We start from the raw sequence: 124,196 nt of genomic DNA, 5'->3' as shown, positions 1-124,196 counted from the left end.
TTCGTTATTTTCCGGACTTTCAACAACCAATCAAAAATTTGTCGACGATTTTTCCGATGATGACGTTTGTCGAGTAAATTGCATCCCGCCTCTGTTTCGCAAAATTTCAACGAAAATACACTTTTAATTCGCAAAATTTGAGCATTTTAGAGATTTTTTCAAGTCTAAAAACGACAGATAAATATAGTCAATATATCCAAGGTGTTTTGTATCTAGTTTTTTTTAAGAAACTAGCGTAGTATTTTTGTTTTAAGCGATGGTATTAATGTATGTATTATATTTTTGCAAGAGGGTTGCCAGCCTTATTGTAATTATATACATATATAATAGCATGACGTAACAGCAGTGACCGGGCTGCTTTTGATAAAACTTAACCATTGCAGACCATGTGATTTGAAATTGGTTAATTTGCATACAAGCTGAAAAGGTCTATTTCCGTGGTGTCCTTCACTTGAAGGGAAAGTGTCATCTTTTGATAGATGTGAACGAGTAATTAGTTCTGAATGCTCTGATTTGTAAGAGCTTTTATTTGAGCGTTAGTAACTAATTCGCTCATTTACATCTATATGAAAAGAAAATCGCACATAAAATGGCAACAAAAATTGCAAGTGTGAACGGGCCTTAAATCGAATCGTCCCTGTCGAATCATCCCTGACAGCACCTCGCTTGTCATAGAAACTTCTAGTATTAGTTGGGCATGGGATTGCGTAATAATGCATGCTTCTTGAATTAATTAGAATGCTTGCTTCTGTTTTGAGGTGCATAAGTTTTGTTACTGTAACCTGGTATAAGTATTATAATAACAATGACTGGTCAAAACTTTTGATGCTTGTTGCATTATTATGCTTGTTGGATTAAAATCTTCCCACCATTGCCATTGATATGTTTTTAAAAATCCCTTCATTTTTATTACAATATCTGTTAAATCATCGTTAAAAATTTGATAGATGTCAAATTGATGTTGTGTTTTTCCTTTTTCTGATTCCGATCTCGTTTTAAGGCCCGTTTACACCTGCGATTTTTGCTGCGATTTTCCTCTTTTAATGATGTGAATGAGTAATTTTTTTAGCATTCGTAACTAATTCACTCGTTCACATCATCAAAAGAAGAAAATCGAACATAAATTGGCAAGTGTACAAGCCATATAACATAGCTGCATTCGAGTTCATGCTAGAATATGCTCACGGAGGGCCTCGCGAATTCATTTACAATGAAGGAATGGACTGGAATGACAGTAATTAATGGACAAGTCTACGCGGCACTCAGAGACAACATTTACCACCTCGTGAACACTAACAATGATGGCATCTATGACTCAAAAACAGCCATACTAACCGATGACTGGAATTACGAAAACTTCCACCAATATCCATTTTGCCTCACTCATGTTGTAGAAAACGGAGTAGACTATATCTATGGAACTTCTCTGTAGCTATCAATCTAGGTGGAGCTAGTGCACCAAACCGCGGTGACTATACAATGGGTGCCTATTCAAAGTGCAGCTCCCCACCATAGGAAGCACAGCTACCCCACTTTATATTGCGAGCGGTCTGCGCACCCCAAATGGAGTATCAATAGACCCCGAAGGGCGTATCTTTGTAGCAGACAACCAAGGTGGCTGGAACCCAGCAAACTCGCTCACAGAAATGAGACAAGGCCGATCCCACGGGCACAACAACCCAACCACAGCTGGCTCAGGCTTCACTGGTGTGCCTAAGAAATTTCAAAGCCAACCAGTCAGCCCATTTTTTCCCAAATCTATTTTGATGCCACAGAATGATAACTCCAACGGAGGGCATCATGCTAAATTCTGGCCCATACGCTGGGCAAATGCTGCTTGGTGAGCTCACTGCTGGCGGTATGCGCCGTATCGCCTTTGATAAAGTTCGTGGCGAATATCAGGGAGCTATTTTTAGATTTGCGCAAGGATTCTAAGCAGGCATCAACCGCGTTATCCAAGGTCCAGACGACTCACTTTTCCTAGGCTGCATGGGTGGAACTGGAAACTGGTCATGGAGAGGCTCTACTAGAGGACTCCAACGCCTCGTGAACACAAAAAGCTGCACCACCTAACACTATGGAGATGAAAGCTATCAAAGCAATTCCTGGTGGCCTAGAGATCGATACAATCAAATGGATATATATATGACCTAATTATCAATGAAATTAGACAAGAGATAAGTATACCCAATAATTGCACCATATGACCGACTCGGTCTACCGCACAATTCTAGATAGTTATTTTAATTTTAGTAAGGTAAAACAAATTATTGTTACGTTTTTATTTTGTATTGCCAGTATTTATTTCCCTTCATGTCATACCATCATAAAAGTACTCGATTTATTCTAGACTCATTCATCTCAAACGCAAATTTGCGAATCAAATCACTCTAAATCGTCACATGATTGAGGTTGGATACCAGGGTAAACACGATATAATCATATACCACCACATTTATTAGATGAAAAACGTTTTTCATCAAATTGTTTAGATCCTAGTTATAAATTCAAGATAAAATACAATAGTTAACAACGTTCATAAGGCCCAGTAGGGCTTTATAAAGTGAACAGCCAATGAAATATGTTTTCGTTTGAGGTGCTATGTAATATGTTTTCGTTTGAGATGCTCTCGAAACGTTGAGATTCGTTTGTTTTATCTTTCAGCTTCTCGTGATATTAATCGTTCGTGTTTTTATGTAAAAGCACCTTTTGTCCTGTCAAATGGCCACAAATTATCCAAGTGGGCGTTTCAGCGCCGTAAACTGCGTAATTGTGTGGGCGCCAGCGTCATTGTGATCCAATACAATTTCGGAGGCACTTGAACTTGCGTTCTTCGCTATGTTTCAGATAATAAATGATTCAGCGTCGGCCTCGGACTTCGAGGCGGCTTCTTTTAACACGAACGAACTTCTTTGGCAATAGTTTGTGAGGCAATAATTTTCGTCTATAAATAAGACGACGAAATTTAAAGATCTTTGTTGAATAATGAACTGACGTGTAGTGGAGAAGACTTCATTTGGGCCATTTAAGCGTTCGAGAATAGGTTCAAAACAACGGATTACAAAAAACGTTTGCTGACCGTTTTATTGAGAGCACAGAAAATGGCAAAATATTCCGTCGTATTGTTAGTTGTTATCGTGAACATATTTTATCACGAGAATTGGGTTGATGGTTGCAAGACAGATGTAGAATGTCAACATGGAACTTTCTGTTGTCGCCTTGTGAGGACGTGTAATAAAAATTGTGTTGGAAAATCATGTCGTTCTTCCTTTGATTGTGGTGGACATAAAGAGTACTGTGATCAGTCCAAAAATTTTTGTAAAATTAATAATTCAGATTCTACCGATGAAAGCTCTGACAACAGTTTCCCTATCTGGAAGATAGTTTTGATTGTTGTTGGCGTGATCTTGTTTTTATTGTTATCGTACTTTTGCTTTGATTCTTCTTCGGAAAGTAGTGTAAACTTGAATGCAGTAGGGGGGGGTGGGGGTGGGGGTGCGTGTGCAGCCGGAGGAGGATGTTAGAACTAAATGATTTCATTCATAATATTTTGATTAATAAACAGACCTTACAGTTTATTGAAATGTATCCAATGGCTTCGTTAATTTTCATATTATTCCTTATGTAATAAGTTCATAATTGCTGTCAGAATGAAAGGGATGAACGTTCGATTTTAATTTTAAAATGAAATTATTTTATTATCTTATATAATAATAATTTTAATGGTTCTTAGTAATAATTATAGCCTTAATTTTAATGATAGAATAATTTTAACTGTAAAAATTACGTAATTCAGCCTTTAGGATGCAAAGTAATTTTTTTAGATACAAATACAAATACAAATACAAACACGGACTCAAAACACGGACGTGGAAAACGGGGGACTGGGGGCCCAAGACCCCCGCCACTTTCTGCAATGGCTTTATTAAAGTAAAGTAATGCACATGGTTCATTATTTGAAATGAAACTTAGATTTTCTAAAAAGTAAGTTCTAGGGAATTTAGCCCTCACACTTCATATCTTGATCTGTAGAGCTGATTCATATCTCGTTCGTGACTAGAAATCCCATTCGTTGGTACATGTAAAATTGTTTGGCGGTAGATTTTCTTGTTCGCTTATTTTTAGTTCGCATCGCAGTTTGTATCGCAGCGAGCGAGCCTGGAGCGAGCGAGCAAGACTGCAGACCTAAAACATACAGCTGGCAACATTTAAGATTGTTAGCTTACGAAATGCATTTTGGGTAAAAGTGCAGACCCAAAATGCAGTGCGCTCTCCTTATAAAAGCGACGTCGTGAACTTCGCTTCCTCTATGTTATCCAGGTGATCTCGCGTTCGTATTTTAGCCAATCAGCGCTCAGAAAGGTTGTTCGAATAGAAATCCATTTTTCTGTATTTAATCGATTATATCTTTCGTTATTCTTTATGAAATTAGTTGAAATTTTGTAATTATGTTTAGTTATGACAACTATAGCTGTGACATAAATATGAAACAGAAATAAAATACATTTCAAGAGATATTAATTTGTTTTGATCGAGAAATTGATTTCTATTTGACAACTAGTTCCAGTCCTTTCCCGCCATTTCAGATCACCTGGATTATGAAGTGTCATGTTTGGCTGTTGCTTTTGTACGATGTATCGCTTTTTCTGCAGCATCGTCCTTTCCTTTTATCACTGACGTAAATCGAATAAATTTTAAAATAAATTCAAGCATATAATGATGTACAACGCGTATATATACTGCACAAACGCCTGTTTTACTCTGCTATTTGATAGCAAAACCCCCCTGTGAGTTGTCAATATAAATACCGTTTCTTACAGTTTCTCTGCGGTTGTAGCATGCAAATAAATCTAAACAATGAAATAAACTTATTAACACAACATATACCACAGGAGAAAAGCGACCTTTTATAGTAAGCCTGAGCGTATTAAATTATTGTATTATTATTAAATTATTATTATTGTATTAAATACAAAAATTATGGCCAGTTTCCCACGCGAGTATCCCACGCATGGCAGTTGTGATTATAAACGTGTTCGTGTGCACACGGGCATATTGAAGCAATAATATAATTATCGTCCATGAAAGAGATCTTTGTTGCTTGAAAGTATTTAAATTGAACTAAAGATGGTTTTCACATGACGTCAAAGCGGCCATGCTGGCGTACGGTGGACTTCAAATAGATGGTTTAACTAGCGTTCGAGGGATGGTGGATCTAAAATAGAAAAGTCCATCAAAGAAATAACTTGGAGTACAGAAAATGGCAAAACATTTCATCGCATTGCTAGTTGTTATCGCAATTATAATTTTTCATGAGAAATGGGTTGATGGCTTGATGCTTGCCGGACAGACAGGGAATGTCGCTATGGAACGTATTGTTGTGAACGAGTGAACAGATGCAGCAAAACATGTATTGGGGAACTATGTTATTCTAGCAACGATTGTGGCGGACCTAAAGAGTATTGTGAATTATCTAATAATATTTGTTAAACGACCGAAGAAGATGACGACAGTTCTCCTGTTTGGAAAAAAGTACTGATTATTGTTGGTATAGTCATTGGTTTAGCGTTTGCAGCGTGATTCATTTGCTGCTGTGGCGATAATCATGAACCTAGTATAGGTGTTGTTGCTGCGGGAGGCGGTGGAGGCGGTGGAGGCGGAGGAGGGTGCTAGAACTTTACCTTTCATCAATACATGCATTGAACTGTCCAGATATAACATTAAGATCCAATAATATTATGATAATGTTTTCATATTTATCCCCATATATCTATCTATACATATCTATCTATTAACCTTGTGTATGCATTCAGCTCTTCTGACCCCTTTCCCGCTGCCTCGACAGAAATCCGGTTTAAATGATCATTTGTCAAGTAATTATGGACAGACTATGTCTGAATGTAAACTTTATTTAATGTAAAGTTGATTAAAAATATGTATGCTTGGCAGCATACTGACATAATAACCCGTGATATATAGATATACATGCATGTTGATGCCTGTGGTATACCTTGTATGATAAGCCTATTGTAAAATCGTTTGGCGTTTGCTCAAAAAAACTGAATATTAAAAGTATTCATTACGATATCATGCGATTGTTCGAAGCGAATTTATCTTGTCACTACAAAACACTTTATTGTTGCTATTGTAGATTATTTGAGTGGGCGTTTCAGCGCAATTGCCAGGAAGTTTTGGACTTATCGTGACCACTTAGAAAAAGTCATTAAAAAGTAAATTAAATATGTAAGTATATCATAGGCAGCCCAGACATGTTTTCGTTTCGTGGCGCTCGCGCGTGTACACGAGTCTACTTGGTCTATCATTATGACCATAATAATAGACCAAGTAGACTCGTGTACACGCGCGAGTAGGGCGCTTCGCGCGAGCGCCACGAGAACGAAAACATATCTACGTCTGGGCTGCCTATGAGTATATATCATTTTATATGTGGTAACCTTTTCGTTTATTTTTATGCTTTTTTTTCTTTAATTGTTTTCATAGAAAAAAACTAAACTCCAAGGGCTTTCCCTATCAACCTAATGCGGATAGATTCCTGTGTTTTCAAATATATTGCCTTATTTACGTTCGTAAAGAAGCATCCAAAAAAGGGCATAACTTCGCCAGGAAAAAGAACTAGAACAACTTTGAAACTTGAAAGAAACCTAGCTGGTTAACCAAAACCGCCTCCCTGAGTCCAAAAGACGTCAACTGAGGCGTTTGTTAAGTTTTCGTTGAAGGGTTTAAAACAGAGTAAATAAGTTAGCGTGAAAACTCAAATCGGTGACTGATTAAGAGTACAGAAAATGGGAAAACATTTCATAGTATTCTTAGTTGTTATCATGAACATATTATTTCTACACGAAAGATGAGTTGATTGTATTTGTCTGTCAGACAGAGATCTGTCAGTCGAATTGGAACGTATTGTTGTGAAAGTGGAAATGAATTCAGAAGATGCAAAACAACGCGTGTTAAAGTGCACATGCAGGCTGCAGCCATTGTATATTCTCCATACTTATGATATTCAGTACATTTTAGGATGAAGTACAATACAATTTTTTAGAGGAAAACTTCAAATACATAAAATGACGCCAAATAAGGAACTTTTGTGGTTTACAAGAAAAGAAAACTAATTTGCATTGCTTTATTTGACATCACTTCCGATAACTTCAACAACCAAAAAGACCTTGAAGATGAAGTTTTTTTCTTACTGCATTTCATCGTAAAATGTACTGGGTATCAGAAATATGTATAATCCTTTTTGGTTGCATGTGCACTTTAATGAAAAATGCAAACATACCAGCGATTGTGGCGGGTGTTCAGAATACTGCCATTGCAAAAAAAATTGTAAAACTAAAACTTCAGCCGATCCCAAAGAGTGCTCTAACGATAGTTTTCCTGACTGGGCAATAGTAGTGATTAGTCTTGGCGGAATAGCGTTGATTGTTCTAGCATTAGTGGTGACATGTATCTTCGTTTGTTTTCGCCGTCGTCAACTTCCATCTCGAGAGGAAACTTATTCCACGTGACACTCTTACAAAGCGTTTGAAGAATAGCTGATGCGTATTGTTGAGGGTGGGGGTGTGGAGGAAGGGGTTGTGCGGAATATGATGGGGTGTGGAATAGGTATTGGGGTGGAGAAGGCGGTGGGGGTGCAGAGTGGTGAGTGTCGAGGAAGTGGGAAGGCTGGAGGTGGGATGGTGTGTGGAGTAGGCGGTGGGGGATGTGCAGGTAGTGCTGGATTTTGAGGTGGCGGAAGGGGTGGAGATGGTGATGGAGAGTGTCGATGAAGTGGGAGATTCCACAACTAAACAATACATATTTTAACAGATTCATTGCGTTGTCCAGATATAATATTTAGATCAGTAAACAGTTAAGTCCTTTTTCTTAGTGGGAAGATTTTACAGTTATTTGTACACAGACCTCCAGCTCAGTCGAACGAATCGTTGAATTGTAGCTCAGTTGTAGCGAATAAATATTACATTAATTAAGATTAAGCAATTGCATTGGTTCTTTTTTTATTTGCCATTTAATTCTTTCCTAATCATATTGTTTTCACAATAAATATACCGAAGAGACAAGTTTGATTGTCATAAACAATGCTTCGAGAAACAATATCACATCTGCAGATTTGTGTGCATGGTGATTCATTAGCAATTTTACGCATTTTCACCGTTCTGACTAGTCTTGTATGACTTATTTAAAAGCGGTCTCAAAGCCAAAGGCCTCTTTTTAAACGTTATGTTGTTATTACATTTAACGTAATTGTTACTATGCAAGTTTAGTTCCATATTTCTTTCCGCCTTCCTATATTTTAGTCCTTCCACACCAGTTCAGCATAATCGTTGAAACAGTTCTGTTCGAATTTAAATTGCTGATTAAGATGCTTAACGAATCCAGCGCTATCATATATAACCTGTAATTAGCATCATGATGTGATATAACAACTGCCTAAAATAGACATAACACAGGCAGTTGTTATACCACATTTGATGTTTGAAGACGCTGCCACGCTGCTCCCTGGTTATATTGGAACGTATGTAACGTGTAATTAGAAGAAAAGAACTCATCACTGGTTTGCACATTTGTGCATTTCTGTTTTGATCTCACTTAACATGCCACTGAATAAGTTACGTACTCCGCGATCTTTTGAAAATTCATCAAAAACACATGGTAGCTGTGAAATGTGAGACTTATAGGTAAGTGCACAAGTTTACGGTGGCTCACAGGAGGCACCCATATAAATACGTAAATACCAATCCACAAAATCCGCTCATCATCACAAATCTCATATGCGAGCACGTCGTTCCAAGACCTGCTAGCGGGTTAGAAACGTGCTTTCCCTAGTTATGCTTGGAGCCTGATGAAACATTACTACAGTTTTCAACGAAAAACAAACGAAAGGGACTTGACCAGAATGGCAATAACCGGCATTCATTCTGGTCAAGGCATCTCACACATTTCCATATTGCACCCGGGTTTTGCCAAACATCAAACACATATTCCTAACATTTCATGAATACAATTTTCAAGTCTACAATTCTCCACAATATTCTTCACTACACAATTCCTATAACGGAATCATATCAAGTTTTACCAATCATCAATCTTCATCATTGCCTCCATCTCATATTCAAAAGGCGCCCTCCAACAACCCTACAATGAGGGCATAGCCATCTCCACAGGATCCGAATACCTGCAACTACATATAAAATAAAAATATTGACTAAAAACAGTGTCTGGAATTCCTGATGTGCTGTATTTCCTTCCCAACTATTGTAGTGGTGATAGCTTTTTAATGGAGGTTTCAAAAAAAAATTGAATGAAATGGAAGAGAAGATCAACATATCTGATAAACGACGATGTAATCGTCTCGCCTTTCGCATTTGGACACCCTCTGGATCAATCTCTTTCATTATTTTCGCTACGACATGACGACTAACGTTAATATGGTGGCGAAGCCTCAAAGCATGCCAAATACTTCTATATCCAGACAGCCTTCCTGCTTCTTCAACTTCTTCTTGAATTACTGTTCGTAAATGTTGATCATCAATGACCTGCCCTCTTCGCTTTAAACCTAACGACTTTAAACGACGTTTTAGTGTTCTTAAAGACGTCGATACACCAGCACTATTTAGAAGAACAACAGTTGCTCCATAATTATGGCTATCCACGGTTAAGATAATTAACAATAAGATCCGTAGTCTCTTTCTCCGATACACAATTCTCACAGTACGTTTCTGCATCAGCCGCAGCATTGCCGCACCCTGCACAACTCATAATGATCAATCATGTACTGCTTATATCTTCGACTCCTTGCTTTCCTGTGAGCTTTTAAGTTCAATTAAATTGAGTGAAAAAACGCACCGCGCACGACAGGATAAAAAAGAAAATAAAGTAACCTTGACTTGCGCATGCGCGTAATTATGCGATGAGCCCGCATGTAATTAAAGTGCGTTCAAAAATTTAAAGTGTGTTGGAAAACTTAAAGTGTGTTGGAACATATTTAAAGTGCGTTTGAGAAACTTAAAGTGTGTTGGAAAACTTAAAGTGCGTTTGAAAATTTTTAAAGTGTGTTGGCAAATATTTAAAGTGCGTTTGAAAACATGTAAAGTGCCTTTCGGAATATTTAAATTGTGTTTTGAATTTTTGTGGATTGGTATTTACGTATTTATATGGGTGGCCCCTGTGAGCCACCGTACAAGTTCAAGGTTTCGAATTCTGACGATTTACGGTGTGCAAGCCTCAAATCGTTGACGATTTGGTGAGCAATTTATGAATGTTTTTGCTCACCAAGTTAAAAGGCCCGTTTAGACTTGCGCACATAAACGGGCCTTAAGTATGAAGAATTGCGGCTAGGTTTACATGAAAACAAACCAATAGACCTTTTCAGCTTGTACGCAAATTAACATTTACTGAAATGGTTCAGATGTTGCGACCATGGAATTGCCAATAAAACTTAACCATTGCAGACCATGTGATTTGAAATTGGTTATTTGCATACAAGCTGCAGGTCTATTTCCGTGGTGCTTCTCACTTGAAGGGAAAATGTCATCTTTTGATCAGATGTGAACGAGTAATTAGTTCTGAATGCTCTGATTTATAAGAGCTCGTTTACATAAAATGGCAGCAAAAATTGCAAGTGTAAATGTTGTAAACGGGCCTTTAAATCTTCTGTCGAATGGAAACTTCTAGAATTGCGTAGTAATACACGCTTCTTGAATCGTCAATGACTAAATTTTTAAAAACGCTTTCTTGTGTTTTGAGTTGCATAGGTTTTGTTACTTTAACCTGGTATAAGTATTATATTAACAATGACTGGTCAAGACTTTTGATGTTTGTTGAATTAATATATAATTGTCAATGTGTATTAATCTTCCCACCATTGCCATAGGTATATGTTTTCAAAAATCCCTTCATTCTTATTACATCATCTATCAAATATCGTTGAAAATTTGATAGGTGTCTATATATATATGTGTTTTTCTTTTTCTGATTCCGATCTCGTTTTAAGGCCGTTTACACCTGCGATTTTTGCTGCGATTTTCCTCTTTTGATAGATGTGAATGAGTAATTAGGTACGAATGTTCTGATGTATGAGAGCTTTTTTAGCATTAGTATCTAACTAATTCACTCTTTCACATCTATCAAAAGAAGAAAATCGAACATAAAATGGAAAAAAATTTGCAAGTGTAAAACGGGCCTTTATCTGTTTTGGGAAAGGAACTAGAAGATGCAGCGAAAACCAAGAGCACCGAGAATACGACCTGTCACTTTGCTACGTCGTCCGTACTTATCCACACAACGACAGCCTATTAATGGGGGGCATTGTATCGCAGCAAAATAACCATCCTTGTCGCAGTTTGGGAGAAACAGATCCTGAGGGCGTCTCTTCCAAAATATCGCTTTCAATGCATTTCGTTTCTTCCAACATGGCGGCTCTATAAGCAATTCAAAAAGGAATTGAATGGATAGAGTTTGGGCTTGAATTGCTGGCATTTTACCTCCTAGGTTATTTTATATACTTTCAGGAAAAGATGAAAGTATGAAAGTTTTATTCCTGGTTTACTCTAAATTCTTTGCGATAACATTAATTCGAAGAGCATGAGTCAAATTGCTGGAAATTAAGAGAACAAAGAACTCGGTAACACTTAAGGCCGTAGCCGTAGTCTTAAGGCGATTCTCCATTACCGTTCGCTTCATCCGCGCGGGCGAAGCGTCTTTTGAAAATCGGCCCATGGGACCATGACGGGTCTGGAAAACAAAGCGCGCTTCACCCGCGCAGGCGGAGCGGACGTAATGAGAATCGCCTTTAAGGGTTTCCACTCATCGCATGCATATATAAGTACCGCCACTGGTTGAGAGAGAGATAACTGGACACAACGAGCAACAACACTAGTGAAGAGCCCACTATATATCTGGTGGGATAGCGTACGTAGAGGCTAGCGATGTGGAATTCGTCCAACTGGCTCCACGTTTATATTCTCTATCGCTAGACTAACTTCTAGCAACCTTTTCAAATTGGCTTTTCTCACATACAACATACTGACATCATGTAAATAAACTAGTTAATGCTTGCCTGGTATGGTTGACTGCGTTGTAAATTGAGTTATGCTTTTGGGGTTGTTGATTGAGATGTTGGCCGTGTTCTTCTTGTTAGCAATAAATTTATTCCTTTATGACTCGAAACAGCGAGCAATGATTTCAAGCAGCTTGGTAAAGCTGAACCCCTGTAAAATCTTGAGGTGCGTTTCCCTGTGTATTTATCAACACAAAAGCTGCCTATCATTGGGTTACTTTGTAAAGGTCGAAAATATCCATCTTTGTCGCAAACTGGCAAGACGAAGTCTGCAGGAAAATTTCCACCGAACGTTCGCTTACTTTTTCTTACTCGCTTCCAGCATGGAGGTTCTACGAAAAATTGTAGAATAAAAATATATATTTTTACACCTGATCTGTAGTAAAATTGTTTTTAAAAGCTTGGTTCGCATATGCCACTCTCATCGTGTCTATAAAACCTTGTATATATGTTGTAACTTGATGATGATGATTTTGTAATAAAATCGAAATATCATGAGCTCATGCATCTTTGTCTTGTGTTAACCTGAATAATTTGAATTTCAAGATGTAAATCACCTAGTTTCAAGCTATGCCTATATAGGCACATAAGTTAGATGCTCACACTTCAGAGTCGTTAAGTCAAACCATGCAAAGTATTTACTGCCGTAGGCTGGTCACTCAGAGGGATTTTTTTTTGTTTCGAACGTTGCCCGAATTTTTTGATTCTCAAAATTTTGGGCGGTCAGCTGCCATGCCAGCTGTCCCCCCTGGCCCGCACATGCACCTATGATGTGGAGTACACGCGGAAAGTTGATACGTGTGCAGCGAGCTTTATAGAACATTTCTCATTCGACTATGACTGAAATGGAATGGCTCTATAACAAACCCATGAGTAAAATTTTATTTTAACGAATAAAACCCCAAATGCTCACCTGGTGCGGTTGAATGAGCTGTAACCGGCAGCAACCTTTGCGTTGTTGATTGAGATGTTGGCATTCTTCTTGTTGGCAATGACTCTGTTTCTCGACTTGAAACAGTGGCCGCCAATTTCTGGCAGTCAGCTGACAAAAGACCTTCTTGGGAAGATTTCGAAGTTGGTTTTCCAGTATATTTATCAACACATTGACATCCCATTAATGGAGCACATTGCAAAATTTTGAAATACCCAACTTCATCACAGTCTGGATATACAAAGTCTTCGGGAATGTTGCTACCAAACATTTCTTTATATTCTTTCACCTTCTTTAAACATGGAGGTTCTACAAGAAAATGAGGAAATTAACTGTAACTATATATATTTCTACGTATACTGTATATATTAATTAATATATGTATTCGAATAAATGCGTGTAAAGATTTACATTTCAAGTGTCACATTTTAAACTTCGTTATAAACTGATGAACAGAAAGAGTGGCGTCATAAATCTTTTGCATACGTCAGGATAAGAATCGTATACGACTAGTCGCATCGTCATGCAGATCAGCCTGAACAGGTTATTTTCCGAATAATGACATTTCAGCAACACGTTAGCTACTTGCAATATAATGGTTAGCACATAGCGCGTTGCTGAAATGAGGATTGTCAAATGTTAATTGTTAAAGGTAAAAATATGAAAAAAATCTCATAACAGTAGTGAGTTTCCGCCCCTCTTAAATCGAACTCGAGTTACTCGACAACTCCAATACGTAAGACAGAAGTTGCTTTAATTTCAGACTTTGTCTCGTGTCTTAGTAATTCTATTATAACAAGGCGGCCATCTTTGATTGCGAAATCCTGGCGATATGCATAGTAATTAATATCCTGAATTTCTCGTGATGCCCACCTGGTGTGGTTGAATCAGCTGTTGTTGGAGACAACCTTTGCGTTGTTAATTGAGATGTTGGCAGTCTTCTTGTTGGCAATGACTCTGTTTCTTGATTTGATACAGTGACCACCAATTTCTGGCAGTCCACCAAAATACCTTCTTGGGAAGCCTTCGATGTTGGTTTTCCAGTATATTTATCAACACATTGGCATCCCATCAATGGAGCACATTGCAAAAGTTTAAAATATCCAACTTCATCACAATCTGGATACACAAAGTCTTCAGGAAGGTTGCTACCAAACATTTCTTTATATTCCTTCACTTTCTTTAAACATGGAGGTTCTAAGAGAAAACCAAGCCAACATATTGTAGGTTATAACTAATGAATGTTCCGGGGTTTAAGAATTAAAGAGAGTTAACTTGATCAGGAAAAAGCATAATCCATTAAAGATGATAAATTATATCGCATCATAAAACCCAAGATATAGGCGTTTTGAATTTTCCGGACTATATTCTACAATTGTCTATAATGGATGGCTTGAATGGCTTTCTAGAGCCAGACCCGTCACGAGTAAAATTTCCATATGACATACAGCGGCATCAGTTTAATGAACTTAACCGCCAATTCTCACCTGGTGCGGTTGAATGAACTGTAATTGGAGACAACCTTTGCGTTGTTGATTGAGATGTTGGCAGTCTTCTTGTTGGCAATGACTCTGTTCCTTCATTTGAGACAGTGACCACCAATTTCTGGCAGTCAGCTAACAAAAGACCTTCTTGGGAAGATTTCGAAGTTGGTTTTCCAGTATATTTATCAACACATTGACATCCCATTAACGGAGCACATTGTAAAATTTTAAAATATCCAACTTCATCACAATCTGGATAGACAAAGTCTTCGGGAAGGTTGCTACCAAACATTTCTTTATATTCTTTCACTTTCTTTAAACATGGAGGCTCTACGAGAAAATGAGGAGAACAAGATATAAGTCTAGCAACTGAATTAAGTAGAGTTAACTTGATTCTACTCTGCATTATAATTAATCCTACATTAGAGACAACTTTTTCTGATGAGAAACATAGGAAACCCAGACAAATGAGTTGAAGTTAATAAAAATCCGTAAAACACTTGAGATATGTGTTGAAATGAATTAAAGTATATATGTAATTTGCTACAAAACTACTGTTAGAACCATGTATGCAGCGTGCTCCAGTGGCGCTGCCATTTGACTATGCAACTAGCGACGTAACTTACTATATTATTGGGTCGCTAGTTGCATAGTCAAATGGCAGCGCCACTGGAGCACGCTACATACACGGTTCTAACAGTAGTTTTGTAGCAAATTACTTATACTTTAATTCATTTTAACACATATCTCAAGTGTTTTACGGATTTTTATTAACTTCAACTCATTTGTCTGGGCTTCCTATGATGAGAAATAAGTAGCGGCTCTTCGATCAGTTTTGTAATTTGAAAGTTTTGGTTTGGTATATATTAAAAGGAGGCTGTACAAGTAAATCGGAAGAAAAAAAAAAAGAGACAAAGTCGGGTTATCTATCAGGCATATATGACGAGAACAAATCGTGTTTTAAATATAACCAGAACTTTGTGGTAATAAACATGCACTGTAACATGGGCTGTTTCCACTAGTGGTGCCGTATGAGCTGATAAACACTGAGTAGCTCAGCCAACCAGATTGTGTAACTGCTCGATCATATACGGCAAGTAAATATATTATTATTCGGAATCTGCATGCGTGTCTGACACCAACGACAGAAGGACATTTTTTTGTATACCTCGGATCAACAAACACTCACCTGGTGTAATTAATTGAGTTGTACGTTGGATCATACGTTCCGTTGTTGATTGAGATGTTGGCAGTCTTCTTGTTGGCAATGACTCTGTTCCTTCATTTGAGACAGTGACCACCAATTTCTGGCAGTCCAGCAAAAGACCTTCTTGGGAAGACTTCGAAATTGGTTTTCCAGTATATTTATCAACGCATCGGCATCCCATCAATGGAGCACATTGCAAAAGTTTAAAATATCCAACTTCATCACAATCTGGATAGACAAAGTCTGCAGGAAGATTGCTACCAAACATTTCTTTATATTCCTTCACTTTCTTTAAACATGGAGGCTCTACGAGGAAACCAAGACAACAAATGTAGAGCTATAACTGATGGATCGAATGTTCCGGGGTTTAAGAATTAAAGAGAGTTAACTTAAGCAAGAAAAAACAATCCATTAATGGTTATAAATTATATAGCATCATAAAACCCAAAATATGGACGTTTTAAAGTTTGTATATAGAGTATGCTACATTCGACTATGTCCTGAATGTGCGTGGCTTTCTATAACAGACACGTCACGAGTAATATTCCCATATGACATGCAGCGATATAATTTTAATGAACCTATATAACCACAAAAATCGCAACAAAATCCACCAAATCGTAGAACTATAACTGATGGAAGTTCAGAGGTTTCAGGATTAAAGAGAGTTACTTGATAGGCTACAAAATGAAACGTTATCTATGCATGAAAAATAAAGATGATAATATATCAGCGTCTTGAAACCCAAAATAAATTAAGAAGAGAATTACTTTCGTTTTTTTTTGCTTTAGTCCATATCAATTTTGGGATTTTGTGGATGCTAATATAGTTTTCAACTTGACTCTACTCTGCATTATGATTTCTTTTGCATTTCAGGCATCGCGTTTTGAAGTTTATAGACCATGTCTCAGTCGACTATGGCTGAAAGAGCTTTTAATAGCAAGCCCAAAGTACATGAGTAAAATTCTTTAACGACTTGGATGCATTATTTTAAAAAATAAAACCGCCAAAATCTCACCTGGTGCCGTTGAATGAGCCGTAACTGGTAGCGACCTTTGCGTTGTTGATTGAGATGTTGGCAGTCTTCCTGTTAGCAATGACTCTGTTTCTTGATTTGAGACAGTGACCGGCAATTTCTGGCAGTCAGATAAAAAAAGACCTTCTTGGGAAGCTTTCGATGTTGGTTTTCCAGTATATTTATCAACACAATAACATCCCATCAGTGGACGACATTGCAAAAGTTTGAAATATCCGTCCTTATCACAACTAAGACTCGCAAAGTCCTCAGGGAAGTCGTTCCCAAACCTTTCTTTATCTTTTCTTGCTTGCTTCGAGCATGGGGGTTCTGTGTATCAAAAAGGTTAAAAAAAACTGAAAATTAATTTGCACTGGTATATATAAAGCAACGTTTCTCGGTTCAACTCATATATTCATTAATATTAATAATAAGGTTTAAGGCTCAAAATTATGTCAGTATACAGTTAAAGTATATTTCGTCATATTTCGTACACCTTACAACCTTACAATCGAGTCTGGAATTACTATCATGCACATAATCAATCTAAATAAACCTTTTGATTCTCACCTGGTGTGATGGATTGAGTTGTACTTTTGATTGTGGGTTGAGATGTTGAAACTTTTGTTCCAGTTGTTGGCAGTGGATTTGTTACTTGGCTCGAGACGGTGGGTGATGATTGGTCACAATTTGGAATGTTTAAACCAGTAAAATATTCCGACGTATGTTTCCCAGTAAATTTATCAACGCAGTAACACCCCATCATTGGATGGCATTGAAGAGGTTGGAAATATCCATTCTTGTCACAATCTGGACTGACAAAATCTTCAGGAAAGTTGTCACCGAATTTTTCTTTATCTTCCTTTACTACCTTCCAACATGGCGGTTCAATGACTATAAATTTAAAAATATTTCAAATTCGATTCGTTCATCATAAAATTAACATATTTTCACGTCGATTCTTTCTCTGATCGATGAAATTTACAGCATTTGAAAAGCTTCTGTTAAGCTCGTGATTTTTGCTGTGTTTCTTAATTCTTAAGTCAAACTAATTCACATTTTAGTCCGAAATTAAACTAGTGAAAAGTGTTTGTGGATGGAATATTTCAACAGCCGGCAATATTGTACATAATTGTTCCACTAAATAGAGGCAGCCATTTCTGTTTTTCATACTTATTTTTTCAGGGTTATTAGGTTTGGGTGTTTTGTTCTGAGAAACTGGAAGTCATTTAGCATTCATGATGACAACATAATTGTCGGCTGTTTAATCGATACGGGAAAAGACTATAGATGACACGCTGGCTGCTACGTGTATGAGTGACATCCTTCGATATTTACAAAAAAAAATTGGATATTTTTTTCATCTCTGCCTTCAAGCAATAACGGAGCGGAATGTCAAACTAATTTTAATACGCCAGGATGAAGTCCTCTATTGCGTTAGTAATTAAATGCAGCTTCTTACCTTGTGTAGTGTCTGTGGTCGATGGGGATTTAAGTTGTGTTGCAGTACTTATGCTGGTTGTAATCTCAGATGTTGGCGATGTTCTTTCTGTTGGAAGTGACTTTATTCCTCGGTTGAGTAACCCGCAGTTTGCCACAACTGGGTCTTCCCTGGTCCCAGTATATTTATCAACACAATAACATCCCATCAGTGGACGACATTGCAAAAGTTTGAAATATCCGTCCTTATCACAACTAAGACTCGAAAAGTCCTCAGGGAAGTTGTTCCCAAACCTTTCTTTATCTTTTCTTGCTTGCTTCCAGCATGGGGGTTCTGTTTATAAAATGATTAATAAAATGCTCATACTGAAAATTTATTTGCACTGGTATAAAGCAACGTTTCTCGTTTCAACTCATATATTCATTAATATTAATAATATTGATATTTTTATAACATTAATATCGATTTGCACGAAACTTGTGTCAGTATACAGTTAATGTATATTTCGGCATTTACTAGCCATCCATAGCGGCAAATTCTAATGTTTGTGCCTGTAAATTAAGAGGAATTCGTGCAAATTCGTACACCTTACAATCGGGTCTAGAATTACTATCATGCACATAACCATGCATCTAAATAAACCTTTCGATTCTCACCTGGTGTGATGGATTGAGTTGTCCTTTTGATTGTGGGTTGAGATGTTGAAAATTTTGTTCCAGTTGTTGGCAGTGGATTTGTTACTTGGCTCGAGACGGTGGGTGATGATTGGTCACAATTTGGAATGTTTAAACCAGTAAAATATTCCGACGTATGTTTGCCGGTAAATTTATCAACGCAGTAACACCCCATCATTGGATGGCATTGAAGAGGTTGGAAATATCCATTCTTGTCACAATCTGGACTGGTAAAATCTTCAGGAAAGTTGTCACCGAATTTCTCTTTATCTTCCTTCACTACCTTCCAACATGGCGGTTCAATGACTATAAATTTGAAAATATTTCAGAAAGCTTTGCAGTATTAAATACTTACGCGGTGTACTTACAAGCTTAATTACTTATCGATTGTCACCATGCAAACATAAAAGAATATTTCAAATTCGTTCATCATAAATTAACAAATTTTCACGTCGATTCATTCTCTGATCGATGAAATTTACAGCATTTGAAAAGCTTCTGTTAAGCTCGTATTTCTTGCTTTTTTTCCTAAGTAAAATTAACGCAGGCTGATCTGATCTGCTTTTGATTAACGTTTCAGAATTTTATTCCCGCTCTCTTTTTGGCCTAATTTGAAAAAAAATGTGTACACAAACATGTTAATATCTTAGCAATCCACAAACGTTGGAAACAAGAGAAGTGATGCATGCCGGTATATATTTTTTCGGGCTTTAAAAAAGCTCTAAGGCCGCGTTGACACAATACAGGATTGCTATCGGAACAGGTCACATTTGTATTGAAGATTTTCAATGTTCTAGACCGGAATAAACATACCGAATCATTCAAATTTTAAATTAATCAGCATTTGCAAAAGTCGTTGCTTCATAACGCAAACAAAAATGTCATGACGAACGAATCCCGTACCCGTGTAAAAGAAGACTGAATCGTTGTTTAAAAACTAAATATTCATGAATATACTTTATTTTTAACAAATCAGCAGCGGTATAGGATCCTAGCAAACTGATTGGCTGCAGCAGCGGGCGGAATTTTACGATATCTGGCCACAATCCGGAATCCTAGCTATATTTTATGCTCGAGCGAAAGCAAAGCGTATTTGTTTTGTTTTTTTACAAGAAATTTTTGTTTCTCTTTTTCAAATCTTGAAGATTTATTCCTAAACTTTGACAACTTTATTTTAAAATATAAGCTTAAGGATCAAATTATTATTTTTGTCGCCATTGCTGAGTCTGGATGACTACACAATCATAATGCGAGCGAACCCCGTTCTTTGTAAAAGATAAATACGTTATTAACCGTATTGGTTGGTCCGGAAAGAAGAATATTTTCCCTCGCTCTCAAAAACGTCATTGTTGATAACTCGGAAGAATATTTTTTAATCCGGACCTCGCCGGTAAATAACATATTTATCTTTTCAGTTTTAAGATCTAATAACGAGAGAATATCATGAATATTAATTTGGTGGGTTTTTTTTATTCACCTTGTATATTCATATGGTCAAAAGTTATATAGAGGCTCTGCTGCAGCCTGGGTGTTATGTAAACTGAGCCTCAAGTTTCTAAGCGAAAATTGTGTAACTATATATGAGACTGATTTTTATATATTTTTTATTTTTATTTATATTTATTTATATTTCTTACTCGTTTTTCACCTACCGCATCGCCGCCCACCCTACTGTTGTAAAATATATATAAGTGCATTCATCATCGCTTAAAAACAACGAGGGCCTCGATTATTTGCATATTTTTCATATACTATAGACTGGAGCTAAAAAATCGCGTGCGTTACAATGTCCTTATGTCCATGTATGAACATGAGTTATTGACTGTCAAAGAAACACATAATCTTCAAAACACCTATCACTTGAACCATTCTCTTTCTATAAATTTTAATCAAAGCGTTTTAAACATTTGAATGTTCATTTAAAATACGTAATCCTCTCCATAATATTCAGCGCCAATCAAAGGTGTAGTTAGTTGCCCTAGCCAAATTCTGTAAACAGGGAAACGTCAAACGTTGCAACGTTTCAGCTCAATTGTAGGCACGTTTCAACCGATAGAGTTAAGGCTTTATTCCTCATCGAGTCAATTGGTTTGGAAAGCAAGTGTTGAATAAAAACGCCAGCGATGATTTTTTTATTCCGCATAGGAATTACTTGTTTGCGCGCAAATTGCTAGCTCGCTAAAGTTCAGTTTAAGGTCAAATTACTCACGTTTAACAAAAGACGTCGACCTTCCTTCTGTCTGGCGCATTTGAAGAAGTGTAACTGCATAAAAGAGCACAGCAGAAACCAACGATACTACGCGAACATTCATCGTTAATTCACCCTAATTCTGGCTACAAGAAGTTAAGAACCGACCTCTTCTGTAAAGTTTGCTTCCCAAATTTCTTTTATTTACATTTATGGGCGTTTAATTTGAATTTCAAGTGCGTCATTAACTGCAGCAATAACCACATGGGGTGTTTTGTTGGATAGGATTTCACGCTGATGTGGGAGAAATGCTTCCCAGCGCGTTCAATGATTGTGTGGATTAGTTGCGAACCGATACGAATTTTTTCGGAAATAACTAATTAACAGTATAAATAAATCAGAATTAAATCGAAAATTGCTTCCTTTCTATAGTGCAAAGTGAAATTATAATTTCTGTGCGCTCTCTCAGCTTCTTTCTTTCTTATTCGTATTTTCAATATGAGATAGGAAAAGGAAGTGAGATTTTTCACGTCGGTCCTGACTTGTCTTGTCTTGAGGCTCTTGACATCATATTTTTCAGCTCAAAAATCTAGGGAGTGTCTTGGAGCAAAAAATCATAAAAACGTGCGATTCACCATCGCGACACAGCCCAGAGTAATAATTTACGTCGTCTTGCTGGTATACACGCGTCATAATTAATTAATTCACAACAAGGATAGCCTATATCGTCATCCATCCACAGCATGTCAAGTGAATAAATGTATTGGATAGCTCCCAGTTTAAATCGCCCGAAAGCAAAATTTTATTAGGAACCTTTAGCATGTACGACAGGAACGCGACACAATGACGCAGTTAAATTGTTAAAACACTCCTTCAAATAAATGCTTTGTTAAAAAGCTGTTGCCGGCATTTTATCAAGAGCATGAATTTAGTGAGTCATAATTTGAAATAATTTTGTTTATTTAAGTAAAGGAAAAAAAACGAGTGAGATTCAACATATGAATCAAGCAAGACACAGTTTGAGACCTCATAATTTGTGCTGTTCATTCGAAATTTGTTTTTAATATACTTTACTTTTTTAAATTGTCGGCTGGTCATGCTCTTTGGTTTAGGTTTAGGTTCGGAACAATGCTAAAGAGGCTGGAGCCCTTTTTAAGTAGCGCTCGCTGCAGCATTTGAAAGGCAGATGCTGTACACAAGGCGTGAAAATTAAAGATTTCTAGTTGTATACAGAACGTGGACAACGTGTAAAACTCCCATGTAAACACTAGCGGATGTTTTTATGTAACGTCCGCGTCGTAGATTTGGTGCATCTTAAGGCCCACTGGATGCAAGTCGTTAACGCGACGCGAATATTCCATGTTCAGAAGCAAATAAATTCAACTCTCAAAGAATATTTTAAGAGATATGGGTCCCAGACCATGCACTCAAATGTGTTATCATTCACCAAGGATAACATGCATGACATTATCAAAGTTAGCAGCTGCCGTCATCGCCTTGATAACTGCCGTCGTCGTGTTTGCGTCCTAATTAATTTGGATATCAACAACGTGAAGTTGGCAAAGTTTGGCCCTGTTTGGCCCTCAGGTGTCGCTCGTAAACAATAGTGGAAACATAAATCTTTAGATGATGATTGCAAACTTAAGGAAAAATTTAATTTAATCTCAGGTGGCGTAGTTTTTCACGCGCATTGTGTAACCATATCTCCGGGACGTGACTAGTTTGTGTCATCATGCTGTGTGAGGAATAAACAGCCTAATTAACATTTTTGCGCAAAGTGCTCCTATAACAACTGGTATATTAAAGCATCCCATCAGGCGATAATGATTGTTGGAAATATGACTGCATGCAATATTTCTAGTTTTACGTTTTCATGTCATATCAAAGTACTATTCAGACAGTTTTCAGCTTATAAACGCAATCTTCTGAATTTCTTGCGCTCTCGTCAGCGAAGTTGGCATTTGCACCTAATATAAAAGTATAGTTCCAAATTTCTCAGCATTCTACAGTTCAATCTCAAGTCACAATCATTTCGTCGACGCGTATTCATTAATGTCGGCAGAAGTGACGTCAAATCATGACACGGTAATCAGAATGAGTGCGTTTATTATTTTGTTGTTCCATTACATTCTGGTTTTTGGCTTGGTAGCAAACTGCAAACATGTGCAATTTTCACCTTTGTGGGAACCGTTTGTGCTCTGTAGCAAATCTAATAAAAAACTGAGGCTAATAAATTGCTAATTTGTATATTTGTACACTTATATGTTAGGCATATTATATGTCGCTCTAAATGAGAATTCAAACACTGACGATATACCATCGCTTTTTCACCGGTAATGACGAACGATATTGACAATATGGCCTGGCTTAATTTCGCGTTAAATGTTAATGTTTACAATGAAATCATCATCTATTCTGATGCGAAACTTCAGTGCACAAATGACAATTTCAGATTTAACTATTCACATCGAACCATGCGAGTGCCTCTAATAACCAGCTGTTGAACAAACACGCCTAAAAACGATGAGATTGATTGCATATAAACAGGATTGTACAATGCGGCATGCGCTGCCCATAATGTCCAAAGCTGTTATCAACATTGAACTATGTTGTTAAACTGGATTTACTTTCAACAATGCTATTTAATGTTGTTGCAAGTTTGAAATATGTGGGCAGCATAACATGGTTCAATGTTGTTAAACCGTGGGCTCACTCTGGGGGTAGATCACGATTACCGTTTACCGCTGCTAGACGATTGTCTCTGCCGCCTGACACGAGCTTAAATTGCATAAATTTGACTTATTACAGAAGAATTAATCAAGTATATGGATAAGACAAGGAATATCTCAATTTTATTCAAATCCTTACGACCTATTTATTTCAACACTCCAACAATCTAAAGTTTCACACACAATATGCATTGCACTTCACCTAAACCTTTTCAACATGAAGGCTTTAACTGGCTAAATCAAAAAATAATCTCAAGAGCCTCGTCGAAAACGATCAGTTTTCCCCTTAAACGTGAATATTTAGGCTTGTAGCCAAAGTGATTTGTCATTAAGACGAATATTTTTGTCAGTTGTGAACAGATGTCCAACCTACAACTTAATTCTAACAAAGCTATTAGACATGCATACTCCAACGTAATTCCCTGGTGTCCAGAGGCCGCATGGAGTTTTTATGATTTCTAATTTGCAACGTATATTATACAGGGTGCCAAAAAACCCCTAAAACTAGTTGAATTCACCCATAACAATGTAATAGTTAGAATTTGATTGCCCTTATCAATCAAGCACCCTGTTGAGCCCTACAAGTCTATTAATGTTGACATAAGCATTTTTATGCATGATGATAGCTAAGGCCTAGGTTATACGTCGCATTTTGGTCGCGTCGAATGCAATTCACACAATAGATGATGAGCTGATTAACCTCACTAAGTTCCATTACCATCTCATTATCTATTGTTTGAATTCCATTCGACGCGACTAAAATCCGACGTATAACCTAGGCCTAAGTTTGCTCGCCACAAACAGTGGTGTAGCCAACCTGACGATTTTGTCCTGCTATGTAAATTTTATGTTATTATCATTATTCATATCTTTAGAAATTCATTGTTTTCACAGTCAATAAACACCAAAATATTATATAGCATAGCATGACTAAATTGTTTGGCTGGCTACGCCACTGCCCACAAATTATCTTTATTAAAAATATTTACGCTTTTCATATGAATAAAAATATTTAAATGACCATGACCTTCGACATGTTCCTCGTCTTTGGCAAATTTTCAATTTTTGCCGATTTAGCATTTTATAAGTTAATCCTCACGGGCAAATTTTATCAATAGGCAATTTCGTTGTTAAATCTTGTTAGCTGAGCCATAATTTTACTATAATTTTAATTCACTTTGTGTGCTTATTTTGATAGTATACTGCACGTGGAAACGTATTCTCAAATCCCAGACTGAGCGTAATATTAGTTGCACAGCTATTGAAATTCTAATGCATGTTGCCCAATCATCAGTATCCATGCACATACAGGACCGACACTTGAATACAAATGCATATGGAGTAATCAAGTCATGAAAAGAGGATTTTACATTTTTATTTATTTATCCCCCTATTTCATTTTTAGAGAGGGACAAAATGGGAAAACAATTTTCAATATATCATTACGACCTATCGATAAGGCCTAGTTCATACGTCGCATTTTGGTCGCGTCGAATGCAATTCAAACAATAGATAATGAGATGATAAGCCTCATTTAGCCTCATTACCATCTCATCATCTATTGTTTGAATTGCATTCGACGCGACCAAAATGCGACGTATGAACTAGGCCTAATAGTTCGCCTTACTTCGCAGTACAAACACTTTTCCGGCAGTAAATACTATCAACACATGCATCACCTTTTTTGCTTTCTTGACATAAAACCTTTCGCATAGAAGAGCTAGTGTTGACAACATAAAAAAATTCGGACGTGAGCCACAGCAGGAAACGCGGCTTTAGGAAGTTCTCGTTCGAAAATTGTCCGATAGGGAAACGCTTCTCATTGGAATTAGAACACTTTTACTTTTCTCTTATCTATATTTCCATGTGGGAATGCTTCTTCAGCTGCCTATAGCATGTATATATATAAATTGTTTAGCCGCAATTATATATTTGTTATTTAATATAATAAATCGTCTAGCGGGCATTGGTTTAGAAAATTAAAGAGTTCTGCAATCAAGAATTCTGAGATTTCTGTTGAACGATGCGCGTCCGTAGCCCAGAAGACAGGGCTGTAGCTTAGATAGCTTAATTAGAGGGGAGTGCATATTCGCCTTATGCCCTACTGATTTCTTCGGAAAGCTATTGTTTCTACGGTATGTGAAAAAGAAAATAGGCACCCTCACTACCATTACGTCTATAGCTACGGCCCTGCTTGTGCCTATAATACATCTTGATAATAACAACAACCTGTTAAAATCATTCATATATCAAAATCGTGATTTCGTTTTGACAATTTGAGCATTCGGGAAAACATCACTCGTCGCCGTATACGTGTCCTGGCTCCGGAAACGTCGCATATCATAACACCCCCCACAGAATGAGTGAGTATATATAGACTTCCAGAATCTTTACAACTGAACAATCTCAAGTTTATTGCGAAGAAAAGAAGAGTATTACAAGATTACATGCAATAAAGATGAACCGTTTGATTATAATCCTTGCGTTTGTCTGCGTTATTTGCGCTGTTAAAGGACGCAGTTCTATGTACAAGGTAATATGTTTACTTTATCAAGCGCGTAATACTATTATAGAGCCTTAATCAACCTTGAGGTCACTAATATACATGTAATTTTTTCTTGTAATTTTACTGAAGTAAAACAAATATAATCTTGTTTATCTAACAGTGATTTTTCATTCTTTTAGGTGAAAAGAAAAATTTCCTCAGAGGAAAGATTAAGCAATGGTAATTTTTACCCCTATAGAAATTTCAAATTCAAAACAGTTGCCCATTTTAAAAATAGTCGTGTTGAATTGCTACGTATATATTTACTTATCTTGCGCAAGGCATTTGTAGAGTTAATTCAGAAACACTAAGATTGATGCTCATTTGCATGAATATATATAAAACTAGAAGATATTATCCCTGTGATTTTATAGATGCCACTGGTTCTAGACAGAAAAAAGCATATGTACTCTTTGAAAACAGAAGTGGACGAACCGTTCAGGTAGGTTTTGAATGTTTGAAGTTGATAACGCCTGGCAATAAATATGAAATAAATGTTTAAAACTGAAAACAACTAAACACTTTCAGTGAATGAAGTTTTATTAGTTTTTCACTATACATTATTCGATAAAAATAACAATAAAAAATCGTATTCCCAACTTTACATGCACAGTTGCTCTGGCGCGACTCGTCACGAGGAAAAACATGGCGAATTTTTCAACAACTCAAACCAGGAGAAACTGCGGCCATAGATACGTATGACAACCATGAATGGAAAGTCGTGGAGATAAAGCATCGAAAATCATTGACAATTAATGATGCGAAGATTTTCACACCAACTGCCAACACGAGGAAAGCACGAACTGTGTGCATCATAAAACAACCAGGACTACCAGGTACTGTCATTATCTTGCATTTATCTAAGACAGAAACGGTTCACGTGATCATAAAGTTCCGACTGAAATCACAGCTGTCAAATCATGCTTTGGCGAGGATTTTAGTAGGGCTAAGGCTTTTCTATTTTTTTATGGATGTGACCGAGTAATTAGTTACGAATGCTTTAATTGGCGTATATGAACTCTCAATTGAACATCAGTATTTAATAATTTCACTCGTTCACATCAATTAAAAGAAGCCGAAAACCGCAAATGAAATCGGAATATAAATTGCAAGTGTAAACTCTCCTATATTCGCAGGACAGAGTATAGGGGTAAAATAGGCCTGCTTCATGCAACCTGTGTTTAACTAACCCATTTTCAAACACAGTGTACTTAGATAGTTAAATAGTTAAATAGTTAGCCATTTTACCGCCTGCGATCCAGGTCAATTTACATACACGAATCGAGACCTATTGTGCTGCTTTTTATTTCTCGGAAATTATCGTGAACAGCCGGTCAAGGCAGTTGATAAACTTGATATGTATATTAGAATATTACTAACAGCAAATGGCCATTTAAATACAAATGAAAAAACAGCGAAATGGTGAAAATCGAGCAATAGAAGACTGTACAAAATCTGAAGGTGGAAATTGGATAAATCTAGTTTTCCATGACCTAAAATTTAGGAAAAAATGGCTTTATGAAAAATACAGAAGAAAAATTACTATGCCAAGGTTTTTTTCGTATATTGGGCTTAGAAACTGTTTTTAATTTGGATTGACTATGTCATAGTGAAACCTGACAATTTCATCAATTTCTTAAAATATTTTTCTCTTTTAGGAAATTCGCAGACCATACAAGACCGGGTGATAGGTAAAAAGGATTTTAGTCATATTATAACTGTGCATGGTTCTGGCTGAATAGACCTTTTCGGTAATTGCATCACTATAATATTATGAAAAATACAGAAGAAAAAATTAATATGCCAAGGTTTTTTTCGTATATTGGAGCAGGAACTGTTTTTAATTTGGATTGACTATGTCATAGTGAAACCTGACAATTTCATCAATTTCTTAAAATATTTTCTCTTTTAGGAAATTCGCAGACCATACGAGACCGGGTGATAGGTAAAAAGGGTTTTAGTCATATTATAATTGTGCATGGTTCTAGCTGAATCGACCTTTTTGGTAATTACTGTACGTCACAACATTTTAACGTCACAAAGTTTTAGATTTAGGACCACCTTCAACGAAATGGATTTCAAGTTTTACTCTCACAAGCTATGTGCAACGATGCAAAACATCCTTCTTCAACACCTGCATAAAAAAGAATTTTTCATTTTGACAAATAAGTATGGAAATAAACCATAACGCGAGAACGGTGCATGCATGAAAATGATATGAAATGGTATCACATATGAAATTATTTCACATGTGAAATGTTTCATATATGAAGTACGTGTTTCAATTCCACACAAGGTTTCACATGTGAAATGATTTCACATATGAAAGTTTTCACATATGAAATGATTTCACATATGAAAGTTTTCACATATGAAATGATTTCACATGTGAAATGTTTCATATATGAAGTGTTTCAATTCCACACAAGAGTTTCACATGTGAAATATTTCATATGTGAAATTGTCATGTGAAATCCTCGTAAGGGATGACTTATTTCCACATGTATTGGTTAAAGTAAGAAATCTTTTTCATGCATGTGTTGAAAAAGGATGTTTTGCGTCTTTGCACATAGCTTGTGAGAGTAAAACTTAATTGAAATCCATTTCATTGAAGGTGTTTCTAAATTTAAAACGATAATGTTGTGACGTAATTACGAAAAAGGTCTACTTGCACTCTCGAGTTATATGCATACTCTCTCTCGGTCACCTGTTTGTCGCCTGGTTTTATTGCAACTTTCAAAGTTATAGTTCATGCATATATAGTTGCATGTAATAAAGAACGAAGTATTATTGTTGTTAACCTGTCTCTTTCAGATGAAAGTAAACGGGATAAAGAAATAAAGAAAATAAAGAAATTTGTCACAAAGAAATTTGTCGAGACACTGGTTGTTGTCGATAAAAGCGTTAAGAATAGATTCGATAACGAAAGTGAAGCTGAACGATATATTAAAGTCTTGTTTAGCTTGGTAAGTTGATTGGAACATTCTTTTGAATGCAAGCATGCAAATCAATTAAGAATATGCTAAAATATGCCTGATTATGGATCGCCTCTAATCTTGAAATCCTTAGACTTAAATTTATATAAGTTTATAATATATTTCTGTCATTCTGTCGTCGAAATAAAGCAAGCTAGTATCCTCGAAAAAAATACTCAGTAAATGCTAGTATGTTGGTATCTAGTGCCACGCTGGACCATGCAGTAAATTAATAATTGCCATGCAGTAAATGAATAATGAATATAAAAGTCTCAAGCTTGAATTAACATTGATTAGGATTTAGGACAACCACAAATACCGCAATTGCCAGAATTTTTTTTAGTTATTTAAATATATTTTAAAATGCTAGCCCTATAGTATAGACTCCCCCTTTTTAATTGCATGGCAACTGAATCTTCTTTCCTCTTTTAGACTACACATGTATTTCACCATGGCAGTCTAACTCAACATGGGTTGGAAATTTTTGTAGTTCCATCTAAAATTATATTTCTCGAGGTGAGAAAGGAGAATTTTTGTACAAGCGCTTGGGTTCACTATAGATAATGTAATAGTTATTTTGAAACGCATTTTGCAAAGCCTTTGAATGAATACTTTAACCATAAACATTAAGCCAATTAATGCATGAAACTGTCGAATGCGTATAGTAACAGTGCCGGATCTAGGGGGTGTGCAGAATAAATTACACAGATTAATTTTAAAAATTCAAAACACCTTAATAACAACACTATTGGTGTATAAACTTTAGTAAATTAATCCGCACAACACTGGATCCGCCATTGTATAGTAAATACATTAAAACTGTAACTTCGCCGACCTCCGTGGATTATGTTGCTTCCTCTCCAGCTTCCTATATAGTATCTCTTTAAACACTGTAAAAATGGACATTCTTAAAATGGGTACCAGGGATTCATTGATTCAACTAATTTTTTATTGGTTGAAACAACTGAAAACGTGGTTAAAACAATCAAATTTTCATTCTTTTTACCAAAAAAATGATAGAAAAGGAATGAAAATAGGCGAGACAACAAATTTTCAATTGCTTGTTTTGCAATCTGTTTTTACAGATTTACTTGTAATTTACCTTCGGATTTTAGTCAATGAATATTATAGGCAGAAGGCAGCTACAAGTAGCCGTAGTACCATCCAGATTGGAAGCATTTTCTTTTGCCTCGAATTTTATGCCTACGTCAGGGTTACTGGAAAAAAAAGATCAGGCAAAAATCAATCAACCTATTTTTTTCAGGATGAAATAAAGTTCAACGTAGCAAACACGGATAAGTGGGATACAGCTTGTGGTCGAATGAATGACATTGCAAAAAATGAACCCAAAAAATATGATCACAAGTTATTTTTGACAAGGTATAGTTACAAACTTTTTTTCTTATTATATTATTACTTGTTATGTTAGGCTAGGTTTGCAAGTTCTTTTAAAGCATGGGTGCATATATAAATGCATAACAACGCACCTGACAGAATTATTAATAAAAATATTCATTTCTCATAATAGGAGATCATTCGGTGCAGCAAGTAAGTTCATTTTTTTAAACTTATCTAAAACGGCATGTTGTTGAGGTTCTTAATTTTTCGTTTCATATATTTCTTAATTCCCACGATTTCTCCACAAAGCGAGCCTGAGGTAGCTGCATCAAAATTGCTAAGCCGACGGCGTGATCAATTATTAGACTCTTTAAATTATAGTGACATGATAATCCCCGAGCCGGTGCGGAGCACCGTGCGAGGGTACTAATTCCGCCCGGAGATTAGGAATTACACCAGGGACCCGGGAGAACATAGCGGAGTCCAAAGTTGCCCAATTGTCATGGACGTTTAATGGTCATGGTACTTGTGCGCATGCGCGAAATGTGAACGAGTGTAGACTGGTAATCAGCAACTTCACGAAACGTTTGTGTTTCAGTGAAAATCGTCAGCAATTTAACTGTCATTTTGCAAACTATTTTTTTAAAAAAATGTTTCGAAAACAAAATATGAAATGTGGAATCAAAAAACAGATAAAACACTGGGAAGAGTTTAAAATATTATCAGAACTGGAGGGATTAGCGGTGAAAAGGAACAACTCGATTATAATCCTTGAAATGGTAGGAGTCTATTTTGTTTATTTCGAGGTTTATTTCGTGTTTGCTGTACGAATACATTTTATGACCTTGGTACAGTATGTCGTTTTGCTCGGTTTTGCGAAGACGTGACCGACCATTTAAAGCTTTATATCATCGTTTTAACTTCCAAAAGAGTCCATAAAAGTGTAATTCGGAGTTTTAATATAACAAATATCACTTTAAAGGTTTATATATAGTCGACTGCAATCACTGCACGAATTTAATAATCGAAAAACAACATTCGACGTTCACTGCTTGGTTATTCATATTATTTGGGCTGTTTTGATGTTTTGAAGGTTTAGCTATAATGAAGTATTAACTCTCACTTAAACTGTGAAAGTCTACAACTTAATGCAACGGAAAGCAGCAGGAAAACGGGTGATTTCACTTCACCTTTACGACTGTGTTTGTTTCCGAAATATTTGAAACATCAGCTATCGGCTTTACATTTAGGACATTTCATAATAATGAAGGTTAGGTCTGGCTAGCTCAGGAAATATTTTGCTTCGTTTGAAATGGCGAGGCGTTGCTGCATGCATGTATTTCTAGTTATATATGTGTTGTCTAAAATTAATGGCAAGCATATAGCTATAAGTGTAGGAAGACACATCGGCAAGGGCAAGTGCACGAATCAACAGTTGGTCGAGAGCAGGAAAAAAATTAGAATTGAAGCCTTTACATTTTGGAAATTGCAACTCATCCCTATATTGAATGTATTTGGTGCATTAGCGTGTTACCATTGCCTAAAAATTCGTACAAATATACGGTGCATGTACGGTGTCAAACTTTATAGCCATACCAGAAAAACGTTACCAAAGGAACTTCGATATAGGTCATTGATTTACAAGAAACAATCAGGGGCAAATTAAATATTGAATGATTGTTTCAAATTACGGAGATCTGCATATTCCATTTCCGCGATTTCTCACCACAGTTGTTCACTTTATTTCTTCCTTTAGCATTAATTACTAATAAATTAATAATTATTATTATTAATTACAATTTCATAAATGATAGAGCGAAAAAATTCAGTAAAACATTTAAGGTGTATTTATCTGTAAATATAGGCGAACACGTATATACCGCCGTAAAGCCATTTGTAACTGAGGTCCGTGCAATCGTGCTTCATTATGTCGGGCCCTGGCTTACTATCGATATATATAGCAAATTATTTTTTACTTTCTACAGGTCTTGGAAAGTTGAACGGAATGTGCAACCAGCCAGAGAGTTGCTCATTAGTATATGAGTTCGGGTTTTCCACGATATTCCCCATCGCTCATGAGATAGCACATTCGTAAGTTGGACACTATATTTCACCGTTTCAACTCATAACAATATCATATAGGAGAAGCCGTATTGTAAAGTGGTATCATGCCCTCGCGATGGGTATACGATAATATTCTATGCACTACACAAGCGAATTTTCAATTCTCTTTGAAAATTCCTGTTCGCGTTCTTGTGTATTTTCCTGAGAATATGCGCCCAATAATTATTACCATTAGTTATATGACAAAATAATTATTGGGCGCATATTCTCAGGAAAATACACAAGAACGCGAACAGGAATTTTAACAACAAGACATTAATATTCATATTGCACCATGTAACTTTTCTATGCAGACAACAAATTTTTATTTTAAAAAATTGATATGGTATTTTTTGGATTAAAAAGTGTTCAAATTTTTCAAACGTTTTTAAATGGATAAGGCTTTTAGCTGATTAAGTATAAACTTATAGTTACGAAAAAAGTAAAATTGAACAAACAGAGTTGGAGTAAAAATCGTTACGAAAACAGCATATTTTTGCGTCTGTTGCTTCCTTAAAATAACTTGAAAATCCACATTTAGGCCTGTTTTAGACGTCGAACTTTTCATGTGCCGAACCTAATGTTAATGAGCTAAAGTCTTTGTTTAAGTTCATTTGCATTCGATTCGGCACATGAAAAGTTCGACTTCTAAAACAGGCCTTAGTTATATACATATAATCAAAATGCACGTTTCTTTTCATTAGCTTGCAGCACCATCGTCATATCAGGCTGCCGCTACGCCACTGCATGCACGTAGGCATTTAATACTGCAAAGCTTTCGGTCCGTTAACCCAGGCATTCATCAGTGCAATTAATTGATAACACATCTATACGTCACATAAATACAACGACAAACGTGGTATTTATGTGGTATTTAAGTGACGTGCATGTGGAATATGTGTTTTCAAGTATTTGCACTCATGAAGGCCCGGGTTAACGGACTGAAAGCTTTGCATATAGTATTATTAGTATTATTTAGGTGCCTGCAAAATGCAGCTTTGCGGTGTCATATCCCCTTGAACTGATTTATATACCTTTGTTTTTAGGCTAGGTTTGTCAGACGTTTACTCCAAGCCATTCTCTACTTTCATTATGGCGAATGTTATGTTCGCCAAATTAACTAATTACAGCTGGGCACCCGAAAGTCAGAATGCTTTACTCAACAACACCAGGTTAGTCAAGGCAGGTACTCGTTAAGTCGGTTTTCAACCAGGCTGAATTTTGATCGGATAAGGGAATCCGAAAATCGAAAATTTCCATTTAGTATATAAAAACTGCCATCTTTCAGTGATTTTCTACTAGGCGGATTTCTTCAGTTAGCTAACTGAAGCGAATTTACTTGGCCGATCAGTATTGCCGTTAAGCCTGGTTTCCAATTAGTCGTAGATGTCGTGAACATTTCAAGGTGATGATGCGATAGAATATTTCTATTTATGTGCAGATTTCTATTTGAGCACAAGAAAAAATAGAAAAATTCACATCTGGATCGACTATTTGTCTCATCTGTTAAAACGAGTTGGTCACGACAGTTACGGCAAAATGAAGACCATATATATTAACTTCTGTTGTTGCGAAATTTACCAGAATTAATAATGAAATATATAGTTATAAAAAAGTGTTCGTGATTTTTATTTTACAGAAACGGTTTTTCGTGTCTTGATAATGAACCCAAAATCACAGCACTGAATGACGAAACTGATTACAAACGTCCCGGTTTATACTTCTCCTTTGAAAAACAGTGTGACTTGGAATATGGCAAGGCGTATACAGCATGGACAACGACCAAGTCACAGGTTGGTTTGGCAAAATCTTATAGGTATTAATGATCTACGGGCGGAGCTGCAATCTCAGTTGCATTTTTTGGCTTTGTGATCCCATACGTCTTCACAACCGTGGAGGCAAACATATCCCGATGGTCGATATGCTTGTAATATTCATCATATATTCATGCAGCTATATAAATCAGAACCTTGATGCAATTTTAAGAAGGGAGGAGAAAAGCGGGAAATTGGCTGGAAATTTTTGGTGACATAACCTAAATGTTGTTGGATGTTCAGACCACACAACGTATTTCATTAATGATCAAAGCTCAAAATGTAAACAAACCGTACAAAAAGTTGCGTCAAATCTTCGAATTTTTCCCACCAACCAGTCCCAAATAAAATATTTTCGTTATACTTCCCAGGTTTTGGGAAGCACGTGACCTACCAGTACCCGGGTCTTTACTGCAGGTAATGAAGGCCCTGGGTACGAGATTTGTCTCACTCCAGCTCTTTCCCACGGATGTAAACTTTACCATACTAATAACATTCGATAATCTTTTACTTAAGCTGACGATTGTGTGAAACTGAGATGCAGGATGCAGGAGTATTTTCGCATCTCATCAATCGTCTGGCTCTCCTGCCCTTGATGGAACGAATTGCGGGGAAAACAAGGTAATCTTCATTATACATTTTACGAAAGAAAGTGCTCGATGTGCTCCTCATACAGGAACTGAGCATTTAACAAATCTCTGACGACCCTAAATAAAGATTATGTTTCTTAATTTTGTAGTGGTGCATATCTGGTAAATGTCAGGAAAAGTCACCCAGTAATCTAGTCATCGCAAAATAAATTCTGGAATGAAAAGAAAACTCTGTGTTAGTTTACTAATAATCGGAAGAATACGTTTTTATTGAACCGACCCAGCATATAACAATTATTATAGGTATGCTACGATGCTTTATGAAGTAATTTAGGTGCACCTATACTGTTGCATTTCCATAATCATGTAATAATCATATTGTGATAACCTTTTATAAACCTATACGATTCTGCTCAAATTACACATCGCTTTGAATAAACAAGGAAAACAAAGCCACCACGTTTTGTCGTAAATTTTTTAACTTGGAAAAAGTAAATTAATTCATCAGCGAAGTCTGTAGCAAAATGGTATTGATGAATGATCTTCAGGAAATTCAGAAAAGCTGCTCCTTTCGTAATTTTTTTGCCGCATAATTTTTTTGCATTTCTGCACTTTCTCAAACGATCTTCTTAGCCCGTATACTGTTTGTTAGGCCTCTGCTGTTTCTATTCGGCAACTTTTGAAGAACTTTTAAAGATTTTAACAACTGTTCTGGTTTCGAGCAATCTGGAACATTTTTTCCTATATTTTGAAAACAGGAAGAAAGTTTTAGGCTTTTACACGCTCCATACTGTTAATTTCTCACAAATTATTTAAATAAATCTCGACCGTGTTTATTAATTTACAAGGACAATCTGGAGAGGCCAACTGTTAGTTCAGAGGTTGATGACGAGTAAGAATTGGAGAGTGCCATGTGATATTTATCAACTTTTAAAATCATTAAATTTTTTAACCTATCCAATTTACCATCCGCGTAGGAAGTACGGACCAGCCCTATTTTTTAGCGAAACGCTTTACCTACAGTAATTAACACAAAACTGATGAAACGAACATTAATACAAAGCTAAGTTTCCTCTATCAAGCTCCTTCCTTCGGCGACTATATGAATGAAACATGTGCAGGAAGATGGTTAATAGGCTACCCTTCTTTTCGAGAAAGAAAATTAAAAATTGTTTTCAACTCTAAGCCTTTAGAAGACTAGATCACTGGAAACACCCTATAGTTTGAGTTACCGTACTTCCAGTGTGTGTTGCACAGTGGCAATTGTAAAGATGTCCAATTTTTTGGACGAATAACAAAACCCTTTTAGCAATTGTCAGCTCTCAAACTGTTTGTAGATGGTTCAGAGCTCTTTCTCGCTTTGTCTGGATCAGATTCCTTTAGATATATCAATGATTTTACCAAACTCAAGGCAATTTATCGTTGATCAGCGTAGGCATCTCATAATTTTCTGACCTCCATAGTGTTTCCACAACTTACGGCTGACACAACCCGGACACGATCCATGCACCTACGCAACGCGACTTTTAAGAATTTATTTAAGGTTATGTAACACTGTATAGGTTATGTAACACTGAACTTGCATGACATGTGAATGTAATGATATTCTTGGTAATTACCGAAAAATAATATATTTTAATTTCTCTCAGTTCTCTGGTGCCCATAAGTCCACAACTCTCAAAACGCTCTTTCAGAAATGAATACATTTGCGTCTGAAAATGGAAAATTCGCGTCGCGCTAGCGAATAGCGTTCAGTGTTACTCTATCCAGGGCTTCCGGTGCAGGAAACAACGCGGTCAACCTTCGTCCGCTGTTTGTTTAGTCTCATGACTTAAAGTCTCAGTTACAAATCATCAGAAGTGAACGCTGAATATCAAATCGCTGACTAAACGCTTTTACCGTTGCAATTCTCGTTGTGAAGAAACGCTTGGCCGCGCCGATCGAAACACGTTGTAAGTTTAATGGTAACCTATCCACGACAATTCCTTTTATTGTTAAAAATATATATTATATCAGCCATTATTCTCATATTCATAAGTGACCACATGCACTATAACAATAAATCGCAGGGCTTATTCACTGAAACATGGCCGTAGCTAGACCACATTTGGGAGGGGGGGGGGTGGGATGTATTAATATATTCAAGTTTACAAGTATACCGTTGGAACAATAGCGTATGAAAGAAATCAGTCGGGCATAAAACGAAAATATAAATATACACCTCCCAAATAAGCTTCTAGCTGTTAAAGAATTATTGAGGAGGATACTTCAGAATAATAAATAAAAAGGCTACGAATTAATTTCTCCGATTGTCCAAAAAATCCTGTGGCTATACAAATAAATTTTTCGCTATTGAATTATGCTCGATTACAATATTAATATCAACATCTCTTTTGTTAAAATCAATTATCAAACGAGCAATAAAAATCCAGCCAAAATCTTGTCAAAATCTGCCTAGAAACGTCATCATGCATACAACGGGACAGCCTTTTATTCGCATTTAACAGTTAGTCCATATATCTTAATCCGCAGATACAGATGCTTTCATCTATTTACCCCAATATCACTCATCTTCATATGTGTGCATGTGGCCCGTCATAAATCATGACTCGCCCACAGTATTATTATATGAATATATATGTAACAGATTTCCAAGCTTTTCCAGATTTCCGAATTTTTCAGTGGAGAAAAGAAGAGAGTAACGCGAGATTTTATGCAAACAATGAACCGTTTCATTTTAATCGTACTGTACGTCTGCGTTATATGCGCTGTTAAAGGAAGCAGTTCTTTGTACAAGGTACGTTGATACATTTGATGCTACTTTTAGCTCGTATACGTATTTCTACTAATAAGCCCGTAACTAGAACGATAATTGTGTGGGGGGGTGTTTATTCATATATTCAGTTCTGCCCGACGGATTTCTTTTGTAAGTGCAATAACTCACAATGGAAATCCGTGGGGCAGAACTGAATATATATTATATAAATAAACATCCCCCAATTATCGTTCTAATTACGGCCCTGGGTGAACAGTGAACTCGGCGCCATATCCATGCTTCGTTTCAGGCCAAGCTGGTATAAATCGTATGATAATCTCTATGATAAGCGTTAATTGAGGGGAACCATATTCATATATTCTGTTATCCCAGGCTGATTTCTATTGAAAGTGAAATTGTTTTCAAAAGAAATTAGCCCTTAATATATAGAGTTACAATATTTGAATAACGTTACATGTATAATTTGAAGATATCACGCACTTTCCGACCGAAGGAAAGGTCTTACATATAATAACATTCCCCGGCGCATGTGATAGATCGTGTTCTACACTCTACACTCACGTCTGTATAATTTTTTATAACCAACGACAATGCGTCATATAGATGTCTCTTAAGAAAAATGATCTTATTATTTTTAATTTATTAATTACAACCTCTGCTGGTGCAGTATAATTTGAAGAGAGGCTTCTTTCCTCTATCTACACTCTATCACTTTCTCGATCAGCGCGTCATCTATCTATGATTAACTCTGTTATAGCTACTTATCAACAGTTTATATCACGAGGATGAAAGACGTGCATATTATAAACAATATTTCTTAAATATCAGTTTAAAATAACTGAAATGCGGGTAAATGGTTGATTTTATAGTGTTTTTTAAGGAAAGGTTAGACCATGCATTGAATTTATAGAGGGCCGATTGAATATAGAGATATCAGACATGCGTCAAGCATAGCGTGAGGGCGAAATATTTGAATAACGCGCACCCTTATATAGGGTCAAAGGGGAAGCAAGCAATAATACTCAAACCGCGGCTTTGCAAAAGCGACGAATCCAATTGCTATATTTCGCTTTTCCATGTGTATAAGCAGAATTTGGCAATTATATAGCTACCTATAAATAGAATGATTTAGGCGACAACAACAAATTTCTGTTGCGGTACTAGTTTTGGCAACGCTGGAACAATCATATTTAAATTTCAATATAAATGAATAATCTGGTGTATCAAACAATGATATTTTCTTTTTTATATATTTGAAATATAGGTTAAAAGAAAAAATTCCTCCGAAGAAAAAGTCTTACAAGGTGATCGTGCCGTTAATACTGCATGATGCTCACTGAGCTCACAAAAAAACAATACTCGTGTTGAATTGCATTTTCGCTAAAATTGCGAAAACCTCTATAGTAGTTTAATTAAGATAAATTAAGATATCACCTGTTATATAAACACTACACAAAAAGAAAGTTTCCCCCGGATATATTATTATAATTTCCGACATGAACGAATCTCACATGCCGCTAATTAAACTTATGGTAACCGTAGCTAAATACCATGTGCGTGCATGTATACCGTTGTGTATACCAACGAAAAATGTTGCTGAATAGTGAGTGAAAATAAATAACACCACTCTAATTTCTAAATTAGGTATAGTTTTCAATTTAATGGACGATAAGCCCTTTTTAAAAGCACGGTCTATATAGTGAACTTATATTGTTCCCATGCATGGCATTTAGCAAATTATCATAAGTCTATCATGAAGAGGTTATGATAATATATATAAGGGGGAACTCTCTTTTTGTGTAGTGCTTTGTTTTTGGGAAGTACGCACTTTTTTTAAAATGTCATGCACTCTCATTGCCTTGATTTTTCGCGAAAACTTCCCAAGGACAAATACCAGATAAAATATACAGAAAGATGCTTAGGATCGCCTGAAGCAATATATGTTGCTGTGGTATGTTGTTGTGAATGAAGTGGCGTAAAGTTCATTGTTTGTTTACAAAGTGCAATCTATTTAGTCTTCCATCATGACACAGACCATGGCCCTGTCTATTATAAGCTATCGCATGAGAAAGCACTGGAAAATGTTTTCAAAATTCATACCATGAAAATATGCTACACCTATACTGTTTTCAATTTCCATACTGTATCCATTCTGACCATAGCATGAAAATAGCAATTAGTATGTATATATGGATATATTATGAACTTCCAACAATTTCTAGCTAGCATCAATACTATTTTCATAAAATGGATTTTGAGAAAAATTTCCAGTGAAACATGGTTTTACAGTTCACTCAACCTGTGTTTATCTTCGAAAATGGTCCATTAAATGTTGAGAATTTTTCATAAATAATTGAGAAATGATGCTTTGAAATTTTAGATTTCATCGGCGGAAATGATAGCAGAGTTCGAAGACATGCACAAAAATTAAGGCCGGCATATTTACTTTTTGATAACAGAAATGAACGAACTGTTCAGGTAAGATACATATATATTATTTTTTTACACAAAGTTTATAACTCCAGCGGGGAATGTTATTCTTAAAAAGGACACTTTCAGTAGATGATTGTCAACTGAGCTTGTCTGCGAGTAATTGAAAAAAAAGCTGAAAATACTATTCTCAACTTGGCAGTTGATGTGGCGCTTCTCTAACAACGAAACGGAAAGGTGGAAAAATTTCAAACAACTCAAGCCAGGGAGGACTACGCGCCTAATGTCGTACGACGTCCATGAATGGAAAGCCGTGGAAATTAAGGAGAGGAAATCATTGACGATTAACAATATGACGATTAACAATATGACGATTAACAACATGACGATTAACAATATGATGATTAACAATATGACGATTTTCAAACCAGAAGCCAATTCGATAAAAACGCAAACGGTGTGCATTATAAAACATCCAGGTAATGTTCTTTTCAACCTGCATTTAAACCACCCATGCACTTCCAACCACATGGTAGTGAAATAACAAACATTATGTAAAAGTTAGCAATTTTGAAGCTGACATAGGAATATGTGCATATATGTGTTACCTATATTGTATGGATAAATAGTCCTTAAAACGTTAACGTTTTATAACTTACTCATCTTTATTTTAGGAATATTACCCGAAAATAGTCTTTCCTCTGTAGATAAAAGCTCAAAAACAATTTTCGCGGCTTATTTTAATTATTTTTCGCAAAAACTCCACGCCTCAGTTCTATTAAAATTATGTTCATGCAAGCGATGCAACTGTGCCATATAACTGCAGGAAGCCACCTTAAAATGTTCTTGACTTAATCAGAGACACATATAAAATGATTTGAAGGATTCATCCTTAAAAACTAAAAAAAATGTCATTCAATACTGCATCGCAACTGTTATAAAACGAAAAATAAGTGTCGCACTGCTACGTTGAAAACACGGAGAGTGTAGCAGCTGAGGGTGTAAAATTGAATTTCATTTTCTGTCCTGGAAACGCTTGCGTCTTAAAATTTCACCTCAGTTATTATCAGGTAAAATTAATACTCTGATGACTATACTACTTGAGTGCGATTTAGACGCTAAAAACGCCAAAAAAGAATGGTGATGTAGTGGTAACATGGTCTTAGTAGCCTGGGTATAAGACATTTTTATCAAAAGTTTGTGAGAGAATTGACCAATTAGCATCGTGCACTTTCAGTTTACTACAATTCACCTAGGAATAAATCCCCCAGCCAATGTATTTCCCGGTAAATTTCTCAGTTAATTTCCAAAGTCAAATTTGTGCCTGTAAAAAGAAATAACTTTTTTTGGTTTTTTTTTACACCGTCCCTTTCAGATCAAAGTGAGGATGATATAGTCATAAAGAAATTTGTCGAGACACTGGTTGTTGTTGATAAAAGCGTTAGGAATAGATTCGATAACGAAAGTGAAGCTGAACGATATGTTAAAGTTTTGTTTAGCTTGGTATAAATCAATTTCTGAAAAATTAATATTCGCCTGCATGAATATCCTTTAAAAACTTAATATATCTTCGCCTGCATCTGATTAAATTAGATGATTGACAAAATCAGTTTTCTTCATTTAGGCCTCACGTGTATTTTACCACAGCAATTTAACTCAACATGGATTGGAAATTTTTATAATTCCTTCCAAGATTGTATTTCATACGGTGAGTTGAGGAGATGTTTTATACCAGTATAGGTGGGTTCGCTGTAAGACAGCCCAACAGCGAATTGTTTATTTTAGATAATAATGAACTTAGATGAACAAGAAGCAACCAAATAAAATTTGTTTACTTTTCAGTAACCCAATCAATCATAATTAATAACAACTTGTATATTATTTGACAAACGTATATCATCTGCTATTTACATGAAGTTTTACAAAATGTAGCATTCTGATTGGTTTGAAAAATGTAATTTCTCCTCGTTAATGACGAATGAATGAATGACGAAGTAAATGACGAATTTATTCCCCCGTTATAATTAGGTGTTTTTTGCTCTGGCTGTTGTGACAACACCCAATTTTTGGTAAATTTGTAGTCATTGCGACATTACATTCATAGTGGTTGAAGTTCATACTCATGAGACGCTTAACCTGAGTGATATATAAGAATATAAATATAAAGAATATAAATAATTAATAAATAATATACAATATAATATATAAATAATAAGAATATAAATAAGATCATCATATACGCCATTTATAGATGAAGCCATATATAGATGGGCGTTTGTTTGTGGAGACACCACATGAAATGAATTTAGTTTTGCACAGCTTTCGGGCGAAGCTCTGCGAAACTAAATTCACGTGGTGTTTTGACAAGAAAATTATATATTGCCATGCAAACTTTCAAAGAAATTAAGAATTTTGATATGCAAGTTGTTGTCTTGTTAAGATCTTGCCGGAGATCTCGGACAGATCTCGCACAAGATCTTCGTCCGAGAACTCTGCCGATGAATATGCGACCTATTTCTCCTGAAAAACATTGTACAAACACGAGCAATTCGTGATCCAGTGCTTAATAGAATATGTTAGAAAGCAATTCGCTACCGCGCCTGGTTCAAGGGAGATCAAATGCTGTCTCGTGCGAGGGTGGAATGCTTTTCACGCTTTATAGGTAATTGGAGAATAACAGGCAACAATAATTCTCAGTATTATTTTCAGGATGAAATAAAGTTTAACATACGAAGCTGGAAGATAACCTTAACAAGGGCTTGTCGTCGATTGAATGAAATTGCAAAAAATGAAGAGAGGCGGTACGATCACATGTTATTCATGACAAAGTAAGTCTTTTTCATTTAATCATGTTCACTAAGTTCTTCACAATAAGAAGTAGAAGAGAAGATAAGCGGGCCGTAGGGCAGTTTTTTGGTCCAGGCCTCATCGCCTTTTTTAGTTCTAGTGTAGCTGTGTGAAATATGCAGGCAATTGCACGTGTTAAAGGCCAAAAGTTAAACTCAAACGTTAAACTTATAAGTATTGTTAAAAAACACAAGGAGCAACGTGGTGAACGTGGTCAGGCCCGCAGCTAGAAGCCTGATTGGGGGGAAGGTGTATATTCATATATTCGTCTTATGCCTCACTGATTTCTTTTGTACGCTATTGTTCCTACGGTATAATATAAACATGAATATTACGTGTATATTGTGCACCCATCTCCCAATTAAGCGGTCTAGCTACGATTTTAACTCATTAACATTAAGTTTGGCACATGAGAAGTTCGACGTCTGAAACAGTTCTCATGCACTGTGATTGTAAATCTGTCTCCAGTAATACTTTGGGCCCTGAACAAGCCATGAGCCCAGGTCCCCTATAGCCCTTGGCCTCTGGGTGGTTAACCCTTTCCGTCACCCTCACCCTTTTGATGCTACCATAATAATAGCACGTACCAAACATAAAAGGTTTGTTGATTTAATCCCGCTCAATTTATCAAAAATATACGTTTTTTAACAGGAAAAGATTCGGCGCAAAAGGTAATTGAAGTTTTTACAACTTAAAACAGTTTTGATTCTGTGTCTTGTTTCATCTTAAATTCCTTTCCAATTTTTTATTTTATTCTAAATCAATTTTCCTAAAATCTATAATAAGAATACAGCTGATTTTGATCCAAATATTTTCATTTAGTGACTAGAGTTATTCTGAGGATACGTTATAAACAGGGGCCGGCTGTAATTGCAAGTCTGTTTAGCTTAAACGGTGGATAAGTCAAAATGAAATGACACTCTTAGATCTCTATTGAATGAGTGAACTTGAATATGCACTAAATATTGAGTTGTAAACTGAGTATCCTTGTATTAAGATTAAAAACATTTAGTTTGCTTGTTGAATAAAACGATAGACTTGCTTTCTATTTAGAACTTAACCATCTCAACGTACTTGATACAACCGGTCCCTGGCTAGTCGCTAGAAGCTTAGTTGGGGGGGGGGTATTATTCATCTATTCGTCTAATGTACTTGCTCGCTATATTGGCTGAATGGAAGCAAAAGGTTGAAGCGAAACTTTTACTAACGCTTATACGGAATCCCTAACAAATAACCAGCACGTACAAATAATACGAAATATGGTTTATGTACGTGGTGCAGCAGGCACAAAATTCCCTTCCAAAAAAATTAATCAAAACAAGACATTTTGCTACTTAATGAGGTCATGGGTAAAACTTTTTCATACTTCGCCACTGAACAAATATTTGGTTGTTAAATGTGATTTATTCACGGTGATAACAACGTAGAGTGATTTGTAAGTAATACATCAACAAATTCTCACACAGCTTTCAGCAATTTAAGAGGCTTTAGTGGTGCTTCATTGTGTTTGAATTATCATAAAACTTTTCGTAATTTTTTTACTTTTACAGGACTTGCAATAAGGCGCGTAATGTGCAGTCAATCAAAAAGTTGTTCAATGGTTTTTGATATTGGCTTCTCTTCAACAACACTTATCGCACACGAGATAGCACATGCGTAAGTTGGACAATATAATTAAGTGTTTACCTCACGAAAGTACTCCACAAGAACAGTTGTAGTACTTGTGCCTGATTCTCATATGTCACCGACGGTCGGCGATGTTTTGTTTGTGGCCTGCGAGACCTGGTTCACATTTGTCCTAAGAATCTGGGTTTCCCTTTTGTTCTAAGGTAATTCGGGCGCAAATGTTTTGTCTATTGGAAAAAAATACAATGGATCTCTGATTCTTAGGAGATGGTGTAAATCAGACTTGATTATTAATCAACACGGCACTTCATTCATCAGTGCTCAGCGACAATGGCTATTGCCGACCGTCGGTGACATATGCGAACCAGGCTTTATGTAGCAAAGGCACTGATCCGGTAATAAAGAAACAGGGACTAATCCCCGAGCCAGTGCGGAGCAACACACCCAAAGTCGTCCACCATTATGCAATGGACCTCATGTCATGGACAGTCTTCTATGTTATGCGCGTGCGCCAGTGTTAACTACAAAGCTTTTGATTGGTCGAGACAAAAATTTGCGGTTTAACAAAGTTAACAAGACCAAATGTTCGAATGTTCGACCGAATTCCCCGTGAATAATAAAGTCGGAAGATTTTACACTTGATAATATTGCACCCGGCAGTCGGCACAGCTTTAAAAAGTCATTCGTTTGTGGTAAACACAACTTTATCATTGTCAAATGTATTTCACTATAAATCTAAATGTGTTATGTGATAGACGACATTATAATTTCATTTATAGATTCATATTCACAAAAAGAAAATCAAATCAAAATATTCACGTACAAAAACCAGTCGCGGCGCAACGTATAACTTCTAAAGTTGTATGAGACGTCTGATGTTATCGTATTTTTGTATCATATGTAATCGAATCTTTTCGTATTTTTGCCATTTGTTTTCACAAAAATATGAGCGCAGTGATATGACGGTAAAGTTTGAAGATATACGGCCATGGTTTCCACAACTTATTTGCACATGAATGCCCTCATGAGGGGATGGCAATGACAAAAGATAGAAACAAAAAACTTTTGAAAAGAGTGCATAAAATATTCTATTTAAAACCTCCCTCCCTCCCTCGTGGTTGCCAATTAGGAGCAAATTTTCTTGCATTGCGGAAACCCTGTATACGGCCGTCGCGAGTTGCCATTAATCCCGTGCTTCCACTTCCAGGAAAATATTTCCATACTTCTTTTCGCACATACCACGTACCCTTCAAACCCCTCAAGCCACATAAATTTTCTAACTATCATGTTAGCATCCCTATGCTTAACTAATTTCGGTTAACCGAGGCGAGAGGTTGCATGCATGTATTTCTAGTATACACCTGATGCGCGTGTGTTCCTGAAGGAGAAAGCTTCACCTCACTAATAAGTTTACCCTTACTAGAAGCTTAATTTGGAGGCTGGGGTATATTCATATATGCATATGCTTGTCTTATAGCCACTGTTTACTTTTGATAACCGAAAGACTTATTTGTTGTTTGAGGTCGTATTTGGTAAAATTAAAAGATAATGATCCTATAAAATGATGCAACATGTATACTTTACAGTGTCTAGTTAAGAATATACCTCGATGCTTTGATTCTTGACTGCATGTGTAGTAGCAACAAAAACGAAAAGTGGACGATATTCTACGCCTACAGGCAGAATACTTATAAGTGAAATCTTCCTTTTTTAGGCTTGGTGTGTCACACGTAACACTCAAGCAATTCACTCCTTTTGTTATGGCGAGCTATTCGTTTGGAAGTTTTAATAATCACATCTGGTCCTACAAAAGTTTGAGTTCACTTCTTTTTTATAGGTCAGTGAATATACGAAAAAGTTATGTCAACTTTATGTGTCGCGTTCTGATCGCGTCATATGCAATTTAAACAATAGAAATGAGATTTTAATGATTGATCATGCTTCCATCATTATCTGATTATCCCTTGTTTAAATTTCATTTGACGTGACTAGAATACGTCGTATACACTAGGATTTTGTTTTCTGCTATCGCAAAACTCCGCCGAAATATAGGATGAAATGCATTCTTGGTTATCAGTAAATTGATTATTTTGGGTTTATAGAAACCAATTTTCGTGTCTTGATAATGAACCCAATGTCACAGCGCATAACAATGAGACGTACGAACGCCCTGGTATATATTTCTCGTTCGAAAAACAATGTAACTTGGAATATGACGTGCTTGAAGCTCAAACTTCATGGACGACGACAAAGATTCCAGTAAGTTTGATGAAACATTCTATAATAATCACTGTTGATGATCTAATCGATTAGGCAAAGATGTGACACTGGTGTTGCAACCAAAGCTCCATTTTTTTCTTCTAAAAGCTTCTTTTTCGACAAAATTGTAGCCTACATGCATTATAATGCTTAACTTATCTTGAGAGATGTTTTCAACAAATATTTCTCAAATAAAAGTTTGAAAACTGTCGTTTCTTTTTTAAACAATGAATAATGGTGCAATTTTAGGATATGCGACGATAGGTTTGACACGTTTAACTCAAAGCATGTGGTATTTTATTAACTAGTTTTCTTCTCTCGAAATCTGGTTGGGAAGATTCCCCACATTTTTAAGTTTTTGAAAACAATTTAACAACTTATCTATGCTTATTATTTGTGCAGATATGAATTTATGTGCAGACGTTTCCCTGTGATTTTCCATACTTCCAATCGCATGGCGACGGAAAGTGGAAGAAGGGCAAATAATTGTAAAAAACACCACTTGTTAGAACTCTTTCTCGCCCACACCTATTCCTTCAAGACGGATTCCGTATGGATTTGTCTCCAGTAGCGTAGCCAGCCTGACGATTTGTCCCGCTATGCCAAGGTTTTGGTGTTTATTCACTGTGAAAACAATGAATTTCTAAAGAAACGAATAATTATAGTAACACGAAATTTACATAGCGGGACAAAATCGTCTGGCTGACTACGCCACTGTTTGTCTCATCCATATCTTTACTCGTGCATGTAAACAATATCATATTATAGCTCACGTTAGATGATTATCTTTCATTTAAGTCACGTGATCCGTGTGAAAATCTAAGATGCAAGTTCCCAGGGTTTAATTCACTTTTGGTCAGAAAAACGGGCCTTCCCGCCCTCGATGGAACGCATTGCGGAGACAATAAGGTAATCACGTTTGTTATGTTCAGGCAGGCTTCATCACTAAGATGTGCTTCCCATTCAAACCGGCACATTTCACAAAGGAGCGGGAGATATTTTTAGGCTTCAAAAACTTGAAAAAGGATGATCGATGCTTTTTAATTTTGTAGTGGTGCATATCTGGTAAATGTCAGGAAAAGATACCCTCAAACCACACAACGACTTCTGAAATCATGGGAAAAGTGTGACTTGCGTTCGTTTGCTAACACGTAGAAGATTATTTCATTTTCGTTAAAGTGGTACATCACATTGCATATTTATAAAATTGAAAATATCGAAATATCTTAACATACTTAATATCTGTTTTTTAGAGTCTAGTTCACAGCACAGACATCAGTATGCCAAGTACGCTTTAGTCGTTTTAGAGCTTAGGTTTATGGTAGAACAGAGGCAGAGTTTTTGCCGCAATAAACCCAAATTAACGAACTTAGCACGTGCTTTGAACTAGCATTAGAACAATCATACATTTCTACTTCAACATAATTCAACATTTCTAATTTTATAAATATGCAAGTTATTTTTTTAGTGTACCACCTTAACCTAATTGAAATAATGATATCATATATGTATGCTTTATAAATTACCTAACCTTTCATCATTGTTGCGTTTTTTCCATCATGTAGCTAATATAAAATTATATAAAATATAAAGTAAATTTTTGAAAACAATTTACTTAAACAACCTTTGAACGACTCTTAAAACATTTTTTAAAACATCTTTGAACGACTCTTTAATAATTTCAGTTTTACTTTGAATCTCACAACTCATTTTTCAGTTTATATAACCTAGTAGTTCATTAAAAAGGTTACATCCTTGGAAAAAATTCCAGCGAAAAGTTACGTTTGATCGAAAAATTCAGCCTAAAAGGGAGCCGCCTTTAGTCGAGTTAACAGGTGAGAACTGCATGTATAGTCAAGAATGCATTGATGTGGTAGTTGAGGGAAATGAAAAATAATCGAGATTTACATGCGACAGTTCAGAAGATTAATCAACAGTCAAATTTTTTGAGCGGTTTGGTCAGCGGGTTCGTATAGACTTCGATCGGAACCACACGTGCGGTCGAATAATGGCTGTCACCAGGCTGCAAGTACAATCGCTGAGAGATTTTTCGTTGCACGACGGTAATTCGATAGGGGCCACGCGTTCTGCTTTTAAAGCAGAAGAGATTCGGTAACAGTAGATCTGGCAATAATCAGTGAAGGCGCCATGTGGTTTCATTACAAAATAAACAAAGTCGATGCAATTGAGCCATTGACTGCTTGACTGAGAATCACCACCTTTACAAAGTGTCGAGTGACAACCTGATCAGTGCTAGATAACATCCACAAAAATATACGATGACGTCATGAGTTAACGTTGGATGATTTAGAAAGACATTGATTGAGATACCGATTTTTGTCTCGTTACATCATGCAATGCATCTGTGTAGTAATCTGTTTATCTCCGGTCTGAATATTCCATTACTGCATGGAATTCTTGTGTGCGCTTTTGTTTTGGGAAACAACATTCTCTAGTGATCTGAGATATTTATTCTTTATTTAATTCGTGTTACAAATTCGTGATACAAACCACCTGAAATCCCTGATTAAGAGTAATCTGCGATAATGCCTTGTTTAAGGTTTACGGGTGCACTTTATCAGGTGTACGTACGGTGGTGTTTTTCCTCAGTGGGAGACACTTTTTCCATACTTACGTCAAGGACACGTCTTTTACGTGTGAGATCTTTACTCTAAACAAACAAATAGGCAATATGATTGGCTGGTTATTCATGAAAGGGTTGCTGCGTCAGCCTGCGTGGTCAACTGACGTAATCGTCGAAACGAGGTGTTTCTCAACTCAACTCAACTCAACTCAACTCAACTCAACTCAACTCAACTCAACTCAACTCAACTCAACTCAACTCAACTCAACTCAACTCAACTCAACTCAACTCAACTCAACTCAACTCAACTCCAAAACTTCACCTCAGCAATACCATTTGGTTAGCCGATTAGTGGGTACAAATTCTCTATAATATAGAGCCAATCATACTGAACTAGAAAACAGTGCATATATTTGTAGGTAAATTACTTATATTAATCGCAGCAATAAGCGCTATATAAGCTCTCTAACGTATCTGAGATAAAATTGGCACAAACGCTACAATTATATGCCATTAATTTTGCTCACACAAAAATTAAATTGTATTGCATGGTCGTTCACTGTCGAGTTAAATATAATAATAATGATATGTTATGGCTGTTGGGTTTATATAATTTATTTCCGGATATATGTGGCCTATATCTATTATCCGCTGTGGTATTATTTTCAACCATTGCAGACAAAGATCGACTTTTAAGTCAGCAGTTGCTAGACTTTTGTGTGCTTTAGTTTCTAAGATTTTAATTATGGCCAGGCACATTCGCGGCCTTTCGGCCAAATCTTAATTAACGTACGCACTTAATACCGCGTGATAGCATCTCCTTTTGGTTTGTGGCCGACATAATGTTTTCATGCCGCTTTCAAATTTGATTTAATTTCACTCTCTGTTTGATTTGAATGTCATAATATGTTTGAAATGTGATCAAGAAAGGCCAGTCACCATAATTGACTGACCGCCCTAGAGCCGCATTGTTTGCACCAGGAAACACAATTTTGCAACTTATGTTCGTTGAAAAAATGCAATTTCACTACATTTTTAGTTAAATATTAAACACGAGCTGAAGTAAATTGAAAAAAAGCATCGCTGTTTAGCTTTTACTGTAAAATTACGCCCTCTATTTTCTTTATTTCAAGTTTAAAACTGACAGGCAAGAGTGTTTAATTGACTCATTGTAAGAGGATTATAAAGGGTATTGAATTTTAATTGTTTTGCTTTTGCATGCGAATAATTTCTGTCTTGAATGGAGTCGCATTCGCGGCTTTAGAGTATAATTAAAGGCCGTACCGATGGTTATCGAGACTTAATCGAAAATGCTCAGTACATTATGAGCATTTCCCAATCAATTTTGCGGCTCCTTGCTCGGTAATGAAGCACATTTAAGAACACATTGTTTTTTGCACGAAACCCCGGGAAGCCGTGAAATTTAGCCGTAAATTGCCTTTGTGGCTTATGTCAAATTAGATCATTTCGCTCGTGCCACATTCTGTGAAAGGATCCGCGCTTGTGGCCACGAAAACCAAAGAGCTATTATCGCTAATTAAAAGTGGACAGCTGATATAGAGCCTTTGAGACAGTTCTCGATATTCAGACAAGCGCAGTCTAGTACGAGGAAGAATTCTTTGTGAAACCTACACGATTCATTCCTGTCAGCAATTTGTTTGATACATTATCGCGGCTGCTTCAACCGATGTTATCTCGAACTGAGAGGATATCCAAATCGTAGCGAAATTCTTCAAAGTAAGTGCAATTTTTGAATGCTCGTTGTTTTGGTAATTATCGATTGAATGCTTAGAAACTACTTAACATATACAAGTACGAATCAATATACACTTCCGAAGCGGTTAACAAGTGAGTGTTTGTTTAGGAGATAAGCTTAAATACTGTTACCGTGTGAAAGCGAGCGCTTTACTTGCGATTGTGTGTTGCGCTATTTTTTCTGGTATGGCGATATTATACTTTAGGTCAAAATTGACGAGTGACTGACGGGACTTTCATTCGCTTTTATTTGATTCGGAAATCACAAAAGTTGTTCAATGTTTATAACCAAAGAAATTATAGTCGGGGCAATGCAAATGAATCTAATTGGCTTGAATACACACTTTCATATGTTTAGAATGTTATGTTGACCTTGACGTGATTGCTGCGAAAGTATTATGGGCAATAGTGTATGCATTCATCGAGCATTCATGATAGAAAAATGACATCAATTGTACAGTTATGTAAACAGAGTTCAATTCTATCACAAATTATGTTACATTTGTTCGCGAACTTGAAAGTTTTAACATGCAGCATGCGGCGTAACTCAGTCGGTGTCTCTTCAGGCGTGCTCGAGAGTTTGATTACAGCTATCCTTCACCTTTAATATGCATGCATGAAATTCTATTACACAAAATTTTAAACTCTTCAACAATCCTCGGTTCCTAACTGAAAGGTCATATTAGCAACGAAAGTGCATGCGTTTGAACCATGCACTTACATGCAACGATTTGCCAGCGCAGATCGACGCTGGAAAACCGTTAGGTTTAAACAGCGATCGCTGAAAATGACATGTAGTTCCGCATATGCAAGTGCGTATACATTCTGTGAAATCATCAAATTTAATTTTCACGTGGATGCATGAATGCTTAGCTATAGGTAGATTAGGCCTATACATAAACAGTTCAGATCGGTCGATTACACTTATAAGCAAATATGGGAACTCTTTAATTAAATTGTTCAAGTCGGCGTATGGACCTTGGTGCACCGCACTAGTTATTCATACTTTGTGAGATATGATTATTTGAAGGTCACGAGCTCGCTTAATAATTAGCCCAAAGGCTTTTTCTACGTATACGGAAGTTTGAAAGCGTTTGACAGTTTTATATACATAATATTATTGTGAATTCAACCAATTTCACACTTACATGGTGCACTATATCCATATATTTGATGCTATAATAGCCTGTGTATGTCCAGATATATTCGATGTTCCAATTAAATGAACGAGAAATTATATCAGCGTGCAAATGCTTGGATCATCAAGTTATCCGAAATCCGTTTAATCACTATCCTGCTAATCTTGTTAGCACAGGCAAGGTGCACATCCGTGTTGGCATAGCAAGGTATTTCTTACCGTAACTCTTTCGATGAGACTGATGGATAAATGAGTGAATCTTTGATAATTATTTAATCTTTGCATGCATGGACAAACGAATGGAGTAAAAAGAATGCTTATTTGATAGATCGATTTACGCTAATTTTATATGCATGGGCATTCTATTATTTACAAGGTGAGTCGCTTAAGTTTGGAACTAGTTCTATACATTGTGTCGCATGCAAGTCCGAGTTGGTTACGAAACAGAGGCCAAGATTTCCGTTCTTGGCCTTGGGTTGTAAAAGTAGCGAATATTTCTTCTAATGTCCGCCTGGGGGTGATTTCAGGCTAAATGCGTCTATATTATGAGGATAGTGTATATGAGAGTACTGGATCGAAGGAATGTTAAAAACAGTTCTATTGATCACCGCAAAATATGTTCATCGGTTAAAATCTGACTTTTTTCATTCATCTCAATGACAAGAGCCGAAACAAAATGCATATGTAGATCATTTCCTAAAATCGTTTGAACATGTATATTGACTTATATTATTGTTTGAATCATACCAAATTTGGAGTATTTTTATCACCTTTATTTTGAATTGCATGTTTACGCGTATATAATAGCATAGTTTAACTTACTTATTTCTTAAAACTAATTGAAATTTTTGCTCCATACAGCGAGAAATATAATTGAACCACAGACCACGAGTAAAACGGAACTGAACTAAATTCCATTAACGTGTTACAAGAGAACACTTTTGCGTTTTTCTGAAAGCATTTCTTGCCTCGACATTATAAAGCTAGATTTTTTTGCACACTGTTGTCAATTTTTAAAATTATCTTAGAGACCTATCTTGGGAGTTTTTAAGATTTAGATTTCTGGCGTATGTGATTGAATATAAACACGTGTATGAAAACGTGATGCATATCTCATGCATGCAAATTTCTCCATAAGCGGAATGAGCAAAATGTGGCATGAGCAAAATGTGAGCAAAATGTGGATACACATTTTTGAGTCCTATATTACACTAATCCTATAGTATACCTTATCAAGCCGGCGGTATTTAATACCCGAATATAATCCAAATGAAACAAGGGATTCAGTTTTATTTATGTTGGCTATATATATTTCGTTGATCATGTGAAAGATCGTGGCTGAAGCACTGCATGCATGCATGCCTGAAATGACTGAATTGTTGTAATACTGACTTCTTATGTCTGGATATATTTTGATTTCTGTTGGGAATAATAAAATTCCTTATACAAGATATTTTCACATGTAAATAATATAGCTATATAAATTTGGTGTACGCTAGCTCGAGCTAGGTGTTTCGTAGGACAAAATCAAGGACAAAATTTTGTTTCGTAGGACAAAAATTAAGGAAAATAATGATATTTAAGGAAAAACAAAACTTACCGAGTACTAGTGAGAACAACAATAACGAATGGACTAGGAAATCAAACAATATTCACACAACTTTCGACTTCGCAAATGTATTTTTATTCAGTAATGATGTTCAATATTTTCAGCTGTTTCATATTATATCAGTAAATAACAACCTAAATCATCATATCATATTGCTCTATTAGTGCCAATCGTAATTGTTACTACAACCAGTAACTTGCGTCACATGTATTTAATTATTTGGTTTTTGCGTTTTAAAAAATCGAATAATAGTTATCGCCATTATATTGATGTTGGTTATTTTGTTGCATATATACGTACAGTCCATATGAACGGCATTAAATCTGAACGGAAATATTTATCAGTTTATCAGTAACTTCCCAATTGGCAAGACAAGAGATACTTTTGAGTGGAAACGGAACGTTCACTGCTATAACTATAGTACATGAAAATTTTTTACACTTTTATTAAATTTGAAAACTGAAAACAAGGGAAATAGGAAGGAAATTTTGAAAACCAAAAGACATGCATGGCAACAAAAAGTTACAAAGCGCAAAAGCAGTGCCAGTTAGAAAGATTGAGACAAGATTGAAACAGCCATATTAACGGAAAGGCAACTAAATAAAGAAAATAAAGGAAATGTTAATGACATATTTTGCCTACGTTCGTATATAAACCCCGTGTATAAATTGGACTAATTGTTACCAAACCGTGTTACTTAGTGATACTGAATAATTAGTTAACCTCCAATGTGCGCAGCTGAGCGTAGGTTTGAACGCGTGCATGTATTTCTAGCCGATATTAATCAAGTTATCATGAATATTATCATTTGATGAACACTCGATTAATTATCAACAGTCGCGAAAATAGTTGTTCTCTTTAATCCAGGCAGGGTCTCTTTATTTTATCGAGGATAAGAGGACCCTAGGCACGGGCAGACAGGACATGCGTATGCCGCGCACAACACGATGCCTATATGTCAAACGAAGTTTGTTCATGCATGACTTTGCCCAATTTGCCACAATTTACAGCAGAACAGATTTGAAGAATTCATCCAAATGATTAGTTTGCTCGCCCATGCATTGTAAATTTACAAAGTAACGTTATGAAATACTTCGCTATAATTATAAAGATTGCGAATCGATAATTGGCAGCAACTACGAGGAGGTTGTTGTGAACAGAGCTTCCTACGTTTTTATAAGCCATCGAAATTTACTCTGAAGCTTATATAGTGAACACAGGTGCATAAAACTTATCATCGTAACAATTGTAGTGTAAACTACTGACGGCAATCTTACTCAGCGACAACTAGTTTTTTACAACCGGTTGTACAAAAATATATTGTTAACTTACCACTATACATAGTGGCAGTGTTAGCCAATCAAAAACGGTTATTTTTCACAACATGTTCTACTGGATATTGGGGTTTTATGTTGATTACAATTAAAAAAATGACACGCTCGTGTGCCGTGCCAAATCAGTCACTAGGATGAGCTGTTTGAAAGTTAATAAACTTCTATTATCAAAATTTCTCTCATATGCAGGAATAACAGTCTCAGTAACGAAGAGCGTATATAGTTAGCTACTTTTAGCACGCACGATCAATTGCATGATTTTACGTTACAATTATAATGACACACCATCATAATACGGACTTTCCCTAATTTGCGAAAATATCTAATAGGCACTTTGTTACTTAATGGATATATCCTCAGAATGATTTCTCCGCGGCCATTTAGGAAGCAGAGTTAATTACAGTTCCTACTACTAATGCACGTGGAAAGCATTCAAATCAAGTGCGAGTTTCATTATCGTTTCAAACAGATCAAACGTTGCTTGTATCCAGCTTGGCATTTTCACAATAGTATTTATCTTTGAACGAGATGCCGTTTGGCCTCACATTGATAATGATTTCACTCCTTATTCGGCCCTATCTTTTACAACAGCATGAAGATACCTTAATAGTTACCGTCGCCGCCTTATTTGCTTGCAACTTCATCGCCACACAATTAAAACTCAGTGTGAAAATCTGGGAAAATTTATTGCTTTGTGATGATAATCAGCGGCTTAGACTGTATGGAGTATTCGTGCGTAGCTGTAAATTAAAAAATGTGTCGCACACGCTGTCGAATTATTGATCTTATAAGAACGTTGAAATTTAGACCATTTCAAAGACAGTGAAAGAGCCGTATACATGGGAAGAACAAGCAAGCTTTATTGCATTAAAGTAGTTCAATTTACGTTGCAAGACTTCCGGAAAGAATTAAAGGACGTCTCAAATGATAGTAAGTTAAATGATGAAAAGAGGACGGGCAATTCTTTAGAAAAAAATCAATTTTTATGAATCTCCATGGTGCAATCTGTTGTGCCCAAAGAGACAATTTGTAAGCACGCCCTATCTAGCCTACCAGCTTACACACTTTGTATCTTTAATGACAGAGAAGGATTCATTGTATATTTATATATGTATAGACCGACATGCAGGCCGCATCTTTCTGATTGGAAAAGGCCCGTATCGCCGGGCCATTAATCGCTATCAAAATACTGCTACAAACCGTTAAAGCTACTTTTTTTATAAAACCGAAATTTGCCATGTATATAGTTACATTTCTTGATCGGGAGTACGTAGAATGCTCACAGCAGAATATCCGGGATATTGTGGAAAAATTATACATACGATTGGCTGTTTCAGTGCGATGAAATATCATTGAAAGTCGTACGATATGCAAGGGGTATTTTGCTAACAAATTTAAAATCAACAAAAAATGCCTCTATGAAGTTAAAACTACATACCTTATATAGGCATGCTTCACTTGCGTTGCCGAAATGTTCGGGTAACATTAATTATGCATGCATGCATGTTGCCGATTTACACGTTTATATCCTTGAGAGAAGCCTCCTGATGAAATCATTTAATTATTAAGATTTTCACGCAGGAAGTGTGGAGATCGACGTTTTCCCACTGATTTGAGTATATCCCACATGGTTTATTTTGTGTAGCCTCAATAGCCTGTATATGCTTGGTCTGTATTATTGTGTGATACCCACTGAGCATGAGGCAAAGTGAATGTGGCTCAGTGATCACAGAGTCTAAAGCGACTAATTGTTTCAGGATAAACGATCGACGTTTTATAACAAGAAAATAAATAATAATCATGTGCAATTTTAAATTATTATTCCCTATTAAATAGTTTGTTTGCATCTCTAAATCTCAGACAATTAATTATCCGAATGACTGATAATGATTCATACAGACTGATATTCAACCTTCATTTATTTTTAAACAAATTTTCGCACCTTGCTTGTTTTAATTGCAAAACTATATCAGTGCATTACACCACCACAATATTAATGCTAAATACCCGAGACCCTATGCACACGTATCCGGATATGCGCCCACATGAAGCGTATTCGAATCGTTTTTGCCCATCCACAGGTAAACGCGAAAACGAAGTAATTCAGTTAAAAACAAATCAGCGCGTGTTTGCTTTGGGTTCGCTTGATGCTCGCTCTTTCTTGAATTAAAATGACTAAATCAACAAAAGAAACAACCAAATTTTCGTGGTCTAGCTGGTGAGACGGAAAGCATCTTCATCACATTCATTCCTTCTTTCAAACACTTTCCGTGCAGGGTTAGCATAGTAACATGAAGCTGAATGCATGCTACTCAGACTTGAAATTATGAAATAGGCCAGAGTAAAATAGCCAAGCAATTTTAGTTCACCATCAGGAACAGATACAAAACACGGGCCGTTAATGGCCCGTTACAGACTGAATCCGAATATCCATCCACAATCCGTCCACACGTATACACAGGAACGGCGTTTTCGAAAAACTGCACTCTGGAGAGCGTTTTTGAAAACCTCCGCCGGGTACGTGTGGACGCAAGGCCAAAACGGATGAAAAAACCTCCGTTTTTAAAAATATCCGGATACGTGTGGACGGGCATGAGGTGCGCGTGAGCTCCACGCAAGGTCATACCAATGTACGTTGGTATGGGCTACGATAAAAGAGATTGCTACCAGGATACTGGTTCGTCATATCCAAATGCCTGCTTACATAAATTACACTGAGACACCGATTAACGTTTTAATTATTTATATATCTGCGAAGACACTTGATCAGTTAATATTTAATGAGACTATTCATGAGATCGATCTTGCTCATTTGTTCGAAATGCCTGTTTACGCCCATCGATGGCCCGACGAATTCGTTCATGCAGGCAAGCGCCTCGATACCACTGCAAAAACGTTTCTCTTTGGAAATGTCTACAACTTCGCATTCGTGTCTTCCGGCATTTTTGGTGATATATTTGTACCCAGCGGACTTATGCTGAAAGCAAAAAAGAAAGCAAACTAATGAAAATGGAATATTTAATTTAACGACAAAAATGCTTTATTTTCCGATTGCTCGACTGAGTGAAAAAGAGTTTTTACATGCATGACTGAAAGCTAAGCTGCAAGGGTTTACCTACGATCACTATCGTCAGCATTCTCTTCGCCATGATTTGTAAAATTTTAAAAGCCTAAATGAAGACAAAAATAACTTTATCCTATCCACATCTACTTACATATTATCTTAATCAAAATGATCGATGTAAATGCGTGTTCATCACGTATCTTTCGTTTTGTTTACCCCCGATGCAGTGAATCCTTCAGTTGCCTCATCGACGAGAGAGGTTCATGTCCAAGTTCTTCGTAGAGTTCTTTGTCCTTAGATTAGTCAATAAACCACCGCTCATGCATAATTAAGGCTTTCAATTTCCCAAATGCTGTACTTTCTATTTGTTTCTTCTATCATGCCATGACATGGAAGGACCTATTTCTTGAGTTCCTTTTCATCAGTTTTCATTCTGTTAATTCTTTCTTCCTTCTGAAGTGGACCATATTTCTTATCGGTGGCCGCCGTTTTATTCCAGCTCGCCTTAAATACTCGAAGCGCCCAAAAACTTTAATTTATTTTTCAAAAAACACGAGATTGATAGCTAAACTAGAAATTTCAATTATCTAATCAAAGTGATATATCATAGTTGTGGATTGCATAATGATATAATCGGCTTAGCAACTATTTAATTATTGCATGGAAATATATATCTATTCTATATGAATAACTGCATGTAAACATTTGACAAATGACCCAAAAGTCTTTTGTGACGACGTTTCTGATATAGCACCCGTTGACGTGTAAAGTAACAATGAATGCATGACGGCATGCATGAGTTCAGTCGTATTGAGCAGGGCGCAGCTGCCAGCTAGAACGCAAATTTTGGGGTATTCTTATATTCAGTTCCGTCCGACGGCGACGGATTTCTATTGTAAACTATTGAACATACAAAAGAAATCCATCGGCCAGAACTGAATAGATGAATAAACACCCCCATAAATCATCGTTATAACCGTGTCATTGGTATAGAGTATTTGCACCTGCATAATTTTATTTTCGCTCTGCACACGTATAGGCCTCACTGTGTACGGCGATATATTAAAAATAAGAACAATGCGGCATTTTTTAACAACTTTTCATCAGTTGCAGCGTAGCTAAAGACGGCTGGCTGGTGGTCGAACCTTTCGCCACATCACATAATTTGTTACATCATGTAGCGATTGCTTTCCCTCACGGCAACCCTCAGTGTCATTAAGGTTTTGCTAGAATTGCCGCTCCGTATAAAAAAACGTACCTCATTATCTCATGTGTACAATTACATCAATGATGGTCTTTTGTTGATATAGTTGATACTGTTTTGCTCATTTTTACTGCTTCCTAAGCTCGTTTATGTTAATTATGCCATCTTTGGCGGTGTAATTTGCACTCGAATTCCTCGAGCAACGCTTTGAAATTCGACTTTAAAAGTAAAGTAATGAGATCGGTAATGTACACATCTACGATGTAAACATGAAGTTACAGGATTTGGCAGGCATCCCGCTGTCCACGAGAGAATCTCCAGGAGATGTTTATCTTGTGTCTCGGTGGGAAATTCTGTTACCATAGGCAATAACGTGTGCAACGGTGGAATCTAATACTATTTTGGTATAGCTTCTGCTTGTATATGGATAGTAAGAATTTAATTTACGGGTTAAGGCACTTGTTTCAGTTGGTTTAAACATCGCACGGCAATATCTTCGTACCTGCAAAGATTGATTTTCGCGATCTATAATAATCATTGTCGCCTTGACGACGTTGATTCATTATAATACGTAGAAATAGCGCATGTCCTCTAGCTTGAATGCATATAAGTTATTTAAACATACAATTGTGTGGACAAAATTTAGTTTCATCAATAGCACATACTCGTTGCTTTTCTGCAAAAATCCTAAAGATCTTTAAGATCAATCATTCATCAAAAATTGTATGTTACTTCACTGGCCTATCCATATATAAATGCAGTTGCTTTGTAGAAGGCTTGCATGGAAACGATCGTCCGCGACAGCACTTTCTCGGTAATGACTTTAATTATTTCTTATTTTCATTAATGCAAATGCGGTTATAACTCTTGCTATATATATATAAAATGAGGATGACGTCCACAATCTCACTGTCACTGTAACACTGTCACTTACATGGAATAGGTTTATATTCGGAAGTTTGAGCATTTCCTGTTTGTACTGTGCTTTTTTTACTTTTTCTTTGCAAATATATAAATCTGGTCTAGGAAATTATACCGTGTCCCTACATATGTACACTACAAAGTCGAAAGTTTAATTGCTGATTAGACAGAGCTAAATTCAAATTGTCAACATGAAACACATAGATTATTAGGTTTAAATTAATTATGGCATATTGCTCCTTGGGTGCCATTTGCATGCCAGAAATAATACAAAGATTGTGCGTTTCACTGACATATAGATTAGCCTGATATATCAATCTTATGAAAGAAATTCGGTCCACAATGGAACTGGCACTTGAATCATCACCGAGTCTCTAGATCTAGTTGAAAATCCGACTTCAGAAACACGTACGGTATAAAGGTAAAAAAATAAACTATTAACCTGCAAGTGTGAATATCTGCTCCTAGTGATAGCACTGTAAAATTAAACGTGTGTGCAATAATAACCCCACAAAGAAGTACGTATTTAATTTTAAGTTGTGGAATAGTGTGTATAACGGACTATGAAGTATCAAGTATATAGTGTCACGATCACTGTTTCACGCCGGTCTTGTCCGGCAATCAATATAGGTATGAGCCAAACAGGACGCGCGTGGAATAATAGTTCATTTATGTAGTATATACGTAGTTGAATCCAATTTTGCAACGACCACTAAATAAAGGAATTTATTTATTTGATTTAATCGATTTAATTTGATATACTCAACTCTAACATTTCATGGACTATATGGCTTGTCTATCTCCAGAAGTGAGACTATACATAGACAAGATTTTTTTCTTGCTATATTCATCTTGGTATAATATATGCACGCAGATGGGGAGTTTCCAGGCACAACCTGATAGTCCCGATTCGTACAAAAAAGTGAGGCTCTAAACGAGCTTTATTCAACCAGTTTCGATGAGGCAAATGGACATCCCAAATTATGAGCATTATTTCCACTAAAGCTGCGTATAGTATAATGATGTAACTTTACAATTTGGCGGCTGCCGGTTTACTTTGTGATCGCAGCGGGGGCGGCGACATCTGCATGGAAACGTCTGCGTAAGTTTACGAATAAAATAAAGGAAATTCGACGAAAGATTTAGAAATAAAGTATGGAATACTGGAGAGATGCTTCAAGACTTTTAAGAAGGTCATTTTACACGATTAGATGCATACGATTCTTGCATACGATTCATACGCAGCTTGAGAGTGCAGTCGATCGATCAATTTCATTGGGTATAGTCCGCGGTCTAGTGTTTGCTGAATGTTGATATGATCGCTTTGAATTGATAAAAATCACCCAATATAAACAGGTTTAATAGAATAATGTTAGAATTCGTATGGATTAGTATGGAATTCGTTGTTGTCTGCTACACTTTCGATAAGGAACTGTTATTTGTTCATTCAGAATGAAGTTAAATTCACGGTATTTGACATAGATACTAATATTTCTTCTTTTTTAACCCCAAACGTAGAATTAAAGTGCGACAACACTTATCAAGCTGGAAGTAATGGACAACACATCGATCACTAATTCGACCCAAATTCCAGAAAAAGGCGAAAACGTTCTGATCATATTCTTGGACAGTCTGATCCTACTCCTGAGCTTATCTGGGAACTCTTTGGTTATTTACACTATCCAAAAGGAACGCAAGCTGCAGACAACTTGCAATTATCTACTCCTGAACCTAGCAATATGCGACATCGTCGTAGTTTCTCTTGGAACATCAATTGATATTATGTTGCAGTTCACAAAATCGAAGTGGATCTTGGGTTCATTTCTATGCCATATCATCAGCCCAGCTCTGACGATGTTCTATATTTCGGCGTCCCTGATTTTGGTGGTTATCTCCATAGATCGTTACAAAATGTTTGTTCACCCGCTAAAGGCGCGCTACCAGCGAAAGCACGTGAAATACGCTGTGATAATCGTTCACGCCATCTCCCTTTGTTGTGTTTTGCCTTTCGCGTACTTCTCCACGATCACCGACGGATACTGCTATGATTCCTGGCCAGAGATCTGGTATCGAAAGGCGTATACGGTCTTCCTCTTTCTAATGCAGTACGCGATCCCTCTTTTAATAATGGGATTTGCATACGTTGGCGTAGCTATCTCGCTGCTTCGCAACAAGTCTGCGTTCAAGAAGAAATTTGATAGCCAGGCCTCGACTCCTATGAAATCACTAGTAAGTTTAGCATCCCGGTCTCAAATGCACGACGGTTTAACTGAAAACGAGCACCACAAAACATCGGCGGTTTGCCGCCCTATGAGCGATGGCAAAGAACGAACTATGTCTGTTATATTAGAAAACAACGGAAGAGTAAGCAGTGCGAAAAGTGACGTCAACCAGAACAACAAAGCCGGAGGTAAGAGATCTATAGAACGATGCTTCAGGCCTTGTCGTAAAAGCAGAATCTCTGATGAGAAATATCTAATTCATAATGGTGATAAAAATTCGAATATTAGACCCGAAGTGAAGAGCCCCACCCAATCCGAGACCACTCGTGAACGGGGACCATCGTCACCGGATCGAATGCAAATGAAACGCGCGAATGCTATTCGACGCCGCGATCGCACCGGGACAGTCTCAGGCACGCCGTCAAAACGAGATCAACGCAACAACCGCGCCCTTAAAATGATCCTACTTGTTGTTGTCGTTTTTGCCCTGTTCATGCTTCCTATGCAAATCATGAGCCTGCTGCTAGACTTTGGTGGGAAACCGACGCCGGAGAAGTTTGAAATATACGCTTGGTTTGTAATGTGCTCGTATTTCGGCAGCTGTACGCTCAATCCTTTCATCTACGGCCTAGTAGATCGAACATTTCGTGCAGGATTCAAGAAATTTGCGAAGAAGCTCGCTGGTGTGTGGAAGTGCTCGTCGAACTAGAGTAAAAAGGACGTATTGCGAGCACCACGATCAATGATTGCAGTGAAGATGTGGGATGTTCATTTGGCTATGCATGTCCACTTTAACTCAACAAATGAGAAAACTCATGCATCTTTTCATGTTTGTCTCTCGATGGACATAATCAGTATTAGACGTTTTCTAGATCTGACTGCATGCATTTCGGTAAAATGTACATCCGCCATTTTTTCCCGATATCGCGTGGATTGTTTCAACTTTGATGGTGAAATGAAGTTTTTACTTTACCATTCAGCTTCCGGCCAGAGACAATTTTGCCATCATTATCGCCCTCTCGTCTGCTTAGTCTTCTATTTATCAAAACAAGTTATATTATCAATAACCGCAGACCCAAGTGTAGATTCTTGATTAGAGTGATTTTCATATATAAAAAAAATGATCAAAACATTATAGAACTGCTATTGCCTGATAGATCAGTCCGTATAACTTATAACAACAAATTAATATGTTGTGGTGGCGTTTAAAGATAGATTTTATTGTCTATTTGCACGTCGTGATTAATAATTATACGAATATTGACGAATCTTTGTACATTTAAACGGATGACAGTTGATATACATAGTACTTTTGTTTTCCACTTTATACACCTTCTTGCATCGTTTTCAGGAATGGTATATTTATAGTTATGCAGGTTTTTTCCGTAGTAATAAGGGTTAAAATGAATAAGCTCACAAGTAGACTGCATGAAAAAATCGTACTGAGCGGGAGGTGTGGAATGGCCACCACTCGCCACGCTTGAGATGTGTGAAATGGCCACCACTCGCCACGCTGGAGAGGCGTGGAATGCCAACCACTCGCGACGTTGGAGAGGTGTGAAATGGCCACCACTCACCACGCTGGAAAGGTGTGGAATGCCCACCACTCGCCACGCTGGAGAGGTGTGAAATGGCCACCACTCGTCACGCTGGGAAGGTGTGGAATGGCCACCACTCGCCACGTTGGAGAGGTGTGAAATGCCCACCACTCGTCGCGCTGGAGAGGTGTGGAATGCCCACTACTCGCCACATTGGAGAGTTGTGGAATGGCCACCACTCGCCACGCTGGAGAGGTGTGAAATGGCCACCAATCGTCACGCTGGAGAGGTGCGAAATGCCAACCACTCGCCACGCTGGAGAGGTGTGAAATGCCCACCACTCATCACGCTGGAGAGGTGTGGAATGCCCACCACTCGCCACGCTGGAGAGTTGTGGAATGGCCACCACTCGCCAGGGTGGCGGCAAACTTTATGTTTTTACGGCAAAACTTTGGACAAAAACAAAATATTTTACCTTACCACAAACAGTCGGGTAGTATTTGACAAGGGGGGAGGGGGGGGGTTGTGTCGAACAGTTTTTCGAACATTTCCGAATACCTTAAGCGCGAATTATGGGTGCGTTAGAAATTTGCGCGCTTAATTCTACTAGTTTGTTTGCCACTGTAGTAGAACGGCAGTATTGTTTTCCTCGTCTTTTTTTTAAATATTATACATGCATAGTCAAGTTTAAGATTGTTCAATGACAGAAAGACGGTTTGTTTGGGCATCTTTTTCATGATTTCACAAATTACAATCATCAATTGATGAACAAAATGCTGGACAAATGTGGTAGGTGAATATTAAACAAATGATTGCCAAGGCAAATGACTTGTTCATTGCATCTATTTTACCATTAAAATCTTAGCAGGGTATGCATGCATGATTGTCAACAATTTGGATGTTGTTCAGTCAACGGCGCTGGGCTGGTAGCATCACCAAAGTTAGCGCAACAATCTGGAAAAAGTGCAGTGGAAATGTGGGACAGGTATTACAAAACCATATAAAACTGGGCTGGCCCTTCGTCACGAAATTTTAGACCGTAGGCCTTGGGCTGGCGAAATACTGAACTATAAAACTATAATTCAAGCTTAATTAGCTAATACTGAAAACTCAGTGGACAACCGCCGGCCACATGACTGCAGCGCGTATTTGTTCAATTCATTTATTATACACATTTATAAATACAGAGTAGCGTTTCAAGTCACGCTCAGACAAAATACACGTATATAATTGATGTTTACAATATTGAATGATGTTCTTAGATTTCATTGTCAATTTTTGGAATCAACGACAAGAATATGCAAGTAAGAACATGAAAAAATGATTTTATCGTATCAAGATTTACAAGACCAATTAAGCATTAGGGTCTTCAGAGAAATACTTACCAATACAATTGACCTTTTGCATTATGTACAAGTTAATATGATCTATAGGTAACAATTAAATAAATCACAGCAGCCGAATAGAGCATATTTAAATTAGTATAATTGCCACGTTTGGCTGCAAAATACCATGCAGGTAATACGGAAAATATATAGCTATGCAAAGTACACTATATATAAGCATTTTTTGTATACGTTTGTATTACAAAAGTATACAAAATCTGCGGACTTCGATTGGCTATATGTTTTCCGCATTTCACAATATTTCGCAGCCAAACTTGCTACGTTTAGTAGGCCTTTTTCGGAAATTCGCGTCTTATCGCCTAAAGTTTGTCTATTATTCAAAAGTTCAATGGACAACTTTGATAAGTATAAACAAGTAACTTGTATATAGGAACATAAAAAGTTGACTTATCATACAACACGGCATCTAAAGGAAGATTGTGTTAGTCCACACATCGATTAAGGGCTACAAAAAAATATCAAATATGAAATTTTGTTCTTATGGTACATTACTCATGTGAATGTACATCTTAAGTTATCAATCTTCATTTATTTACTCTGTCAAGAATCAGTTGAGAATTGCACAACATTTAATATCGAAATCGAAACAAATACAATATTCCAGCGTACTGATCGGTATTGCAAAAAGCACATCGATATCTTAACGCGGATTTCTTGCAGGAAGCGAATACGGACGCTTTTTACTGGAACCTGGGGTATATCTGTTACCACGACCAGAATTAAATGATCTTATCCTGGCAAATGCCGTGAACTCGTGATCTAATAAATGTTCCTCACCGTCCGGAGACATCTGCTCGCTCTCAGACAAACTGTTTTGTCTCTCTGTCTCTCCTTCTGTAGCCAATAACAAATATGGCGAACTTGTATGAACACCGTTGGAAACTTCTGTGATATCGCTTTCGACCTGCAGATGGAAATCTGGCTTCTCTTTATGGAAACTTGTAAACAAATCAGTAAAAATTTTGAATGCATTTTTAGCGTCCTTCACACTAGCGCACGAGAAAATATGAGCATTAACGGCCGAGTCAACTTCCCCATTCACAACTAAAATCAAGTATTTCGAATACTGCTTCATATGACCGCAATATATCACTTCCTTGATGTCACAAAGACGAAAACTATTTTCAGAAATCCCCTGAGTGTTTTGAATATGGATAGCCGTAGAACAAACATCAACAAACAGACAGACTTTCCTCTTTGTATCTTTCTTCGACCAAAATTTCGCGAACATCTGTTTGGGTAATATATTCTCTACGACCTCATTTACATACGTGAATTCTTCCCGCCAAACTGTTTCGCCGATGTACGAGACAATAAAGCGACATTGTGGGCTGTTTGAGACTGCTTTTCCACCATCGTTGTCATCACAGAGGCTATGAAAGCGAGATCGTCTTCGATTAAGAACAGACATGTCTCCTATATCAATGCAGCAAAAATTAAAAGTTGTTATGAAAAGCCTTCTTAATTGTATATAATCCGATTAATGCTTCAACCGCTAATGTGTCTTTTAAATGTTCTTTAACTGCTATCAATAATCGGTTCAGCGGTAGGACTTTTGTAGGTTTTATACAAGATATGCTTGCCTCAGTGTAAACACAAATCAAGCGAGAGTCTTGTTAAGATGGCGTAATACGAAAATAAATACATGCTCGTATACCTATTCCTGACGGATTGAACCTTTCCACAAATTAACGTTGTAGCCAGTAGCCTGAACTGCAATGGTTAACGGCCCATATACCGAGTTACGAGATGAGTATGAGTCACACTCTATTGTTCGGTAACGTTTATAACTTTAGTGTTGTTATCGACTTGTTTATACAAACGAAAAAGGCCGGCACGAACTGATCTTCATCCTAATTTGTATATCTTGATATTTGAATAATCTCAACGCGACAAGCTTTCAGTCAAGTACTCTCTTCCGCTTTAGTGTCTTTGATTGGACAAGGCGGAGGCGTTAAGTGCATATTGATAATAGAATACCAATATTGGCATTAATTAATACAGGCTGCATGCATGCACGGACAGCACCCGTGCGATAAGAAAGCGCTTCTATAACCTCTAAAGCCCATATCTACACGAAACTTGCTATTGCAACATATCGTCTGCATGTTTTATCCTGCATGCCCACCGCGCTTTTGTATCTCTAGGTTACAATATAAGCAAAACTCAAATACCGCTAAAGAAGTAAAAATAATTCATATTCCTGTTTCGTTTTCTGATTTCCTAACAAAATTTCCACGATATTCGTGAACCCTCATTCCGACCCCCCGTGGTAACAGGTCGCAAGCATCGTTACAATTTGTTACTACATATATATGCATGCTCGATTTCTTGGCTAGAATGCATGACCTTCGCTAATTCAATAGGTATCGTCCATTCAAATCCGTACACCTTGAACTCTGAAGACGAAGGGAATGATTTTGTAACTTTTATCCACTATTTCCATTCAATTCGGAAAATTTCGTTAAGACCAAGTAGATTTTCTCATGTTGACGCATCTCTTTTGGCTTATAGTATGAATTTACCATGTTGTTTCTGAGTTTATCAACATTAAAACTCTATTGTCCCCTCAAGTTCTTCAATATACTCCCTATTTAACCCCAATTATCCTCCATGTTATAAAAAAGGCAAAACAGCGAAAAATTTCACATTTTGCAAAGGAAATTTCGGAACAAATTTTTAATTTTATGATTACAATACTGTGATCAAACACATAACTAAAATTTAGGTGGTTTCGTTACGCAGGAACGAAATTGAATGATATCAATTTCGCCCAATGGTCTAATTAGTCTTACTTCAAAGTTTAATGCTTCAAAAGCCGGAAATTAAACCTTTATTGTTTTAATTTGCTGTGGTAGTGTGGGGTAAGTATATAATTATCATAGCGTCGCTATTCTGACTATATGATTATATATTTTTTCTTTCTCAGCAAAATCAAAATCTTTTTATGGAGGTTCAGTCTTTTAAAACGATATAATACAATATAAGATAAAATGAGTTATGATAAAATTTTCGAAGCGAGAAAATAAATAGAAGGCTGACCACGCCGTTCCTGCATATTTGGCCTAGCTAAAATATCGCACTTCTCATCCGCCGAACGCAAAAAAATAACAGATAATATAACAGTTTAGTTTTTTACATACGTTGTTTTAAATGCGCTCGGCGTATAAGAAGTCCATCCTGATTGGCGTATTCCCATCGGCGTGTAAGAAGTCCATCCATGATCCTGCTTACACCAGATTAAAGGAAATAAAATGTCTTTTAGGTGTTGTATTTGCCGTGACAGTTCTTTACCGTTAAATGTATGAGAGGTTTAAGGGAAAGTCGAATTGTGATGAAAAACGTTCCGCGAATATGGCTACGGTAAACATTCCCGGTCAAGGGTCTTAAAGGACCTGAAGTATCGTTGTACTTAACCCTTGTACTTAACCGGTACCCTTGTACTTAGCGTTTAGGGGCTGGTTGTATAAAACTCTTTAACTACATTTTGCATAGTTGAATCCTAGTTAACTCAGAAATACAAGACTCTGATTGTCCTTATAACTACGGTTAAGAGTTAACAAGTCTTTTATACCCTGGCAACTGCCCCCATGCAGTTATTTCTAAATAGTCTTATGAAGAAACCGCAGAATGAAGTGTTCAGGTTAATTGTCAAAACGAAAGTTATATTTTTAACAGTAAAGTCGACTTATGCACAATGTAAAGACGATTTCACCACCACATCAATAACAATCAAAATAGTGGAAAATTTTTGAGATATGTTGCACATATAAGCTTGACTTACGGAAAATATCCGCATTGTATCACGGTGTGGGACGAGTTCTACGAATGTTTTAGTTTCCAGTAAAATTCCCCGTCCATATAATAAATAGACCACGTCCAAAAATCTGGTCGACCGGGTGAGTAAGTTTTGAACTGTGTTTGGTGAATGCAAAACACCAAAGGAGAAGAGTTATTTCAAAATATTATGCGGCTATCAACAATGTTATCAATGTCAATTAACGCCATTATAACTGCAATGAACACGAAAGTATATTTAGCTTCGATTCAAGTGTCATTTACTTGTCGGCGTATCCCGAGAAATCTTTTCATTTTTACAATATCTTAAAATTAAACAGTAAACATACTTTGTAGATCTAGATGCTTTTCAGGTTTGCAAATCATTTTTAATGTTGAAAATTTAGAATGTTGCATGAGAATATATAAACTGAGGTTTTAGGCATATAGACGCGACATAGAAAAATTAAAATCTTCTCTTAATTGTTTTTATACAGCGTATAAGCGAAACATTTCGCCTGCTTCTTTTGAATTGTGAGCCATCAAGTAGAATTAACTTATTCAAGTGGTCGAAATGCAGAAGAAACGGGCGAAATATTTTGCATTCCACCGAGAGAAAGCGCTCGTGGAATCTGGCTTTTAGAAATATCCCGAATTAATGTAGCTACCGATTTCGAAAAGTGATGTTTCCATGAATTTTCTTAAAAAAACAAAACTACAGCATAAAAAAATCTAACGAAAGTTATTTCTGAAGTGGACGAAATAACGAAATATGTTTATTTATATATATCAAATTTGTGTTCAGAATCATAAATGAGTAGCGTGCTCGTATACAAAAGTATATAGAGCTCCTAAAACGATCTAAAATACAACTGATAAACTTGGTTTACTTCATTGTGCATGATAGATGAACAGCGGTAAAGGGCATCGTGACCAACCTCGTTCCCAGTGCGTGTTTTTGCCGTGGACATACTCGTACTTGTCGTGGTCATATACTATAGGTACTTTTGAATAATGTTTAAAAGGATGATCGTTATAAAGGCGATTTTCAATGCGTGTTTTGTATGCTGCGTTCGGCAGAATCGGATAAGAAAAGTTCCTTTTATTGTGACTTGAACAAGTGGTTTCAACTACACACGAAACGGCCTTAAAGCCTATTACTGCCATAAGAAAAAATCTATGTTCAAGGAACATTCAATGCTAAAGTGGAAATGAGCCCCTATAAGTAAAAGCAGGACATGCGGAGGAAAAAAGTCCATGAATATAACCCAATTTACACCATATTGCATGCCCATATATATACTCTACTACTAAATATCCGTCAGTCGGTAAATCAACTGCAAATTTGTGTCACACGGAGTGCCGAGTGCGTATACACAACGAAATACATATATATTTTCCATGTGGGACCAGGCCCAAGTTTTTAGCCAGACGGACACTCTGTCGATAGTTCAGTTAAGCCACATTTTTAAGCCTGATTCTCATATGTCACCGATGGTCGGTGATGGCTATTGTCGGTGATCACATGAGAATTTAAAGTGCTTTGTTATTTCGTATAAATTTTCTTCGTCATGCAACGACCACAAACAATACATCGCCGACCGTTGGTGACATACGACAATCAGGTTTTACAGACATGTTTCTAGCATATAATTATAAATATCATGCGGAGCTTTAATTTCAGCACTCAATACCACCGCGATCATATCAACCGTGGATTTTCCAGCTTTGTGGCTATAGTTACAAAATTCATTTTATAATTATATCGCTTATTTAGTAATATCCATGCATGTCACTTGCCAGATTCTTAAGTTAGGTACCTACCAGCTGTTCTGTCTTTATCCGGGTAGAATGATTTGCTTCAGAATTGGCTTCACGTCGTTTTAAAATAAAGTCAGACTTGCCGTATCGTTAATTCCGGTTACTATAACAGACGTAAACAGGACGTCAGTATACATATAACTACGAGCAAAACTCCTTAAATACAGGATGCAATTGATGCTAAGCATATACGAGCCATTCGAAGAACAAAAAGATTTGAAAATTGAAAGCCTTATCGCTGACAGAGCTGCCCTTATTTAAACACTGGAATATCTTAATTAATGTTTCTATCAATTCGTGCTTACTAATTAATTTCCGATTTGGCCAAGTCACAAAAAAGAATTTCCGTTCAATATTTTTTTAGCAAATATATAGTCTACATGTCAAACGTGGCAAATTCTTCAGTTTTTCACATGAACTCATTTCGTTTTGAATAGCGAACCCGAGCAAAATAAGCCGTCATAATCATAAACGAATTCACCCCTATTGGCTCATCTGATCTGAGCCAACCAATGTATTTTTTAGCAAATATATAGTCTACATGTCAAACGTGGCATATTCTTTTTCACATGAACTCATTTCGTTTTGAATAGCGAACCCGAGCAAAATAAGCCGTCATAATCATAAACGAATTCAGCCCTATTGCATGGCTCATCTGATCTGAGCCAACCAATGTATACCTACAAAACTCATCGCGGAACACAGAAAACAGCGGCACTTCCGTGAGGTCTTGATAATATATTTGAAATTTGATAAAGCGTGGCTTCGTTACATTAGGAGCTCAGCGCTGACAACCTTATATAGACGTGGCGAGATCACTATCAGTGGCGTCGCCAGCTTGATAAGTGAGGTGGGGCTTATTCATATATTCGTGTTTTACATTATTCATTTCTTTTCAAATTGATTGTACTAACGGTCTGTGAACATGAATATATGAATATGTCCACCACACTTATCAATGCTGCATGGCGACACCACTGATCACTATGACCGAAAGCTTTGCAGTATTGAATACTTACGTGGTCTGTTGACTAATTAATAAGAATCAAATCCATTATTATTAGGTTCGACGAATAAAAAAGTTCGACGCCAGAAACAAGCTAAAGATGTCACTGGCATGAGACATTTGGATAAATAGTGAATAGTCAAGTATATAAAATGACACCATGACATTATGACAGGCATACATGAAAACAAAATTCGGATTGCAGTTTCACACGATCGTTTTTGCAACCGCTCTTTTCATATCCGGCAAATACGTCTACAACAACAATTGTCTTAAGTGGCCATTTTTTGTTGGTATTGAGCTAGAGGATAAAGGGCCAGTTAAGATCAAACAAAGGATCTCATTACGGCATAAAGCAGCATTCATGAAATAAATCGATGGAATGTGGTCATGCATATTTAACAAAATTCATTTGGTTTCAAAATTTAGCTGCAAACAATCAAGTTATTTCAGAAACATAAAGGGTGAGTAAAAAAAAACTGACACCTTTGAAATTCAAATTAGCCGCGAACTTATGGCTAGAATTTGTCAATTCCCATTGTGTACAATCAACAAGACGTGGTTAAATAATTAATGCGAAAGTGTTTAAACCAATTGAAGTAATTCCACGTTCTTTTTTATTACAGAGCTTAGAATGCATTTTAACTCCCAAAGGGAACAAACTTAATTAATGGGTTCACTTATTTGATATGCTTCGTATACCCATAAGATATTTTAGGCAACTTCTGTCACATTACAGCCTATTACAGACACATTGCAGCTAATTTGAATTTCAAAGGCGTCAGTTTTTTTTACTCACCCTGTATATTGATCGCAATCGTCATTCTCTACATCGCTAGCCTGAGCCGCGACTCCGTATACAGAATCTGCTGCACAGCCCCTATAGCTACGTTTTTTCCGTAACCTAACTTGAGCAATAATAAAATTGAATATACCGGTACAAATTTTAACCGTGCCGTGTCAATAAATTGACTGTACCGTTTGTTCAAACCGTCACTGATTTTTAAGTTGCAGCTAGTGGGAAAATATCGATCAGATGAAACATCGGTAAGGATTCCTTTAAAACAAAAAGTAATATAGAACTGAAACATTACAATTCCATCACCAATAGTACGTGCCATTACTATATGCAAGGACCGGTGTCCCAGGAAATATAGCCCCCCTTTCGGAAATTTGGCCCCCTCGAAGGCTCGAAAACATAAACTTCATAGTTTATTGCCTTGAGTTCGAGAATCGCGAAGCTTCTTCTAAAACTAAAAGCAAAATCGTAAATCTTTGTTTGTATGCATACTTCATTTATTTGTGTAAAAACTTTTTATCTCCGCGAAGCCGCTAAGACGAAAATTGTTAATGCGCACGTGGCTAACCTCTAGGATCATCATAACATTACTAGGGCTTTAATCGAAGACAACATTAAATAAATAAGTAAATAAGTGGTTATTTCCTAAAGCAACCTTTTCTATTTATCTATAATCGCTAAGCCTATAATAATTTATAAGGTCGTCAAATTTAGAATTTCTGGGGCAGACAAATCACGTATTGGGCAATTTGGAAATTTGCTCCCCCACAATAACATACTTCATGCATATATATGTATGTATATATATATATATATATATATATATATATATATATATATATATATATATATATATATATATATATATATATATTTATATCTATTGAAATCGCAAACCCGTGACTCAATATTCAACAGGTTTTATTATTAGAATAACAACCACACATTAGCAAGCGATGACGGCATCCGTTGGCGAAAGTGTTAATGTGCATGTATGCGGCTAACATTTAGGGAGTAATTAATACAAATTTGCATAAAAAGTTAAAAACGTTTAAAAACAATGGGCAAATACGAAAACATGCATCATACAAAATCCGTCACTGTTGTTTGAAGCCTATGTGAAAAAGACTAAAGAGTAAAGAGTAAAGAATGCAGCAAATGATTGCTTAAAAGTTAAATATTCACAACAACTTAAATCCCAAAATATTATGCGATGAATGGCTTTATTAAATTAATATGTGGTATGTTTAAATGTAGATACAGCTAACATGATCCTTGAGGTTGTGTAGTCGTTAGATATTCATATATTCTGTTCTGTTCTGAAAACGCGTATATGCATGGCATATCTAAGTGGCCATTTCGTTGTTTTTTTTGAGACCCGCATGTTGACTTTACCCCTTTATCTATCATCCCACGTAAATCAATCGCAATTATCACCTCGTTTATAAATCCGGAAAATTTTAGTGATCTACTGTATATTGCATGATGCATGATGCATGAACAACACTGCATTAAAATTTGGTATAATTAAAATAACAACTGCTTAAAATAGACCAAAAACTTACCGAATATCGACCTTTCGTCCCGTGGACTTTCGTCAAGAGACCAGTATAACTAGCGCTCCTGATGAAAGCTCTAATATCGAATTAATGAAACGTCAAGAAGCCTTTTTAGGCATGCAGCTGCTATAATTACACCAAATTTGACGAATAACCCTAAGGCCAATGTTAAAAGGGCAATATTTAAATATTCGCAGGGGGGTGGTTGCTTCTCTACGAAACTTGCTGAGTGACGAATCATGGCCAATCACACTTACGGCTGTATTCAAAAAGCTCACTCACACTCACACTCATGACTCATTTGTTATTACTGATCAAAGAGAAAGTTATCTCTTAGCCAATAGAAACATCTTAGGTGAAAAACTAAAACCAAGCTCTTATTAGATTGAGCCGGACTAACGCCATTGAAACGTTATGAGAAGATTGAGATCTCCCACTCAATGAGTTTGAGTGTGAGTGAACCTTTAGAATACAGACGTTAATAAAGCAAAAAACAATGAAGTTAATTGTCTAACTGAAGGGTATTCTGTGGTAGTGGTGTAGTCAGCGTGACACTAGCATATGCTTTTAAGGCTTTAAAAAGTTTCAGTATTTTCATTAATATTATATCTCAACTGTAAATTATCCAATCAGAAAGCTCGATTTGTACCACGTGATCAGTCAATTATTCATGGAGTTTCATCGAATTTTCCTCGCATTATACTATAAAAGTCGAATACCCCGCTGCAGCGTGGTACTCGACTATGAATACCCCGATATATTTTAAATACTTCTAATATCAGCGATCAAGCCGATGATCAAGCTTTGATTTGCTGTTTTAACATTTTGCCTTTTCTAAACGGAACGCTTGCTACGCACGCAACTTACCGTATTCCCGCGGACAAATAAAGGTTACCAAAATTTTCATTTCTTTAATTCAGATATTAATTCCGTTGATAAAGTGGGTTTTGAAATAAATCAATAAGATTGCTTGAAATAGAAGACACATTGCTTGAATTAGAAGAACCAGAGACAATGTTTAGTAGATTAAATCTTCCACGAGTCTACGATTAATATATATTAATCATCCATACTCCATCCATGCAATCATCCATTCGGCCCACGTAAGGTAATCCAAGAGATTTTTGGATTCCGGATTCCACTGCTTGGATTCTGGATTCAACTCCTTCACATTCGGTTGGATTCAGGATTCCACATTACTGATGGATTCCGGATTCCAAGTTGAAGGGAAATAATCGCCGTTTGTGGCATACCGTTTGCCTATATTTGCGCGGAATCATTAGGCCCGATTTATACTATAGAAACAGATTATTCGTCTGGTCGAGTGATTCCTCTGACGGATCATTAGTCTTCGTGTGTTTATACTGACAGATTATTTGTACAAACGCTCTGCATAGACGAACTAAGTAGACGAATATGCATGCCATCAGACGAAACAGAATAATCATGCATTTAGAAAGTGACCGGAAATCGGAAAATTACTCATCTACGTGCTAAAAAGAGTGCACGTTTATGATGAATTTTTAGCAGTTCGGCCCTAAACCGTATTCAGTTATACTAGCATCGAAACGAACCAACCATTCAAATTCGTGACTATTCGTCTAAACAGATGATTTGCAGATAATTTGTGTTGACGGATGATCCGTCTGTTTGCCCGTGTTTGATGAACTAGAAGACGAACAAATTTTGCTTGCCCATGTTCGTCTAGATGTTCTGTCTCTAGTATAAATCGGGCCATTGTTTTTCTTCGCGAACTGAAAAATCTATATCCTTCCCTACTTTCGTGTAAGATAACTTGATTAAAAATAAATTTTTAATCGCAAACTTGTAAATTCGGTAAATATATTGTTGATAAAAATCATTTGTAGGTACAAACAAATTTTAAAAACATGATGCATAAAATACACTTGTGGCCCCAACAGCTCACAGGGGGATTAGGCGGGTAGTGTCGCAGATCCTCGCTAGAATGATTTTCCTTGGCTGAACTTTACAATACATTTCTGTTTCAACCAAAAGCATAGCTTCGTTCTTTAGAAAGCATAGAAAAGCATTATCCAAGCTGCGACATGCCCCGATTAGGCATTCAAACTATTACATTGTTATTGATCATTTCGACGATCCAATTTTGTTGGATCCAATTCACTTCTGATGGATGTTTTTTAGTCTGTTGTTTTGTCAATGTATATGAGCAACAAATCCACTGAAACAATGCACTACTGCTTCATCGATAATCGACTATATTCCATACGTCAGAAGTATATTGGATCCAATAAAATTGGATCGTGTGAACAGACCTTAACTGTTCCAACCTGCCATGGCATATTAGATGGGAGTAACGATTGCGCAATAAAGAATGTCTGTGCTGGTTTAAGCCAAACAGATCAAGATAGATTACTGGAATCACTGAATATTTCAATAAAATATAAAACATGGGAAACCCATTCTTAATCATGGGACAAAAGCTTCTAAAGGTTTATTAATATTTAACTAAACATATCAAATTACTTTATTATATATACTTGCACATATGTAATATCATCATCATTCTTTTACTGATGAGGACAATAGCTTAGTCGAAACGTCGAAAATTATATTTTTCAAAACGTTTGCGTACATTTTACGGAGTTTCTATTTCTAATGCTGGGAAGCAATGTGTTGCTATGTCCTTAAGAGCAATAGTTTACAGTCAAAGACATGGTATTGATGTGTCGAACTCATTAGTATTGGATACTACGCGCTACTGTATGGAAATAGTCTTTATACTTTTTAAGTAATTTAGCTAATAAAGACTTGCTATTGTTAATTGATTCACCTGAATTGGTTTCTCTTGATGCAGTAATATATACCGTTTACAACATAGTCAGTCATTTGATGGTGATGTATTTATGATTTATTTTCTTTTTTCAGGTATAACGCTACAATATAGTAGGCACATCAACAGATTTTTCACATCACGATAAACTGATGTTAGTTAACCTCTGCTTAGGTTGACCGAGCCAAAAGCAGCGGGCGCATGTCCGCCTGGCGGACCTATTTTTAAGTTAAAGCGAGCATACGTACGTCGTTTGGCAAAACGACATACTAAGCGCCATGCACTTAAGCGAGAGTTTAGACTACAGTTTACAAATGTTTAACTAAAAGCAAACTAACAATGGCCTTTCTAGTTGTATGATGCAACACCCTCCTTGTGATTTATGTACAATTTCGGGAATAGGTGCGTTGAAAAAAACTTTAGGGAATGTGTTGATAGAGATACATTAGTGCTCGTATATCGTAACAATGCATTAATGCAGCCGTTTTTTAATTAATTGACTTGATTATGTTGCGAAGTTTAGGATGAGCTTGGCAAAGGTCTACGTAAACGTCTCAAATATCCCAGCGTCAGTGAGCGGCTAGATCAATTATTCGATCATTTTAAAAACGACAGTTTGGACAGTTGGACTTAGGTCGTGCTACTCTTCGTTGGCCATAACTATTAAAGAACATAAATTAAACAAATGAAGGCCAAAATTGTTTATAAAACAGTAAATCACATCACATCGATCCGCAAAGAGTGTGATATATTTTTGAGCATTCCAACACTGTTAATAGTTATTATTTCAGAGGTTTTACTGAGTTAGGATTTCATCCCAAGGCTCAGGGCAGATTTGTTATAAAAAGTTTCAAGTGCATCGTTCTCCTCTAATAGTTATTAAGCAGTGTAGACGAGTTAGAAATTATTAGCTTTTATAATTATGATAGTTGGTACCTTATAGTGATAGTTTTCGTTTTCATTTAAATGGTTAACATCACATGCACCCTTCATGAGAATCAGCATGATGTGAATGTGGCAGCGTGTCGGCATGAGTACCTATCTATCTGTATACAAGTCATGTACTTTTACGCATGTATACTCTTCCATACTGATTTCCCTGTCAAGACATAAGTATAGACAAACTTTCCTCCCAATCTTTTTTTATTTCGATTATAGTGGACATATTACTACCACCTGTTCAATCACGACACCGGTCAATGGTTAAAGAGCTCTGAAAACAATCCGGGTACTCTATCTGGCATCTGCAAAGCATCTGTAATTAAACCTCCAATTAACTTTAGAGTGCACAAAATAAGTCATAAGATGTCTATTGGAAAAACCCATTGGTTGGAATTTATGTTTTCTAAACAAAGTGTATGTCGATCTAAATCTGGGATATCGTCACATGATTAAAGTACATAATTAAACTTTTCATAATTAAACAAGTGTTACAATTGTACCTACTGAATTTCTGGTGGGCGGTTGAACATTCCTTTGGAACAGTGGTTTTGATAAATGTTTTCTATTTATTTTTTTACCGGATTTTCTGACCGGTTTGCCGTTGTTGCTCCGTAATGCGAAGAATCACGTACCGAGGGCCGTAGCTAGAAGCTTAATTGTAGGGTGTATATTCATATATATTCGTCATATGCCCGTATAAACATGAATAGTTTAATATACCCCCCCCCCCAATTACGCGGTCTGGCTATATACGGCCCTGCAGTATCAAATCTACAGATATATTTGTGTAGTAACGTTAGTAATTTACTGGTGTTCTACACTTTGCCGGGGCTTAATGTTGTCATGCATATATATATATATATATATATATATATATATATATATATATATATATATATATATATATATATATATATAGTACATGCATATATATATATATATATATAGTAATACATAAATTATATTAAAACGTTTTAGTCGAAGCTAAATGCGGTTTTGTGCTGCACTTTTTCTTTCATTTGATTCTAATCAGTGTAGAATTATGACCTCACGACTCTATTCCTCCAAAATGCTTGCTTAAAAAATCTGCGAGTCATTACCAGAAATTTGTTACATGGTGATTTGAATAAAAAGTAATTTGCATATAACTTTCAACAATAATGGCCTTTGACTTTTACAATAAAATGCATATAGCAAAGGTAAAGCACCTAAAATTGCAGTTGCCCTGGATTTGGCATACCGGCTACTGTTTGCCGACATCTGGGTCAAAAACCGTTTTACAACGCTTTGATGATCAAATTACCTTGGGTGATTCTACGTTCCGCCAAATGACTGTGTTCAAATGTGTATATCCGCTTTGTTTGGTCGACCCGCCTTATGAGACTTATACTGATATATTTAATGTGCAACTGCAGAAGAAATCCGGACCGTACAGGATTACGAAAGACAATATCTTTAAACAAAATTTTTTGGTATATTACACGTCAAATCATTAACAATCGTCAATCCAAATCGAAATGTTCGTATGAATGTGAGCGATTTTATAAGTTCGTTGAGATAACACGGCCAAAAATTTGGGCAATATATTTTTAAATTTGGCGCAATGCAGAGATACCCAAGTAAAAGATTCGGTTACCAAAACGTTTCTAAAAAGCTGTTCTGTCCATCTAGAGGTCGGCAAAAAGTGCTGCAATTCTGTGGCTCTGGCGTTACGACGTTTTATTTGCACTCAATGTATTTTATAGTAAATCTCGAAGGCCATTATGTATGGATTAAATGTAAATTAGCGCACAAGTGACAGCCATTTTTACACCAATTTCTCCTAATGAGATAAAATGATACTCGCGGAACGATGAAATAAATTGCTAGATTTCTGTCAACACCGCCCGACATCCAATTTCTAAAAAACATTTTTTTCATCCTAAGATATTCTTGTTTTTTATTGCTAATAACAAACAAATACTGATCAGACATTGTATTGATTGTCCAGGGACTTTGCTTTAATTCAGTAAACATTGTTCGTGAAGCCGCGGGTAATAACTTGGAGACGACCGAAATGTGCGTGATTGTCATGTATTTGGTTAGTTTCGGTTTGCGAAGCTGTAGTTGACCTCAGTTACCATAGAAATTTATTCAATATGTTAGGAACTATTTGTGTTGATTATATTGCACGTATATGAAAATAGAAATTTCATGTATAGCACATGCACTTAATCACAGCTATAGTTTGTTATGGAAATTAAGAATTCAGAGATTTCCAAAAATTTCCTTCTCACATATCATAAATTTAATATGAAAATTGCTATATGCACTAGAAAACAAATATATAGCAATGTGATCGAGTATGCTAAAATGAATTCAATTCCCAGATTTTTACGACTATTTTGAAACATCTGAGATCTATGCTATATCGTTGCTTTGGGACACTAAAAAATCCCTGATCGAGAAGCGCAGTCTCTACAGGAATAATTTCCTGGAATGATTCCTGTAGAGACTGCACGCAGGCTAACCAATATATAGGCAATAATCTATAATAAAGAATGATAATTTTTCACAAATTTGGTCGTTTACCAACCGTTTTAAGAATAGTTTCATACCAAGTAGTCGGGTACGTTTACGTAGCCTGTGTTGCTCTTTTTAACAGCAATAAAAAGCTTTAATAACCATTAGCCGATATATTATATATAATATTTTAGGAGTTTTGTATATTTCTAAGAATGTACAAATTTATAAACTGTATATTTTAGATTTTGTAAATCAACCAAGTAATTCAGCTTTATAGCTGCAAATTGGTTTTTCCTGCACATTGTTCCCGATTAAATATGAAACCGGAATTTATCCTTAAACTGAAAAGTGTTTGATATAAGCAATATGTTCTGTATTCTAGTTTAGTGAATTAAATCTACGATGTTAACTTCTGTGTGCCACTTGGATACGTCATCCATGATCTTTGGTCACCTTTTGGTCGTGCAAAATATTGTTGCATACAATCGGCAAACTTCCTATGTTTAAGGGCTTGTAAGTTGTAACTTGGAAAGTATTGTATGGATTAAGCTTAGATTTTGCACAGTATATTTTCATATGTGAGTGTCTCATTTTGGACAAAAAAATTGGGTGATAAATTTTCATTTCATAGATACTTTAATAAATAATAATTACAGGCCGCCTTGATTTTGTCCTTGGCTTAGGCGTCATTACGACCACCAACCTCAACGGAGTGGGTCGATTCGGAAACGCCACACGATTTATGAAAATTCAGGTTTTTTAAAGCAATTATATCAGAATGACACGAGGCGCGAGGTCGAAAAAAAAAAGAAATATGTTACATTGTTTCTAAATATTTGAAGAAATTAATGCTGTAAATCGGGATAATATTAGGATAGGCTGATAGCTGAAACAGATAAAGTGACTAATGCATTACATTGTTAAACGCGTTTTTTCGATTTATTGTAGTCAACTAATTCAATCCATATTGTTTGATAAAGATATTATTATAAAAAACGGCGTAAAATTGCGTGCAAAAACACCTTCGATACTTGCCAATTTTTTCACCAAAGCCTATATGTCAAGGTGTGAATTAATGCGATGAATGTGAAAGAATGCAGCCTTTATATGTAAGAAAACTTCCAAAAATGGTTTTCGGTATCAGTTGAGGCCAAAATTCACACATCTAGTCTACCCACATATTCATGCTTACCGTACGATTACAGCAAAGAAAATCAACCGGGCTCAAGACGAACATGCTAATATGATTCCCCTCAATTTGGGGTCATTAGGTCTTAATACAGCCTCTGTGGTGGTTTGCCAATTTGCCAGGACAATCGTCAAAGTTTTCAATAGACCGTTTTGACTCATGCAGGGAATAATTATCAGACCGTTGTGTGCATATTGGCTTTAGCAAAACAGACTCATCAGCCATCGGGCAAAACATTCATTCCAGTATCATAGTGATGATAGTCCAGTATCATACTGAAATGATTTCTTAATAATATATAGATAATCACTGACCCTAAACGTAACCCTACCGCTATAATCAAGCAATAACTCTATAGGAACCCATTGCAACCAGCCGTCATCGCTTGACTGAAACTACATAATATTCTTCTTTGCTGTAAAATTTTGCCAAATTATTGTGCAAAATCTCTTCTCCTTCAGCCTTGATTTCTATATGGACCTGTTTCATTATACAGATCAATACATCAATACTGTGTTGCAGAATCCATTTACAAGCAACTAGGGAATGCAAGTGTGAACATATTCGTTTCGCCTTGCCCATGAGTGTTATAGTGGAGCGGAAATGAACAAATTAATAACAGGAAAAGGTTTGATACTGAATGGCTCAAAAAACCTCATACTTGACATGACACCCCATAAAAACTTTTAGACTTTTAAGATATATATATATCTATCTATACCGTATTTTCTTTGATGGAATCAAGGTAATAATATATTTAGTAAGAGCCATATACAGTCGATTTGGGGGCAACTTTACAGAACCCCGTTTAAGTATAATCAGGCATGGACAGTGTTATTATAATGATTAGTTCATACGATCTCTTGTGGTATTTAAATCAAGGTCAAGGAGTGCCAGCGTATTCCGACCACTGATAAATGTTAGTGGCTAAATTGCGAGCAATTCAACAGTATAATATTGCATGCAGGTATCCGGTTAAAATAGACCGAGAAACATCAGTGCAAATATTCGGCGTCATGTTATGAAATCTGAAACTACTTCACGTCAGCGCAAGAATGCAAGTTTGGCCGCCAACCTTTGTTCGGCCTGTCTAGTTCGGTTGTTGTTGCGAACTTGTGTGCACAATTTACATTCGTCATTGTATCTGGCAAATACTCTTCGAATTTTGAACATATTTCAAGTAGAAAGACCATATTAAGAACGACTAAGTCGAATACAGACAAACAAAGGCAATTATAGCCGTGAACTGAGGCACAGAATAGCCAAAATACTCAATATGCTCGCTATAAAAAGTTCACGAAAATCGCTACGGTTATTGTCAGACGAAGAGGATAATCTGCTGGCCGGAGTCGACTTTCAAACGTATTATCTCGGCAACAAAGAAGTTATAGCTGGTGGCGACGACTTAGACGCTGCTGTCGAAGGTATATATTCACAATATATGAGTAATGGGGACATAAACAATTCCAGTCAGTTAACGATAACGGTTGATACGAACCAACTCATATTTCGAAACGTCGCCACACACTATATCGAGTTCACTATCGCGCTTACAAGCGTCAAATCGGTCTACTGCTCCAATAAAAAGACAAAATTCCCGAATGCCGTCATTATTGTGTGCTCCTCACCATCTCAAAGTACGGCGACTCTTCATGTTTTACATTGTTTGAATCAAACGCAGGCCAGAGAGTTCTATAATGCGATTAACCGTGCGTTTGACTATCACAGCGATGCGGGCAAATCAAATGGGACCACATTAGATAAAGCCATGGCCACGACGTTTAGCAAAGAAAATAAAGATTTAGGGACAAATGCTTTAAGTGGGTATAAGGTAAACACGTCGAAGCCGAGAAAATACCGTGAGGTGAACAGCACTGCGGGGCCGAAGAAAAAGGACAATGGTAATAACGAGAATACCGGTTTACTCGGGGCCGTGGAGCCAATGCCGGCGAAGCCAGAAGAGACCCCAGACCTTGTTCAAGAAATCCCCCCAGCCGCAGACCAAGATGGAAAACACGTGTAAAGTCGTGGGCTAGAACAAAGTCGGCATCGCAGCTGAAAGGCGCCGAAGGGAGAGGTTTGTTAGATAACATTGATCCTGATGACGGTTTTGATGACGAATTTACAAATTTGGCACGCAACAGATCTTTTTCTGATAACATTAAGGCTAGATTTGGACGATGAGGTATATCGCCATACCAACTCTGGAAATGTTGAAATCCTATAATATATACACATTTATATTAGCTGTCTATTCATGTTTGAACTGCGTGTAAAGTGATACCTTATTTAATATAATAATGAGATGTCATTTCGAATTACTGGTTATTAAATTTATTTAGGTTTACATACTATGCAATACATGTTTGCTGAGGTTATATCTGCTTGCCTTTCCGTTTAAAGGCAGATTTTGCCCTATATATACGGTGCCGTTCATCTCTAGTTTGTGCGTAATGATATCTTTTACATGCTTCAAAAGTTTGACACCCCAGACAAAAGTCACCTGCTTATTAGAAGCAACACAGCTAGAACAGTCGAGACTCGGGAACTATACGTTGCATGCACTATCCCAAACTTTATGACCATGTTTCAACTTTGAAATTAAATCATATGAACATTCTTAGCAATCGCACAGTGTAAGAGACAGTCAAGATCTAAGGCCACGTCTCGCGGGGCCGCTTATAAAGTTTTATAGCTGACCACATGCCGTTTGACGGTAGACAATGTAAATCTGTTTCATGTTCACACATTTGGTCGCAAATTAGTTCGATCTCTATGTTGTCCTGCTGGCTGTCCCCTATATATATATTGCGATGACACCCCCAATTATTTTCGCTATAGCAGGAATTTATGTCCAAAATTGCCTTAATCCTTTAAATAGCACACAAAACATATTGTTTATTATTGCCATTTTTCATTATTTTAAGCCCGGTCAACCCTGTTTAGTTAGCGCAAATTTACTGTGGTAACTATCATGCGATGGTAATTGTCTGCATGGGTGAAAATTACGAGTAAAAAAGTTGGTTCTTCAGGAAAATATGTTGAGTGCTTGCAATAGATAGTATTGCATTAGGCATCGTATGACGCATAATGACAATGACGCGCAAGGTAAAACAGGGGCAAAGATGTACAGGGTGTCCCAAAAAAGTCCCCACTATTGAAATGAAGCTTTTATTGGGATATGAATGCATGGTCAACGCAGTAGTGTGTTAATAGCATAGTTATTAGCTTAGGTTGAGGCACTCAAAAATAAAGCGTCTTGCTTTCAATTGGGTTTATCATAATATTAAAGGCAATCAGATTCTAACAAAGGCTTGATTTCAACAGAGGGGACTTTTTTGAGACACCCTGTGTTAAACGTGGCACAAACACATATCTCTAGCTTTGTATTTTAGCCCTGGGGTTAAATTTCCAACAAATTAGCGATGTATTTTTTTCTATACAGGTATTATCACATTCTCGTGAGCCGGAAACGCTATTAACCAAAATTTATCCCTCTTTGGAAAGCACCCTTGACCGTAATATTTTAAAATCTGCCAGAAACAGATCTCAATTCAATTAAATCCTTATTTTTGGCTAGACCAATGCTTGCCCTAACAACCTTGTGCTTTAACAAGTGCGTTGATGAGGTAAGTTTCTATCATGTTTTCTATTCTATTATATTATATTTTATATGTTTTATTATTTTAAATTAAATAATCACACCCACGTGGGTGGACTATTTAATTTACAGCTATTAGTTCAGCCGTGAATGTACAATTAAGGTGCGTCAACACTGAATGATTCTCAAGGCATGCGCGAACGCCTTGCAAGGAATTTCATACTTGGAGAATGTTGAAATGAGCCCGGGTACCCGAGATTTAACAAAGCGTGACATGACATTGAGGCATTGAAATGAGTAAATAACCTGAACCTGGTAATCATGTAGTCATCCTAACAATGTTCTTGTGTGGTTTCAGAAAGATTTAATTCTTTAAAATCATTGTACACTTTGTTAAATCTCGTGTAATCGAGTTCATGTGAACAGCCTCTTTCATAGGATAGGCGGTGAGTCAAAAGACGTTATGCTGTTTATATTATTCAAACTTTCCGCGAACGTATGAATTGTCTGATTCTACGCTTCCTTTCGCACATCAAGACGCTGTCGACTAAAGTTTACGTACGATTCGAGTGCAATTCTACTCCCAAAGCCTACGTTTGTTTTATACGATTCATGATTTATTTTTTCGGCAACTATTATCAAATTGCAGTCGCTATGCTTCAAATTTGCGTATGAAGGGCCTTGAAATTTATAACTTGCATTACTTTTGTTCTATACTTAATTGAACGTGAAGAAATAAAAAATCCAAAGGGCCGGTTATAATAAGACTAGGAAGGACACGGGCAATTTTAAAAGTTGCCCGCTTATTGCAACTGTCAAAAGTCACCGATATGCATTTTTGGTGAATGTTCCGCCTCCGTTAGATAATCCACCAAAGATCACAATGAAAGTTTATTTTAATGTTACCAACACAAATTACAGATACTCACTCCCTCACAGTCTCACTCTCTCACACTATTAACTCTCTGTCTATTGACATGCGTCATAACTAAATTAACTATGATTGATTATGCAGTATGACAGGGCCTGTCTCCAACACCCTCCCCCCATGAACTTTAGGAAAGTTTATGTCTCTATGGAGGACAGGTCACCTAACAAAACAGTTTGAACATAACTAATTGGATAAATGAGCTATTAAAGTTAAGTCTCCTACTGTTCGAGTTTCAATGTCTCTTGAATTCTTGCATCAGCTGCGACTGCTGCATCTCTTCGTTGACGGAAGGTCGGGGCATTCGGGTTTAACTTCTTGCCTTTCTCCCTTTTCTCTCGTACGTCGCAGGACAGCTCAAGGGGATAAAGGTGCTGTACCGGGCGTTCGAGTTCTCCTTTGCCTGTTTTCACCTTCACGGCTCGCGTCACCCCGTCTTTACCTGGAAACGTCTCTGTCACCACAGCTAGAGGCCAACTGCCACGGCTCTTTTCATCTGTCTGAACTACAACTACGTCGCCCTTCGAAACTTTCGAACTCGTACCTCCTGCACGCATCCTATGGCGCTCGCGTAGTGCCGTCAGATACTCTCGTCTCCACCGATTCCACAGCTGATCTTTGCATTTTCTCAGGAATTTCAGTCTCTTTCGCAGATCCTTGTCTTCTTCTTCGTGTGGTTGAAGTTCTGGCAAGTGGTTAGCTCTTTGGAACAGGAAACTCGCTGGAGTCAACACCGGTAGCTCCACGTCGTCTTCGACATAACTCAGCGGTCGTCTGTTTATCTGAGTTTCTACATCGAGTAAAACTTCGCTCAGCTCGTTCCAATATAGGATTCCCTTCCCGATTACTTTCCTGAGAGAGCTTTTGACGACTCCGATCAACCTTTCGAATTGACCCCCCCACCATGGGGCCCGAGACAAATTGAAGATCCATTTGATTTCGAACTCTTCGAGAAGCTCATGGAACTGTTCTTCCTTCTGAACTTTCTTAAGCCATTTCGTTGCTTTCACAAACGTCCCGCCGTTGTCAGAATAGATCACACGAGGTCTACCGCGACGGGCAATAAATCTCTTTAAACAGGGGATGAAAATCTCTGTCGTTAGATTTGGAAGCAACTCCAAATAGATGGCTCGAGATAAACTGCACGCGAAGATTACTAGGTAGGCTTTTGCTTCCTTCTTGGTTTTCTTGTACCGAATTGGGCCGGCGAAATCGACACCTACGACTTCGAACGCTGTTTCTCCGACGGTTCGATTCTTTGGAAGGTAGCCAGGTGCAGGCGTCTTGAACGCTACTGCCCGAAACCGCTTGCATCCCCAACATTCACTACGCACTCTTTTCACCAGCTGTCTAAGCTTCGGGATCCAATATGTTTCTCTTATAGCAGCCATGGTCAAACCGACACCGCCATGCAAAGTGATGGTATGGATTCGCTGGACCAACTTCCTTGTAAACGTAGCAGTGGTTGGCAGGTAGATTGGGTACGCTCCTTGTACTCTCCCATGACATAACAACACGCCGTCTGGATTCTCTTTGAGGTTGAGGGCTTCTTTCGTTTGGGTGAATTGTGGAGTATTGCTAGCTTTATCTTGGACTCGTTTGATCCACCATTGCTTTGCTTCGTTTGTCTCTGAAACACTAAGGGGCCCGTTTCGTTTCTCTCGGTACGTTCCTGCAATTGTGAACGAATCGTAGCACCCACGAAGTGACTCTCAATGTTCGACGCAGTTCGTTTCTCTCGAGGACAAGATCCAAATCATTGCTCTCTGCGTTTGTCTGGGCTGCGCACAGGACCTCACGGACAATCTTTGCCTCAGCTTGTGATTCTTTAGATGGTTGGATGATTGGACTTTCTGGCCACTTTTCTGGGTTTCCTAACCATCGTGGACCGTTCAACCACAACTCCGTCAACTGGCCTCCTCTGCTTCCAAGATCTGCAGGATTCTGATCTGTGGGAACATGATGCCATTCGACAGAGGTGTGCGCACGAACCTTTGCAACGCGATTTGCAACGAATTGCCGATACTCTCCTGCTCCTTCAATCCAGTAAAGGGCCACGGTGCTGTCCAACCAACAATGCTGTTCGATAACTTTGTCCTCCCCGATAGCTTTAGCGACATTTGTGATTAAATTAACGGCCATGTGTCCCGCGATGAGTTCAAGTCTGGGAATGGTAAGACCCCTCTTCGCGAGACGAGATTTGGCTGCGACGAGCATCTGTGTTTCACCCGAAACTTGTTTACTCACTCCGTAAACAGCAGCAGAGACTCCCTGGCCACTCGCGTCTCCAAAAGCATGAAGACAAATTTTGTTGATGTGTTCCTGGTATGGAGCTATCGGTCGTGGTACCGTCACAGATGAGGGCGTTGATTGTTCCCACGACAACCATCGCTTTCGTAGGCTACCTTCGAGTTCGGCATCCCATGGTAACTTGGCGTCACAGGTCTCGCGATAGATCAGTTTCCCTTGCAAGGTGAGGGGAGACGCAATGCCCAACGGGTCATATATCTTTGCGAGTCTACTGAGGATTTCTCTTTTTGTTGTTGTCTTGCCTCCAGCCTTTGGAAACAGGACGCTCAGCGAATCTTTGGCTTTGTTCCATGGCATTCCGAGCATCTTTGATTCGTTCGGGTTTACGCCAAGCTGCTGTTTGGCAGCAGTTTGGTCTTCGACTGCCTCATACTCTCCTGTGTTGTCTTCGAGGGCACTCACGTTCGAAGCCCACTTGTGAAGTTTGAAGGTCGTCTTCGAGGATGTTAATCGCTGCCTCTTTCCGTTGCTTCGCTTGGCCCACAGTTTCTCCACCACTGATGATGTCGTCAACGTAGAGGGACCGTTCGAGCTCTGCTACGTCTTCGGGCCGATGGCGTCTCCATTGTTCTAGGTGTGAGGCTATCACTCCCCCAAGAAGGAATGGCGATGAGGAAAGACCAAATAGGACTCTCGGAAACCGAAAGAGTTCTCAATCTCCACCGGTCGTCGTCCAATGAAATCGTAGTGCGTCTCGTTCTGCTTCTCTGATGCGAATCTGGAGAAACGCTTTCATGATATCACCAGTAAGAGCGACAGGAAAGGTTCGCTGTCGCACTAGCACTTCCCACATCTTGTTTTGTAAGGGTGGTCCAGGATAAAGGCATTCGTTCAGTGAAGGATCATGCTGGGATGGTTTCGCAGACGCGTCGTACACCACTCGCAATTTTGTTGTGGCGGCGCTTTCTCGGATGACTTCTCGATGGGGTATGTAGAACTCGACTCCGTTTACGAGGGTTGGCGCTTCTTCAACGACATCCTGCTGCATTTGGTCTTCTATCACTTCGGCGTAACGTTCGAAAAGATCTCGCTTGTTCAGCCGGTTCTGAAGGGCTGTAAGACGTCTCAAACTTCCTTCTCGATTGTCTTTGAGTGGTGGATGGTTCCCTTTCCACGGTAACCCCGTTTCGTACCAACCTTCTGGTGCTCTGGTCAACTGCTCTTTGAACTCGTTGTAGACTTCGAACTGATCGTGTTCGCTCTTATCTTCGAGTCCCAGCACGTCTAATCGACAAAGAGCTTCGTAATCAGCATGAGAAGTTTGAGTTGCCATCATCCTTGCTGCATCAAATTCGGTACCAGGGCTCATAACGAACCAACCCAGTTTTGTTAGCTCAGCTATTGGCTCCCCTTCTTTTCCAACTCGAGGTCTCTCTTGGGTTTTCACTCTTGCATATTCCCCACTGCCCAGGACGACATGGATTGGTAGGGATTTCTTGGTCTCGGTCTCATTTAGATTTACGCCTCTCAGATGAGGGTATTTCTGCAGAAGATTTTTGCAATTGGGATTCTCTACGAACAACAACTCGCCCTTGTTTACCTTTGTCAAATTCGTCTCGATTTCGTAGTCGGAATCTAGTGCTTGCACCTTGACTTTGTAGATCTCCAGTTGCGCAACTTTTGACGTCATCAACATGTCAATTCGACTGACTTTCTTTTCTACAGGCTGGAGTTTTAGAGCTTCTACCAGTTTTCCCGAAGCGTAGGAGCTACCTGCACCAGAATCGATCAGTGCTCTACAACGTATACCATTCACCATCACGACTACGACTGGAAAAATTGCTTCGTTTCCGGTTTTACTGGTCATTACCATCGGGTCGCCTTTCGGATTGGTATCACAGATAGATGTGTGATGTCGTTTCTCACAGATTTGACACGAACGTTTGCTCGGACAGTTCGCCGCTTTATGGTTACCGGCTGCACAATTGAAGCATAGTTTTTTCCTCGCTAGAATCTCTTTGCGACATTTAACGTCAGTGATTTTGTTGCATGAAACCGTCTTGTGGTCCCCCCCGTCGCAGTATGCACACGTACGTTCTGGGCTCTTCGAGAAAAACAACCGCCTTGACGATCTGTCTTGCTTCAACGATTTGTTTCCCTCTCCTTCGTTTGCTTCGACGATCGGATTTCGCCGCGTCCACAACCGGAGAGCCTCAGATAGCTTTGCAAAGTCCCATTCCTCCCAATCGGGATCGGTGCGCACCAAGTCCCCCCTGATTGCTTGAAGTTTGTCCAAGGTCATAGGGACATATCCATTCACCGTCTCTAGTTTGCTCAAAGTTTGAAGAGCTTGAACCGCATGCATCAACTGGTCATTAAATTGATGTATCTTCTTAAGATTAAGCTGATTAATAGTAGGTAAATCTATTATCAGTTTGATGTATGCTTTAATTACTTCGGAATTCTTTCCATACCGATCTTCAAGTATAGACTTGGCGCGATTATAGCCCTCAGGGGTGAAAGGTAAGCCTTCAATCGCAGTTTTAACCTTAGGCGACAAAAACCCGCACAAATACGCAAACTTATTCACTGGTGCCACGGAACGCTTGTCCACCGTCTCTGTAAATTGTCCCCAAAATCTCGGCCAATCAAGGGGCGACCCATCAAAGCGCGTTATTTCAATTTTGGGAAGTTTTGCATCGACAAAATTTCCCTGCTCAACATTCTTATCATTCTTTTGGGCTGACGTAGATTGCGCCTCTAGCTTGAGTTTATGCAATTCCATTTCAAACTGCATCTTACCTTTCTTCTCTGTAGTGTCTTTCTCTGCTTCTTTCTCTTGAAGCCATCGTTTGATTCGCGTAACTTCGATATCCGCCGCGTCGATTTTCTCGTCAACAGATGCGCCGTATTGCGTAATTTCGTCCACTTCGGTTTTCTCCGCTATTTGTAACTCTTCAACTTTTCGCTTGCGCTGATCAACTTCGCTAGTAATCACTTTAAGGGCGTTCAGTTGACGCTCGATTGATTCCTCGTTGCATTTCTCCAAAATACTCGCCGTTTTTTTCACAGATAGTTCTAATTGTGTAAGTTTAACATTTAACCTCGCCTTTGCCGATTCTAATTCCATAGTCTCGTGTAAAAATTACCACAATAAATACAGATACGCTGAATCCCGTCGCGGAGGTGCCAGGGTTTGGTGAATGTTCCGCCTCCGTTAGATAATCCACCAAAGATCACAATGAAAGTTTATTTTAATGTTACCAACACAAATTACAGATACTCACTCCCTCACAGTCTCACTCTCTCACACTATTAACTCTCTGTCTATTGACATGCGTCATAACTAAATTAACTATGATTGATTATGCAGTATGACAGGGCCTGTCTCCAACACATTGGTGGGGATTGGGCACAGTTGGCCACTCCGCTGTCAACTGCTTTCATCCATGTTGTCTGCATGTGCTATGTGACAGAAGCAACAGTTTTTAGCACTTGTTTCCTTCGGAACTTGCCTCTTTGACTTCATTTTTGTCGTTAGAGTGGTTTGCATGTATACAAACCTGTGTTTGTTTCGCAATATCGGATTGCCGCATTAGTTACGCAATGTTTTTCGAATGCATGTGTTGTGAAATATCAAATATGTGTTGTAAATTTAACTGATAATGACAAAGTTAAACAGTGATCTTCTGAAATATGCGTACGACCCTTGTTAATAAAGTTTACTTACATCCTGAAATTGATTCACAAAAATAAATGCTAACTCGCTAGTTACCTTAATAAATACTCTTGCGGACAATTTTATTGCAAACGATTACGTCATATTGACGTAATTACGTCATAATCTAATCTCGAGAGTTGTTTGTTTGTAGTGAAAAACACTAATAACAACGAAGAGGATACAATTATATTCTCGATAAATCAAATGGCTTGGAATCATAGGAACAACATCTACTACAATCGTCCCCAAAATGTGTTGAGACTTCAAATTATGCCCCCCTTCCCCCTATTTCAATGTTGTAGGACTTGTGTTAACGCTAACGAGGTGAACATTTGCCCTAAAATGATGTGGGCATGTGTAGGCATTGATTCCCAATACGTTACTTTATATGCTTGAACAGGTTACATTAGAAACAACATTGAAATAAGGGTAGGGGATGTTTGTCTCATTTATTATGTAGACGATTGTAGGTGTAATGATCGTGTCTGAATAATTTTTGCCATATTATTGACGTTCGCGTTCTGCTATTAGCCATATTTAGCCACGACGTGCACGACGTGGGCGTGAACGTTAAATACGTCGTAAAAATGGCGAATAAATGACGTGATGCACTAATATTCGGATTTGCCACCCGATTTTTTACGCCGTTTTCTTTCAGTGCTTTGACGTTTACGTCTTCATGCTAAATGTGCTTCTTGATATATAGCTCAATCAGGTAAAATTTGCAGCAATTAAAATTTGATCTTAAACTAGCTCTTTCAGTAAACCGAGGGGATCTGTCTGGTCAATTTTCTAAGACATGCAAGCAAACACTAAAAACAAACATGCACAATCGAGTAAAATCTAATGTTATTAATGCATGGAACAAGTTATTACTGCTCATTAATTTCGCACCAGCGTCGTTCAAAGTTGTGCTTTTAACTGGTGGATTTCGATCAAGAAACTTTCTCCAAACTTGGTTTGTACCGTACCACAGCTGTACTTCACGTGTGGATATAAGTCTCGACGATAAAAACGCTTTTTTGACGATATATTATTGTGCTGGGGCTGGTTGTATGAAGCCCGTTTAGCTTAAACGGTGGATAAGTCAAAATTAAATAACACTCTTACATCTCTCTTGAATGAGTCAACTTGAATATTATGCACTGAATATGTAGTTGTAAACAGTATCTTTGTATTAAGGTTAAAAACATTTAGTTCGCTTCTTGAATAAAACGGCAGACTTGCAGAATATTTTACGTGCTTAGCGTAGTTACGGGGCATTTAAATTATAACAATAGTTTAATTTCTAAAGGTCTTGTTTTTTATACACCCCGTATAATAATGGGACGTCATGCTCAAAGTTCAACTTGGGTCAACGCAAATGTCCATAATGCATATGAGAGCTGTTAATCCATTAATCTCGCAAGCCTGACTTTTCTATACTTATGCATGGTCCACGGCCCACGCTGCTTCGAAATTGGCGAAAACCCAGGTTTAGGCTGGCCATGTGACAGCGCAAAATCTCCTAATACGGCCATAAATTCATCTCTGTTAAAAAGACACGACCTACACGACTCGTAAATTTGGTTGAATTGAATGAATGTCTTCTCGACACATACGATTTGTCAAATAGTACTCGACCCGTACAGAAATGTGTCATTGATTCCACCGAGTTTGCTCGAGCCGTATACAATTGTAGTGGATACGGAGAAATGTGCCATGCTGTGTTGGCCGATAGAGGAGGCTATGTCTATTCGTCGACCCGTACGATTTATCAAATTGTACAAATCGACTCGACAATTCTCGCTCTTTCAAAACCTGTTTTTAAAGGCGCTTTAGCATTTAGGCCTTTTACAAGGGCTTTTTCGCGGGGTTCTTTATCTAAGCTTAATATATTGCGATGCTAAGAAAAAGCCCTTGTAAAAAGCCTAAATACTAAAGCGCCTGGGCAGTGGCGGATTCAAGGTAAGTCAGAATAAATAACACATCCCAATTTCTAATTAAAAATACCTTAATAACAACGCCATTGGGTCCTTTTTTTTAAAGAATACTTTTACATAAAAATCTACGGTAATATCGTGGCAAGTTAGAGCTGTGGGAATTTATTCTGACTTACACTGGATCCGCCACTGCGCCTGGGTACGAGGTAGATATATTAGCTATTTCGTATAACCTGTTGGAGAACCGGCAGAACAAATTTCCAAACAAATAACTTGCTTTGGTTAATATTATATAGAAAAGTAAATTTTTTCTGATAGCGAAATGTAAACAAGCAAGGGATATCATGACTTTAAAACCGGAAAACCAGCTTTAGAAGCACGATGATTAAATGATGAAGCACGTGGATTTATGTGCTACTTGTGTTCCAGCCATCCCTACAAGGGAGGAACGTAACAAAAGAATCACGTGACCAGCCTGAGACAGGGTTTTCGCCGCTGCGAGGAACGTAGAGGGCAGGTCGAAAAGCTTGGCTTGCTGCAATTTCTGTATTTTTATGGTTATAGTATTAATCTTCATTAACAAAAGGATCTCTCAACGCTTCGTGAGCATAAGGTCTATCATCAATCTTGTAATTTGTAAGCCAGGACACAAAATTTTGAGCTCTAACATCACAAAGTTTTTTCAAACTCACAGAGTTTCCGTCTAAAATATTTCTCATTCGATCGAACTTGGATCCAAACGGGTGTTCACTTTTAGTTAAGATGAAAAAAGCAACAATACCCGCGACATGGACATCCGATTTCTTTTTGAAAGGGCCTTTTTCGTCTTTGTCTATTGCCCGAATTACTTCCGGTGGCATCCATCCCGAAGTACCTTTAGCAAATGTTTCAACTGTCGTTTCATCGTCATTAAGAACGCGGCTTATTCCAAAGTCTGCCAATTTCATGCGACCTTCGATATCAACCAGGACGTTTGATGGCTTTAAATCTCTATGCAATATTCCTTTGCTATGAAGAAATTCAAGTCCGGATAAAATTTCCTTAGTCATTCTGGGGCCATGCAATTGCAGAAGTTCAATACTGCATGCATCAACATATTCCCTTAAGTTTTCTTCGCAAAGATCAATAATAAGATACATAAAGGTATCGTCACGGTGAAAATGTCGATAGTTCACTATAAATGGAGACTTGTCGGCTTCAATAAGGCTCATGATTTCTTTTTCATTTTCAACTGTTTTATCCTCACTTTGTACCAAAATTCTTTTAACAGCGACTTCACTTCCATCTTTCATGACACCAAGATAGACAGAGGAAAAACCACCATCGCCAATTTTGAATTGATTCTTTGCGATAAAAGCCTGCATCGGAATTTCGATCTATAGGAGAAAAATATAAATTTTTCATGGTGAAAAGAAAGGATATATATAGCCTACTTATGAGCGTTGGTTAGGCATTAGGCGTTTGCTACGATTTATTAGTTTATAGCTATCTTTTTGCGGACTCAAATTGCACTGCCGATGTCGATACACGTCAACCAATCTGCGATTATATCTTTTTGGCTGCAAATGGATTAATAAGTACATGGCTAAAAACGCTCAAGTTATTCCCAGCTGATGAAGCAATTTCATGCTGCATCCCACAAACATGGTTGTTGTTAGTTGCAGACTTGCAGTAACTTGTTGTGGCTTAAAACAAGTTGCTGTAACCTGATAACAATCATGCTCTTAGGGTGCAGCACAACAGAGGATGAAAACACTATTGAGACTATAAATTATTTGTTCCGCATGCACCTTTATAAAAAAATTGATACGGATCATGGTTCCCATGGCCATAACAAGAAGGAATTTCGTTACCGATAAACAATTCTTTTTTAGTATAAATATTAACTATCTCCGGCGAAAGGGTACATTAACTGTTTAAAAGTATTAAAATTTAGGCATTGGCTTAGCTTGAAAAATGTAAACCGAAATCCTTAACTCTCGATTAACCTTTGTTGATAAAATATTTTAAATATCTTAACTATTACCAGCATTAACTGGTTGAGATTCATATTTTGTAACAGCTCAATATTCTTCCGATGTTTTACGGACCTTTTCAGGATGGTTGATATCTCATCACGACCAAGATAAATACTTAATTCAAGAGGACTCATTTGCCTTCCATCAACAAAAAATGTTCCAGCTCTCCATACCTCTACGTTCTTGTCCAAAAGAAAATTGACCAAAATACATGAATTTTTCACAATACCCATCATCAGGACGTCAATGCCAAGAGTATGAACGCCGATTTTACTTTCTAAAGTTATATCAGCACCCTGTTCAATTAAATACAGGACAATTTCTAATGCACGAGCATCGATAGCGGCATGCAGGACTGACCATCCATAAGCGCTCTCTCCATTTACATTAGCGCCCTGCTCAACTAAGAATTCGACAATATCCAGTACGCCAGCCCTAACTGCACCGTGCAGCACTGTCCACCCGTCAGTATCCTTTCCATTTACATCGGCGCCCTGTTCAATGAGATATTTTATCACTTCTATCGTATTTTTAGTAATGGCATAGTGCAGCACCGTCCAGCCGTTAGTATCCTTGCAATTAACATCAGCGCCCATTTCAACAAGATATCTTACCATTTCTAAAGCGTCTTTAGTAACTGCATAGTGTAGCGCTGTCCCCCAGTCAGTCTTTTTGCCATTTAGATTAGCGTCTAGCTCAACAAGACATTTCACCATTTCTAGATCACCTTTAGTAACAGCATAGTGTAGCACTGTCCTCCCGTCAGCGTCCTTGCCAGTTAGATCAGCGCCCTTTTTAACAAGATATACCACAATTTCTAGCGATCCTTCCGTAACAGCAGTGTGCAGCGCTGTCCACCCGTAGGAATCCTCACTATTTACAGATGCGCCCTTTTCAACAAGATATTTTACCATTGCTAAATGACCTTTACTAACAGCTTTGTCCAGCACCGCACACTCTACAGTATCCTTGCCATTTACATCTGCACCATTTTCAACAAGATATTTTACAATTTCCAGCTTATCTCTAGAAATAGCGGCATGTAGCACTGACCCAAAAAAATTCACCCAGCCATTTACATCAGCGCCACGTTCAACTAAATACTTGACAATGTCTGTAACACCAGCATCAACAGCATGATGTAAAACGGTTTTTCCAAACTCGTCTTTACAATTTATATCAGCACGACACTCTTCAACGAAATATTTTACAATTCCTAATGATCCAGACTGTATTGCGCTCAGTAGAGCTGTGTAATCGTCTTGAAAATTATGTTCAGGGCCATATTTAACTAAATATTTAACAAGATCCAATGAACCGCTCTTTGTCACAATGCATAAAACTGTTTTACCTTCTTCGTTCGTGGAATAAATGTCTGCTCCATGGTAAACTAAATATTTAAAAATATTTTGATCTACCGGCCAAAACTGAAAGGCACGCCAAAAAATTGCCCTCTTCCAATGATCCTCTTTATTTTCACCACTTTCAACTTGCTTTCTTATTTCGTCCCAAAATTGCAGTTTTTCTGTTACCTCACCGAAATACCTTCCTCCACTTGATTCTTTCTTTCTTTTAATACCTATATAAATCATGAAATGTTTTTTCATGAAATGTTACTTATGTAGTCAGAACCTTGAACCTCAAATCAACCCGTGCCGCTCGAAATTCTACGAAACAATGAAAATTAACTTGCGTATCTATTTTCTACATTCATGCAAACACCTCAACGCTTTTTTAGGCCCTGTTTACACTATACCAGATTACTTTCCAGACCGAATTAATTTTCACTCCAAAGCAAAAAAGAAGGGTGTTTACACTATGCCGATTGCACCGTTTCGCTTTGTTGCCAGCTCATCACTTTTTGATGTTGCTATGGAAACAAAGCTAGAGTCATTCTCGTAAGGCACGACTTGGCTTACAAATTTCGCCCCAAAATAAGATTTGTACCGGATTGATCTGTTTACACAGCTTCGGTACATGTCGCTCCGCGGATCACAATGCAGTAGTGTAAACAGCAGCCCAATCTGGTACGAAAATCGCTCCGCTCTGATGCAATTTGCACAATGTTAAGGCTAGTTTCCACTCAGGAAAATTCTCCTTTGGATCGAATAGGACAGAACTCACTGACAAAGGAAATTTCCCTGTCCGTTCCGATCCAAACGAGATTTTTCCTGAGTGGAAACTAGCCTTTAGTGTAAAAAACGTCAATGGAGTGTAATAAACAAAAAGTTTCCAATTAAACATTTAGTTGCCAAAAATTTACCTCTCTCAAAAGTAGAATTGAGTAAATAACATGGTAGCCGTGTTGTCATCCTAATAATATAGCATGTGATTGTTTTGTTTCATAAAGACTTATTCTCGTCTGATCGGGCTTATGTGCACCGCTGTTTTAACCAAATTGTAGTTATAAGAGTAAAATGGCATTTAATGATAATTTCATGTCCACCGTAATCGAAAATGATGTGTGTTTGAATCTTTTCTCTGGCATAGTGCTTACATTGGGCTATATAGTTCTATCCAGATTCTGTTACAATCGGTGCATCAGTTGTTTGTCCAGTGTGCACGCTACCAAGTGTTTTTTAACAGGTAGCATTTATTTATTTTGTGTTATTTTGCTGATATGCAGTTTATTTGTATATGAGCTTGCACATGGTATTTCGTTTTGCAAATCATAGCCGATTACAAAAAACCTATTACAACATATCTTTTATAACTTCAAAAGGTTTTTTAAAATGTAAACTTGAAATTTGATAAAACAAATCTCACTTCTAAATTTTTATAACGTTGACTACACCGAGAAAATAAATATTTGAAGAATAACATTTGCCATTTAGCCTTTGACGAATTTAGTTACTGCTAGTGTTTGGATGTTTTGGAGGTTCAATTTTACTCCCGTTACTTAAGTTGTAAGAGTCCATAAATTACCTGCTTAATGTAAAAGAATAATAGATCATTTTATTTATATTTATGGCTAAATATTAGAGTAATGGAAATATTAGCTGTCGACTCATTGGGGGTAATTTCATATAATATATTAGCTTAGGTCTGGGTAGCCCATGAAATGAAGGTGAGGATTCCTGCATGCATGTATTTCTAGTACACGAATGAAAACAAACCTGCAGCAAGAAATTAATTATGAAAATTCTGCATATGATATTGCACTGAAGGCAAACGAAATGGATGCATGCAAGCGCAATCTCATTTCAGTATTTTTGTCCTATCTAAAAATTTATATCTTAGAGGTAAAATGATTGAAAGTCAGTAAGATAATTGCTTTGCATGCAAGCTGATTTCCTCACACATAAATCTGAGATCAAGTTCAACAACCATAACCTAACTTTAGCTGGCATTTCGGGATAAAACCAATCAGATGTTGGGGTTGCTTTTACCTAGCTGCATGCTTATTTATTATATGGCACGCGGTCTCGTGACTAAAATGGCGTGCGCTGATTGGTTCTTTGCCGGTCTGGAATCCCCAGTATTAGACCGTTGCCGTAGTAACCGTCCAACTCTCATATTTTTTAACAAAAACAAGCTTGCACTTTTATTTTTGACACGAAAAATATCGACGGAGAATGGATGAAGAAGAGCATTATTTGGTACATGTGAATATTATATTTATTCATCCTTGATTTTTGTTTATATTACTGTATCATTCTTATTTAACGAGTAAAAAACACAGTTTTGGAAGCCGCTTCAGTGCTTGCTTGGCGACTGGCTGGCGAAAGAGCCTGCAAGAATGCTGCAGCGCATTGTATAAATAAATAAATTAAATACTGTATGCCATATAATAAATCCCTTATTAACCGAATACGTTCGGTCCGTACTGGAAAAATATCAGACCTCGGTCTTTTATGTACGGACCTCGCTATCGTACTGTCAAGACCTCGGTCTGATATTTTTCTAGTACGGACCTTAAATTCGGTTAATAAGTGGTATATACTTTCGATTTGTGCAATGTCGGTTTTTTTATATACGTGTAGCGTCTACAAAAATATGCATGCATGCAATGTTAGAAAATTGAAATGGCAGAATTTACCAAAGAGGCGCGCTCTCAATCGTCATAGTTGGGTGAGGAAGACCTGCAAAAACCTGAGGAGGATTCTGTAGCGAAAAATACGAAACAGATAAACGTTCCGCATAGGGCACGAGTAAATTCAAGCACTAGCTGGTGGCAAAGGGGACATATTTTTTGCGGCCTTGCTGTCGTAGATGCTACTGAATTGAGCCGTATTTTTAGGAGATTTTATTGCGAAGTAAAAACCAATAAGAACAAAAAGGATCTCACACCAAGTGCCTTGACACTTGGTATTCGAGCAGCTATTCGACGCAAAATTACAAGCCAACCTATTTCACGGCCCGCGTCGACAACTAAAAGATCCCCAATTTTTGCACGCGAACAAAATATTCGAAGCTGTTTGCAAGCGGTACTACAAGAACGGAAATACGAACGGAAAGCACAAGGGTCCAATCGAAAGTGGAGATATGCAAAAACTAAAGTGTTATTCCTCGTGCGGCAGTGCATGTGAAAAGCTCGTCGAGTTTGTGTTGTTTAGTCTCTGCTATTATGCAGAAGACGCAAAGAAGGTTGACGTGAGCTGATGAAAAACTCCCTCGAATTTAACAAAGACGACCAAGTTAAAGAATACGCTATAATTAAGCAATTAGAGCAGAGCAAGGACCACTATGAAAGGCGGCTATCGACAAAAAAGACCCAGATTACTCAGATGTGCTGATGTAGAAAATACAAGGTGCAAAACTACTTCTTTTAGCTGCATTGAAATTTATGCTAAAGAAACTTCATCCGGACTGTAAAGTACTGTCTTACTCGGCTGATAAATGATTGACATGTCAGGGATCTTCTGGTTGAAGAACGAGCCCATGGGAAAAAATAATTTCTTAATTTATGCCAAAGAGATCGAAAAAGGCTGGCCTTACGCAAGGCTGCAATCCACATGCACCGTGTACGGGCTGCAACTATAAACAAGTCTCCATGAAGCCGAGGTAGATACCAAACAAACTTCCGCACAGGAACGAACAAAGCTTGAATTTATTATTAAAGATAGCTTAAATTCACAGAAACCTGTTTGTTAAATGTAGTCTAGGACCTGTTCAGGAGTTTGTATGCATTTCATTTAGGACAGATTATCTCGGGTAAAATGACCATGGCGGTCAATATGGCATACGTGCCAAAATCTTAATCCGGGATTAAAGTCCTGAAAATGACCACGGCCAGAAAGGCAACAGTCGACATAGCTCTAAATCCAGAATGATCAAAGTTACAGTTTTTCTGAATTGCTTTTAGGTGTGGTCACTGGAGGCTAAAATTATCCTAAGTTTCATATCTTACAAGAAAATGAATGTTTACCATCCCATGTTTACAATTTCTACTCTTCCAACAAGCTGCAAGCTCGTTCCTGGCGGGACCCTTTTTACATGGAAACCCTGCGAGCACGAGTTTGGCAAGCCGAACAGGATATTATGTTTTGGCAGCATTTCTACATTTTACGTTGGTAGAGCCTAGGCTCTTCACTTATAGCATCCCCGCTGATTTTGGGACGTATTCTAAAATTCTTACCATCGTCACACTCTTCGTTTTGAATATCTTTCACTCGGCGTTCCTCTTCAGCCCACCTTTTTTTAACAATATTAATAACAGGCTTGAGTTGTTCAATTTTCGACGCAGCTATTACGTCGCTGTCCTGAGCCTGGGACATCATATCATCATCTTCCTTGGATTCAGTCATTCATATGTTATTCTTTCACACGCTTTTTTAATATGGCATACTGGGATCCTAAAAAACAAAAATACAGTTGTAACCTCGGAAAGTAAAACAGAAAACTTCTAGAGGGTTAGCTAATACGGTGTTCCGTTCACCGTAACAAGAAACGAAGAAACCTCTTTGGATTGGTGTCGTAGCCTCCTCCGCAGGCATAATATAAATGCGTAATATAAATACATAAGAGATGCCTGCGGAGGAGCCTATTGGTGTAGAGGAGTAAAGTTATTTTATAGCACACTATTCGATCCTGACTGATATCGATTCTCCGGAGTTCACTCGACCCAGTCTTTTCAGGCGAGCTATATATTGTCTGATCTCAGACAATATCCGGCGGATCTCGATCTAATGTCTGTCCCACTGTGTCTGGTAAGATTATTTTCCGTGGCATAACGTCACATTTTAGAATATTATTCAAATAAGGGGAAGTGAACGACAATAGCTCTTATTCTGAATCTCGCTATGTTTTGGTTTGTTAACGAAGATAATTTATTGGTTGATTCACTGCCGCTTCTATAAAACGGGGCGATGAACTGTTTAGCCTGGAGGCCGGTGAGTAAGGGAGCGGTCATTAAGTATGTGTCATGGGGGGGCGGAGGCTAATTTCCAAATTTTTCGAAAAGTTTTGTACCCCTTCCTCTGATTCAAGATATTGCTTGATGCCCCTCCAAATAATCAAAAAAAAAATTCATACCCCTCCTTGATATACCATACTATACTTGACATTACTTGTATATTCTGCTTTTCCTTCTAAACCTGTTTATTAATTAAATGACGAAGATTAGAATACGATTATTTACTTAAGTAAAGTAACTGATTAGCATACTGCAGCCATGCTGTTACCAAAACTTCTTTAAGACAAAACATTTTGCATTTAAAAAGAAATGTGTTATAGCCCATGCTACAGACATATACACACATATTGATGAACATGAATGCCCACAAATGAAATTCAAAATAACCTATGCTTAAAATTTCCATGTACTATATACTCACAAATTTGCTTGCTTTCCAGTTTGTAGTAACTCTGCCACTCCTAGTTTTGGTAAAGATTTCTTCAACATTTTCATGACCATCACTGTCACTCTGATCACTTTCCATGTCACTTTCATCACTTTCCATGTCATCAGCAGATGATTCCAGGTCCATATCACCTGTGTCTGCAAATACCAGATCATTATCACTCATGCTTTCACTTTCCAGATCTTCATCAGAGGTGTCTGAATCAGTAGTAAGATTGTCCTGGGCAGGTACCACAGGTTCATTTAGCATTGTTGAGGCTATGTGAGCAGAAATATACTTGACTTTCTCTGTTTTACTAAGATGAAGTGATTGGCAAAGACCGAAGTGGTTGAGATATTTATCTAGTTCTGTCACTCTCAGTTTCTTGATCAAACCATCTTTCAAAAGTACAGGCCAGTCATAATCTTTGAATGTTTTGCTGTTTTGTTGCTCTTTTGCAATTTTCCTTTTTTCAGCTCTTTTACTCTTATTGATTTCTAACACTTTCAAATGATCAACATACTTTGTCAACAATGTTCTGTCAACAATGTATTTTTTACTAAATGCATCAATCTCTTCATCTGTAGAGAGTTTTTGTAGATGGTCTTTCACTTGTTTCCTTGGTTGAAAATCATCTACTTTTCGACATACACCATTAATCTCAGATGGAGTATTGAGCACACTCATGTAATGCATTCCATCAGCATCATAATCTGGCATTGGCTTTGGTATCTTGTGACAAGCTGACCCAACCCAACCAGACTCATTACAGTGTACACAGGATGAGGAATTGCAAGAGTACCTTACATATTCCATATACTTCTCCCCAACTTCAAAGTGTTCCTCCATGAATGTCTGAACAAGTTTGAAATAGTTGGCACCAGGTAATGACAATTTGGTCTTCTCAGAGGAAGAAATGTAGTCCTTAAGGTAATCGTGGTTGTTGAAAAACAGGTTCTCACTCTTTTCAGATGAATATGCCTTCATGTATCCACCAGGAGCAGGAGCACCGTCAATACGCAAAGTCAGTTCATCGCACACTTTGTAAGCATTATACTTCATTCTATCCAACTCACTCTTCTCAAGGTCTTCAATTGACATCTGGCTTAACTGATCTTCAGAGAGTCCTTCATATTGTTGTCGGTACTCCCAGTCTATGGGACCCCCATCACAGATGGCATCTCCAACATAGCTTTGTATTCGTTCTACCTCATTATGACTACTGTCATCTGTTGCTAAGTGGTGGCGGATGTAGTAATCTAAATTGGTTAACATAGTTATTTCAGCGATTCGAAATTTTACATCGTGATTTGTGACCCCCACCCCAGGACCTGCATCAGTAAATTCGTGTACCCGTGGCTTTAATGTTGGAACAAATTTGGAGATTTCTTTCTGAAGATCATTGCACAGTTTAGCCATCCTGCTGATATCATCCCAAACATTCAAACCAAAACTGCACGATTCTAGAGTAAGCTGTAACTTTTCTATTGACTTTAGTAACAAATTCACCTTTTCATTTACAACTGTTTGCAGATGTTTTGATCCAAAACAGTCAGCAACAGTGTGCTTCAGTGAGAGCAGTCTCTTCGCTTCGTATTCTCTGTATTGGCAGCCCTGCTCTTTAGTTACATTTAGTACATCATTCTTAATTGTTGACATTGAATAAAGCTTTAACTTGTCTAATAGTTGTATATTGCAACTAAGCTGATCTACATCAAGCTCATCGGTCTGGCTTGAAAGAAATAAAGATGGTTTCAAATAGCGTAATTGCATAAACTCCGAAGCCCACACTGATCCATTGCTGCCTATGAAATGTTTTGGTCTGTTAAAAACAACTGTATTGTCATGAGTCATCTTAATTTTGGTTTCATTGTCAACATCCTTAAGCTCAAAGTCCATGATCCGATTTACACCAGGTGTTATGTTAACAAGCCTCATTGGGAAGTCATACTTGGGCAAGGTTTTTTGCTTCGAGACGTCAGATGGCTGAATGATATGGACATTTCTGGCACTTTGAACACCTATATATATATAAAAAAATAACAAACGCTTAATATGTACTGTATGATGTATTGAGTACTATAGTAACAAAAGTAGTGACACAAACAGTACCTGTGCTTGTGCCAGGACATATGTACGCCTTATCATCCCTGGATATAAACAAGTTAAAATTAGCCTCTTCGTCTTTGGATGCATGTAGTTGCTTGAGGAGTATACCCTTTTTGAAGGCTCGCTGGTGATGGGTCAATATATTGTCATTGTCTTTAAGCTTTGGTGGTTTTTTGCCACAAAATAAACCAAGACCTAAATGTTTCTTAGCCTGCATACTTCTCTTGTTTCTTGGTCTTCCACGGTTGAAAACTGTTGTTGCTGACTTAATGGGTTTAAGTCCCCTGGACATTCTGCTGTAATTTGCAAGTTTTAAGAAGTCTTTTTTCTTTACTCTATGACCTGTATATAATACAGCATCGTGTCTTCTGCCATGGGCAGTTGCTTTCTCCTCAATGCATTGCAGGATAAATTGTTCATCTTCCTCATCAATTTGCTGTGGTCTCCCGGAGCTTGCTTTTCTCATTCCAACTCTTTTTTTCAACAACTAGTTTCCTGTATTTCCTGTTTATCATCTGATGTAATCCTTTTGAATTTTTTCCATCAACAATCTCTTGAAATTTAAGTTTTCTGTCCTTTAGGTCTTCTATTTTCTCAGTCAACTCACCACGCTGTTGTTCATTTAATAGGTTTGATTTCTTCTCTAAACTCCTCGTCGTGTAAAATCATGTGATCAATCCTAGATATATTTTCTGATAGTTTGTTCTTGACATCCGTTTCTGCTTGATTTCTCACGGCTTTCCTAGTTTCAATGGCTTCCATTACTTGAGATTTGTATTTGTAAACTCTTGAGCCAAGACCTGTTTCTTTGTGTTTTTGCTTTGAAAGGTCTTTCCCTAAGATAACCTTACACACCTTTCTGTCCCAACTTGTGTCTAGACTATCCAAAATACTGTTTACTTGTGTGGCTGAAAAATGTTCCTTTTCTCCATCGTCTTTTGTCTGAGAGACTTCTTCAAGAAACAAATCAAGGTCAACATCTCCTGATCGCAACAAAACGTACTGGTTCTGTACAAGATAAACTGGAAGGCCATTTTTTGGATGGCAAACCAAATCCAAAAACCTTTTCTTCTGGTGCCGATCCGTTAACATTGACTTTTGTGCATTCGAACGATATGAAAGGAACAAAGCCAAGGCTTCGTTGAAATTCATGTAAGAAAGACGCACCGTTTTGTTCCCAATTTCAATATTTGCCATCAAGGTCTGCAGCACGGCTCTCAGTCCTTTCAAATTTTCAACATGGGCTCGGTTTTCATGTGAAGAATTGAATTCTCTCTCAAAATAGCTGATCCGTTCTGACAAGTAGACTTCACAGTTATTTGGTGCACAAACTTGTAAAGACACCCTAACACGCTCTGACACTTTGGAATCTTCCCGTATTTTAGACCTGAGGGTGTTGTTAACCTCCATATTTGCATTTTATATTTGCATCGTATTCGTTTTGCATTTATATTTGCATTGATTTGCATAATTATCTCTTGTCAATATTTCTGGGACTGGTGACTAGATGTTGTGATGTTTTCAAAATGGCGTCTGGAGAAAGTAGGATTCGAGAATTTCTTGAGAAAAATAACCTGTCCCAATACTTTGACAACTTTATAGATCAAGGTTATGATGACATGGATCAAATACTTTCAATGGCCAACAACCCTTTAGAGCTTGATAGTGTGATGAAAGATGTCGCTATTTTCGAAAAACCAGGGCACAAAAAAAGGTTTGTCGGGGCTGTCCAGATTTGGCCTCGAAGGCAAAGCACGGGGAACCAGGCAAAAGCCCAGAAACCAGAGTGAATACGCCTGAAAGTAATCGAGGAAGTACTAATGATATAACCAAATGTGAGTATTAAAATCCAAGGCCAAGTAATCAACCGAAAGTAAATCTCTGAACAGACAGTTTCTTAAATTACAACAAAATATTTTTTATATTAAACTCTGAGGATGGTTCTGAAATGAAGTGAAATTAAATATTAATATTGATATATACAGCAGAGTTTGATGTATGAAGAAAGACTTAATGTTAAAAAAATACTTATGACTTTAATATTGTAATATTGTTGACTTTAATACTTATGACTTATGAACCTTTGACAGTTCATTTGTTCTTATTCGTTAATCTTTGATATTCAGTAGAAATAACTGTATCTTTTGACTTATAAAGAAGTTAATACTGAAATGCTGAATGAACTTTTGCTTTACATTGCTTGTGTTTGTTTTGCAATGTGTTGATATAATAAATAGAATTAAATCACTCCCTTTACATTTATAGGGCCCTCTATTGCAAAGGACCTGTGGATTCCTAATCCTCTGACACCACAACTAGCTTTCCACAACATGGTGCTGGAAGGAATTTACAATTCGAGCTTTGAGCTTATGGCACCACTGCAATTTAAAGACTATGTTATCTCTCAACGTATCTCTCGATGGAAAATTGAAAAAAGTGTTACTGATTTACAAAAAAAAAATAGAGAATCAGCTAAATCCTGAAAGTAGAAATGGCAAAGCTCAAAATATAGCCCGTTTTTCAGCTGACACTGTCAATACAATAAAGCCTGGAGACCTCTTCAAAGCAGAGTCTTCACAGAAAGATGTTCAAAACCTATTGGACGAAGTTTTGAAAAAAAAGCAAGAAATTACAGAACTACGCTCTAATTTGTTTAACAAAGATATGAGCATAAAGCCTTGGCGTGCAAATGAGCTGATGTTTTATGATTCAAAGAAAACTTTGCTGGAAGAACTTAACAACTCTTTGCAAAAAACACATACTATGATAATTACCAACAGCAATCTTTTAAAGAGAAGGGCCAATGCTTCTGCAGAGGAAACTGCTGAAGCAAAACGCAAGAAAAGATCTGCAAGAACAAATGCACGGAAATCGGCGAAAGAGAAGGAAAAAAGGTTTATTAACCAGGTAGATGAAGTGTTAAAATTGCTAACAGATGGCAAATTTACTCAAGTTATGGTAAAAGAAAGGGAAGGAATTTCAATATGTCTTGAAGATATCAATCAGAACTGCCATTTGGTTGCCAGATTTCACCATAAAGCATTGTCTTGGCTGATTAAAGCAGACTATTTTGCAACAGATGCCTTAGACTTTGTCATTGGCTTGGCCACACAAATGGAATCAAAACTTGAAAAATCTAGAGAGATCAATATTGTGAGAAAAGAAAAATTTGCCTCATCGAAGAAACAGAGAACTCTTTTCCAATGTTGTGTTAATATTTATAATAACTCTGAAGAAGTGACAGCTAGTACTTCACATAGTGAAGAATTAGATTCTGACACAGAACTGCATATAGACAGTGATGAAAGTGACTGAATAATTGGAATTTTTGCAGACAGTATATGTTAGTAATTATTTAGACAATGAAACTCCAATGTGACATTTTTTGTTTAGTACCCCTCCCTTTTTCCCACAAAATGTTTCGAGCCCCCTCCTAAATTAGAAATTTTGTTTCATACCCCTCCCGAATAGCCTCCGCCCCCCCATGACACATACTTAATGACCGCTCCCTAATATAAGAAAGTAATTTATAGAGGCGCATTCAAGTTTCAACAGCGCCAAATATTTTAATTTAATTTTTATTGAAAAACACGAAAATAAACAAAAATTACGGATAAACAAACATTAACATGTTAAGCTACCAGGGCCGTAGCTAGACCGCTTAATTGGGGGGGTGTATATTCATATATTCATGTTTATATACCATAGGAACAATAGCATACAAAAGAAATCATTCGGGCATATGACGTATATATGAATATGCACCCCCCCAATTAAGCTTCTAGCTACGGCCCTGTAAGCTACTACAAACGTCCTCCGCGTCGTCTGAGTTGTCTGTACTGCATTCGAATTCTGCTAATACGCAACTTTGCTCGACCTGTAAGTGGGCTTATATTCGGGGGGGGCTTATATTTGGAATGAAGTGAATGTTAATAATGTGATGGGCTTATAGACGGGGGGGGCTTATATTTGGGGGCTTATAGTCGGAGGTTTACAGTAATTGTAAAATGAATCAAGGTGTTTAAAAAATGCAGATTCTATGCCCAAAATTCACTGCATTATTTGAATGTAGTCTTGTAGAAAGTATGATTGACGTTCACCTCTGCCTAGCTGTCAAATATCAAATTAGCTATATTGTAACCGGGGTACAGTACTGATTTTCAGACAGGAAGATGTGGAAAGTATAATTCACTGCCAATTTTAGACCAACATTTCAAATATCAAATTTGCTATATATATATATATATATATACACCCATTTGCAAAAACGTTGGCCGCAGATAGATAGATACTCGAAGTCTAATTAGAATTGCATATGATTACATTTGCATGGGATTTCTATAATATTACACAACATATGCAATTCTAATTAGATTTCGAGTATCCATATAGTATATATATATATATATTAATATATATATATATATAATATATATTATATATATATATATATATATATGAATTTGAATATATATTCATATTTATTTATTATTTGTATATATATATATATATATATATATATATATATATATATATATATATATATATATCTGTGTGTGTGTGTGTAACTTCTTTGTCAGTTTATCTTACCGGTATCATTTTAATGTTTTCTATATATAATTTGTTAAATTTTGTAAAAATTATACATTTATATCTACATGTTTCACATCCGCGATTTTTGGGATGTTACTTGGATGAACGAACTCACACCCAGACAAGAAACGTTTTTGTATTTAACTTCTTTTTTCCACAGATCCTGCACTACGGCACACATATATTTTCTATATTTGTGCTGAGAGTCAACTATATAAACAGAACGTAATTATACAAATCATAATTATAAGGATGAAGGACTTAAACAGACTTTAACTCACAATTCGGTGAGAGGTTATGGTTTTACTTCTTGTCCTGCACTACTTGTTAAATATAAACGTCAAACGATTTCTGTTCAGTAATCTTGAGTTTTTTCTTCCTGATCTCCTTGTCCCCTCCTTTCTCGTTCCCAGCTCCCCTTCCTGAACTGCGCTCTAATGTTGGTTAAATATTATAACTGATAAGCTAATACTAATACCATATGTTCAGAACACTACATATCAAAGTTTCCCTTATAACATGAGAAGTATTATTAACTGTATGCAAGTACTGCAGGTTTTTCATTTTTCCAATCCAGTTAAGCTATGTTAATGCATTTTCTTATTTTGCCCTCATTAATGTCACACTATTGTCTTGGTCTTTTTTTAAAAAATTTCTGAATAAAACTGTTACCTATCCCTAAAATTAATCTAAACATTAAAGTAAAGATTTTTCATTCAGATCTTTAGCAGCAATTTTTCCTTTTGACAATAACTTCTAGTTATTGAGTAACAAGCTGGAATTGTGTTTTAAACTAATCCGCAGAAACATATTTGTTTACATTTTTCATACAATTAAGCCAATCAGAATGCTTAAGTTTTTAACACTTCATGTTAAATGGTAATAACTGTGCCTTTTTACTGGAAGTACTCAACATTCATGCATTCTGATTGGGTTTCTGAAAATATAGACAAACTCATGTACTGATTGAAACTTGCCCCCCTCCCTTGCTTACTGCAGTACAATTAACGATTTTACAAAAATAAATTAAATGGTAGAAAGTTTTTTGCATACAATCTAAACTGCCATATCAGGATCAGAAAGGTATAGAGTTTCTGGTCACACACATGACATTCCTGTTTCTTCAAGCTTCATATTTTGCATGTAACAAAATATAGAATAGCATTGTCACATGTGTGACCATGAGAGAATCACCCTATAGGTAAACAAATTAACATACTGCCAAAAGTACAAAATAGTGCGTAAAAGTGACATACACTGTTATTCGAGAAGGTTTAAATTAATATCATGAGATTTCAATATTCCTATTAATTGCACTGCTCTTCTGGAAGTTGAGGAACCCTATTTATACTACAAAATATATTATTTTAATTTAGATAACATGAAGTTCTAACAAACTCTCCTCAGAAAGGCCCTCAGGTAAAAAACATTGAGAAGTGTTTTTTGTCTAACTTAGGCAGTTGTTATACCAAATTTGATGTTACGTTTTCATACTAATACTATATACGTATATAGGCAAATTATTCTCAGTGAAAAAAGTAATGAATTGTATGAATGTGCAATTACCATATGTACAGTCCATAGATATAATAGATATTATTGTATGTAAAATAATATGTCTATTATTTCTATGATATAGTCACAAACACTAGATAAACTTATATGACTGCAAATGGAAGAAATTTGTAAACAGAACACCTAACCAAATATTAACGTACCTTTAATCTTTCACTATTTTATTTAAGCTAAACAAAATACAATATTTTATTTTAATTCATCTCCAGGACAAAAGTGTCTAGTCCTGAAAATTTTTACTTTTGAGATATTGTCCACAAATGTATGGGGATTGAATGTGATTTTTTTTTTGCTATGAAAAATATATAATCAAGGTCTTGCATACAGTATATTCATAAATTAAGGAAACAATACAATAGAACAATGAAACAATTAATAGAGAAAGCCAATCAACATTTAAGTTGTTTACTGAGGGTATAAGCTGATTAATAAAATTTTATGTTTTATTCTTATGTTCTTTATATATTTTGAAGAGAAGAAATATCTAGCATCTCAGTATAACGTCACTGGTATTAATCATAATATGATCATAATTTGTAATTGTATATTTGCCCTTTTTGAAGTATCCCAGTACTGTCGGATGTGAATTGGCTTCACTTATGAATATGTGTCAATGAAAGCAGTTGGATGCCTATTGACAAAGCAATACCTTGCCAAATGCCTTATATACTGCAGAGTCTTTTTCCTATGGGCATAATTGCCTTCTTGTACCTTACCTACCTACATAATTTTGGGCCGCCTTTGAGGCTGGGATCTAGGCCAAATTTCTCTTTAAATCTCTTCTCTGACTCTGAGAGGCAATATGTATCCAAATTCTTTCTGTAAAGACATTTATATTAACTATTAACAATTACTTGTGACCTTTTTATTATAAATCTATATATCTCTTGCACTAAAACACTACACACACATTACTTTCACACCCTAACTGAAAAAGCTATAATTACAAACCTAATTAATCCAGTTTGTGCAAATAAGTTGTTTATAAACTGGTTTAGGTTACTACTATGTTGTGAAAAGTTATTATAGATGAATCAAGTGTAGCGCCATAGAATATTAGACAAGCAACTTTAACTTACTTCAAGCAAATTCTTGTAACTGATTAATCTCACTCTAGGAGACTTTATAATAATAAATAATAAGGTCGACTAAAGGTGATTTAAAGTAACTTTTAGGCGGACCAAAGGTGATTTTAGGGCTTAGTGTAAGCCTATTAATTATGACTTATACTCACCTCTATTTTAAACAATAACTCGTTAATGGCGAGGTCACAAATATTCAACTCAGCAATAACATGATTATGTGCGTCTCAGTTCTATAGTGCTGGATTAAATTCCTACTTTAAATAGTTGGTATACTACAACATCGATCGACGATATGGCATCAAAAATGAAAAAAAATGATTCAATCAAAATCTTTGTAATCTTGTAAATTCAGTAATAACTTTAATCATTTTATCGCGATTCCCCGAAATTCCCGAATCACGGCGTAGAGGCCTGGAGCCGGTTATTCAAAAACCGGTCAAAGTAAATCTTTTCATTAATTTTTTTTATCGCTTGAGTTGAATATCTTTTCCCCTAAATATTTTAAACTTGAATAAAATAAAATACAAATATTATACACCTTATTACACACCTTAAGATCTAACCCAGGGTTAGCGCTAACTTGCCCCTGGGGGCAGGCTTCAATTTCGGCCATCTTGCATGGCTTCAAATTTCTCGCAGAGCCATGTCGCAGAGCTAGCTTTCCAGTCTTATTTTAGTTGATTCCCAGGGGGAATACCCGTCCCGAGTATTCCGGCGAAAAAACATCCTGTTTGAAAAATAATTATATAAACGCGGGAAGGGAGAATATCCCGTCCCGGCAAACGACCCGTCCCGCCTCATACAAACAGGGCCTAACTCAAATGTTTTATTCAGTTTTTAACAATTATTAATTCATTTACAAGATATCTTTAACATTAGGGTAAATCAATTTTGATTTTTGGCACTTCAATCGACGCAGGTAAATTCTAGAGGTTCAAAGGGTCGTTCGAGTGGAATTATACACACAGCAAGTTCTCCGTCAGGAATCGAACCGATGACTCATTTTTCCATTAACTGTTCCTGGCTTGAATTTGTACTGTGCATAATTTATCTCATTAAATTATACGATTATTTCACAAATTCTTCGGTGAAATGTCTTTTTTTTACACTGAACGTTTTGCCAGATTGTTAGTAATTGACAGGACAATTTTGAGAAAAAGTTATCGATACCAAAAAATAAAAAGGGAATAATACATTGTTTTACGCAATTAAGAAAATCCTGTCGATAACTTTTTTTTTTAAATTGTCCGGTCGTTTACTAAATGACTTACAAAGCATTCGGAGAAAAATAAAATAAAATTCACCGAAGGTTTCACAAAATTTCAAATTAAGACCCTGTCCACACTTATCCGAAGATTTTTAATAACGGAGGATTTTTTCTCCGCTTTTAAAAAAATTTGCATCCACAAGAAGCGTATTCGAATCGTTTTTGCCCGTCGACAAGTAAACGCTAAAACGAAAGAAATTTGATAGCGCCAGGCGTAGAGCATGCGCATTTCCAAGTAATATGAGCGCTTCGAAACGATCGCAGAGCTAGAATGGCAATAATTTATGCGCGCCGTGATAACAACTATGTTAATTTGGCGGAATTTAAAAACAATTACGCGTATTTGCTTTCGGTTCGCTTTATGCTCGCTCTTTCTTGAACTAAATGACCAAAATCTTATTTTAAATACTCTCCGTGCCGGTTTAGCATGGTAACTGCTAGCAGCTGAAGCTGAATGCATGCTATTAGACTTGAAACTATGAAAAAGGCCAAAGTAAAAAAGCGAAGCAATTTTAGTTCGCCATCTTGAAGAGATACAAAACACTCGTCGTTAATGGCCCATTATAGACTGGATCCTATTATCAACTTCATCGAATTTGCCGGAAAACCTCCGTTTTTGTCCCTTCTTCACGTAAACACGAAACCGGAATTTTCGACAAACTCCACTCTGGAGAGCGTTCTTGAAAACCTCCGTTCTCGGTTGCCGAAAACGCCGGTTACGGTGTGGAGGCAGGGCCAAAACGGATAAAAAACCTCCGCTTTTAAAATTATCAGATACGTGTAGACGGGGCCTAAAATATAATTAGCGGCCATGTTGAAACTTCATTCTTACCATAGCAACGGTTTTCATAGTTAATCCATCAACCAACCAGCTTCTCATCCCTGTCCTACTGTACAATATAATCAAAATTATTATTGATCTTTAGTCCACAATATTGCTGTTTAATTCTGTACAACAAACCTGATATTTTTACAAAACAGGGAGCCACCTTAATTTAAATTTACAAAATTGATTTAAAGTCCCTGAAATTAGTTTGAGTATTAGAACGAGATTTCTTTCTAAAGGAAATCAAATTTCCCAAATATATTCTCCGACATTCCAACAGTAAGAAATTGTCCATAAGTATGACGTCATTGCCGTTGTTATGTATGGTACAACTAATGGCGATTCAATATAGCCGACATTTTATATTTTACTCGGTTCACGCATTTTACAAGTTCGCTTACCGCTATTTTTTATTTTATAAGACGTTTTCTTGCAAGAAAATGCAAAATTTGAACAAGTTTAAAAAAATCTGTCGAAGCAAAAATTATTAAAAATTAAAAAACGTGATTGTTCGTCTCAAAATCAACCGCAAAATATTAAGAGGAAAAAATCATAGTTGGTCAGTGGTAACTACCATGGCAACTAGGAACGAGTGGTGTGAATCTTGCGCCAGAAAAAGCCAAACTCCGCCATATAATTCTAAATAGTTGGGAGAAATTCCTTCAGGAATTTAATATAGAGCTCAGTGGGTAAAGCCTTTACAACATAGATCTGATGTTGACATATGTCGTTGCCCGTCCGCAACAAAAAAGTTCAGTGCGGGTAGTGAATTTAGATAAATAAGATAATTATTCTAGAAAAGGACGAAATAATACAATTATTTTTTTATTAAATTAATCTCCGACGTAGGTGAACAGTAATATGTTTTTAGTTTATGATGGTATATTGTTGACTATTATTCTGGTGTAAAATGTTGTTATCCTAGCACAGTACCCTAACTCAAAAAGTCCGGTGTTTGTACTTAAAATATTTAATATAAAGTTAAAAAAATTTTTGAAATATTTATGCGCACCTTGATTGACAGGCATAAATTGCAATGATGAAAATAATGATTTTTTTTCTTCAGTTCTCTTAAACACATCACATGTCTGCAAAGTTAATATTTCTCACGGGAAAGATGCTTTTACCGATTGCTTTAACCTTACTTACAACTGTAATGACATGGAAAACTATATTTTTTCCTTTCTATAATTATTATATGCTTTATGCTTCTTATGAAACCGCCCTTGCAATTCTATTCAAATCGGTTATTATGCATTTTTCTTATAAAAATTTTTATTTCCGGTTACCATATTTTCATTATTAAATGTTTTATTAGCCTTAAACTCGCGAAGGTTTGTAATAGACAATTTGCTGAGAGTACAGTTAATTACCGCTTTTTAGCTAAAAACAATATTTTATATCTTATGAATGTAAAAAATTTTAAAACTATTACTGATAGGAATAATTTGATTCCGTAACACACCGTGTATAAGCTACTTTGAAAATGAATAGAAAATAAAATTGTTATTTTCTTATCCATGATTATGCATGACGACCTGGTGTAAATATTCAAACAATATAATTGGATAAGGTTGAACACGAGAATTATCAAGGCCGAGGTGAATAACACAAACCGATGCCTTGATAATGCTTCACTTCTAATTTTCATGTTGAATGCCATACTCCATTTTTTGAAGCTTATACTTTATTGATAGACAAACATATTGTTTTACAAGTAAAACAACCCCGTTGTGTTAAAACTACCCCATGCAACCGTTTTGATCTTGTATGAAGCTTCGTTCATCTCCCATGTTAGCACACCGTACCTGGCATCATACACACACAACTACCACCAGCCGCATCAGGGCAAAATTGACTAAAATTGAAGAACGATTATTATAGTAGACAGGGTGTAGGAAAATTGTAATACATGGTAAAATTAAAACATGTAAAGGTCAGTATTATTAATAACGTCGTTCGCCATCTTCTGCACAATTTTTTTTTATCTTAATTCCAGTTAATTCATTTTATTGGTAAAGTAAATTAATTTTTAAAAGGTGATACTACCAAGATTGACCTAATTAAATTCTATGGGTCATTTGTTGGTCCAATTTTTCTGACAGGGGGGGGATCTAGCATTTTTCGTACTATAGCCAAAATTATCGGAGGCAGTGGTGTAGCCAGCTAGTCTGACGATTTAGTCCTGCTATGCAAATTTCATGTTATTATAATTATTCATTCCTTTAAAAATTCATTGTTTTCACAGTCAATGAACACAATACTACAATCGACCTTATATGACCGAACGACGACCGGTGAATGCAAATAATTATATGCCAATACAACGGAATTAAACATATTACTCGACAACCGAAAGCTATTCGACATAATTTATTTGCTATTTGTAGCGTGAACTTCCTAACAAAGATCTGTATTGGGCTTCGCAGGAACTTCAAATCGTTACAATAAAATGCTGTTTTATTAAATCAAAATTGCAATTCCTATAAATGGAAGGATCGAGCAGCAGAATCCAACAGATTTTTAAAAACATCTGCGTCAAACATCCAGAAATTTCTAAATTTTCCTTGTTTACTGAAAAGGATATATTTCTTTCCTTTAAGTCAAATAAAGCAAACCAATAAGAAATCAGTAATAATTTTGGAAAAATTAAAATTGGGCGATTGAGTCAGACCCAAAGATGCAGCAAGCAAATGAGGAGCCAGTATTAGCCTTTAACCAGCCAATCGGAAGCGCTTAAGTTGTGCAGTTTAGTCAGACCCCGCAAAGATGAGTCAAACTCCTTCTAAGCCAATCAAATACTCAGAATCAGAAGCTAATGAGGCAAAAATCAAGCGCGGGCTATCGCTATTATGACTCATTTGCCAAGGGCTAAAAGTAGTGACTACCAACTGCATGAAGCTTTATAACCTAGACTGTTGACGTACCGCATAACGCTAATGTTGCCGCCATGGGAAAATTATTTCGACCTCGCGACTTGGTGCAATTTTTACCATTGTCGCATGACTCATCTGACAAACTCTACACCCGCCCTAACTTTACACATCCTATATTGCATGTAATCGCTTTGTACAATACCTGTGTGATCATGAATAATGAGTTAGCAGGAGCTTTTACGATTTGTTATCAATTTCTCACGTGCATGTGGGGTAAGGTATGTTAGGATTGTCAACAGAATTAAACAAATTATTAAGCAAAGGAGAGCATAAAACTTTTTTACTTCATTCACAATGACCGGATGCAGCATAATGACAAATACGCATTTCATTATGATGGTTTTTAGGAAAAGTTTATATACATATAATATATCTGTAGAGTCTCACTTTATAGTACAATAAAGGATTTTTCTTTGGGAAAAGTCAAACATTACACTTAATATTTTCATGCTTGAGTTACCAGATCACCACCTTCGAGAATATCGATTAAACGTTTTATGTGTAATACCATGAAATGCGCGTAATAAATATACTCACCATGTTGCTGGAGGTCGGCAAACAGGAATGCAATCCATCGAAGTACAACTAGTTTTTCCACTTTTTCTTATCTGTTGTTGAAAGAGATTTCTTTTTAACGACAGAAAAATTGAATCACTATCTAACACTGCGGTTTGGTCGCGGTCAAACCGATTGAAACCACAGACGACCGCAAGGGAAAAATACGGTTGCTGTTCGCTTCCGAACGGAATGTGATTAACAGCTGAGAACGAAAACACAATAATTATGTCAAAAACATCTTAAGAAATGTGTGTCATACCGAGTTAGGCCGAGGTTAAATTCGCGCTGCGTTTGGCGAATAAAATGCGTTAACATTTTCGAATAGATTCGCTCTATTATATATACCTGAGAATGTTCAGAATAATACTGAGAATAGGCTGTATGAGCAACCACTGTCAACAACAAAAGAGCACAAGCAAATTTCATTCTTTCCTGAACAAAACATAATGCATGAGCTATACATATATTGATAAAATATTATACATTTTTATAAATTATAGCTAGATAAATACCTGTAATAAACTGCACACGTTTTCACGAATTGTATTTCTGAGACTTTGTAGCCAAACTGGTGTAGCCAAATGAAGTTACTGCACATTAGTCTAAAATTTATATTCTCGCTATTAAACTCATTAATTCATTTGCAACAGAATAAAAACATGCATGATGTGACATTTCTAAGTCACAACAAGAGGTAAACCCGCTGTTGAAATGTACTCCGAAAAGTCGCAGCTGACACGAAGACAAACTTTCCATAGTTGTAAGCAGCATTCCTCGGAAATGGAGGCCAGGCGGCCAGCGTGGATAGCAGAATTCATATATAATAATTATGAAGAAACAAAGTTTGATTTGTTTGACAATGTTGATGAGTAATGTCACTACACACAAGCCGTTTTATCCGGCAAGAGATATTCGGTCATTCTATGCATGCACAATATGATTAAAACTATCGGAAAAAATGACTCATCATGCATTACTGATGACATTGCATGAAGGCATCTTCGTCAACAGTATCATTGAAGTGTCAATGAAACCAAGCAATTCAATCCGTTATTATTGATATGCTTTATTATTATTGATATGATACATTTCAAAAAACAGGACGCTTCTTTAAGCAGTTCGATCACAGCTTCGCAGAAGAAAAATCGCGTTGATACGCAATCAAAAGTGTATTGAGTATTGACATGTCGACACGCCTACCGTCTATCTTAAGAAAGTTCTTAGTATTATATCTTGCAATAAATAACAAGATCTGTCAGGTTTTGGTGTACTTTAATCTCGTTCATATTTTATTCTAACGCTATCACTCGACTGATCGATCCCCACTCGCAAAAACTCAGCTAGTTAGACACGCAGTTCAGTGAAATATTTCGAAGAAAGAACGAAATAATATCGAATGTTATAAATTCATTTCCGAAGTACAAGTGAAAACTGATACGTTTCTAGTGGCGGTATAATAGACAGTTATTCTGATCTAAAGAGTAAAGTATTCTTATATACCTAATATATTATTCTATCTCGAGCTAGGAATCAGGCTTTGTATTGAAATAAATTGATTATAAAATAATAAAAATTCTCGAACTATTTATGTACACGTTGATTGACAGGCATAAATTACAATGATGAAATGATAAATTCTCTTCAGTTCTATTTATTGTTATAATACATCACATATATGCAAAATAAATTTTTCTCCCGGGAAAGATGCTCTTATCGATTGCTGCATGATACCTGTAACCTCGCTCACAAGTCACAACTGTAATGAGATGCGTAAGTATATATTCCCTCTATATCCAATATTATACGTATAAACCGCCATTACAGATCTATTCAAATCCGTTTAATGCCATTCACACCGCCTTAACACCATTCTTTGATTCTAACTTGAAAAAATGTAGTACAGATGGTTGGACAACTTAAAGAAATTTTGAAACAAACAAATTTTGATTTTCGGTTGCTTGTGGCGGTTCTAATTAGAAAAAGCGACAATGTTGATGAGACATGTCACTGCATCACAAGCGGTTTTATCCGGCAAGAGATTCGGTCATTCTATGCACAATAAGATTAAAACTTTCGGACAATAAGACTCATCATTACTGGTGACAATGCATGAAGGCATCTTCGTCAACAGTATCATTGAACTGTCATTTTTCAGCGGTCGTATTCCTAATATGATGAAAAATTCCGCGAGAAAAATCGCGTTTGATACGCAATCGAAAGTGTAATTGACACGTCGACACGCCTTAATTCCATCTATCGCAAAAAGTTGTAAGTATAATGTCAATCAATCACAAGTTTTATTAGGTTTTGGTGAACTATAGTCCTGCTCATATTTTAGTCTAACGCTATCGATAGCGTTCACTCGATCCCAACTTGCAAAACTGCAGCACAGCTAGTTAGACAAGCAGTTCACTGTAGTATTGTGAGAGAGAACGAAATAATATAAAATATCATTAATTCATTTCCGACGTAAAAGTGCATAAACAGTAACACGTTGCTAGTGGCGGTATCTTGTAGATTGTTTTTGTAATGTAAAGTATTCTTACCTAGTACATCACATCTCGAGGAATCACGCTTTGTACTGAAATAAATTTATTGTAAACTCATAAAACTATTTATGTACACGTTGATTGACAAGCATAAATTACAATGATGAAATGATGTATTCTCTTCAGTTCTCTTTCGTATTATAATACATCACATCTGTGCAAAATCAATTTTTCTAACGGGAAAGATGCTCTTATCGATTGCTTATAGCTCTAAAATCGCTCACATGCAACTGTAATGACATGCGTAAATAAATTATATTTTCCGTCTACATCCGATATTATATACCTAAGAAACCGCCCTTTGCGACTGCACAACCTGATGGCGCCGCATTAATTGAGTATACATGTTGTAACTTCAACGGCGTGTCTCTAATATGATGACGGTGTACCTGACGTACCGACACACCTTACATCGACAGTACTTAGGAAGTTCTAAATGTTATGTCAATAAATCACAAGTCTTGTTCATATTTCGATCTAAAGATCACTCGATTCCTAGTTGCAAAACTTCAGTGCATGCAGACAGTTAAACAAGCAGTTTATTCAGAAGTATTAAAAAAAAGAACGAAATAATATCTAAGAGTCATTATTAAATTAATTTCGGCATGACGTACAGTCATGTCCAGAAATAACCAAATACTGCGGTTGCGGTTTGGCTGCGGTTAACTTGCGGCTCGGTCGCGGTCAACCGATAGAAACCGCAGACGACCTCCAGGAAGAAATACGATCGCGGTTGCTGTTCGCTTCCGAACGGAATGTTATGAACAGCTGCGAGAACGACAACACAATTGTCATGTCCAAAACATCTTAAGAAATGTCTGTCAGACTGAGCTAGGCCGAGGTTGAACCTCGGTTCAACCGCGATTTTTGGCAGTTTTTTCTGGACAGTACTGCATGTAAGTGAACAGTAATACGTCGCGGTATTATTGTTGAAAATTGGGCGGTGTTAATTCATTTTTACACAGTACATTGCTCTAATTCTGGGAATCTGGCGTTGTGTATATTGAAATGGGTTAATTATTATAGAATAATAAAATAATCGAATTCTTTATGTACACGATGATTGACAAGCATAAAATTAATCAATCATTAATCAATTAATCAATGATGAATTTATGTGTTCTATTCAGTTATCTTTATTATTATACTACATAACACCTCTGCAGAATCAATTTTTTTCACGGGAAAAAAGCTTATACTGATTGGTTATAGTTGGAACTTTGTCATCACATAGTCAAACTATGAGAAAATATATTTTACCTCTACATCCAATATTATATATACTTATAAAACCGTGAACGGTTTACTTATAGAACCTTACAGATATGTAAGGACATAATTATCTGTTCAAATCTGTTCATGGCCAGAAATGCAGGCTGTGAGCGGTGAGGTAAGTCGGCTCATCCGGTTTTCAGTTCGTTATTTAGATCAGTGTCGTTTTTATCAAAGCAACGTCTAAGAGCAATCAAAAATCACTCTACGAGATTGATGTATTTCATCCCGTTCCTGAACACATTTTACGCTTCTTTTTAAGCTTCTAAAATGTGATGTAAATAAAGCTAGAGTTTTTATGAAACAGCTCTGACGTAGACATTTGCCGATGCCTGCCAACAACGAGCAGAAATTGGAGCTGTAAGGTACCTAATATGCTCGGAGTATATAATTTGATTAATTTCTTAACACAATTTCATTCGCAAAAATATCGTTACTCGGGAATATCGCGGCTTCGTGGAAGGTGCCTTGTGTTTTTAGACTACAGCATGCAATCAAAAATTTACTTGACACGTCGGCACGCCTTCCGTGTATCGTAAAACGTTCTAAGTATTATATAATTATCAATAAATCACACGTTTTGTTACGTTTTGGTGAACTATAGTCCTATACTCATATGTTAGTCTAACGTTATCCCTTGATTCCCACTGGCAAAACTACAGGACAGCTAGTAAGACACGCAGTTTAGTGAAGTACTGTGAGAAAGAACGAAATAATATGAAATATTATCAATTCATTTCCGACGTATAACTGCATAAACATTAATACGTTTCTAGTGGCGGTATATTGTAGACTGTTATTGTGATCTAAAGTATTCTTATCTAATAAATTAGCTACTCTGTCTCGAGGAATCGGGCTTTGTATTGAAACAAAATTTATTATAAAGTAATAAAAATTTTCGAACTATATTTATGTACACGTTGATTGACAGGCATAAACTACGGTGATGAAATTATGTGTTCTATTCAATTCTCTTTATTATTATACATTTATACCACATCACACCTCTGCAGAATCAATTTTTCTCATGGTAAAAATGCTTATACTGATTGGTTATAGTTGTAACTTTGTCATCACATGGACAAACTATGTGAAAATATATTTTACCTCTACATCCAATATTATATATACTTATGAAACCGCCCCTACATATCGGTTCAAATCTGCATGTTGATGGCCAGAAATGCAGGCCGTTAGCGGTGAGGTATGTGGGCTCATGCGGTTTTCAGATCATTATTTAGATCAGTGACATTTGCCGATCAGTGACATTTGCCGATGCCTGCCAACAACGCAGAGAAACTGGAGCTGTAAGGTACCTAATATGCTCGGAGTATATAATTTGGATAATTTCTGAACACAATTTCATTCGTAAAAATATCGTTTTTCGGGAACATCGCGGCTTCGTAGAAGGTGCCTTGTGTTTTTAGACTACAGCAATAAAAAATGTACTTGAAACGTCGACACGCTTTCCGTCAATCGTTAAAAGTTCTAAGTATTATATCAATAAATCACAAGTTTTCTTAGGTTTTGGGGAACAATAGTCCTATACTCATATGTTAGTCTCACGCTATCACTCGATCCCCACTTCCAAAACTGCAGTACAGCTAGTTAGACACGCAGTTTAGGGAAGTACTGTGAGAAAGAACGAAATAATATCAAATATTTTAAATTCATTTGCGACGGAAAAGTGCATAAACTGTAATACGTTTCTAGTGGCGGTATATTGTAGACTGTTATTGTGATCTAAAGTATTCTTACCTAGTATACATTACTAGTATATATATATATATATATATATATATATATATATATGTATATAAAAAATATATATTATATTTATATATATATATACATAGATATATATATATATATATATAGATAGATATATATATATATATATATATATATATATATATATATATATATATATCTTTATACACACGTTTGCAAAAACGTTGGCCGCAGATAGAT

The 124,196-nt window shown here is 36.9% G+C and overlaps 8 protein-coding genes and 1 long non-coding RNA gene across 21 annotated transcripts; 2 read left to right on the top strand and 7 right to left on the bottom strand.

The window, feature by feature from the left end:
• Positions 1–10,794: 10,794 nt before the first annotated feature.
• On the bottom strand, positions 10,795–21,251 carry LOC114515670. Of its 4 annotated transcripts, XM_028534964.1 has the most exons (12): positions 21,038–21,251; positions 18,811–19,134; positions 18,176–18,487; positions 17,367–17,607; positions 17,284–17,327; positions 16,717–17,043; positions 15,681–16,004; positions 14,495–14,821; positions 13,881–14,204; positions 12,990–13,316; positions 12,077–12,408; positions 10,795–11,438 (listed from the first exon to the last, which is right to left on the bottom strand). In XM_028534964.1, the coding sequence occupies exons 1-11, from the start codon at positions 21,138–21,140 to the stop codon at positions 12,107–12,109; spliced, it is 2,955 nt and encodes a 984-aa protein (XP_028390765.1). In that variant the 5' UTR covers positions 21,141–21,251; the 3' UTR covers positions 10,795–11,438; positions 12,077–12,106. The 4 variants fall into 4 exon arrangements, with proteins under 4 accessions (XP_028390765.1, XP_028390764.1, XP_028390767.1 ...); XM_028534963.1 differs by having other exon boundaries at positions 17,284–17,607; XM_028534966.1 differs by having other exon boundaries at positions 14,495–14,550; positions 15,737–16,004; positions 17,284–17,607.
• Positions 21,252–26,171: 4,920 nt separating this feature from the next.
• Positions 26,172–41,871, top strand: LOC114544582 (A disintegrin and metalloproteinase with thrombospondin motifs 14-like). Its single transcript, XM_028563177.1, has 13 exons — positions 26,172–26,278; positions 26,431–26,470; positions 26,665–26,732; positions 26,904–27,126; positions 28,203–28,235; positions 29,105–29,256; positions 29,698–29,781; positions 30,530–30,645; positions 30,794–30,813; positions 32,589–32,694; positions 33,753–33,878; positions 34,346–34,499; positions 41,788–41,871. Exons 1-13 carry the CDS (start codon positions 26,204–26,206, stop codon positions 41,869–41,871), a joined length of 1,281 nt encoding a protein of 426 aa, XP_028418978.1. The 5' UTR covers positions 26,172–26,203.
• A 9,218-nt stretch (positions 41,872–51,089) lies between these two features.
• On the top strand, positions 51,090–64,172 carry LOC114515539 (RYamide receptor-like). Of its 4 annotated transcripts, none has more exons than XM_028534805.1 (2): positions 51,090–51,369; positions 62,176–64,172. In XM_028534805.1, the coding sequence occupies exon 2, from the start codon at positions 62,212–62,214 to the stop codon at positions 63,586–63,588; it is 1,377 nt and encodes a 458-aa protein (XP_028390606.1). In that variant the 5' UTR covers positions 51,090–51,369; positions 62,176–62,211; the 3' UTR covers positions 63,589–64,172. The 4 variants fall into 4 exon arrangements, with proteins under 4 accessions (XP_028390606.1, XP_028390609.1, XP_028390607.1 ...); XM_028534808.1 differs by lacking the exon at positions 51,090–51,369 and adding an exon at positions 52,675–52,733; XM_028534806.1 differs by lacking the exon at positions 51,090–51,369 and adding an exon at positions 56,344–56,398.
• Positions 64,173–65,616: 1,444 nt separating this feature from the next.
• LOC114515540 lies at positions 65,617–72,183 on the bottom strand. Of its 5 annotated transcripts, XM_028534812.1 has the most exons (4): positions 72,106–72,183; positions 71,425–71,524; positions 68,967–69,049; positions 65,617–67,239 (listed from the first exon to the last, which is right to left on the bottom strand). In XM_028534812.1, exons 3-4 carry the CDS (start codon positions 69,043–69,045, stop codon positions 66,464–66,466), a joined length of 855 nt encoding a protein of 284 aa, XP_028390613.1. In that variant the 5' UTR covers positions 69,046–69,049; positions 71,425–71,524; positions 72,106–72,183; the 3' UTR covers positions 65,617–66,463. The 5 variants fall into 5 exon arrangements, with proteins under 5 accessions (XP_028390613.1, XP_028390612.1, XP_028390611.1 ...); XM_028534811.1 differs by lacking the exon at positions 72,106–72,183 and having other exon boundaries at positions 68,967–69,052; positions 71,425–71,722; XM_028534810.1 differs by lacking the exon at positions 72,106–72,183 and having other exon boundaries at positions 71,425–71,722.
• Positions 72,184–86,983: 14,800 nt separating this feature from the next.
• LOC114544572 lies at positions 86,984–88,153 on the bottom strand. The gene has a single exon (XM_028563169.1). The coding sequence runs from the start codon at positions 88,151–88,153 to the stop codon at positions 86,984–86,986; it is 1,170 nt and encodes a 389-aa protein (XP_028418970.1).
• A 247-nt stretch (positions 88,154–88,400) lies between these two features.
• LOC114544559 lies at positions 88,401–89,378 on the bottom strand. The gene has a single exon (XM_028563162.1). The coding sequence runs from the start codon at positions 89,376–89,378 to the stop codon at positions 88,401–88,403; it is 978 nt and encodes a 325-aa protein (XP_028418963.1).
• A 346-nt stretch (positions 89,379–89,724) lies between these two features.
• Positions 89,725–92,142, bottom strand: LOC114544547. Its single transcript, XM_028563151.1, has one exon. It carries the CDS (start codon positions 92,140–92,142, stop codon positions 89,725–89,727), a length of 2,418 nt encoding a protein of 805 aa, XP_028418952.1.
• Positions 92,143–93,937: 1,795 nt separating this feature from the next.
• On the bottom strand, positions 93,938–113,085 carry LOC114515671 (putative ankyrin repeat protein RF_0381). 3 transcript variants are annotated; one of them, XM_028534967.1, is made up of 5 exons: positions 112,967–113,085; positions 112,453–112,551; positions 102,252–102,468; positions 96,682–98,252; positions 93,938–96,031 (listed from the first exon to the last, which is right to left on the bottom strand). In XM_028534967.1, exons 3-5 carry the CDS (start codon positions 102,418–102,420, stop codon positions 95,222–95,224), a joined length of 2,550 nt encoding a protein of 849 aa, XP_028390768.1. In that variant the 5' UTR covers positions 102,421–102,468; positions 112,453–112,551; positions 112,967–113,085; the 3' UTR covers positions 93,938–95,221. The 3 variants fall into 3 exon arrangements, with proteins under 3 accessions (XP_028390768.1, XP_028390769.1, XP_028390770.1); XM_028534968.1 differs by having other exon boundaries at positions 112,457–112,551; XM_028534969.1 differs by having other exon boundaries at positions 95,844–96,031; positions 96,746–98,252.
• Positions 113,086–116,579: 3,494 nt separating this feature from the next.
• On the bottom strand, positions 116,580–119,022 carry LOC114515657. The gene is made up of 4 exons (XR_003686217.1): positions 118,917–119,022; positions 118,750–118,836; positions 118,384–118,454; positions 116,580–116,768 (listed from the first exon to the last, which is right to left on the bottom strand). It is a non-coding gene; the product is annotated as an uncharacterized LOC114515657 (long non-coding RNA).
• Between the last annotated feature and the right edge of the window lie 5,174 nt (positions 119,023–124,196).

The sequence above is a fragment of the Dendronephthya gigantea genome, unplaced genomic scaffold (genome assembly GCF_004324835.1).
Source record: "Dendronephthya gigantea isolate DGI-Jeju-01 unplaced genomic scaffold, DenGig_1.0 000004F, whole genome shotgun sequence".
Classification (NCBI taxonomy): Eukaryota; Metazoa; Cnidaria; class Anthozoa; order Malacalcyonacea; family Nephtheidae; genus Dendronephthya; species Dendronephthya gigantea.
The sequence above is the reverse complement of the archived record's forward strand: the minus strand, read 5'-3'. Positions and strand labels throughout refer to the sequence as shown.

What these genes read in the sequence shown, in the direction of transcription:
- LOC114515539 (XM_028534805.1), top strand. Translation starts at nt 62,212, where the DNA reads ATGGACAACACATCGATCACTAATTCGACCCAAATTCCAGAAAAAGGC.
- LOC114544572 (XM_028563169.1), bottom strand. Translation starts at nt 88,153, where the DNA reads ATGGCTGCTATAAGAGAAACATATTGGATCCCGAAGCTTAGACAGCTG.
- LOC114544547 (XM_028563151.1), bottom strand. Translation starts at nt 92,142, where the DNA reads ATGGAATTAGAATCGGCAAAGGCGAGGTTAAATGTTAAACTTACACAA.
- LOC114515671 (XM_028534967.1), bottom strand. Translation starts at nt 102,420, where the DNA reads ATGACTGAATCCAAGGAAGATGATGATATGATGTCCCAGGCTCAGGAC. An exon ending in AAACGAAGAGTGTGACGATG is followed by an intron (nt 98,253 to 102,251) that starts GTAAGAATTTTA and finishes TGATTTATATAG; the next exon opens with GTATTAAAAGAAAGAAAGAA. An exon ending in ATCTCAACCAGTTAATGCTG is followed by an intron (nt 96,032 to 96,681) that starts GTAATAGTTAAG and finishes TTTCTCCTATAG; the next exon opens with ATCGAAATTCCGATGCAGGC.
- LOC114544582 (XM_028563177.1), top strand. Translation starts at nt 26,204, where the DNA reads ATGAACCGTTTGATTATAATCCTTGCGTTTGTCTGCGTTATTTGCGCT. An exon ending in CACAAGTTATTTTTGACAAG is followed by an intron (nt 30,646 to 30,793) that starts GTATAGTTACAA and finishes TTCTCATAATAG; the next exon opens with GAGATCATTCGGTGCAGCAA. An exon ending in GAGATCATTCGGTGCAGCAA is followed by an intron (nt 30,814 to 32,588) that starts GTAAGTTCATTT and finishes TACTTTCTACAG; the next exon opens with GTCTTGGAAAGTTGAACGGA.
- LOC114544559 (XM_028563162.1), bottom strand. Translation starts at nt 89,378, where the DNA reads ATGCTCGGAATGCCATGGAACAAAGCCAAAGATTCGCTGAGCGTCCTG.
- LOC114515670 (XM_028534963.1), bottom strand. Translation starts at nt 21,140, where the DNA reads ATGAATGTTCGCGTAGTATCGTTGGTTTCTGCTGTGCTCTTTTATGCA. An exon ending in AACTCAATCCATCACACCAG is followed by an intron (nt 18,488 to 18,810) that starts GTGAGAATCGAA and finishes TTTTATAAACAG; the next exon opens with AACCCCCATGCTGGAAGCAA. An exon ending in AGTTCATTCAACCGCACCAG is followed by an intron (nt 14,205 to 14,494) that starts GTGAGAATTGGC and finishes GTTTTCTCTTAG; the next exon opens with AACCTCCATGTTTAAAGAAA.
- LOC114515540 (XM_028534812.1), bottom strand. Translation starts at nt 69,045, where the DNA reads ATGGATGGACTTCTTACACGCCGATGGGAATACGCCAATCAGGATGGA. An exon ending in CCGAGCGCATTTAAAACAAC is followed by an intron (nt 67,240 to 68,966) that starts GTATGTAAAAAA and finishes GCATTGATATAG; the next exon opens with GAGACATGTCTGTTCTTAAT.